The sequence below is a fragment of the Bombus vosnesenskii genome, unplaced genomic scaffold, assembly GCF_011952255.1.
Source record: "Bombus vosnesenskii isolate JDL3184/JDL3185 unplaced genomic scaffold, Bvos_JDL3184-5_v1.1 scf7180000016264, whole genome shotgun sequence".
In the NCBI taxonomy this organism is placed as follows: Eukaryota; Metazoa; Arthropoda; class Insecta; order Hymenoptera; family Apidae; genus Bombus; species Bombus vosnesenskii.
Window position 1 is genome coordinate 169,450 of NW_022884333.1, and position 144,179 is coordinate 313,628.

At 32.1% G+C, this 144,179-nt stretch overlaps 6 protein-coding genes and 3 long non-coding RNA genes across 24 annotated transcripts; 6 read left to right on the plus strand and 3 right to left on the minus strand.

The window, feature by feature from the left end:
• Positions 1–8,219: 8,219 nt before the first annotated feature.
• On the minus strand, positions 8,220–43,915 carry LOC117242173 (moesin/ezrin/radixin homolog 1). 7 transcript variants are annotated; one of them, XM_033508631.1, is made up of 10 exons: positions 43,757–43,915; positions 43,270–43,333; positions 41,760–41,939; positions 13,736–13,858; positions 12,703–12,975; positions 12,295–12,624; positions 11,914–12,156; positions 11,668–11,843; positions 11,365–11,581; positions 8,220–11,281 (listed from the first exon to the last, which is right to left on the minus strand). In XM_033508631.1, the coding sequence occupies exons 1-10, from the start codon at positions 43,840–43,842 to the stop codon at positions 11,117–11,119; spliced, it is 1,857 nt and encodes a 618-aa protein (XP_033364522.1). In that variant the 5' UTR covers positions 43,843–43,915; the 3' UTR covers positions 8,220–11,116. The 7 variants fall into 7 exon arrangements, with proteins under 7 accessions (XP_033364522.1, XP_033364525.1, XP_033364523.1 ...); XM_033508634.1 differs by lacking the exons at positions 43,270–43,333; positions 43,757–43,915 and adding exons at positions 20,425–20,458; positions 23,728–23,785 and having other exon boundaries at positions 41,760–41,895; XM_033508632.1 differs by lacking the exons at positions 43,270–43,333; positions 43,757–43,915 and adding an exon at positions 42,202–42,422.
• LOC117242183 lies at positions 18,946–23,038 on the plus strand. The gene is made up of 2 exons (XR_004495195.1): positions 18,946–20,816; positions 20,896–23,038. It is a non-coding gene; the product is annotated as an uncharacterized LOC117242183 (long non-coding RNA).
• Positions 42,634–44,328, plus strand: LOC117242184. Its single transcript, XR_004495196.1, has 2 exons — positions 42,634–42,891; positions 43,698–44,328. It is a non-coding gene; the product is annotated as an uncharacterized LOC117242184 (long non-coding RNA).
• Positions 44,329–45,817: 1,489 nt separating this feature from the next.
• LOC117242172 (probable E3 ubiquitin-protein ligase HERC4) lies at positions 45,818–53,068 on the plus strand. Of its 2 annotated transcripts, none has more exons than XM_033508629.1 (19): positions 45,818–46,197; positions 46,717–46,797; positions 47,391–47,583; positions 47,681–47,791; positions 47,866–47,988; positions 48,075–48,350; positions 48,418–48,569; positions 48,633–48,749; positions 48,830–49,096; positions 49,201–49,328; positions 49,522–49,690; positions 49,771–50,070; positions 50,156–50,341; positions 50,444–50,527; positions 50,656–50,844; positions 51,305–51,615; positions 51,700–51,849; positions 51,927–52,266; positions 52,361–52,513. In XM_033508629.1, exons 2-19 carry the CDS (start codon positions 46,795–46,797, stop codon positions 52,511–52,513), a joined length of 3,252 nt encoding a protein of 1,083 aa, XP_033364520.1. In that variant the 5' UTR covers positions 45,818–46,197; positions 46,717–46,794. The 2 variants fall into 2 exon arrangements, with proteins under 2 accessions (XP_033364520.1, XP_033364519.1); XM_033508628.1 differs by having other exon boundaries at positions 45,820–46,197; positions 50,156–50,350; positions 52,361–53,068.
• Positions 53,069–53,301: 233 nt separating this feature from the next.
• Positions 53,302–77,414, minus strand: LOC117242177 (probable serine/threonine-protein kinase samkC). Of its 8 annotated transcripts, none has more exons than XM_033508643.1 (8): positions 77,306–77,405; positions 73,885–73,940; positions 70,034–70,189; positions 67,291–67,391; positions 62,126–62,205; positions 59,206–59,490; positions 58,115–58,225; positions 53,302–54,392 (listed from the first exon to the last, which is right to left on the minus strand). In XM_033508643.1, exons 3-8 carry the CDS (start codon positions 70,156–70,158, stop codon positions 54,114–54,116), a joined length of 981 nt encoding a protein of 326 aa, XP_033364534.1. In that variant the 5' UTR covers positions 70,159–70,189; positions 73,885–73,940; positions 77,306–77,405; the 3' UTR covers positions 53,302–54,113. The 8 variants fall into 8 exon arrangements, with proteins under 8 accessions (XP_033364534.1, XP_033364536.1, XP_033364532.1 ...); XM_033508645.1 differs by lacking the exon at positions 77,306–77,405 and adding an exon at positions 77,205–77,298 and having other exon boundaries at positions 58,115–58,222; XM_033508641.1 differs by lacking the exon at positions 77,306–77,405 and adding an exon at positions 77,205–77,298.
• Positions 77,415–79,191: 1,777 nt separating this feature from the next.
• Positions 79,192–82,063, plus strand: LOC117242176 (zinc finger protein 543-like). The gene is made up of 5 exons (XM_033508640.1): positions 79,192–79,356; positions 80,282–80,609; positions 80,723–80,995; positions 81,072–81,254; positions 81,341–82,063. The coding sequence occupies exons 1-5, from the start codon at positions 79,192–79,194 to the stop codon at positions 81,709–81,711; spliced, it is 1,320 nt and encodes a 439-aa protein (XP_033364531.1). The 3' UTR covers positions 81,712–82,063.
• Positions 82,064–83,750: 1,687 nt separating this feature from the next.
• On the minus strand, positions 83,751–91,442 carry LOC117242186 (S-adenosylmethionine synthase). 2 transcript variants are annotated; one of them, XM_033508654.1, is made up of 11 exons: positions 91,247–91,440; positions 90,632–90,775; positions 90,203–90,556; positions 89,139–89,216; positions 88,786–88,908; positions 87,404–87,516; positions 86,276–86,419; positions 85,802–86,020; positions 85,532–85,714; positions 85,287–85,420; positions 83,751–85,202 (listed from the first exon to the last, which is right to left on the minus strand). In XM_033508654.1, the coding sequence occupies exons 3-11, from the start codon at positions 90,315–90,317 to the stop codon at positions 85,097–85,099; spliced, it is 1,215 nt and encodes a 404-aa protein (XP_033364545.1). In that variant the 5' UTR covers positions 90,318–90,556; positions 90,632–90,775; positions 91,247–91,440; the 3' UTR covers positions 83,751–85,096. The 2 variants fall into 2 exon arrangements, with proteins under 2 accessions (XP_033364545.1, XP_033364546.1); XM_033508655.1 differs by lacking the exon at positions 87,404–87,516 and adding an exon at positions 88,131–88,243 and having other exon boundaries at positions 90,203–90,775; positions 91,247–91,442.
• On the plus strand, positions 91,426–106,876 carry LOC117242187. Its single transcript, XR_004495197.1, has 3 exons — positions 91,426–91,829; positions 93,626–93,710; positions 106,811–106,876. It is a non-coding gene; the product is annotated as an uncharacterized LOC117242187 (long non-coding RNA).
• Positions 106,877–128,940: 22,064 nt separating this feature from the next.
• Positions 128,941–137,822, plus strand: LOC117242185 (phospholipase B1, membrane-associated-like). The gene is made up of 7 exons (XM_033508652.1): positions 128,941–129,230; positions 130,565–130,654; positions 134,687–134,898; positions 135,026–135,202; positions 135,282–135,580; positions 136,570–136,748; positions 136,829–137,822. The coding sequence occupies exons 1-7, from the start codon at positions 129,101–129,103 to the stop codon at positions 136,993–136,995; spliced, it is 1,254 nt and encodes a 417-aa protein (XP_033364543.1). The 5' UTR covers positions 128,941–129,100; the 3' UTR covers positions 136,996–137,822.
• Positions 137,823–144,179: the final 6,357 nt, after the last annotated feature.

Sequence of the window (144,179 nt, forward strand, 5' to 3'; positions counted from 1 at the left end):
TTTAGGTATGACATTTCCCAAAGCTAATAAGTTTTGGTTGTTGCTGCCACTTTCCTTAAGTATATTTGCAAATATATATGCTCTCTTGCCATTTTCTGGGCCAAGTCTAGAAAATGGAGTATTTTATATTGGTTTATGTACAGAGTGAATATTTAATAATCCCTGCTTTGCTATGCATTAATTGCAATTGCCGTCTGTTTCACCACTCCCAGTTTGTAATCTAATATGGTAACATTGTACCGTACAAAAAAGAAAACAATATATAATGTATAGTTATATTATGTTACTTGTTAAAGTAGTTCGTATTTACTTCATATTTCCAGGTTCAGGAGTTTAGGCCATGCATTGACAGGCCAGTCATAAACCAGCCATAAACTTAAGTGTTCAAGTTCAAAGCAATAAGCAGTAAGTACAAAATCAACATGTTTATATAAACCATTACAGAAATAATTTTTAATCCATATTAGGAACTTCTTTAAAAAGTGTTCTCATGGAACAGATATTTTAGAATATGTATAATAAAATATCTGTTTAGATCTTGTACTAAAAAATATAAGATAAATAAAAGTACAAAAACTATTAGCTATATATTTAAGAATCATCGAAATTGGTGAAAGCATAGTTAATTACAAGTCCGCCGTTTCTCATTATGTACGTGCCACAACGAAGTAATTAAACAGATTTACCAAAGTTAATAAATGTTTAAAAAAATTATATTTTTAAAAAATAAACATCTCATAACAGATGGTCCAAGTATCAGTGGTTTTACATATATGATCTCTTACAGAAAAAGAAAAGACTGCATAACTTACATAATTATTACATAAGATAGTAATTGGTTTTATTTGCCAGTCTTGGCCATGCAGAAACAACCGGATACCCATAAGAAAATTGAAGTCAAGCTGCGTTAGGCACAGTTAGCCCATAATGGGTGATCAGGTGCTGTTGACATGAGAAAGAGAAAATAGAGAGTGAGATATGAGAATTTGAAAAAAGAAGAATAAAGGAATGAGAAACAGAAAAAGGGACCAAAAAGTCAAAGAAACATTTTCTATTGGGCAATATAGGCCAGTTAACATCTTGACAATAAGAGAAAACTTAAACCTATAATGAATATAGACTATAATGGACAGGAAGATATATCAATAGATCAATATATTTGACAATATATACAATATATTTGACATAATAGATTCAAAAGAAAACTGGGTAATATCTGCAAAATTTATCTCATCCAAGGAAATTCAAAATATTAACAGTAAATAAGACCACTTCAAACGGAGAAAGAGGAAAGATTATAAAAGAATTATCTTTCGTTTCTAAAAAACTCTGTCCTAATTTAGGTAAAACCGTAGAAATAACTACTCTTCGCGATTTCGATAATTTTTGGATACATTATGGAAGTCGATATTTTGAACAACTTTTTCCTATACTGAACTAATATAGAGCTGGACGGGTTTAATTTCTGAGATACTCATGAAAAATAACCGGTGCGGCTACAGTGAATTCAGTCTGTAAGTGTGCGTTTGTGGTAACATATACGTCGGTATTTGTTGCCGGACGTCTTACGGCGGACGGGTAAAATGACCTCTAAACAAATCTATTTCTTATCTTTTGTTTGTGGTTTACATAGGTTTCGGATAGAGGTCAATTTTTCCGGTTAGCGCATAAAACAACGCGTAAGCCAAACCTAATTTTTATCTTTTATCGCAACATTGTAACCTAGAGTCTATTATAGCAGTAATTAAACAATTGTAGTTATTCAATCCGATTGTAATTATTCGACATTGGTGATAGCGAGCTCTGGCTCGAGGCGACAGTCTGTCGCCCAACGTAGCCGCGGCCAAGGGATGAACGCTTTGTCTAACAAAGGTATGGAGTAATCCTATAGCTCTCCTTAAAAGAAATATTCGTGGCGACACGCGACAGTAAACATTCCAACGGTTTCTATCCCGTGGCTCGCCACACGCAGACCCTATTCTTCGAGTAAGATGATTGGCTCGAGGCCCGTTATAAATCTTAAGATTTAGTCAACTAAAGTCCTTCAAACAGATAAACGGTCTTTGTCCCAACTACGGGAAAATAGGGGAGACCTATTTTTCAACGAGCGGCGTCTCCCACTAGCAACTTTCCCTCGAGGGCGGCTAGCATCTTTTTCTAACCACCGGTATGGAGATTGACCAATTAGCGGCAACGCCAATTTCCCTTACTTTCTGAACGAAGGCTTTTCTCAACGAATCCGATGATCTCGTGTCCTTAGACACACCCCAATATAGTTTTCCTCTGTGGCATCATCTTCGCGATCAGTGGTTATTTCACGTTTTAACCAGACTTAGACTTTGTGAGTACGTTCTGTTGTCATCCCGTTGGCCGCGAATTCGTTATTGAGCCCGAGACCATCGTCACTAGTGTCGCGAGTGCCGAACCGCCGTGATCAATTGTCAAGACTGTAATAATTCTATCATTGCAATAAACGGTGCCCGTGTGTACTGTACCAATGGCTAATTCTCGAGAAGATTCATTTGATGCCCACAACCCTACTCCCAGTGCAAATCCGACATATATTATTATATAGGTAACTTCTTCCGGCTGCCATGCCATAAGCCGGCATATCTCAGAAACTAAACGAGTCCAGCCCTTATATGTACAGTACAAAATTGTTCGTAATGTCGAGTTTTACGACATAATTATAACAAATTATTTGTTTAAGAAAATATTTGTGCTTGTAGAATTTTTATGGAAAGAAACATTGCCTTTAGAAACTTCTTTAAAAAGTGTTCTCATGGAACAGATATTTTAAAAAACTGAATAACAAAAGTTCCATATAAACAAGTTATTTTATAATGTTCTGACCTTCTTAACTGTTGATTTCAAAAAGAAACACGAAATAGCTTTAAACTATGAATTACCTACAAGAATGTTACAAATAAATAATGAGGTGATATGTCGTGATAGGGTCGGAAGGAAAACTCAGATATATTCAACGATAAATGTTTATTCACCGTAATGTCAATGAGTACACTTGACGCAGGACTCGCGATTATATTCTGTTCGCGAATGCGCGGTTACAAGTTAGAGCTCGGATAGCTATGATTCGAGATGCGCTGCGAGTGCGGACAATGATTGCACGAGATGTCGAGAGCTTAGATAATTATTCGACTCGAACCGTGTAAGTGTAACGATCGTTGTGTGTTGACTCGCTGTAATAGACTGACTTTTTTGTCGCGATGCTGGTGCGGAGGAAGATTGCGTTGGGATGTGTCTAAGGATGCGAAGGCATCGGATTCGTTGAGAAAAGCTTTGGTTCGGAAAGTGAGGGAAATATACGCTAATGTTTATTGGCTAATTCGTGTTGGTCGTTGGAAAAGGATGCTAGCTGCCCTTGAGAGGGTGTTGCTAGCGGGAAGCATCGTACGTGAGAGATGGCGGATTTCTCGTGTATCCCCGTGATAGGTGGTCGACTTCGAGACTGATAAACAAAGACTGTTTGTCTCTTTGGAGGACCTTAGCTAAAATAAATTCTAAGATTTATAGCGGTCCTTAGGCTAGCTGGAAATATTCGGTACGAATGTATCGACATCTGGCAATCATCCTGTCCGCAGGTATAGGGTCTTTGTGTCGTGCGTCACGCGACGTAAACTGTTGGGAAGTTTACTGTCAAGTGCCGCCACATATTCAAAATATCAATTTAACCGCAATACTAATTAACTAATAATAATACTATTTAACTTTCACTTATGGCATGCTGTATATAAATACATAAATGTCATGTATAACGTCCTGACTTGCCTAACTGTTGATTTCAAAGAAAAACACAAAATAGGTTTAAACTGTGAATTACCTACGAGAATATTACAAATAAATAGTAACACTATCTTTTTAATGATATTACAACAATATTAAATAATTATTGCGGTTAAATTGATATTTTAAACATGTTATTTATTTTCAATATTCACGTAGATAATTTACGGTTCAAAACTAGTTTGTTTTTCTCTGTAAAATCAACGGATAGGAATGTCAGTATGTTATTGAATATTATTATGCTTAATAAAAAAAAAATTAAATAGTATTATAATACGTAAATGTATGTTCATGTATTCTATTTATTAAATGTCTTTTATTAAAGAAATATATGAATAATACGATATTATATTGTTAAATAACACCAATGTTTAATAGTTTAGTACTTTTATTTATCTTATAGAACCTTTTCTAATACGAAATATAATATAATAATATTAAAATATCTGTTTTACAATATGTGTTCCATAAGAACCATGTTTAAAGAAGTTCTAAATGCGGATAAAAAATTATTTCTATAATGGTTACAGGAAAAGCCGAATTTCGTACTCACTTTGTATGTATTGCTTCGAACTAGTATTTTAACTTCAGGCTTGTATTAATAGATGGGTCTTGTCCACAGTCGTATATAAAGGTCTGAAAACTCCGGTGTTGGTGATAAGGCTCTTAAATATCGGGTGTTGTGTTTTACAAATCGGCTACTATGGCGCCTGAATCTTTACTTTCTTATTCAATGAGGACGTTAAGGGAAGATTTATACAACTGTATAATTAATATAATTAATATAGTTATATAAATTACTCTTTCTATTTATGAGAGAATTCAGAAATATTTAGACTACAAATAGAACTTACAAGTTGATTTGCAATTTACGAATTTACAATTATCGGATATAAGATCAACTAAGATGAATTTATATTTAAATATATAAGTATTTACTAGATCGAGGATATACGGAAACCCCAGAACCAACTCTCAGGGAAGGACGCTTACCGATTGGGCAGCGGGTCTCGGGCTCCTGCTGGCAAACAGCGTGGCTCGGCGAGCACCTGCGTGGCGTGGAGAGGATCCTCCGTAGTCGACGTCACGTGGACTACCCCGGAGCTGTTCAGGCGAATCCACGACTGGAGAGTGGCCGAAGGGGTGGAAACCCCTCTATCCGACCACCTCTACACATACTGATGGAGGAGGCCGAAGACAACGCCCGGCGACGACAAGGAGAGAACCGTTGCCGCCCACCACCGAGATGGCGTCTCACGGAGAAGGACAAGGACATGCTACGGGCGGCGGCCATCGTTTCCGCCTGGAACTGGGACGCCCGACGGACAATCACGCAGGGAAGCGTCGACGAGGAGGCGGACGAGCTCCGAAGATACATGAGCGCGGCGTGCGACGCCTCGATGCCGCGTTCCGTTCCGGGGGGTAGACGCGAACGCAGAGAGTCCTGGTGGACTCCGGAGATCGCGGAGATGCGAGAGAGCTGCATTCGAACCCGCAGAAAATTCCTGAGGGCTCGTCGTCGCAAGCTGACACGCGACGAAGAGGAGATCTCTAGCTGCTACGAGGCGTACAGAGAGTCGAGACGCACTCTCCAGCGGGAGATCAAGATCGCGAAAACTCGGTCCTCGACGGAGCTGATCGAAGCGAACATGGATCCGCTGTTGCTGGCCAACGTCATCGGGACCCTGTTCCCGCCGGAAGACAGGGACGTGAGGCAATCAGCGCCATTCTCGTCCTCCTCCGACGACGAGGAGGCGGTGACGACGACGATGGGATGGAGCGAAGAGCTGCGAGTCACCGAAGAGGAGCTCTTCGAAGCTACAAGGAGGATGGCATCCCGCGACGTGGCACCGGGTCCAGATGGAATCCCAGGCCGAGTTTGGGTGGAGTCAATCGACATCATGGCTCCCCGCCTGCGACATCTGTTCACCAGATGCCTAGAGGAGGGCGTCTACCCCCGGTCATGGCGGACGGCGAGATTGGTCCTGTTGGGGAAAGAGGGTCGTCCGCCGGACTCGCCGTCCGCGTACAGGCTGATATGCATGCTCGACGAGGTGGGCAAGTTATTCGAAAGGATTATCGCCGCCCGGCTGCAGGCCCATATGTCGGAGAGGATGACCGGATGGCACGACAGCCAGTACGGATTTCGCCGAGGCCGCTCGACGGTGGACGCGGTGAGAAGGCTGAGGATCATGGCCGAAGACACGGTCTCCCGAGAAGGAGTGGCGTTGGCGGTATCTCTGAACGTCACGAACGCCTTCAACTCCGTCCCCTGGGCCAGGATCGTGGAGGCCCTGCGACACTTCGAGGTCCCGGCGTACCTCGTCGGGGTCATCCGAGCGTACCTGACCGACAGGTGGATCGTCTACACCGGGAAGAACGAAGAAGAGAGAAGACGGGTCGAGCGCGGCGTTCCGCAGGGTTCGATACAGGGACCCATACTATCGGTCACGGCCTACGACTCCGTCCTCCGATGTCCTATGCCCCCGGGCGCAGGCATGGTGTGTTGCGCCGACGATACTCTGGTTCTGGCCGGGGGACGGTGGCGGCACGAGACGGCGAATCTTACGGAGGACGCCGTGGTACGCGCCATTCGGAGGCTCAGCCTGAGTGTCACCGGCCAAATCCGAGGCCCTTTGGTTCTTCGACCACCGCCGCAGAGGAACACCTCCTCCCGAACTGTCCGCGACCATCAGCGAAGAAGAGGAGAAGAGAGAGGCGAGACGCCAAATGAAGTACCTGGGTCTCACCATCGACAGCAGATGGACGTTCGGACCACACTTCGAGCTCCTGGTCCCGAGGGTGACGGCCGCAGCCAACACCTTGTGCGGCCTCCTAGCGAACATCGGCGAAGCAGGATCGGGAGTCCGCCGACTCTACGAGGGAGTGGTCCGGTCCCGAGTCCTGTACGGGACTCCCGTTTGGGTCTAAAACCTGATGGCTAGTCGCCGCAGTCTCATCCTGCTGCGGAGGCTGCAGAGGACGACCGCCGTCCGCATAGCGAGAGGATACAGGACGACATCCTACGCGTCGGCGACCGTGCTGGCGGCGTCCCCCCCGTTCGAGCTGTAAGCCCTCGCGCTCCGACACCTGAGGGGCCCGAGCTCGGACGGACGTACGACGACGCCATCGTCCACCAGCCAGTCGGCCCTGAACGTCCGGGAGGAGGCGAAGATGGAGATAAGGGAGCGATGGCGCTCTCAGCTGATCGAGGAAGACGCTGTGCGGCCACATCGGGCTGTTCGCGCCGTGCTTCCCAGCTGGGAAGCCTGGAGAGATCGAGGCGGGGTGTCGCTGACCTTCAGGATGACACAGGTGCTCACCGGTCACGGAGTTTTCGGCGAGTATCTGCTCAGGATTCGGAGAGAGGTGACGTCCATCTGTCACCACTGCGAGGAAGAGGAGGACACGGCGCAACACACGCTGGAGTTTTGCCCAGCGTGGGCAGAACCGCGGCGCGTCCTACGGCTCGACATCGGCGAGAGCTTAGCCCCCGAAGCGGTCGTCGAGGCCATGCTCAGAGGGCGCCAGAAGCTCGTCGCCATCCGCTCCTACTGCGAGCAAGTGATGCTAGCGAAGGAGCGAGTGGAAAGAAATCGGGAACGAACGCGCGATCCGTCAAGGACGTCGCAGCATCAGAGGAACACCACACGCCACAGGGGCGCGGCGCCGCCGCTGCCGCCACCGCCGCCACCTTAGGAGCGTTACACACCAGGAACGCGGCGTTAGGGCGTGTGGTCCCCCCTAACGGCCCAACCAAGACTAGGACGCCTCCCTTCAAGAACGACAGGGAGATAGACGACAGGGGGCACCCCGGTAGTAATTCGCAAGAGAGTCCGCCTGCACCTCGACCAAAGCGTCAGGACAGACCACCGTGGAGTTTTAGTCGGTAAGAGTCCGACACTACCCGCCAGCTGTGCTGACAGCGGCGGGTGTCCATGAGGATTTCTCCACGTAAAAAAAAAAAAAGAGAAAAAAAGGTCGAGGATATACGGAACAGAGATTAGGACAAAAGATCGATTTGAAAGAACGGGAAGTGGCGAGGACGAGCAACCGAATAGGAAAAGCGGTCAATGTGAATGATATTAAGTTGACAAACATGTAAATATATGGATAGTGTAGAAATAAATAAATAAGTATAAATAGCTTTTAGAACATTTAACACGTCTCTCCTTTTACATCCTTAGGATAATAATACTCTCAATATCTTATTTCTACAGTAATAAGAAAAAAATTATATTAAAATAATGTAAATTATGGCAATTCGAAGTTATAAAAAAGTACTTTTATTTACTCCGAAATACAGAAAGAGATCGGATTCAAATAAGTATTATCCAATGTTTTATGTGTCTAAAAGTAATTAAGATCAGTTAAATTAAAAAAGAATGAAATAGGGTCAGAATATGTCTAACATGTATGATATGATTCTTTTATTTAAACAATATTTAACTTTTTCAGCAAAGTACAAGTGATTTTCATATATCCTCGCACCAACAAATATTTTTCCAAATAAAATACAATGTCTATGCGTCCTTGTGGTCATATCTTATATGTTTTATGTATATTGTTTCAATTAATCAATAATACTGTTACAAAGATTTTTTCTCAATATAAAAATGGAACATTCGCATTTTGAACATTGTTGAAAATTTAGGAAATACCATCAAGCATTGGAAGTTATAAAAATTTGTTAATAACTAGAAATGCATATTCTTCTACCATGTTTTTACTCGCTTGGACATGTCGAAAAGAAAAATTATAACACCATGAAAATTTTAACATGATATGCATCGTTAAATTAATTTTCCATAACCTCATGAAAGTATATAATAATATTTACATATGTAAAATGATGTCATTAAATTTTATGTCAGTTCAAATATTTGATATAGCAATTTACATATTAAATAATAATATGCGGAAATACATTAAAGATGATTTTATATTCATTACCTTCATAAGGAATATGAAAATCATTTAATGATCCACGTTAGGGTTATTCGTGGTCTTTTCATGTCAATAAACACAATAAACAAAATACTGTAGTTTTAAATATACATAGTTGTATTTAAGTACATTACAGACATATGTATGTATATAGAAAAAATTTTTGTTTTGCAATCCAATAGTTTTATAAATCTTACAAGAAAACGAAAAACCCCAACGTAAATAAAAAATCATTTTACAAATGTTTTTTGGAATGTTTCAAGAGTAGCTTTCTCACCAAACGTTTAACGACAAAAATATCCAGACGAGTTATTATGAAAATGGTATTTGTCTGTCTTTGAACTTTAGAGCGTTACATTGTACAAAATATGTATGTAGTTATTGCCATGTACATTCGACTTGTTTTGAGAGTACAAATACACGACGACTATAAAATCCTTTGCTTCAATTTTCATTTAATATTGTTTCAATAATAATAACGCTACTAGATTGTAAATATTAATAATATTTATAATATAATATAATAATAATAATAATAATAATAATATAACACTACTAATTTGTAAATTGTAGTATTAAATATTATCAAAAAATATCTATTGTTATCTTTCCTGTACTTTTCCTTTCGTGTTTACTGCAACATGTAATGATGATAATGCACAAAAGTATGAATTCCGATACAATGATCAGTTTTTAAACTTTCCCATCATTTTTCCTACTTCGTTATTGCAAAAAGTGTGTCACTTCATAACATCGCTCTTTGTTTGCATTCCGTCAAAAAATTGGCAGCATTTATAGGCTATATTTTCCCTCATTACAGTTTAATTAAATTTCATTGTCGCACCATATAATTTTCTTTAAAGAGAGAATTGTTTTAAAATTTCTATGTGGCGTACCAGACAGCCACATATTATAGTTCTCCTATCATCCAACCTTTCGTACGTATTATTTTTTATTATAACACTCTCGCTCACATTCACTCTTTCATACTTTCAAGAATCTTGATAACTATCCTTTTTATAGGAACCGCGCAATTACCTTATGTTGAAGGTATGCAATACAAAGAGACGCGCGATATTCCTACATTTGTATATATTATATTACTGATTATTAATATCTAGTATTTCAATATACGTATATCAATAAAGGCCACGAGTGTGTTCAATATAAAATTACTAAACAGTAGTTGAAATTCGTTCGTACTAAAATAGTATGTATAATTTTGCAAAGTTTATATGACGTGCTTACATGTCTATATTTATTGTGAAGACGGATATCGTTGATTTCGTGTTACATAAATTAAGCGGTCGCTTGTACATTACAAACCTATTTCAGGTTAATATTTAGAGATTACTTATAACTCACTAAAAAATAATGGTGACTCTTCCACACTGTTTTAAAATATTAATTCATCTACTCGGATTATATTTGTTACTGTAAATAGCAAAATGATACATCGGAATAAAACTGGAACCGATATGTATACATCAGTGTATAGCGACCGCTATTGACAAAAGTAATCTTAATTCATCAGCAAAAATAAGTGATGACGCAAATAAAAATACAATGTATTTCTCGGGCAAATCCTTATCAAGGACGGATAAAACGCAACATGATAAGAACCGCGACAAGAAAGTAATCAGTGAAAAGAAGTCACATATGTGGCGTTACGCTTAGTGACCGACAGTAATACTTGGAAAAAAAATACTGATGCGCCGGCACTCAAAATCTTGTGTATAATGCTTGGACAAAAAATAAAACAGTATTCACAAATTATGTAACACATTTTCTTGATATTTTAGCAAAAAGAGATATCGTTAGAAAAAAAACAACATTAGCTAATAATATAGCTAAAATAACAAAGTTAGTTTGAATTAACGTTAAATATTTTATAGCTAAAACAGCAAGAAAATCTATACTTATTATGAAAAAATATATAAACATTTTGCTTTACGAAAAACTGCTTAACAGTGATCAACGTGGAAGCATACATGGAAGACGGCGCAAGTTGGTCGCTCGTCGCGTTCCTTGCCAATTGTGAGCTTTTTATTTTCTTTTGTCTTGAATTAACCGTACTCAGAGTATAGAATCGACTTTGAAAAATAGTAATACATATCATAAACTTTAGATCGCTAGAAATTGGGAGCGACTTATACCTCGAAACATCTCCAAAAAAATATTATAAAATAATATATTTGAAGTTTTACAAATTGTCTTTGTATAGATCAATCAGAGAACCTGTGTACGCTTCTCATATACATATGTAAAAGACGTGATTACTGAGTGTTCCATGTGTACACGATATTGAAAGAGAATTCAAAGGCAGGGTGAAATGGGCAGGCAAATAGGCAAATGCACATATAATTTACATGTTCTCAAACTGATCAACACGACGTTTAGTATTGCCTTTACGAATTTCACGAAGCGTTTTGTATTTATCGCGACCTTGTTTGACGTTTTCCCTATGGATTTTATCCATAACAGTCTCTTTTGACTCGTCGCGTGACTGTGCAAGATCTTGTTTCAATGCCTGAAATATATAATCATTATTCAAATACGTCCACAAAAATTACTCGGGGTGCAAAAAATTTATATACAAGCAAAGATCACTACCTTAAGTTGATCATGAAGGCGTTCGTTTCTTTCTGCCAAGGTACGTCGCTCCTCAACAGGATCAATTATTGATTCATCAGTTGCAAGATCTTTAGTAACATCACCATGAGAAACTTCGTCTTCTCCTTCCTCTTCACCTTCTTCATTTTCTTCAACATGATGATGATGCGGTGTTGTACTAGCTTGATATGCTCGATCGGCTTCTTCCTGCCTTAATCTATAGATACAGGTGTAGAATAGAATAGAGTTGACTTTTTTCTCATATTTTAAATAGCGAACAGTTGCATAACAAAAATTACATACTTAGCAGCTTCAAATACTTCTTCTAGCCTCCTTGCTTCGGCATCCTTCGCCACTACCTCAGATTGTATACGTTGTATTTCTTCTTGCTTAGCTCGTATTTCTTGCTCAAGTTTAGCACGCTCAGCTGCTTCCATCTCATGTGAAAGTTCAAGTTTTTCCATCATAGCCGTAAGTTCCTTCATATAAAAATAAAACACATAGAGACATATATTGTAGGAAAATTATATTTTATACTAAACTACGTACTTTCTGACGATCCTCTAATTCCTCCTTCGCAGCTTGTAACTGTCTAAGATGTTCTTCTAAACGTCGGATCATTTCTTGAGCTTCGTTTAATTCAGCTTGCCGCCTGTCCATTTCTTCTGCCATATTTCGAAGTCGTTCTTCATATTCTTGTTGTTTTCTCTCAGCACGTTCTCTTGCAGCTATTTCTAACTGTAACTTTTCTCTCTGTTGTTGTTTTGCAATTTTCTCTTCCCTTGCTTGCGCCTTTAAATTATAAATGTTTATTTTGTGATTATAAACCCAATTCATTATCTATGAGATGATTAATTTTAAGATTCAGAAATAGCAAAGAAAATAAGCATTAAAAATGCATTATAAGCGAATACTTGCACAGAAACATACCTTCATTTGCTGTACATCAATTGTATCTGGTTTACGTCTACGCATGTAGAGTTCGTGATTGCCCATACACAGTGCTAAAATTCGTTTATTGATCTTAACCCTAGTTGCAAAAAAGACGAAATCGGGTGCCTTCTTATCAATTGGTTTAATTATAAATTTCTTCTCGTTAAATGAGATATTTCTTATCTCAGACCATGGAAAACCAATTTTTGGTGTCAATTTGTCATCTTTTTCGTAGATGTTCAAACCCAAAGCATCAACACCAAGCCACAGGTCTGTACCTTTTTTATTACGAATTTCGAAGTAATTCACTCCGTACATCTCCAAATCCTATGCAACAAAGAAACGCATATATCCAATATATTGATCAAATATTAAATTAATAAGAAGAAACTATTAAATCATTACCTGCGCGATTTTTAGGTATTCCATCATAGCATCTTCACGTAACATGCCACGATGTTCTTGCCACCAATTAGTGATGGAACTTTCCCATTCCTCCTTGCTCATTTTATGTTGATCCACGACTCGTTGCGGTAACAAGCGGTCATTTATTAAAAAGCCAGCAGTATGTGTACCTTTTTGAAAATCTCCATGTTTCGCTTGGACTGCGTAAGACGCTAACAATACAGATGTTTCTGGAGGACAGTAGATTTCATCCGTCAGAATAGCGTTCTTCACCTAAATGTAGTCCACACAATATAATAATACATATATTAGGTTCAACTTTTCAATTTCAATTGTCATGTTGTCATGTATAAATAATGCAAATATATCATATTCATATTATGATCATATAGTATTCAGTATGGTTTTTCTAAACTCTGACCAATTTTCTGATTATTTTGTCGATTAAGATCTATTTATATATCATCATTGTTGGAAGATGGAATTTTCAATATCTTTCTTGTTTAAAAATTCTATCTTTGTATCAGATCGATGTTTAGTACAATTAAAAATCTCATTTTCATTGCAATCTTTAGTCCGATTTAAAACATATATGATGGTAATAAGCGTAAGCAGTGAGAATTCATGATAATGATAGTGATAGTGATAAATTTTAGTCAACAAAGAAGTATGGTAACTAATCAGATTTACATAGAACTATGCTGAATGTGCCCATGTATAATGCATTATATGATACGATTGCGTTCGCTTTGATCTATTTCGTAGATTATCTGAATGATAATATGCACTTATGTACTCAACCTTGTTACATTGTAATACAATTCTATTTATAATACCGAACAGTTTGCCCTCTATAACTAAAACTTGAAAGTAGTACATACACACACACTCCTATGTATACATGCGACATACATAAGTACGCACATACATACAAAGCACATTTTGTATATTTACTTGTATAAAATTCGGTTTAAGTTCTATATTAATTAAGCATTTTTTTACTTCTTTTGATGAATACTACGTTTAGCCATACCTGAAGATAAAAGAGACGCAACGTGATATCTTGAATCAATTCCTCGGCAACGTCTTCGGGATAAAACTTGGCGCGAAATTTGAATTGCAGGGGAGTCTCTTTCTTGACTTCCTGGTTCATCACCTAAAACGTTCGTGAATCAATTAGGAACAAATATAAGAAAAAATTTCCACAAGAAACATAAACGTAGAAAATTCGATAAATAAATAACAAACTGAAATCACCCCATCGTTTGAAAACGTGCAATGCAGTGTGTTTCTCATCGGTATACATGATGGAATATAGTGACGTTGCATGCGACATAAAGGATGATAAAAATCCTATGATTAGAATACGGATTTTTATGCTTTTATGGGAGACTTAAAGATACAAAAATGTGTAGAAAATACAATACATAACATGTAAAAATCCATAAAATAATATACGGTCATTCTATAAGTAACATCGTGTTTATATATAATAAACATTTTTAAAAATGTACAAATTTTATTATATTCATTAATAAATAATGTACATATATCTACTGTTTTCTCGAACTACGTCTGACATTTTTTAATTGCTCTTTGGGAAAATTTTATGATATCGACACAAAATATTTAGTAGCTGTCTCAAAGTTAAATTTATTTATTTTGCATTGACCCGACGAAATAGAATTCCTTCCAATCGAAAAGCACATATTTAAATTCGTTAACAGTTACAATTTTCTTTTATATTGGTAATTCAAAATGAAACATAAGAAACGACGTTACTTATGGAATGGAATAAATGTTTACCCAGGTCCTTCCCTTTTATTATATTTACGAAGATATGTGTTTACATAAATATCCATAGTCTACTTATGACATAATTATAATAGATGACGAAAACGGTAACGTAATAGCACGGCAAGTGGTTGATGCTATCTTTTTATCGTATTACAGGTAAGCAGTGTGACTTGTGACAAAATAATACTCTCACTTTTGAGATCGATATATTTATTTATTATGGTCCGAAATAGGTAACTCTTATCCGAAATACATATGTGTATTCTCTTGTTAATTTAACGACCTTGTATGAAGAACATATGTGATATATGTGAAATTTCTTTTTTATTACTCGTTCAAAAATACAAACGCGATAGAGATTGTTGGAGATATTTCATTAATGGAGAATGGTCATAACGTTGGCGCTTTGATTGACACGATTATCTGTAGCCGGATAGGTATGTGAATATCTTATCTCAACATGTAAAAGAAAAATAAGAATTGTACAATGAAAGGCAATGAGTAACACATATGCTTCTCGAACTGCCAACTGACATTAAATATTAACAAAAACTAGAAAATGTACAACATTGTTCGCGTGAATTTCAGTTATTCGTCCTTAACTGATCATAGAATTCGTTATTCGTATTGTTCGATTCGTTACATTTTCTGGTTCTAAGTATGTTAGGCTCTGTATAAGTACTATGTTTATTTATATTTTAACTAGGGCCCATTATTTTGATTAATGTGATTAATTAATGTGCGAACATCGTAATTGTTTTAAAAATACATTCTTACTGAATATTTGCGTTATTAAAAACAAGTGAAAGTATAAGTAACAAATTTACAAATGATACGTCAGAATAAATACCTTTAACTTTGACAAGATTCCTCACAGACTTTCAAGGTAACAAATGTCATTTAATCAAAGTGTCTCCGTTACAATTTATGCTACATATGTGCATTTCTTACAATGAGTACCATTCGATTATATGTAGGTGGAACGTTTATGAAACACAATAGCATGTCTGAATAAAATAAAACAAACGCTTTTACTTTAAATTGAAGAAATGATTTAAAAAGAAAACAAACAAAATACAACGACTTTTAATTATAAGAATAAGTAACTGATGCTGTTAAATAATATATTTGAATATTTGTAGCTCATAATACAAAATATTGCAGACTTATTATAATTATGTACTTCAATATCAACTAAAATGCGAAAGAAGAAAAGAAAAGGAAATGAATAATTGTATTTAAAATGAAAAACTTAAGCACAAATTGAAAATGAGACAATCCTGTTAAAAGCGTTGTTAATGAATGTCGTTTAAAATCGTTAAGTAATATTATCCACATCTTTGTATTGCCGATGAAAATCAAGTTTGATTAAAATAATTATTGTAATACTTGACAAATTCACTTTGAAGTGGGATTTATCTGTCAATAATCAATAAGCACGAAGACACTCGTTATTTAACTAGTAAAGCGGAAACAGTTAGCTACAATTAAAGGAAGTAATGGAACAGGTAAATCTATACCAATATTGATATTATATTAATTTTTAATAAAAATGTACATTTTAATATCAACATTAAATTCATTGTATCTACAACTTATAAAAAGGGTTGCACGTTTTAATTAAAATTAAAAAATCCAATAAACAGATACAATGATGTTAGAATATTAAAACGATTCTCATTCAATATTGTTATTTGACGTCCGTAATTTTTACAAACAAATTTTACGACGACTATACAAACATTTTATAAAGGTAAAACATTGTCGCAAACTTTAAGATCCGTTATAGATGCGATAATGTACAATTATATCTGTGATATCTATAAATCCTTTAGATATTTATATTCTACAGATACATTGCTAGTATATCTTTTCTTTTTCATTTTTATACAGACATATTTTACTTTTTTTCGGATACATTTGATATAAAAGATATATTTATTACTCTACGTTTCCATTAAAAGATCTGTCAAATAGTGGAATCATCCACTTGTATGTCTACTTTTAACGCAAAATGTAACAAATTGCTTCTTTGAATTTCAAAAACCAAATAAATTGAAGCTGTATTTTTGGATTTAAACAATTTTAAAGATTTAAAAAAAGAGAATAAAAATTCATGAATGTTGCGTATCTATGAAAATTTGAGTAAACCTGACAAATAATTAGGAAATTATTGAAATCTTTAAGAATTATTATATTACTTGAAACAATATCTAGTACACGTATTATATTTATTATTACACATATTATATTCCGTACATAGTTTCGTTCGAATAGAATAGAATGCACTTTACCAGTCGATCGTTAATTTTGATCTGATCGAAACATTAAAATTGTTCTATTTCGAAACTCGCATTAGTATGTAAATGAGGAATAATTATAGGAGTTGGCAGTAAAGCGAGTAAACAGACACGGTCTCCAGTCATGCTCGACTCTCGTAACTGCTCGTAACACACGTTCGAGCGTTGGGAATGCGGAACCGCATCCGCTTGGGGCTTATGTTAGACAGTTCATATACGGAAGTGTCAATCGAATCTGTAGACACGGTCGCCTTGACCGCGGCTGACGTCGCAGTTCAATGCCGGTGTAACGCGACTTTTTTATTATTATTATTAATATTGCTGCGCGGTTGCATAATTTCACGGATAGGAACAAGGAACTGGCAAACAACAGGAGGAAGAAAAAGAAACAACACGATGGACATTGAGAAGTGCGTGGAAATTGCAGGTATAAGCGTGCAGCAAACTTTGAGAGGAATTATCGATGATAACATGTTAATTCTTTAAATCAGTGATGGCCCCTGCTGTGCTGATAAGAAGTAAGTAGTGAAATTGGAAATAACGGTAAAATATAAAAATAGAAAACACGAATATTAGAGTTAATATAGAGGAAACTGTATTTCGTTATATATATTAATTAACGATTTCTTATTATTGTATGGTGCACTACTATAATGCTATAAGTGTTTAACGAAATTATACCAACTGTTATACTTTTATCTTTGCCATTAGTTATTTACTTTATCGGCTAATAACTGAATAGAAAATTTCTTTTCATTCCTGATTTCATTAGGTTGGTAAAAAAGAAACGAATTAAGCCTTTCCTTGCGAGGTATGACTATGGAAAATTCAATCGAATTGAAATATAAATGTAATTTTGCAAGTTTTTATTCGTTTCTACATGTTGCTACATTTTCAAACGCTTTGAGAATTTTTCGAAACGTCTTGGAAAAATTTTGTTATGAAAGTAGTGTTGTTACAACTATGTTACAATAATCGAGATTTCTATATAATTCGATAATCCAAAAATTTCTTCATACTGCGATTAGTTTATAAATTAATAGGAAAAACACGCAAGTTGCAACGTTATTATGAATATCTCTTTATGAAAGTATAAATGGAACAATGATTATAGATGCGGATACCGATTAACTATTTATTTTCCACCAACCCAATAATTACGTCTACCGTAGTTAATCATTAAATGCATTTCCTTATAATATTGTGACACATCATTTACTTCTGCACAGCTTTACCGTTGCTCTTGAAACATATGATCATAGAGTTATGGCAGTGTTATATCTAGAAACTATTTATTAAAATATTTAATACTGATTTCATAACACATATATGTATTTAAAAGATATTCCTTTCTCTGTGAGAGTCGCGTGTGTATTGTTAATTTAGTAAGAACAAAGTAAGGAAAATGTAATGTAAATGTTGTGTAACGTTATTAAAAAATATAAAGATATAGTAATACAATGCTCATATAAAAAACATACATATCAAATTATTGGAACATCAGAAATGTACGAAAATATTAGATACTCTAAAATCAGCAGTAAATGAAAAACTCTACTAATTAAACAAACAAACTAAATGAAAAGAAGAAAATGTCCACGATTTAAGAAATATAGTTCATCATGGTACTGTAAATAGTTCAATTTCAACTGATTTGATAAAATTGTAGATATCTAGATGGAGAGAAAAATGCAGTGAAGAAGCATCGAACAAATTCATAGAATCCCTTTCATAACTACAATTTTACGAAGCGAATTTAATAATGCAAATTGACTGAACTAAGATTGCAAATGAAATATTACATTAACGGAGTATTGGTATCCTTGATGAACTAAGGAAATAAAAACTAGCAGAAATTTAATTTAAAAAGTGTTTTCCAATACACTCGACTTCTTCGTAATGGCAATTTAAAACTTTATAGATAATGATTATCGTTAAAAATGCATTTATTAAACACCAATATTATCATAGTCATATATTTACTTAAGTTAGAAGAAAATTCTAATTAATACAATAAATATTAAATGACGATATTAGAAAAGACATATTTAAAAAATTCACTCAAAATTTATATACATGTATACATATGTGCTGATTGTACTCTTTGAAAGATTGAAATTTACATAGCACTGTAATTTTTTTAACTATTAATATGATATGAATTGCACAATAGTTTATTCTATAGAAAATATGTAGCTAAATATTTCTTTTTTATAAATCAATGTTATTAACTACATTCTCGCTGTATTCAATGAATTCATTAGCAAAATAATCGGAACATAACTCTGCATATGTCTATAATGTTTGCAACTCTTAAGAAATGGAAATATAAGACTACAAAAATATAAAAGTAACATAATAACTATCAATGATCGTAAAAGAAACAACCATTTTTCGTTTAAGAAGAAAAGAATTCAACTACACTGATAGTTTAGTTCTAGCGATTATAAAAGATCTATGGTAATATCCTTGCAATGTGTAATGTAATAATTTTTCATTTATTGTCACATTCAGAATAACAGACGATTACTAAAACTATTTAAACGTTTTAACATACAATGAATGTAGAGCGACAAGATTAAACATTATCGGGTCCTATATCTATACATACAAGATAACTATAGTAAATGTGCAAATCATTTTGAATTGCTATAATGAAAATAAATTAATTTTGATAAAGACAAAAAATGCATTTAAAGATTAACAAAGAGTGTTAATTATTTAATAAGACTTACTAATTATATTAATTATCCCTGTTGGAATTAAATAACATAGATAGAATAAATAATAAAACTGGGCGATAATTATAATCACTCAAGATAGTTTGTTCGAATGAAAAGTAAGAAGCACGTGTTAATTCTTAAGAAAATGAACGTTCGTCGAGTAATTTGCCACAGCAATTGTCAATTGGTAGGCCATGGTCATTTAGTTTCCGTTCGATGACACTAACAAACTCTCGAAGTGAATGCGTGATGGGAAAAGCAGCAAATTGCAGTGTTTAACCTGCATTAGTATATATACACATAAGGCGTTTCTTTAAGCGCCGAGATATCGATCCTCGATCAATTATTATCAACTGTTTCTATAAATTCATATGAATCTATGTATGTGCCTGCAATTGATCAATTTGTTTCAATCCACGATTAATTTTGTTAGTTTACCGTTGAACAAGTCTCACATACATATCGATATCGATATGTATCTCTTAACAAGGAAAAATTTACTTTTTACTTTACTCGTCATACATATATAAACTCTGTAACGTACATCATACACAAACGCAGTCTTTTATACGCGAAAAATAGGAGCAATTAAATCTTACTCGGTTAAAATAATGCGAGTACAATTTGGCAAAGCAGAGTTTGCCTCGGGGAATAAAATAAATGGATTAAATAAGCAGGGATTGTTTGTCAATATCGAGCAATCTCCCGAAAACGTGTTACACTGGAAAATCTTTTCTCCATTCCAAAATGCTAGGACGTTAATGTTTTTATGTTATTGCGTAATGCGGAAGTTTGGTGAAACAGCAGGTTATCATTTAGTTCGAGGATTTTAATCTAGGCGCTGGGACAATTATCTTTCGGTTCGCGTCTACGGGTTTAGAAAACTTTAATTGCGGTCTTACGTGCCAGAATTTTCGAAGGCCACACGGAACCACCTGCAATTATTTGCCAATATTGTCAAATACTGCTCTTGTCTTGCGATTTCGCTGACGTCGAAAATGAAATCGATAAAGGACAGTTCGAGATTGTTTGATAATTAGAACGGAATAATAAGACATCGATTTAACTTACCGTTAGTCATCCTCAATTATTATAAATAAGACATTTCCTATAGTTGCTTAATAATGTTTCTTGCTCACGTAAAATTACATATCTCGTTAATTTCAATTTTACGATTCGAATGACCTTTAATTTCAGTTTTTACAGTTTCATTTGTAGGAACACAAAGAACAAAAAACTTTCACAAATTACAATTTTACCTTCGTCCTAAATCGATTCATTATCGACAAAGTAGGTATGTATTGTCATTAGAACAACTAAAAAATTACTAAATGTTTTTTATATATAATTAACATATCAAACTTTGTGAAAAGATGTTTGCACGAGGCGTCAGGGAAACCGTCATCATTAATCAAGATACTAACTTAATCCTAGAACTATAGAGTGGCTCACACAAGTATTGCAACATCCATAGAAACCTTTGTGTGTGTTTCTATAACTAACAATAAGTGTTCAGATACTTTGGACAGCCACGTGGTATTACAATAGTAAGTATGTTTCTCCTCTATTTAGTGTTCCAACATTATATTATTATTATTCGAATCATTTAAATGTAAATCCATAATTATCTCAATGTGAATTTATAATCGTTTCAATATAAATTCATAATCATTTCAATGTGAATTCAGAATCATTTAAATGTAAATTCATAATCGTTTAAATGTAAATTCATAATCGTTCAATCTTTAATTTGAAGCAAGCTGTACGCTAACTACGAAAAGTAACTGTATAACAGTGTCGTTATAAATTGTTTCGATGTACGCGTATGCTTTCCAAAACATGCCTCTCCGATCTGAAGCGAAATATGCTATTGTACGATAGACGTTAGGAACGTGCTGCAAGGACGTCGATAAATCACACTAGTCATGATTTAAAAACGTTATGCTGTAGTACCGTGAAATTATAACAAAAGTACGTGTAAATAACCAATTACTCCATGTCATTACAATATACGGTAAATGACAATACGTGAATGATGCTGCTCCTCTGCAGTCATCCTATCGAGTATAAGTGTACAAACAAATTAGAAACAACGAACGTTGTAAAGCGTAAGGGTACCGATTAAAAACAGGAAACCGACGTTCCACTAATGATTACACTGGTTAACAGCTGGAATCTATTCTAGGTCTAGTTCTAATTTTGGCGTACCTTGTTATGTCTCTAATCGAGGAATTTAAGCGATAAACGATATAAATGTCGAAAAATAAAGAAACTCCTGTTGCTCATTTCGGACAAAATAAAACATAATTTGGAATTTTATTCTTCAAATTCAAACAAGATTTATTACACCGCAACTGCTTGAAAAATAAAAAACTCCTTGCAAATCTGAAGCATTCAATTCTTTACATGAAAAACTAACTTTCATATTCGTACATATTAGTGATGCTTTATTATTTATCTCATAGCAAAGATCACACACCTATATTTTAATTCCGTTGAATTCCGTATTTAAAGATTCCCCGATATTAATAAAAAATTGCGTCACTCAAGTATGACGCTGTGAAACAATTTTATTATTTCACTACATAGTTAAACGCGAATCGCTTGAGGACTTATCACGACGATCACGATTAAGTAACATTTATGATTGTTCGTGCATCGTATAAGTATAAATGTAAAACGAGTGATCTTGAACTTATAATTAACAGTGCCCTCGTACGAGTATAATTCGAAAACATAATGTGCAACATGATTTATCACGCTGATTAAACTCGTGGTAACTTACCCTAGACAAGAACGGAAGTAGTCCACTCTTCCAGTTGTTAGTATTGCGGTTGGCATGCGTTCAAAGAATGAAAATACGATAAAGTTTAAGTATACGAACAAGCTGATTGAATTATCGGTCACATGCTTGTCTTTAAAATTAATGTGTAACACATATCAACCTCGTCGCATAAATAAATGAAACAATGGTTAAACGAGTAAATAGAAGATCATAGAAGAACACATTAATTTCAAAGATTGTCCGTGCGCTTGGAATCATTCCTGTGGAGGATAAAACACCAAAGCTGCCTGCTACATATATTTATTAACCACCTAATGCACATACCCGTGATATATATGTACATACATACAGCATCGTGAGTAATTACAGACTCAAACATATTTTCTGCATTATCTCTTCAATATTTTTAGGAAACCACTAATCATGCCTAGATATGTTAAGTGAAATTGTCTTTGTAAAAGGAAAATTCAACGCTAAAGGATATACTAGGAGATGGTACATGGCAAATTATTGCCTTTCGTAACTAAAATAGAAAAAGAAAAAACAATTTTTCAACGAGACAATGCACCTATTTATACAGCCGCCGCTATAAAAATTCGGTTTCAAGATTTCGGACTAGAATTATCATCTATGGCCAGTATTGAGTTCTGATCTGAATACGATCGAGAACCTATGGAGAATTCCAGCGAGAAAAGTTTACGACTAGGACAAGCTACCTCTAGAAAATATCGTGGAACTTAAAAAAAGAATAAAATCTGCGTGGGCTGATATTCGAGGCGTTACTTTAAATAAGTTAAAGGATAGAGTACTTAATAGATTAATAGAAATAATAAAAAATAAACAAAAATCCACTAAATACCGAACGAAGACGTAACAAAATTAACATTAAGTTTATATTTCTTCTCAGCTAAAAACACAGTGTTAAGAGAAAATTTCATTTTTCCCAGACTTCGAGAGGAGAAATTGTTTGTTTGTTGTATCTTCAATTTGCGTTTTAACATGAAAAATCCAAAAATGGAATGGAGTTTATAATTATCCACGGCACTGTACATTACGGGCATATCTCGCAAATTTGCTCATTTTAACCACTCATCTTTAGGAATTTAGACTATGACATCTTATACTAAAATATACAGCCTACTATTTTAACAATATCTAAAGTAATAAAACTTATCCTAAATCTCCAGTTTCATCGTGTGTTCTCTATTACTCGATATCAATTAACACCTATTAAGTAAACATTCATCACCTATTAGGTAAACGTGTAACTCTTTTTCAGAACGGAATTTCTTGTAATGGAAAAGTTTCATCATGCATTTTCCATTATTTTTACAGATCCGTACATGGAATATACATAATGCTATGTTATATATCTTATGAAGATATAAATTAAATATAAGTTAAACTAAAAGAGGCTTACGTTAAGGTTAAGGAATTATGCTGAGATTCTTTGATCGTGCCATCAAATGATCAGATTTCTAGGAAAAATAATACCTCAATTATTAATGTTTCGCAAACAAAATGTTGACGAAATTAATTCGTCAATAACCTGAAAGTGAAGAAAAACAGTTTAAATTTTAGACCGCTGTTGTGTAGCACAGAGCTACTAAGCTGATATACAAGGTGGTCTAAAAATCTACACAATCCTTCAGACACTTGCGATAGTCGAGAAAAAATGTTTCGAACAAATGTTTATCAGCTTTCGATCTACTACAAATGGCAATATTATGAATTACAAAAAAAATTTCACTTCGATGAAAAATCAGGTCACCTTTATATTTTTAAATGGAACAATGCATTTCTTTATACTCCGTTCGATGCATTTTTTAATTCTCTACAGGAAGACATTGAGGTACTTGAGTTGAAAAATGATTATTTTTAAAAATATGTTAGCTTTAATGTCGTAAAATTTGTCGTATAAAAGAGCAGGAAAACAAGTACTACTTTATCTTTCGTTGACTTTTATACGGTGAGTTTTACAACATTAAAGCTAAAATATCTTGTAAACTAATCATTTTTCAACCCAAGTATCTTAATATTTTCTTGCAGGGAATTGAAGAATAATAGTATATAAAAAGATCTATTATTCCATTAAAAAAATAGAGTTCTGGACTTCTCATGAGAGCAAAATCTTTTTTAAGTCCTTAACATTGCAATTCGTAGTCGACCGAAAGCTGATTAACTTTTGTTCGAAACATCTTTTTGCCCCATTGTTATCGGAAGAGCCTGAAAGATCGTGAGGACTGATTTTTAGACCTCCCTGTATATATACATCTTCTTAAAACTGTACTTAAAAATGTTTTAAGTCACTGCATAAATTTAGTAATGCGTTAGGCATCAGTTTAGTTTAATTTCCATCAAAATAATAAATTGTTTACGTATATATTTCACATGGATGTTTCATTATATACCTACTTATTATTTATAATTATATTTACGCTTTTCATGTATCTAATTTTCTTTTGCAATTCTTCATTAAGTTGACTGGCCGTGGTGAGATATAACCACTGACGCAAATTGAAAATAAGCAAAAAGCAGAATATGCGTATCGAACAAGAAAATGTATTACTATATATCACAGGTCAGTTTTTTATTTAGAATTAAATTTTTATATATATCAACCGATTTAGTGGCTTTAATAAATTTTCAATAATCAACGTTCCTGCCAAAAGAGTGCAAACAATGAAAACAATATTTAACGAACGAATGTTTCTATAACGATGAAAAAGACTGCTGTTTTGATGTAAGTCACGACATTAAGGAATGCTGATACGATACTCTAGGGCAGGGAAGAAGATTGAAACACAAGACATGTGCATAATCTCACGTTACAGATGAGGTATATCTATTATTAAATGTGTAATAAATTTTTCTTGAAGGCATAAGACGAAACACAGAAAATATTAAGAATAATGATACAACTATAAATATCATGTCTACATGTCTAATTCTTTCTGTGATACGACTAATTCGATACTTTGACTTTTCATTTTTCGTCTGTTTCCTTTCTTTTTTTTTTCTTTTTTTTTTTTTGGCGCAATTTCGCGTCTCGACATTGCCGTACATAAATAAAGCTATGACCAGCAAGTTTTATCCTTATAATTCTATACCTTTCTAGTCTCTCCTACACTGATTTTCTTTGCTCAAATAACGTTAGAGATCAACAAGATTTCGAAAATTGTTTATTCTTATGGAATTAAATAAATGAGCAGCTTGCATAAATGTCTAAGTAGATATTCCCAGTGTAATGCAATTGCGAAATACGCGACATTTTTCCCGTTGATTCATACTCTGCTCGTTGTTACTATTTATAAGAGATGAGTCAATAACAGGAACACAAAGAAAGAATATTTTCACTGGGTAAAATGAATAAAAGTGATAAAGAAGCAACATTTTCGTGGGAAATTGTAATAATTATAATAAATACATTTTATGTACGTTTTTGAAAGAATCTAGTTCGAACCTCATGTCACATATTCTAGGATATATGTATTATCTATGCATGCCTATAAAAGTAGGCAAAAAAATATTTCTGATAGATTAAATGGGAAAGAAGTTAGATTAATCGCAGTCTGTGCAAGAATATACGTATGTAATAATAGAGTGATAATACAGAATAGTCGATATGTGGAAATTCTGGACTATCAAAAATGTCCTTCCAGTGCAGACCGGTCCCATAGTATAAGTAGCAGCAAAGAAGATAAAAAAAAAGATGTATCGAAGAAACGCGAATGAGGTTGGCTGCACAGTTGCGGATGGAACAATGTTTGCCAATCTAATGGAACCTGCATCGTATTACGTAATGATCGACAGTAAGAGAACGCGCGCACCTGTGTAGCCTTTTTGATTCGTGGCCTGTTGCGGAGCATCGGATAAAGGATAAAGTTAATTTCCACGGAATTTTTCGTCTGCAATTTGCCAGCTCTTCGAACTTTTCAAGCCTCTTGAAAAGTTTCAATCATAACATCTAGTCGAAGATTTATCATTAAAAATGAGCAGGAAGTGTCCAAAGCATATGTCATTGCCTAATTTCGTTTAAATATTTCCAACTAAAATATAAAGTTAAATATTACAACACATTAATATGATACATATTAATTTTAATATTAATTAATATCATACATATTGTCATGATACTGATTACAATCTGCAAATGCAACGATATGATCAAAACACATATTCAGAATTATTAATTGGTAAGTATTATTTAGGGAGTAATTGTAAAAAATTGCACGGAATTTGAGGATAAACATTATTCAAGATACGAATCTAAGAAGTCGGGTTTAAAGGATTTTTTTTTCACCAGGTGCAATTGTAAAGCATGGAAGAAATTGTTACGTAATCACTGCAGACATGTAAATTCATATTTTCGTGGATGTAGTTGAGAAATGAAACTTTGACTATTACTTCATCTATTAAATATTCTAGAGAATACTATGTTTTGGATATTTCATATATTTTTGCAATCTACAAATTTGCTACAGCTGTACGAAAATTTGCAATCAAATAATTACTGTAGGAGTCCCATATACTACGCTTCTCATGAAACGAGTATTAATAGCAATCGATTAAAAATTCACCCGAGTATTCGATTCATGACAGATAAGTTCCCAAGCTACGACTCCAAGAATGACACATTTCCACATAAATTGCAGTCATTTGACCCAAATGATATATACCCATTATAAATCCAAGATAAATGTTTGATTGATGGCTTAATATTTTGTTTTTTGATTATGTCGTGTTCTGTTAGAACAAAGTCTTGTAAATTTTATTCCGTAGATTCGAAACATTGAGTAAGTGAAAATATCAAGTGTTACAATGGAACATGTTATCTGTGTTCATATATTATTGACTTTAATCTTTTATTTGTTATCTATTACAAAAAATGTTCTACTTATAAATACATTTCTATCTATTATGTATATACTGTGGTAATTTATTTAAAATATCTCCGTTACATAATCGCACAACGTAATATCGTAACCACGCTAAATGTTATTTAAAGGCATATTTTAGAACTATTTAAATATTTTCATCGAATTCTTATGAAAATGAAACTTGGTCTTTTGCTGGCGAAAGAAACTGAAATTTCGTTTCCAAAACAAATATACTTAAATATGCATTTTTCTGATGATAATTTGTTATATTCTCTACTTTATTTTTCATATGTGAATATAAAAGCTTAAAAAAAGATATAGAACATTTTATATATGTATGTATAAGGTACAGATGATCTTGTGCGTGTAACTTAAATAATTTTTGCTTAAATATTAATCTTTTGAAAAACATTGACATATACATTTATTTATTTAGACTTATTTGCTAATTGTTTTAACTTATTTCAAAAGAAATAAATATTATTCCATGTAAATTTCTCAAATTAGATAAAATCCTCTCATGAATAGTTGACCTTAACACTAACCTTACCAGGCCTGGTCAAATGCACGGTTTTAAAATTTAATTTAAAATTGAACATTCATTGTTATTTCTTTTGTTCATCTAACTTTATATAAATTCTTATATTATTTGATTAATCAGTTTCTCAATTTTTATTAATATAAGAATAAATTATTTCTTTCTTTATCAACGTCCCACATCATGTGTTAATGAAGCATTTTAATTAAACTGCTAAAAAGATGCCTGATATAATACAAACAGGTCACATAATTTATTTTTAGATCCGTTATATAATTTTTCAAAATATGATGCAATTAATCATTCTCTAGAAATAATTACAAGTACTATTATGAACTATTGTCTGTAAAATAGTTTAATATTATTGTGGAAATACATATATTCTACGATTATATATTGTGGCATATATATAGAAAAATTATTTACAACTTGTTTATTAAAACATATGTATGAATTTAACACAATATCCCTGAAAAATTGCAATACTCTTTTGTTTTTTCTTCAAAAATTAAAAAATACATTGTGCTATACGACCAAAATCACAATATTTCTCGTTCATTTCTGTGTTTTAATACACAGCTTAAATCTATAATTTACAAAAGAGAAATAGAATGAAGATAATTAAGAATACAATGTACTGAAAGCGATCCTCACATAAGTACAGTTTTATTTTAAGAATATAGCTAATGATGCCTGTTGATAAAATAAGGCATTAACATCACTCATCCCATGAAATAATACGTGCAAAGTAATTCAAATAAGAATGCCGCATGCGACGCTCATGATTCATCGTATTCTTGTCTCATACGCATAGTTCCTATATCAAGGGGTTAACGAGAATCAGAGAGAAAGCATAGTTTGTTGCCCGTACAATGGGCAAATCTGAATGGATGGTAACAAAATGCATAGACATCACGCGAATCAACTAACCTTCAGGCTTAACGCATACTAAGCAGGAATCAAATTTGTCTTTTATTAAATTTTTTTCGAGATCCAACGTCTAACTAGTAATTTATCGTAAGATCATTTAGCGTAATTGAATCTCCGTTAGAATCTCGGAAAATCTCAGACCATTTAAACGACTGAATCTACTAAAGCAATTTTGCTAATTTTTAAAAGTTGGAATGTAGCATTAAAACAGATAAAATAAACATGTACCTATGTATGTGTGTTATCAATTGTGATTTTTGAAGAAAAATTTGAATTTATCAATATCTCAATTATTTTTACCGATAGAAAAAATGGTTTCAAAACGAAACTAATTCTTCAGAAGAACGAACATTGTGATATGGTATGTATAATTGGTTCAAAATTTCTCGAGTTCTCACGCTTATCGATATTTTTTTAAATGTCTTTACAAGTTATTTTTACTTTTATAAAAAAAAGCTATTAAGATATTTGTGTTTGAAAACAAATAGTTTAAAACGTATTTTAATCGTATATATTTAACACGTGCCACCGAAATTTTTAATGAATCAATTATGTGTATAACGTGGAACTTGTTGAATATAAGAATTGGAAATTTTTAGGTGGTTTTGTAGCTCTAAGATACGATGTATTTATTTACTAGGTGACCTGATATTTCTGCATAATACTGTACATGTATGTACAAAAAGACAGACGAGATATTTGGTACATAGATACAAAAGTGTTAACAAAGTTGAGGAAAATTACAGCATTTACGAAACGATTGTGCGTTGGTGGACAAGCTCTTGTTTGTCCAACAAATAACCGAGAGCAGTAGCACGCTTGGCAAGGCCAAGAAATGATAAAGATGACTAGTCTCTGGGATAAAGTGAACGAGTGGACGGTTTTCTTGTTTCCTTAAATGGTGTCGACGTAATGACTCATCCATCCAGCGTTATTTTCATGCAATTGACGTAACATACTCGCGGTTGGTCCGTTTTAACAAAACCAACAGCGCACCTCGTTCGAGCACAATGCACGCACAACCTGTGTGCGCTCTGTCCTTCTCCTTTTTTCACTTTTATCACGCCTATAAAACACTAGCTGATAAGCTGGCTAAGCTACTTTGGTAAAGAACAGTCGCCGATATCTCTTCGTTTTGTAGTACAGCTCTTTGCTTTACGGAACTCTTAAGGGCAACGTCATCGATATAACGTGTCGAAACGCACAGATAACTCAAACTCTCCTGACGGACTTGCGCTTCGCCCGATAACGATCTTGCCTTCTGCATGATATATTTACGCGAAGATGATTACATCGTAGATGGCGATCGAACCGTGGCTGACTCGAGCATAAATAAATAAATACACCGGCTCGCGCCGGTATTCGAACGCTTGTAGACATTGACTTTTATGAGTAGTATTACCTATGTACGTTATACTTACATGTTTGAAAATTTCATTGACACTGTCAATCACTATCTTGATTATGTTGGTCAGTTGTTGGAAGTAAATCTGAAGGAATCATCCGGTTTATCTTGAACCACTCAAATATTAAAAACAAAAAAAAATGAATGATGCGAAAAAATGCACGACATTCTGATGGACCTATTATGCTCTTGCGTATTTGACCTTGCAGTAACCTTGAAATCTTTTATGAAAAACAGAAGATTTTTAAATAGATAACTGCATTTTTTATTGCATATCCTTGTAGCTAACAGTCTGACGTTTTCCAAGCACTACCAACTCTTACTCTTGTCACCATCCTTATAACTAACTCATACTTGTAACTTTATGATTTGACTACACTTTAAACTTCTTAATAAACTAACTTCAAAATTCAGCCTGTTGTCGGCATTAGCGTTGCCCGATGTACACTACGGGGACGTATAAAGACGTTATTCGTGATGTTACTAAGTGCCAGTGTTGATCAAAATTTTACTCGAATAATAGTAAACGAATAAAAATAAAGAATCTAATGTTATTCATCACTGATGAATAAATATCCAATCGAACAAGTACTTATCTGAATAAGAAATTAATCGTGCAGGAATTTGCCTAAATAAAAATTTGATCGAATAATTTATTCAGATAGAATTATATATTATATACATATTAATATTAATATTTTATATTATATTATTTTATATATATTATTATAATTATATTATTTTCGCTATATTAATTATATATTCTTATTATTATATTATACTTTATTTTAATATAATATTTATATGGTACATCAAGGGTAGATATGGTACTGAACGTGAGAAATATTTTCAGGCTACATTGTTGTAATATTTTATAGGTTTTTGTAACTAACTTTTTTCAAATGACAGATTAGAAAGTGTATCGTTTCTTGTAAATTATTATTTGATAAATTAGTAGTGAGAATTGTATCGGTACCTGTATATACTTATACACAATTAAACAGAACAATTATTCGTATTATGCGAACAATTGTGCAATCATTAATCATAATAAATATAGAAAATAATTGTTACGAGTAACAAATAATTATTCCACTGATAGGAATTTATTCCATTAATTATCTTGGATAAATATTTATTCGAAACAATTCGAATAATGCCCAACTCTACTACATATTCGTATGGCATTGTAGATGAACAAGCACGCAATTTTCTAACGTTTCCGAAGCAGTCAGTACGAACAGATACTTTTAGGTAATACCTAAGTATTCCCTAAGGAATACACAAGTTTGTATTTTCTTGAAAATATTTGACTGTCAGCTACAAAAATATGTAATACAAAATGGAGGTCTCTATTTAAAAATTATAACGTTACCTTCGTAGCAGGTTTCAAGATCATCATAAGGTCAAACACACAAGATACATAGTATATCTCCGTGGATATCGTGCAATTTTTGTCTGAAACATTTTTTTGTATCATTCATGTTTTTCGAGACATTTAAGCGGCCCGAGATAAACCGGACACACTCTATATAGAAGTAGAAATGACGAGATATGCATGTACATATTTAGTAAAAGTATATGTACATTTCCCAGAAATCATAAAAGCGTTGAAACATATTTTTAAAGTATTTGTATTTAGAAATTAGTGCACAAGATGAAGGCGAAGAAAGGCAAATTTTTTCAGTAAATATGTAGATTACTGCAACTGTGATAGAAGATGTAGAAGAGCAATTGAAGGTGCAAAAATCCAAGTCCACCTTTTACAAAAATTTGACTCCTTGAAGTTTTATATATTTTTATATACTGATCGATCGACGCAAGAATCGGACAAGTCCAATGCATTCATAACAATTTTTGGACTTACACAATGTGACCTTTGGAAAGAAGAATCAGCTATGTCCTGGACTTGTCCGGCTTTTGTTCTAATATATAGCGTTAATGATGGCATTAATGTAGCGTTAATCTGTCAGCCAGTGTTTCAAACGTTTAGTAAAAATATCCTGTTAATCGCGTGTCTTTTTTCTCGTCGATTCAAAACAAAATATTTCACTTCAAATTCTCAGCATTTTGGTCCAAAAACCTAACCTAAATCTAAATGTTGGGAAAGATAGGTACATTTTCCAAAAATGTACGAAGTACCATTTCTTATATCATTTGCCATACTAATGCCTCGCTAGGTCCGAAATATTAGTGTAATAGCTTCAACAAGTTGTACTTAATTCAGTTTCATTCAAATTTCTCACAACATTAAAAATCTGCACTTGCCCGATTTTTGTACCAAGGTCTTCAATTACGAATGTCGCTATCAGAATCGTTTCGTATCAAGGAGACGCTAAAAAACGAAAGTACTCTTGTATCGCGTGTCCGTAGTCCAAGAATTATTATTTCCATAAGATCTCGAACAACATGAATAATCGCGAATGACGCATTGTTTCATTTAATAATAAACAGATACATATAATCCTGCATGTACCGAGAAAATCCATATGATACTTACTGAAAGATGAGATTTTATATCAACAGAAGATTGTGGCGTGATGTGCTCTGTTTCATTAACGGTGCTAATTCTCTCATTAAGCTGTTATTTCTGACAGATTGTGAGGACTTAATTATTAAGATATGTATAATTAACGGATTTGTAAATCAACCAACAGATGTTGAATTAACAAAAGGCTATTTCCAACAAGATGAAGTAATCACACGTGCGTATCTATAGTATAAGACACGCTTCTAATAATAGAAATTGACAATTTTCTTCGTCACTTAATTTTTTTCTTTCTTTTCTTTTTTTTTTTTTTTTTTTGTAGCTCGTAAATAGTCGTTCTTTCTGAAAACGAATCCTCATACGTAAAACCATTAGTCTGCACTTTTGATTTATTTTCTCATAAACAGTTATCTTCTTATCGGTTGTATCACCATCGCTGGAATACCTTGTAATCTCCCAAAATTGCACCGTTCACCACTGAAATTTTCTTCCAATTCTTTCACTATCCAATTCTTTAAGTTTACCGTAAAATTGATAATTTCTATCGTTATATAATAACCAGTTGCTTGAACGCTGTAGACGATTATTTTTAATAATTTCTTTAAAAAAAACTTGTTTCGCAAGATACAAAGTCCACACATACGTAGATGTAAATATTCAGAAATAAATATTACGAATTAGAATACATAGTTAATGAACGAATGTTCAGAATCGATAACGAGAGACTCACTCTACAGTTCAGTCTCCCACTATATAAATAATTTTTTCAAGCATTAAACATTCAAAAATGTAAAATCTTCCAATACATAAATATAAAATAAAGTTGCGACTCTTTCAAAATTTGTTATTTCTTTTGGCAACGAATTGTTTCATTACTGTATGCCTATGGTTGTTGCTTGCTTGATGCATATGAAAATATTCTAATAAATAAATATAACATGAAGTTTTTACTTTTTTCAAGTTTCTTAATTCTTCTAGCAACGACTAGTTTCATTACTGTCTACATATGGTCATTGTACATATGAAATGATGATTATTTAAACTTTCAATTTTACGAACCATATTAGATTAACCTTTATAATTTATTAATTTTTATTTATTTCACCTATTAAACTTTATACTATCGTCGATAAAATATCATAATAAAGGAAAGGCAAGTTTGCTATAAACTAGGTATATTCGATGTTAAAAAGATTTATAACGTAGATATGAAAATCTTATTAGCTATTATGAATAATCAAAATATTCGTTTAATTTTCTTGCATGACGAAACGTGTCATGAAAGCTGTTGAAAAAATAAATTTGTCGTTTGGAAGAAGTTAGAGAAAACCTGATTAAATGTCTGATACATAGATTATTAAAACACTGTAACAATTTCGTTTGGAGAATTTTTAAATTCTAGAATTGATAAGTTTGATAAATCTAGGATAATAAAATTAGTTAAATTTATTTTGTTTGAAATACATGGTGTTCTTGAAGAAACTACCTGCTATTAAAGTTTCATTTAAAAAAGACATTTTGTATACACCAACCCAACAAATGTAATTTATTCCATTTTGAAATTACCTTCTCGCAATTTGTTGGACGTCTTTTTTAAGAGCAACTTACAAAAAGACGATAATCATCAATGCTTGTCTAATATAGCAAGGAGAACCAGTCTTCTTGTTTACATAACAGTTTCTTCCATTCATTTCTCGAATAACACAGTGTATCTTAACAGAATTGCACTACTTGTACGTACGAATTCCTTGTATCTTCACAGGCTGTTATTTTTTCTTTTAGATAAATACGAAGGCATGATGAATTCCTATACCAATTTTAACGTTACTCAGACGTTTCTATGAAGAAAACAGCGAAAAGTATCAACTTAAAAAATTGGTAAAATTCCTATATATGATAATTTATGCATAAAATTCTTCCAACCTATTTCTTTCTCCTGTATCAGAATGTGGTAATATTTCGAATCAAATCTTATACAAATATATATATATACACATACACGCACAAGAAGGTGTTTAGCTAAGGAAGATGTTTTATTCTATTACCACTTTTCCTGTTTAAGATAGTTTTCAACTATTTCCAGACTGCAAATTTTTATGCAAATTTATATTTTCACAATTGAAGAAACATAGAACTTAATTAGAGATTTGTTGTATCTATTAAAAATTATAATCCTTATTGTATATGTATACCTGTACATGTATGCATATAATTTTTATATAAATTTTATTATGTAAATTGTGCATTACGTGCGCTCACATGTACTTACATGTATACTTCGTTTCTGTACAATTGTATTGTATCGTACAGCGTCTAGATTTCGTAAGATACGATGGTACATGCTGTTGTATTGGTTGGACTTGACAAGGGAACCGATACATGTCGATTTCGAACTTTGCACAAGTGTTCGTTAGACGTTTCTAGAAATATAGGCATAATTCGTTCGTGCCTGTTTTTTACTTCAAAGAAATCAACCCTTTTATTCAAACCAGACCACCTCTGTAAGTGCTTCTAAGTCGTAAATGACAAAAGATATCTAAAAATGATTGAAATAAACGTTATACCGTGTCTTGGCGCGAAAAATTTGTTGAAAAAAAATCATTTCTTCTACGAAAATTCGATGAATAAGTATGGTATAGTATTGTATGTATTATATTGTGTATCTATATGTATACGTAATATAAAATAAAATTTCACTGCAAGCGTCTGTATATTACAGCTAATCTCGAGAACTACTAAACGCATTTTTATGCAGTTCTCACCATTTATCGAATAAGGTTTAGGCGTGTGAAACGTTAACATATGACAAAGGAAGTAGAAATCTAAAATATGAGTCAGAGACTAGAGATGGCGTGAACTGTTACTTGTGAATCACGACTCGATCACGTTCGTCTGCAATCAAGGGGATTTTTACAGCAATTTGTAATTTTTCTTGATCGCTTCTCATTGATAAAGGGCATAACTGTTCTTCGCACGAATCACGTAACTTGTATATTTTATATTAGCGATATCAAGCGAATATTACGATTTTAAAATAGAGAGGAAGAATTAATGTTTTATTCTTTAAGACACTAATATAAAATGAAGAAAGGAAAATTGAATTACTTTTCGTTTTTAATACTGAATAAAGTAAATTTACGATATATAAAGAAAACTTAAGGCAATTTTAAATTAACGTTATATGCAGATATCTCTATGCAAGCTATATGCAAGTATTCTGTAAAAAATAATTCAATCAGGATCGAGAATTGCGATCACCCTGAGCAAATTCATTCGAGATAGAAAAAAACTTCATTCATCATGGTCGTGAATGAAGTTAGGTCACGACCATGATTCTGATTCTACGATCACTATGATAGATCTCCCGTTAGTGATCTTACACGCCATCTCTAGTGGCAATCGTTTCACGGACTATAGAATGCCTAGCAACCCAACAGAAATTCAGAAAACTGTCAACTATGTTACTAGAAAAGATTATATAATATATAATGTTGCGGGAAAAACCTGAGTATGTAAGTACCAACTAGTATTTGTACATAAATCGTGTTTATTGTATAGTTTTATACATTAATATGTTGTATAGCATGCGTATAAATGGCGAATATTTGTTACATATTCAGGAGGCTAAACAGGTTAAACGAGATCAAGTGCTTGTAACCTCATAGCGGATCCAACAAAGATTAAACATCTATTTATATATATATATATATATATATATATATATATATATATATATATTTATTAAGTTTCATTCAATTTGTGCCTTCTTACATCCTTACATTTCGCATGAATGTATAAAAATTCGTAGTCTGATTATTTCCAACACTGTACTACTTTAAATAAATATCATTTTCTTCTTCAAATCTTCTTCCACAATAAAAATGCCTTAAAAAATGAAACAATTCTAGAGGCAGTTGAAGAAGAAAGTGGAAATTTGTGGTTTATGTTTTATATAGCTTTAACCGCAAGAAGTCTTTAACGGCACAAGCTGTTTCCTTTCAATACTGTTTTTAGCTCTCCTCTTTTTTTTCTTTTTCTTTAAGCAACAGAATCGAAAAAATATGCATATTCAATCAATACAAATCCCAGAAAAAAATATATTCTCCGTGTAACTTCTACATACATTTTCCAATTAGTTTGAAATTTTATCCATATAACCATGGCAGTCTTATTATAGCGCTAATGAAATTTCAAAATGCTTTCCACAACACACACGATATGTATGTATATGTATACAGCTACGTATAAAAGTCTTCTACATTTTCTAGCGAGCCACTATAGCTATAAACAGTCTGTCATCAAACAAATTTGAGAAGCGACGACCTATTTGCCTTTCCTACCGTTTCTCTCGATCCGAACCTCCCATTTCTACACCGAAGAATCTCGGAACGTGAGAAAAGCAAGTCCCTCTTCCCGTGGCTTACCAGGTCATCTTCAAACTCGTCGTCGTCCGTGTCCGAGTCGGAGCGACCTCTCAGCTTTCGAACTTTCTTTTTCACCTCTTTCTTCACCACCCTCGTTATTGCATTTTCCGGCTGCGGGCAATCGTTCATAGGTTGTTAAAGAAAAAGTCTACCAAAACAACCAATCTAACCGGACATCGACTAGCTGCCTCCATACTAGGATATCACCTAGCGGTTAAGATAAGTTAGCGATACATTCGTCGTTGGTCCTTTTAGTACCCGGTATACTACTTGCCAGAAATACACAGAGCAGATAGACCGGCTTCGTTTCTATATTTTATTACATTCATTTTATTGCAATGCACTAACGTTTCCGGCCGTAGATCTAGATTCGACCTTTCACTTATATTCCAAGCTTTGTACTGCAAAAATATTAAAGAAAGATATATTTTGAAGAACTTTCCTTGGGTATTATATCAATTTTATTGATAATGAAGAAAAATCAGATTTAGAGAACTTCGATATCGAACGAAAAATTCCATTGTATGGAATGCGTACAATATAAGAGTAGCATTGAGAATGTGTTCTCGACCATTTGCTCTTCTTTCACTTTTTACAGTTAGTTTCGCCGGATCTGTGAATCGAAAAATATAACTGCTTCGTTTAAGGAAAATCGTTATCTTTGATAACTGCAGGCTTCTGCTGATTGAAAAGTAATTGTTATGCTTGGAATTGGTTAAGAAGAAGTCTATAATTTTACTTTGAGAAATCGGTTTAAAAAAGCGAAAAGAAAATTGCAAGTTTGGTCGTAAATGTCATTTAAATTTTTAATTATAAGTAATTAATAAGAAACTATGTATGTATTTTGTAATTTATTAAATTATAAGATAATTATAATTCCAATAAGATATTTATAATTCTAGTGAAATGTTTTCAGCTGAAATTTTATATTTGTAATTACAAACGATAGAATTGCTTCAGTACTCTATGCTCTGTATTTATCGAGTATTTCTGGCATTTCTTATAAATTAAAATAGAGTATTGAGCCTTAGGAGGAACAAATTCAAACATAATATTGTTTGCGAAAGATATAATCTTTAACAATACTCTTTTTGGAATACCTAATTTAGAAAACAATGAATATCTAATTTAAAAACATTTCTCCAAACGTTACTTGAAAAAAAGCTACTCACACCTAAAAGATAGGTCACGAGCTTTCTCTTATGATACTGGAAACTGATGCCTAGATTTCTCATTTTCATCGTTTATTGCACGAACTTAATTATCTAAGTACACCAGTAATATTCGATGTAGATTAAGGTACTATACCATAAAGTTGTTTAAAGAATGTATTAATTTACTTGATATTGAAATAATTAATAAAATGAACTTTTTTCTCTCAAATCACGAACTGCATTTAAACATGTGTTAAAAGTAACACTTTTCAGAAATACAATTCGAGTAATAAATTAAGAAGTACTCAATTGATTAGATTAGATAAGAGGGAGAGTATTCGTTCATTGCTTTTTTAAAAAGTGACTATAAGTAAGAAAAGTATTTCAGAATTGTAGATAAACATGAATCAACCCAAATATTGAAAGTTAAGTTTAAAGAAATTTTTAACGGAAAAAATATTCACTATATCCTCAAAAATGTATCAAAATCAGTATAGAAGTTCTTATTTGGAAACTTATATAATTAACATGCACGTACTGTATTTTTTTACTATGAATAAATTTACAATTATTTAATAATGCAGACAACGAATTTAAAATGAGATATAAAAATATTAGTGACAAATTTATAATTTGTTAGTTGTAAGTAATTTGTTAGTTATAAATAAAAGCTGATTTCACAAAACATTATCTCTTTATCAAAGCCCATTATATCTTCTTACGTTCAACTGAACTTCAACAGCAATATCTATTAAACGTACAGTAGTTGCTGAAATTTTTTAACTTTGTTCTACAATATCTTTTTAAAATGCTTTCAAAATTCTTTGCAAAATCTATATTAATGATTTATATTTACATTCCTAATACGAAAATTCCAATTAATGATGCTACCCTACAATTTTACAAGACTGTTTGCAAAATTCCACATATTATATAATCCGATAATTTTAAAGATAAAAAAGGCAAGGCCGATCCTTTAGGTATGACACAAGTTTAGTTCGCCTCAATTTTATAAAGTGAAGAAGAAATTTTCAAACAATGAATTTTAGAATTTTTCTGCAAATAATTTTCAAGAAAATCAACTTAATTACAACAGAAATGAAGTGTAACAACAGAGTACCAATACTCATTTTTGTATCTGGATCTCCTAGATTCAATTTTTCATTAATTGACACTGATTCAAATGTAAAAATGTATCGCTTCTTTCATTTTCTACGTAATGAAAATAACAGGATAATACAATCTATTATATTATGATTTCTACGAAATTTGGCCTAAAATAGCAATGCAACTTCCACTCTATTTATTGTTTAGGCCAACATACATACTACGATAAAAATACTTGTTATTATCTGCAACTGCAGATAATATAATTACGTCATCTAATTTTCACATCTGTCCTGCAGAAATAAATAGAAGCTAAACATATATCTTTACAGAAACTTCTATCCTAATTAGAGATGCCTAAGTTCTAGTAATTATTTTTAATCTCTAATTAATCGTATTAATGGAAATGTAAATACATAATTACGTGTACTTTTAAAACATTATATGCTGAAGTAGCATGCTTTACAATTTGAATAAAGTTTATAAATTTGTGATTAAGAGAGTAAAATTGTAATTTCCTTCTAGTTGCACTACGAAATAATGTAATAATTTATTAACGTTTCTTTATCAAAACATAGATATGTAACCATTAGTATTTGAATTTTACCATAAATTTATCCTTCACATAACAATAGCACGAAAATGCCGTTTTTCTTCGAAAACTCAACACTTATGTAATTACATATAATTAATCATACTTAATTAAGTCTAAAATTAGAGAATATCTTTCAAATAAAAGATTTTAGAATATTTCGATAGAACAAATGATAAATGATAATTCCATATAAGTGAAACATGTTTCAAATGGATTGTTCAATCTCGATTGCTTCCTACAAGATCATTATCCGTTAAGTTAAGTTTTCTATATGTAGTTAAATCGAATTTCACCTGGCGATCACAAGTCGTTTTGATTTCCACGAGTTTCTCATTTTCCCCATTGGAAAATATGTTCGTGCGTCTTATTCTAAGAATGAGAACATGGAAAGGGCAAAAAAGAAACGACGACCAGATGAGCCGCAGTCGCCTAAAATTGGTCACGTTTAGTCGGCTCGCAGAAATGTTGAAACCCGTGGAAGAAAAGACGACAAGGAGACAATAAAGGTACATATACGCGAACGCGACTGTGTCAAGGTGAAGGCGCGTCTACACCAACCGCTTGGTGAAAGCAAATGGAACATCCACTTGGTCGTAACTCGTAACTGTACTTGAAATCACGCGTCGGAAGTCCGTGATTCCGGGCTGAACTCCGTTTAAAAAAAAACCCAATCGAGAATATCATGGCAAGTATATTTTTGAAAGGAATAATCGGAATTGTTTCTCGTGATTATTTAATTTCTCCTATATTTGTCGTGTCTGCCTGTTATATTTTCAAAGCTAATAGTTAAAACGTAAATCATCAAACATGCCAGATTAAAAAAAATTGTTTCCATCTCATACCTAAAAGAATCTGAATCAAGAATATCGTGTTAAGTACGATATCTTTAAAAGAAATGATCAAAATAATCATTTTTCATGGTTATCTTCCATGCATTTTTAAAATTATCTATAATAATAATAATTAAGACGTAAATGGTAAAAAATTAATGATTTATAATTTCGTACAAACAGCTAGGATTAGAGTTGGAAAAAATTATTTCTATTTCTAACTTAACGAATAGGCGTAATATAAATTTAATTGCAAAAAGTAATTTTGTTGTTAAAATTATTACTATATTTTGCTACTATAGTTTTTTGAACAATTGTTCATGTATAGATGCAAGATTACAAATGCATTAGAAAAGTTATTCCGAAGATGTAAATTTTAGGCAAATGAATAATTAATTAATTGTGATATGATAAATATAAATTATTTTTTAGGAAGAATAAAATGCCGGTTGAATATAAGATAAGAATGGATGCTGTAACCTGTAACTGTGAGATAAGAATCGAGCGTAAAATTGAACGTGTGGTTGATCGTTGAACGTAACGAATCTACGAAAGTCGATGACATCAGCATTCGCCGTCACATCTCTCCCTAAGTTACTTTTTTTGTCAAAATGACACATGTAAATGCCTAAATTCAATCGACCAGTCATTCATTCCAGAATAAATAATTTAATTTTAACATTTACATAATAGTATAAGTACTTTTTCACTTTTAACTCCTAAAAATTGTTAAATAATTTTATAAAGCCGTTATATTGAATGATCAGTGATAAATTATATATTACATATTTTGCTTCACGTGTCTTACAAAAATTTATCTCGTGAAAGCAATTGTTCACTATTTCTAAATTATGATAGGTAATAGTATATTATCCATATACCACTAATGTATTTTATCTATAGAAAGTAGTAAATATGTAAGTACTTAATAAATAGTTTAATATTGACTATTGATTAAATACAGAGCTTATTTCACACCGAAGCAACTACAGAAGCTTTTAGATATTTGCAGATACATGTAGCTCAATTTCATATACGAAAAAGAGCCATCATGTACGATTAAAGGAATTATATAGCGCAATAAACAACCAGTCATCCTACCTTTTTATACAATTTTATCCACGTCAGATCGCCCTTATTGTCGGTATACTGGAGTCCGAAAAACCACACCTCACGCAACCCGATCGTTTTCACAACTTGGTCAAAGAGTTGCTTCCCGGTAGTCGTCTGCTGGATCGCGAACTCCAGTTCAGCGTCCATTGTCGTCACCCTGACATTCATCTTTACATATAAAATAAGAAACAAGAATCAAAAATAAGAAATTCATTGAAGTAAATTGAGATGTCACCCGGTAGAGGGAAGGACGCCACTTCTAACCCTTTTCCTACATGTGTATATAATCTCAGATCCTTCTCTCAAAAAAGAAGAAATAATTTATGAACACATGAAATATTACAATTCTAACCTATATCCTTCTGCTTTTGAAAATATTACTAAAGAAAGAATTTGAAAGGGACAAAATAGCTTATAGATGAACGCTTACCATTTTAGCACCGGCAACCATGGCTGTGAACTGCGATGATACGAGAACGTAAACGCGAATTCAACTGAGATCCGTTAAAACGATCAAAATTGATAAGTGACTGAGTATTGTGGCACCGAACGTGAATAATCTCAACAATACAACACTGGAAATTTGTAGATGTATTGGTCAAGACGAATGAACACTCGATACCACAAGATTTAACCGTCTGTCTGTCGAACTATCGACAAATCAAAATCTTAAGTCTCAAGTCATACAATGGGCTACTATGCTATGGGGCAAGTGCAGCCGGCAGCGTCTTTCCCCCCACTCCTTCCCTTTATAAGCTATGCATTGTTGTTCTTCTCTTTCCGAAACATAGCCAGAGCTCGTAAGAGCAAGAAAGAAGAACGAATGTGATCACGTGAGGAACACGATGCGCATAGCCAGAGCCAATCAGCGTTTAGTTAAAATACCGGGTGTACAGAAGGAAGTAATTTTTCGAGAACGGTTTACGTTTACCGACATGATCGGTCTTCTTCAAAATGAAACGTTCTAAAATAATCGAAGCATCTTTTGTGTAATAGTTACTTATATCGTGTCCTAATCATTTGTTCTTGTAAAATAGTTTTATCGCCGTAACTCGTTAAACGATGATTTCTTTGTTCAAAAATACCATAATGGAAGCATACCGTCATCACAATTTGAAGGGTACGTATGAAACTTTTGTTTCTTTTTTTTATTCTCTAAAATTATTCAAGACTAATACGAAATATGTTAAGGAATGAAGATTAGAAACTTATTAAAACTTATTAAAATTATCAATAATATCAATAGGGATAACTTGATCAATCTATCATATAACTTAAAGCTTGTTACTACTGAACTTGTTAATTATTATAATAATACTGTTTCACCTAGAATACTACTATATTGTATGTAAGAAAAATGTGCTCATTATCATTAACGTTTAATAATGTCTTTTTATTGCTAGAGACTGTACAAGAGTATACTACACATTTTTACCAATATAAAATTTAAAGTGAAGCTAATTTTAAAGAATATATTTTTTTTATAAAATATACCTACCGTTTTCGGCATTTTGGTAGCTTCCTTTGGTCGTCTTCCCGTGTCAAACAATGAAAATATCAATCTGTAACAAAAATGAATTATAATTAATAAAACATTATATTATTAATAAATTCTATAATATCTGTATACATTAAATACTATAATACACATAAAATGAAAAAATGGAAATAAAACTTCCTCCAAATATTACAAACTATCCAGAAATGTTATGTTTAACAAGAATTCGCGAATATTATTAACATTTTTTAAATATTACTTTCAATGAGTTAGTACTTTTTCAATAATACATTGTAATATATTCCACAATCCTATAAAAAATGCGGAAAAGTATTTAAGAAATATTTAATAATGTTATAATACTAACTAACAATAATTAATGATAATAGAAAGAAGCAACATCATTGCTAATTAATATTATTGTGTAGTGACGGATCAACTTGAAATTACTGCAAGATCATTGTTAAAAAAACAGAAGTACATGTACATAGCGTGTTCATAGTCGAGAACTGCATACAAGTCTCCATATTGCAAGAAGAGACAGGTTATAATGTAAATCCGCGTGACCGACATCCGTCCGCAATAAGGAGTAAGGAGTGCCTGCGCACTGTGTCTAGCATTCCCCTTTTATCTAGGACCACTACGTCCATTGAACTGTTGGTATCTTCTAACTTTTTGTCAATGGCGGTAAAAAAGCTCAGCGGGACGTATCCGTCCAACTTTTCACGTAGCATGGAGATAGAAAGTATCTATTAATAAAGTCTCCATTTCCGACTACATTCTGCGTCCGAAGTCCAAAATACTCGTCGCAAAATCTCTATGTTTACGTGAATGGCTAAAGCATGTTTTTCACGGCGTAAATTTCAAATTTTTATTTCAATTTATGGTACGATTTCACGCAAAAACGCTCAAATATATACATGTTTTAAACCTGAAATGTACTAGAAGATAAAAACAAATATTTCAAATAATGTAAATACATACAGAAGGTGTTACACGTTAGAAATTTCCACATAATCGAAGGAATGTTATGATGAAAAAGGATTCATGTTTCGAAATCTCTTCCAAGGTCATTCATTGACGCCAAATACATACATGCTATTTCAACGGTAATTTACATATCGATTATATACCTTTATTATATAATAGTACACGTTTTGCTATAATTTACGTAAAATCGAATAGTGTGTGTGTGTGTGTGTGCACGCGCGCGCGCGCGTGTGTTTGTGCGTGTGTGTTATTATAATGTACACGTTAAACTATTTCGGATATTTTGATTACCGAAATATTCAATAAAAGAAAAAGATAATTATGGAAAAAGACGAGACACCTTCATTATGCATACACAATAGGTATATAGTATATAGTATATAGCGTGAAATATTGCAAGCTAATTGCTGAGATTGACTAGAAATGCGTAGGATTAACAGAAATGTAAGCTTGTAATCCTGTCATCCTGTCTCTGTCGTCTCGTTTTGCTTTAAAGGAAAAGACGATTGCTAAACAGTTCACGAGAGACCGGGCATTTCACATTACATTTATAGTATCATTCGTGTCTAGATAGCTGTAACATTAAATTATCTCAACATTTTATTCTACATATATAACAATTAATTATCTATCTACATTTACAGAATCTTTTTTTCATGGATGTATTTACTGCATGGCTCTTTGTACGAAAAAGATATTGGAATGTAGCATGTCACCTTCAATGACTAAAATTATGAAGCAAATATATTTATAAATCTATTGTATGAATAGAACACATAAAATCAAAATGTCAATAGAAAAAAAGAATGTATTCTCATTAGAAATTTCTTAAGGATATTATGGTATTATGAGATGACATTATAACTTAAAGAAATAACCTGTATCTAGGTTAGTAATAGTAAGGTAGTTCTCAAGGAAAAAGTAGGAACTAGGAAATAGGAAATTTGATAAAAACGTCTAACAATATTGAAACGAGTAATATTTCGAAGATAGTTAAAAAAATATTTGTTCTAAGATTTATACATATAAAATGTGTAACTGCTTAATACCGAGTTCCAATTCAATATGTACAACTTACATTATTGTAATTATAAGATATAAATTCTATGACACATGTGCCACACATTCACAGTAGGCCGGTGGCACTTGCACTTGCACTATATCCGTTAGAGAAAACGACAGGAAATTGTATGATCCACACCCAAAAATCCCGTCACGTTCGGACAATACTGACACCTCACTGATAATATGGCTGCCGCCTGCCCACCCGCTCGCACAATTTTCTTCGGGAGAAGGGATAAATCATGAACTACGTATATAAGATAGATGAGTCTACCATAGAATTGTAAAGTACGTTTAAAGATAGAGCCAACAAATATGTTCAATTTTTTTTTACTTATTTTCTTCTAAACTTCTTCATTATTGTTTCATATATGGTATTTATTTTTATTTCTATCTTTTATTCAATTACTTATAATTGAATATATTGTAACTTTCAGCTTTACTTTCCAGCATTTTTGTTTTTATTAGAATTCACTATAATTTAGAGTACTATCAGAGAAGTGCTATGTGTAATCTGTAAAATTAGATTATAACGTTATATGTACGTATGTAAATGTTATAAAATACATAGTGTGCTGAAAAATTGTATAACAATTATCAGAACTTGTTGTATATCAGAATTGTATATCAGGCAAATATTTTTATATAAGTTTCGTTATTATTTTGTAGATCTCAAGTTTTGTTTTGGATCTGTATGTTTAATCTTGATATTATCAAGATTGTGATCTTATAGTAGTCAAAGTTCATAGCAAGGAAAGGTTTTTTACACTATAAGTAAATTGTAATCGCGACTGTAATATATGTACATACAGAAGATTTTGTCTTTTTTCTAATACCTATATTTAAGTACGCAAATACACTCTATTTAGGAGAAATGTAAGTAACGGTAAAATTACGATACGAATATGTATTTTACTATAAAAATAAATTCTTATCGACATATAAGTGAAATTTGCTGCGTTTCAGTTTCTTGTACATTCCTTCATTTTTAATTTGTTACTTCTTGACTCGTTAAATATTATCACATACTAAACTACTAAATTTCTTCCGTTTCTCTTAACCTAACTTGATAAAATTTTACTTATGACAGGACAAACAGGTATAATAAAAATTTGTTACATGACATTGTGTTCAGTGTAATAATATCTGCACAGTCATCCTTAACGTAAATTAAATTATTCTTAATTTCTTTAGCGATAGTAGGCTGAAATATTTGCTTGAATTTAATTTTACATATTATTCAATTTTTTCATGCTCTGTATTCTAAATTAGAAATTTAAATAACAATATAACTAGTCAGTGTATGACTCTTTCTATATCAAAACAATTTTATTATTAATAAATTGTATTTCAAAGTCTTAAATATAAGAGAATTATAAAGAATGTTATTTTTAGGCCATACCACAAGTTTTTCATAAATAGCATGTCCCATCCACACTTCTGATGCTTTCAGTATGAGAGAAATAGAAAAATATGGTTAGTTATTGATACATGTTTTCATTAAAAAATTATTATAAATATTAATTATTATTTTTACTATTTTAATATATAATACTATAAAAGTATGTACATATATATAAGCATGTATATTATTTATTTGAAATCTATCAAGTTAAGTTTTAGCCATTTCTTTCATGACTAACCCTTAAGCTAATAATATATAACTAAACAAAATAAACCAAATCATAGCATATATTGTAAATAATTTCACTTTTTTTATATTAGGTATCATTTGACTAAATCATAATTGTAGATTTATTTAGTTTCAATTTACTTCTTGCTTGTATTTCATATATATAATTTCTAATGTATTATCATGGAGTTCTTAACAACCATAGTATTAAGAAATTAGTTCAATAAAAGCACAATAACAATTGAACGACTCTACTATAATGTTATATTTGGTTGGCATGTATCTTGAATTTTAAAAAGAACATGTGTAAATAATTAAGTGTCTAATTATTCATATTATAAAGAAATATATACAGACATTGAATAAATACAAGATTATTATATTATGTTATATATGTTATATATTATGATTATATTTTATGTTATTATTTGTGCAGGCAAATTGGAATAAAAAACGACGCATGGCCTGTGAGCCTGTTATAAAAGGGCAAAAATCTTTACTTAAAAAAGGAGATATGTTTTGTTGGGGTAATACTAGACATGGAGAATTAGGTTTAGGTGGTATAGAGGATGAAATTATTTTAGTTCCATGTCAAGTTGACTTTAAAAAAGCTTCAGAAATTCAGCAAAGTAAGTTCAACTATAATCACATGTTCATGCATACATGTATTTGTGTATATAGATTTTCATTTAATTGTTTATACCTTTAAAAAATTTCTTTCTGTAGTTGCTTGTGGTGAAAATTATACAGTGGTTATTACTCATGATGGTAAAATATATTCATGTGGAAATAATGACTATGGACAACTTGGTCATGAACGAGGAAGGAAAAGATTACGTAAGTATGTTAATAGATAACATAAATTAGTAAATTAGATTTATATGAGATTACATATCTAATTTTATATTTAGAATTAATACTTGGAGTAGATGCATTTGTATTTAAAAAAGTAGCTTGTGGAGCATATCATACCATAGCAGTAAACGAATGGGGTCAATTGTTTAGTTGGGGATCTAATTCAGAAGGTCAACTAGGTAATGAAATTTATTATTATAAACATTATATTTCAAAGTTTCCAATTACTATTCTTTTAAGAACTTACATTTTATCTTTATTATAGGTTTAAATTCCAAAAATTTTATGGAATGTTCACCACGTATGGTAAAGACTCTAGGTACAAGTATTATAGTACAAGTAGCTTGTGGTATGAAACATGCTCTTGCATTAACAAATAATGGAGAATTATATAGCTGGGGTTCTAATAGTGAAGGACAACTTGGTTTAGGTGTTGATATTAGATGTGAAATAAAACCTAAACTTATCAATACTTTAGCTGGTGTTCCTATTGCTTTTATTGCCTGTGGAGGATATCATAGCATAGCTATATCAAAATCAGGTATTATAATAAGAGTTACGAAATAAATTATTTTCATAACTAGAGAAATAACTAAATTTTTCTGTAGGAGCTATATTTGGATGGGGAAAAAATACATTTGGGCAGTTAGGGCTAAATGATACACAAAATAGAAATTTACCACATCAATTGCAAACATTACGAAATGCAAAAATATGTTATGCGGCTTGCGGAGAAGAATTTTCTGTATTTTTAACAGTTGTAAGTATTTTTATTTGTACATTAAATAGCTTTATCAATAATGTTATGTAAAACTTATATTAGGATGGTGGAGTATTTACATGTGGTGCGGGAATGTATGGTCAATTAGGACATGGGAGTAATAATAATGAAATTTTACCTCGTCAAGTTATGGAACTTATGGGTAGCACAGTTACACAGGTATATTACACAAAATATAGATTGGTGCATCATTTGTTTATTAACGTGTGTTTATGCTATATTAAATATTTTATTTTGAGATCTCATGCGGCAAAAGACATACCTTGGCATTGGTACCATCACAAGGTAGAGTTTATGCATGGGGCTTGGGTGGTGCAGGCCAATTAGGTAACAATTCTACTCGAAGCATACCAACTCCACAAGTAGTACGTGGTCCATGGGTTGCACCAAATGGCTCTTCGATGATGGACCTTGATAAGCAATTCAGTTCTTGTACAGTTGGCTATGTCGTTAAACATATTTTCACTGGTGGAGATCATTGTTTTGCTACAGTAGTTACACAAAATGTAGATATTCTTTAATTATTATTCTTATTATGTACTCATACAACTTAATAATAGTATTTATGTTATTATATAAATATAAATATCATATGTTTAATTGTTTTCAGGATAATATAAAACCAGATGACTGTAGAACATTGGAAAGCTCCTCTCAAATTCTTACGATAACTGAAGAACAATTAATGGCATGTCAACGAGTTCCACCATATTCATCTGTTGATCATGAACTTATGACGTGAGTAGAAAAGTTAGTACCTAAGGCTGTTATAGAAGTATATAATATAACGAATTTTTTACTGGTTATCTAAAAGAAATCTAAAAAAGTTAAAATTCATTCTTTTTCCAATTGACAATTCATCACATCTTGCTTCTTTTATAAACAATCAATAATGACATTCATACAATTTTGTGAATTAATATACTTATAGATATCTAGAAACGGTATTTAAAAGTCTATCCTGTGTAAATGGATCATTCTTATTTAAAAACGATGCTCGTTATGGATGTTCAAGTAAGCATCATGGAGTGGATCTTGATCAAGCAACTAAATTATTCGGAATTATTAGAGAATTGGATAACAGCACAATTCAAGAATTGGTATATAAAAAAAATAAATTTTACGAACCTTAGATATTATCATACATAAAATTACAATAAATGTATTATTCTTTCTTTAGATATTTACTTGCATATCAGACAGCTTGATTTCTTCCTTTGTTAACTTGCCACCTAAAATAATTTCTCCGGAATGTTTAAGAATCTATTTAATATTACCCCTGTATCATGGTTTCGTAAATCCACTTAATTGTAATTTATTACATAAGCCATTCTGCAAAGCTATTTTAGCATTACATCCAGAAGTCCTTGAAATTGTTAGAAATTGGTGGCTTGAAGCACCGCCTCATTATTTTGAGAGATTAGTTAGAGTTCATAAATCAGTTGTTCTGCATTATGTAAAACAATCTAAACCAAATAAGGTAATACTCACGAATACTTATTTTATCATTTAAAGAAATATATAATATGCTTAAAATTTTATATATTTTGAATATTTTTATATAGGGTATATTATGGGATGTGACGTTGCAAGTTATATTAGATTCTTTATACTTGCTAAATAAATTGAACAATGAAGATTCTGAAGGCAATAAAGTACCTTATTCTACATTTCATTTGCCAGAATTAGTAGAGCTTATAGACATAAGGGCCGATTACATAAAGTGGATTTCAGAGAAAGAATCTTTTTCAGCACGTTATGTAATATAATGACTGTTTGATTTATTAAACTTTTTAAAAGCTATTAAAAATATAGTAATTAAACATTTACATTTTTAATTAAATTTTTTTCAGTATCAGAAGGTGTTTTGTAATTATCCATTCCTTCTTGACGCAAATGCTAAAATTATATTGCTTGAAACGGATCAAGCTATTCAGGTAAAGCATGAACTTGTATTATATCCATATAAGTACGTTTATATATTTTCTATATTATGTTTGTCATATTATATTATATTATGTTATGTTTGTATATATATGTATGTATACATATGTTATGTGCATAGATGCAATCAGCAATGAATGAGGCAGCAACCCGAGCTGTAATGAATCAAATATTTCTTGATCCATTTTCTGTAGACTCACGACATCATAATCAGTTTGTAATATTAAACGTTTCACGGGAAAATATAGTTGCTGATACTTTACGAGAATTGGGACACTATAACTCTAGTGACTTAAAAAAGCCTCTTCGAGTGAGTATTATAATTATACTTTAAATATTTTATTTATAAGAGATTAGCTGTCCACCCACAGGTTCGACCGCACAGCATTTGAATTTATATTTATTACCTTTTTGTTTAAACACTTCTATTATATTTAAGAGTTGCATTTCGAAAATCGCTCAAACACTGTCTCTTTATTTTTAATGAGAAGTTTATATGCGGAATTTCATTTTTGGAACTTTAGTGGACATAGAAATACGGTTATCACGTAAAAAAAGTTTTTTCTCATTTTTACCCCTTCAATGTCGATATTTCCAAATATACTTTCATATACTTCGTCATAAAAGCAGTATACTGTCTAAATTTCACGTTTCTAGGTACAGTTGTTTGGGCTGGGTGTTGATGAGTAGATCAGTCACTTTTGTATTATATGTATAATACAAATTTATATATATATAGATAGATAATTGAAATGCATTATTTTATAAAGGTAAAATTTCACGGCGAGGAAGCAGAAGATGCAGGTGGAGTTAAAAAGGAGTTTTTTATGTTATTACTGAGAGAAATTCTAGATCCCAAATATGGCATGTTCAAACAATATGAAGAAACTAGAGTTATTTGGTTCAGTGAAGATTCATTTGAGGATGAAAAGATGTATTTTTTAATTGGAATCCTTTGTGGACTAGTTATTTATAATTTTATAATTATTGATTTACCATTTCCATTAGCTCTATATAAGAAATTGTTACGTGAACCAGTTGCCTTAAATGATATCAAAGATATGTCACCAGTTTTTGCCAAGTAAATTGCGCATTATATATATTTTTTGAACAGATATATTACTATACAATGCAAAATAGTATACAATGTTCAATAATCGTTTAGGAGTATGCAAAATATACTTGATTACGAAGAAGCAGATTTTGAAGAAGTTTTTGGTTTACACTTCGAAGTGGTCAGGGAAGTGTTTGGAGAAAAAAAGATATATGAACTTACACCAAATGGTAGTAAAGTTCCTGTTACATTGAAAAATAAGTATGCACATATCTTTTAAAATCCCTTTTTGGCATTTTTATTTTAAACTTTGTATTTTAACAGAATTATTTTTACAGGAAACAATTTGTTGATTTATATGTAGATTATACATTAAACAAATCTGTGGAAAATCATTTTTATGCTTTTAATCAAGGTTTTCATAAAGTTTGTGGCGGTCGTGTATTGGAATTATTTCACAGTTATGAACTTATGGCCGTTGTAGTAGGAAATGAAGATTACGATTGGGAGGAATTAGAAAGGAATGCAAGTTATAAAGAAGGATATACAAAAGATGATCCTACGATTGCGCTATTTTGGCAAGTGTTTCGCGAACTTACATTAGAAGAAAAGAAAAAGTTTTTATTATTTTTAACAGGAAGTGATAGAATACCTATACAAGGCATGAGAGCGATTAGGGTAAGTCGGTTAAAATTTATTCTGATAGTATTATAGCCTTTAGTGCAATCTATATTTTTCTATTTTACAATATTTTAATATCTTTTTATTTTAGATTACAATACAACCAATGAGTGATGAACGTTTACTACCCGTTGCTCATACATGTTTTAATTTACTTGATTTACCACGATATCAAACCCGAGAAAGGTTACGATATAAACTATTACAAGCAATTCAGCAAACCCATGGCTTTTCTTTAGTATAAATTTACTACTTTAATCATGCGATACGTGCATAATATTCTATCGGCTATAAATCTAAGTATTCAATTACATTAAAAAGTAAAAGCTACATCATTCTGTATTTTTTAGAGGCTATATATTTGAGTATCGAATAAGATATTTACATCATTGTTGTTCTATTTTTCTACAATTTATTTATCTATGTTGTCTAGTCGAATATTGAAAGAATTGTACATATAAAATTCAAATCATCAGTACAACATACAGTAATTCAGAAGGGAAATACAAAAATTGTATTATGCACGTTATTCTGATGAATCATTATTTACAATTTTAAACTTTAATCTTATAATTTCATTAATGACTTATTTAAAAGAACAAAACTTGTACTTTTTAAATTACTACATTACGTTTGGATCCCAAAAGTAAGAAAACTCAGGGAAAATTATTAATAAATAAATCAAAGATAATGATTGTTAGTGTATTAATTTTTGAAGAACTACTACATATTATACGATTAAGTTATTTTAATACGTTAATTAGTTGACAAAAAATAAATCTGTACTTGGATAACTCAATGATCATTGACATTTATTTAAGTAACTTATTTGCTTCTTTTTTAATAAGAAGGTAATAAATAGAAATATGATTCATTCTAGAATTGGACATTATTCTATAAATCATATGAGACAATTTATACATAATGTTAATAAATAAACATATTTTGTATGATTATTCATAAAGAAAACTATTGCGTTATATTCAAATTGTATCGTGAAATAAATGTTTTTAAAAAGACAAAAGTTTAATAGTTAAATCTGTAAATATCTTTTATTTATACACATCAATATATTACATTATTAAAAAGTTTTGTTAATTAGTCAATAGACACATGGTCAATTTTTTTTAACTTTTTTGATATTCGATATTCGATATTAATGATTTATTCATAAAAATTTGTCGTATTTTATTCGATGTTTATTCGAACATAGATATTCGTTAGTCGTTGAAAAATCTGCATTAATCGACATTTTTCATTATGGTAGCAATATTCCATCGGAACACATATTTGAATTAATTGTGATTCTTTCACGAGATATACGTTGTTCCGTCAAAAAAATTAACTTTCACTTATATGTCGATGTTTATTTATATTTATTACGTAAAAAGGATATGTTTTTAAAGCTAAACTATTGTTTTAATTTTTACGCGCAAATGAGAGTCGAGGCGAGAAAAAGCAAGTGTTGCATCAGTCTCAATGTATACAAAAATATTTATGTTAAAATTCAAAATGCGAACAGGAAGCGTTTCAAGAACCTGGAAAAAGTAACTTGTGTATCTCGTGAAAGTACTAATTTGGACTAAGAACTGGAAGAGCGGAACACGCATTTTGTCATGCGTGTACAGTCCTAAGTCCTATATACATATTATATATATATATATATATAAAGAAATTTGAACCGAAATATATACGTTAATGTTCTTTCCGTTTGTAATTTAAAAATTTGTAGTATTTCAGATTTTCAAATATTTGATCTCGAAATTGCGGTTTTTACAAATGTCGTGAAAAATCGAGCTCAGGATGATATTACGAGAAAAGTAAACATCTCTTGAATAAATTTGCTAATTATGATAAGAAGGGGTGAAGTATTGAGTGCCTGGCGGGGCTCGATAACCAGGATAGGTACTGTTCAAAGCGTGTTGAGCGAAAAATCCGCTATAGTCCTTGTGCACTCTGCGAGGTCTAACAGCAGGACCTTTCGCTAATTCCATCCTAGCTCTGTTTTCGGCTTCCGTTTGAGCTCTCACCGATGCTGGCGGCCACTTCAAGTCTCCTCTCATGTTTCCGCTTACTGGAGCCTTTGTCGCGGCAGGTTGTGCTTGGTAAACTGGCGCTGGTGCCTGAAATAATATTTCGTTATTTATAAATATCAGGATACAGCTTAGGCCACTAATGCTATAATTTCTAATCTAGGTTATATACGAGGCTACATACGTGGATTACATGATTTGCATGATATGTTTTTCAAGCTGAGACCAGCATTTAATATAGTCGATAATGATGCTTTTAACTTTTAATGTATCTAAAGTATAGTAAATAAACACATTTAAAATGTTCATGCGTGAGAACTGTTTGCGCTACCTCTTGTGGACATATCTCTACCAAAGAATGTGAGTCTTCTTTTAGATGAGAGCCTTCTCATAAACAATATTTTCAGTTTCACCATTAGGCGCTAGTAGGTAAAGACTGTAGTTGGAATTCACGTGTGAATATGTTATGTATAATTGACTATGCGAGTACGGATTCCGCAGATCAACGTCAGCTACTTTCAGAGTTTAACTCTGCGATTGGAGTTAAGTCTCTCATTGCAAAGCAAACTCTGATAGAAACTTGGGGACGTTTAAATTGTAACGATAAATCTGAGGGGATTATAGGTATTCTAGGAATAACGACTTTTTCGCCTGCACTACACCAATCAATAATAAAAGTGCAATCCAAAGTAAATAGTTGCCTCAATGACATAATCTCTTAAAATATTGACTTGTAGATGGGTATCATCACATAATTTTGGAGGATTAATGTCTCTAACATTGTCTAACATGTCTAATAACATTATCGGTGTGCCTATTTTTAAAGTAAGTGCATGTAAAGGTAAACCTGGTAGGTTTATGGCATTAAGAAATTATACTGGGAAGTTAATCACATCTTACTCATTTAATATAGTAGAAAAGGATATTTAAATGAGTGAAATATCACAATACTCTTAATTTTACTTTAGAAGTGAATCTAAACCTAACCTCAATTTAGCAAAAACCCCAGATAATTTCGTTATTTTGCGATTCGCCTACCAGGGCTAAATCGGTAAACTTGTCAATGAAAAGTTTTCTCCCGCTCGGCCTTAGCTTTTAAGTTGGATTGGATTAGTGGCAGTCGCCCTGCGACGGCCAACCAGCATTTCACTACTTAATCACTTCAAAGAATAAATTCATTGGATGTCAGTAAGATGAAACAGTGAAGTACTGGATTAATACTACTGTTAATACAACCCAGTTTTGCTTGTTGAGAAATTTTTTGGATTAGGGTTAGATTTAGTTCGAAAGTAAAATTAGAAGTACATACGTACAACTGTTTGTAACACTTTTTTTTGTGATATTTTGCTTATTTAGATAGCCCTTCTTAGCATATCGAAGCTTAAAAAGATCAGAGATATTGACCAAATTGCTTACTATTATTACAGACATATATGTCCATGAAAGCGATTCAAACTGGCCAAGGATCATTCCGTTTCATTTTTCGAAGTTAATGTAGCTTGTTTTTGGAACCGTATAAGTTGTTTATTTAAGATCAGGTGAATCTCTGGACAAATTAATAAAAAAGATTTCCCCTATAATCTAAAGATTGGAAGAGTTAAAGCCTTTACAGATTAATGTCTTTAAAACAAATGTAAATTTTTTTATCAAAAAGCAATTTTGATAATTTTCCCAAGATAATTTACACAGGATCATTACTATCTTGAGAATTTTACGTACAATTAAATAACGTATTTACGATCTAAATAATTTTTCAAAATTGCGATTGGAAGAGATAGAAAAATTTGCGCACATAATTCATGTCTCTTGTACATACAAGATTCGAAATATTTGAAACATTTGTCAGATTTATTAGAACTATTTTTTCGCAAGTGAATTATAACGGAGGAACCGAAGATTGTAAACTTTATAAACGATTCCTCGAAAATCGTGAGAGTAGTACATATTTCAGGATTGAACTCATGCCAGGCGTTCTATATTATTTCATACTATTTCCGCAAATTATAGCGTTATAACTAGAATGTATCTAATATAAGGAATGTGCGTGGATGAAATACCCAATTTTATTTTGTTCTTTCTTTCTCTTTCTTTCGTTTCTTTCTTTATTTTATTTTATTTGCTTTCGTTATTCGAAATAAAAAATCTCTATTTCACATAAATAAATATATCTAAGTTTTAAATACCCATACGTATAAATATACCATACATGGTAACAAAATACATGGCAGACAAATTTTAAGATGACTACTTTTCTGATAGATTATCGCACTATATTATAGATGCTACATAACCAACAGTTCGAAGTTGTCCTTGCTATTACATATGCACTCACACGTCGTCTACGAACGACGACGAGACTTTGAAAACATGAACAATATGTGCTTGAGAGGATGAATATGAAACGATTCCATGCTGTATTTACTGTGAACTTTAATTAATTAATTCAAACACAGCGGTGCTTCGAATTAATCGAACGATAATAAGTCTATTTAACTTGAGATACTAAATTTAAAATAACAATTTCTAAATTTAAATGAAAACCGTGGGTAAAGCAATCTACGCTCAGGAGATAGAAAAATGGTTACATTACTACGCAAGAAGAAAAAGATATTTGTAGAAATACAGCAAATATTATTGGAACATCTGAGACAGGTCATAAGCAGGCATAGTAGTTATACAATTAGCAAAAAATGGATGCTATTACGATGAACCAAAAAACTACAGCAAAGATGAACCACTGCATCCACCGCTTATCCGAAAAGGATTATTTTCGAACTGCTACTGATTTTTAAAAAGAAGTCTACTCTACAAATGATCTGAATATTTTTATAAGAACCGTTCGGGGTTATCTTCATGATTTCGGCCTCGGAGAAGTTTCGGACGAATCCAATACTCAGTCGTAAAAATCGGAAACTGGGAATTGCTTCTGCTCAGGCACATAAGCACTGGGCAGTATAAGTATGAACAATACACTTGGAAATGGTGTTATATTAGAGTAGAATTTAATAGCGGACAGTTGCGAACTATTGGTTATTCATTATTTATAGTATAGCGCCATAATTCATAAAAAGATAGACGTCTTAAACTTTCATCCACTACTGTACATATCCGTTATTATCGATATTATTACAATATTTTCTACTACTGGGAGAAGATCTCCTTAAGGGAATTTAAGGTTACCGTTGGTACACTGTAAAGCTCGAAGGCTGAGTAGTGTAATCTGATCTGAATTCAATCGTCCATGAAAAAATACAAATTATCCATGAGACAATGACGAAACTTTTTTATTTTTGATTTTTTCAAAATGAAATTGTTGCTAATGTATTTGTGAGATTTTTCTGATTAAAATGAGATCAAACGTGGTATAGTTTTAGTCACATTTATAAGTATATTTAATGGACGGAAGAAAATAAGTTAATGTAACTAAATAGACAAATATGCTCCAAATCATTTCGTGTTTGGTCATGTTTTAATCAGAAAAACCTCTCGATCACATTGGTAAAAGTTTTATTCAATAAAGATTGAAAATGAAAAAATTCCGTTGTTGCATCAACATTGTCTAACCGATGTGTTTCTTTTCATCAAGTCGACTTTCGCATCTCTTTCTCTTTCACTCGCGCTGTCTCTTTCTAAGTTCAGCAAAATATCGTATGTGTTACATATAATCCATTCCTGTACACGACAACTGATCGCCGAGAAGGAGTCTCGACTAATACAATTTTCTGTTTATAATAGCAGTTTAAACGTACAAAATGTACGTATATACGAATGTACAAGGAGTTAATTGGAAATATCTTAATTAAAAGTATTACCTGTGAGATTGGAGGCTCCGGACGAAGTGTGATTGTGGACGGTGGTGCTTCAAAAACAGCAGGAGCGTGAGTTTGTGCCAATCGTGGTGAACTATAATCTTGAGGATGCTGCTGTAATTAACAACACGATCAGATTAATCTTATAAATTCTATGATCGCGATGCAATAGATTTTTCGAACGTATCGAGTATCCAAAGGAGATACATCTCGTATTATAACAGCCGTTGACTACACGCTTGTTTCCAGAACAGTGGAGGAAGGTACACATAAAACACTCGGAAATTACAGTAATCTCCTTGTTATCGTACACGTCTTCTGCGAAGCGATCCACCTGTTGAACTTTTCACCTGTACATAGGTGTCGACTTTAAACAAAATTTTATAAATTTATACGTAATTAAGTTGACGAGAGAAATTAAGAATATTTTGAATTTTATTCTTCTTTCTCTAATTTTCTTTAAAAAGTATGCCACCTCTCATTTCTGTGATTGCTCAACTAGTTTTAATTTTGAATTTAAAATAATATCTAATCATTTATGGAGGCAAAAGAATTTTTCACAAACACCATTATTTCCACAATTCACAATCTTTCTATCTGTATTATCACCTATATTTATTGTTGAAAACGTTGAATATTATGATAACGCATCAATGGAAAATAAACAATTGTCCATTTTAAAGCAGGCGAAATCAGGCAAAATATGCTCGCAAAAAATAGTAATAAAAATGCTACAAAATGTGTAATCGGATGTAGCTTAAATATTATATCTAGATACTATAAAACAAGTGGAACATAGATCGTATCAATCGAAAATGCATATTACAGTTCTATACAGTTAAAACATTATACGAGAAGAAATAGAATATTTCCAGATTTTTATCATTTGCTCTTACTAAATCCAATAGTCCTTATTTCTGAAATCGAAACTAATTACTAACTGAACTCGTCACTTTCTACTTGCCCTTTCGCTTTCCAACAATAATTTCTTCGATAATTCCTACGATAAAATACAATTCTTCGCTCTTCAAATAATTCCAACGCACTGCTTGCACAATGTAAGGGAAGCCGACACCTATGCTTTGACCACTTACCTGAGCACGATGATCTTGTTGCTGTTGCTGATTGTACCAATTCGGCTGTATCGGTTGTTGCGAGATGGGAGAAGTAGCCGGTGGTGTTACCGGTCGCCAACCCTTTGGCGCTGACTGAGGTTGAAAGTGTGACGGTTGTCGCAGTGTTCCACCAGGACTAACGGGCGACGGAGACGATGGAACGGCGCTTCGAGTCGACGAACGAGCGATCGTCGAAGGCGGCTGGGGTGATGAACCTGACGAGGGACTGCTCTGGTACGAGGCGAGATCACCGATTCCACGAGTCTTTCGGAGGGAAAATAAAAGGGAAAACAGAGGCTTTTGTAGGTATCGCCAATCTAGGCATCGAACGGTGAATTTGCTCGCCCGGCTCTAATCATCCTTTCGAATTGTTTCGAGCGCGTTACTGAGGCATGTTTCTTTGGAGAAATAGTCTCGGGATATCCGCCTCGATATCCATGATGGTGTAGTCAACCGCGTCGTCAAATGCATTTACATTTTGTATTAATACTATGGATATGATCTGCAGACGTAACGTGTATTACAGTCGTCGGGACACGTGCACAAAGTCGCAAATAAACTGACTACACTGAGATTTCCTATATAAACTTCTTTCACAAAATTTCCCACTTTATAAAACACTGAATATAACTCTTTATCCAATTCTTTCCAAAGTAAAGTATAACTTGGATTATAAATTTTAACTTATTGATTTATAAAATTAATTATTTGCTAATTTATAAAATAATGTATATCATCGATTTAGAGAAAAAGCTTTGAGGACAGCGACGATATGGATTTCGATATAAGAATTTTTTTAATTCGATTTCATTTTTGTAATTCGATATTTCGAATTACATATTAATGCTGCTACTGTAGGATTCTAAAGTATCTAAAACATTACAAGTATCGTTATAGTAACTAAAGTAATACAGAAGATCAAATATGTTGGTAATCCTCAATGAAATCGAATCTTGTAATTATAAGATACAATTATAAGATAAAACAATAAAATTGTAAAATTTTCATCGGAGATTTAACGTATTTCCATTTCCATAATGCATTTCACAGCCAAATGTTAAAACAATACGTAGCCTTTTTTTAACTTGAATAACAGTCGTAAAATTCTTTTTTAAATATCTATATTACGTTTGCAACTGGCTTTGCCGAGTCAACCAGCAAATTTGATAATGTGGATATCGTATGCGTACGGATAACACTCAATAATGTTTCCACTCCATTTCCTTATTTTTCGTTCCAGTATCTCGTATGGCTTCGTTCTCTTCAGTCTACTGACTCTTGCGACAGCACGCAGTAACAAACTTGGAATATATTCCAACCAACTGGCTAAAGATCTGTCATGAGACAAGGAAACGAAATTTCTGTTTCCTGTATCAGTATTTGTATCGCTTTTATCTATTTTGCCGCTTTTGCATTGGTTCTAAAATGGCACTAAAATTGATCTCGTATCGGTCGTTTGTTCTGTAATTGAAATATTATAATCCACTAAAAAAAGTTGATTATCGTGTCTTTTATTGCTTATTTTTATCATATGGCTGTTTAATGTCTGCAATAAAGATAAAAGTGTTATAGCTTTTTGAAACAACGAACTTTGGCGTATTTAAACTGTAGATTTGAAAGTTATATTTTACAAAACGATTGGATAACGAATCATATGTTTTTACGTTACAGGAAAATCTTCCTTGTGCCATCTAAGTGTATTGTGATTGGTTTGCTGTGTCCAAAATTCATACGCAAACGTTTAACATTTATAGGAAATCTCACCTTTAAGCCTCGTCCAAATTAGTCAAGTTACTTGAATTCAGGGCATTTGAGTTGAAGCAATCTATTTTCAAAAGTAATTTCAAATACTTGGTGGAAAATAAAAAGAAGGTATGTAGTTATAATGTCAATTATCAATTATGATTATAAACATAGCAGAGAGATATTGTATACTATCGTGCATAAGTACATAGTTGGACCATTCTAAATCATACGTTTAACTAAAGTGTGATCGAGTGTAAAGTTGAAAAGAAGTAGATGTTACTTAGCAATTAACTTTTGAACCATTTGAAACATGAAAGTACTGTATATGTTCCAAGCGAAAATAAAATAACAGAAGTAATTCACACGAGTAAAATGTTTCAAATTACTTGAAATGAGGTGTTTTGAATAATGTTTCTTTAACCGTAGTAAGTGCACTTTACGTTAAGTGAACGAAAGTTTCACGCTGATGAAGAGATTTCAATTTATTCAAATTTACAGTGGCTACAAAATGTACCTTTTTCTCAAATCCTATATTTCATTCTCACAGTACGAAATTTTTATAGTCGTACTAAAGTGCCATTAACTAGATGACACGAAATTACTAGAATTAAATATTACAATTATTTATTTATTTTTTTTAATTAATTAATGCATATACATATTGATGCAATAGATGTGTGGCAATAGTTTTCCTAGCCACTACAAGCTGTTTGAGTTTAGGTAACTTGACTAATCTGGGCGGAGGTTTACTGTGTAACAGCAAGCATGGAAGAAACAGTTCACATTCGTTAAGAAAAAGAGAGGAGAAACATAAAATGTGGAACCTTTGATGCACGCATAACAGATGCACGGGCAAGCAACGACGATGCGGGTAAAAAATGAGACAAAAATCACATGTATTTCGGGCAAAGATGCAGGAGTCTATCGTTTTCCGTTACGATAAATATCTAAGTCATTGCAGTTACAGAATCGTGTTCTAAAGTTGTAGATCGTAGAGTACGTACAAAGTTCTAGAACTATGGTTCGGTAGTATCACTAATTTATTCTATAGAAACACACTAGTCGCTGGTATCTAACGCTAGTTGCTCTATTCAGTGTCATTATTAAGCATACGTATAGTTTCGACAAGGTTCTTACAAATAGTGAAATTTACCTTCGCTTGTACGGGTCCTTGCTCCACGAAATCCAAATCCTGATCTTCTGGAGGTGGAGGCCAAGCTACGCGCTTAAGTCCTGCAAATAATTTAAATAACTTTTATTATGATACGAGTTGAAAAATGTATCTGTTATCTTTACCTATTTACATTAATTTATAAAAAATACATGTACATGTGGCGATTTGTTTATATTAATTACACAGTTGTACATTGTGGAATACTTGTAACAAGAAAACAGTGTATTTACATTTAGTTTACAATATGTGTAACTTATTTGTATTTAACGTGAAAAGTATCTTTACCAATGGAATGTCCTAAAAAGAAAAGGAGCAAGTGAAAAGTTTATGAAAATTCACTATCAAATTTCTATTCAGCAAATGGACAAATACTAAACGCTATAGGAAAATCAATTTTCGATTTAGAACTTAAAGGAACGTTTATTAAAATTATTATATTGTTTATTGTTGTTCATATTCACTATATATATTCACTATAATCTGTTAACTATTTCTCAAGATTGGAATTTGTTATGCTCATTTACCAAATATATATATACTTTATATATATAGTTCATAAATGAATATATATGTATATAAATACCGAAATTTACGCTATATAATCATTAAGATCAGTATGTATTATATTTGTATAATAATTAGATTTGTGTAAATAAGTTTAAATTAATTCTTTATTTGAGTTCGGATAGTAATGACGAAATGCCTGATTCGAAATTGAAATATGTATTATAGAAGGCATTGTGTAATTGTAACCGATGTATAAATGCATCATATTTACATCTAGGAAAAGCTATTGGGAAGTTGACAAAAGCTTATTTGTAATTTATACAAGGTGACTTGACCGAGAAGGCATGTGCACTGATGCATCATGTTGTGTGTTAACTAATTTTAAGCCATGACGTATGCAAATGTTCATGTATTTATAAAATACATGTTAACATCTACAAAAATTTCATTCTACTTCTCAATATTCTTCAGAAATGTAGATATTTAAAATTTCATTTTACTATCCTGTTATACTAAAATTTCATTATTCTCCAGAAATTTAGATATTTGAAGCAAATAAAATGTACAAGCTTGTATAAGTTTGCCCAAGTTTTTGTACAAATCATCGTCATTACTTGTCATCGTATCTCATACTTAACAAGTGTATCGACGCATTTGGCTGGGAACGTTGGATCAAATTTCATTCTCCGTGTTTAATAAAAAAGAAGCGTGGAAAAGAGTCGTTATTACGTCAATAAAACGGATTATTATTCACCGCAACGTGGTACTGGCCAAGTTTATATTTACGCGATTATTGCTGAAGAATTTTCACAATTTCGGCCCAGCCTTGCTGTATTTTTAGGTTCTTTGGTTTTGGAGCTTTGAATATTGGATATCAACGCGAGACCATGGATACAAAAATAATTTTGTAGAAATAGAAACGAATTTCTTACTAATTTACTCCGATATAAATCTAAATAATTTAAGACTTCAACAGGTGCTCGGCACGAAAAAAACATATTCAAGTTTCTATTTTGAAATTATTTTGTCAGTATTACTGTATTGGTAGATTGCTTATAAAATCGTTAAATATTTCTCGCGAAATAATTCCTATTGATTAAATGTTTGGATGTATTATTCCGATAGTGACACAATCTTCACTGAGATTTTATGAAAGAAAATCAACTATATACTCCTAAACTTATGTTAGTCAAAAATTTGTCTCGTTACTGGTCTTGACAGGTGTTCGCTATCGCATTTCAAATATATAAGATATCTGTTTATTTAATCACACTTGAAGCAACATTGCCTATATTCCATTAATTCGCAGAATCTTCGACCTTCCACGTAATTTTATGAAGCGAATACCGTCGTATACACGGTTTTAATACAGTTTCACAAAACACGCTTTTGTTAATAACAAACGCCAATTCTTTTCCTAAAAAAAAAAAAAAATAATCTGGAGTATAATTACTTATATGCATGTAATATATTATAAAATGTTATATTATAAAACGTAATTTCCTCGTATTCAATAGACACTCCACAAGTCACAGTTTACAACACGGTAAATTCCTGGCACAATAAAATCATGAAAATTGCATGTCACATACGAAACAGTATTACAAATCATACACACACGTCGGGTATACACACGTCAAACTTTCACTGGCAGCCGGCAATTTGAAATATTCTCCGTAAAACGTACCGTTGTTTCACACGTCTTTCTACAAAAAAGTTCACTCAGCTACAGGGAAGAAGTAGTAGAAGAAGAAGATGGATACGACTTTGCCAAAACGGATACTCGCCAACAACTGACGCTACCTCCAAGTCACCTGTACCTTTCATTATTGTAGATCGCTTTAGTCACCGATTTTAGAGGATTCTTGGTAACTAGCCAGTAAGTGGGGGATTGATATTAACACGAATGAGAAGATGTTACGAATTCCAGAAGGATCACTGTTCAACAAATGACTCTTGCTTTTTCATTAACTTATTTTAATTAGAGACAAGATAGACATAGATAGAGATAGCTTTGAGGATAGCCCAAGTTAGCTTTGAGGATTTTAACATTTTATACACCAATTAAATGGCAGCCAAGATTATCAGTAGCAAAGGAACTCTGACTTTAATTATAGGTAAAAATAATTATAACTTTATCAATACATTTTTGCAATAATGTCTAGATGTAATAATTTCCTACATAAATTGTTTTCGATGGTTGATGTACTTATTTTTCACCAAACAAGTATAATATAATGCATGTTTCTATTATCCTACAAAGGAAGAATGAACATTTATAATTACAAGCAATAGAAACTGTAGAAAATAACTGAATTGTAGGTAAGTAATAATGACACGATTATCTAATTACCAAAAAACTACCAAATCAGCAAATTTCAAGCAACAAGATGATTATTTGCGGCTTGTGAAAAAAGCAGGTGACAAAGCCATCAGAGAAAAGGAAGACCAATATTTGTAATCATACTTACTATCACTGCTCATGAAACAGACTATTTTTAATCAATGACGAACAACAAAAGCAAAGAGGCCAAAGATCACCAAGCAAGGATAACAAGCAGAACTTAACACTTAACTGCTATGATAAAATGGAAATGTATTAACTCTTTAGTGAAATTGTAACATATATCAATAAGGAATTAAAATTATAAAATTACACTTTAAACTACAATATATACATCTGTGTGTATGTATTATATAATTTGGGATTACTAAGATATTTGATTATTTGAGAAAAATGGTAGTATAAGCCAATTCACAATTTTTTTTGTATAAAATAATATTCTAATTTATTATATTATAAGAAGCTCACAAACTCATTATCAACACTCATATTTCCAAAACATGAAAATATGTCATAGCAGAAAGTAAAATTATAACGTAATCGACTATGAAACTGAAAGTGTAACACTTTTAAGAATTGAAACGTATGATTAAATTCAAATTCTCAGAATTTTGAATTACATAAGTACATCATTGTGATTTCCAGTTCGCCACGTAATGTCATGTATTACTTGAAAATATATTTATGACAATATTCATAATAAGATGTTTCTAGGTTTCTAGAATACTTGAGAATCTGTTAATAGCAGTTAAGGATTAAGAAAGGACCGATCAAAGTTTTGTCGTGCAAGTGACATTGTTAGTGTTCACCTCTCCGTAGATACGTTAAACTGGCTGAAAGTGATGTTAGTCTCCCTGGTTTATGATTAGCAGTTGCAGCATAAGATTCGCTTCTTGTTAGTCTTCTTCATTTGGGTTAATGCGCGACTTGGTGCTTCGGTGGCTGAAATCTTTCGATTAATTCCCTTTATACAATGCATATGTTATTTTTTCTATGTACATTGGTCAGAAGTCGTTTCTTAGAAATGAATTATATTAAATTACATTACATGTATGTATGTATGTAAACGTATAGATTGATACATTGAGAAAGCACATACAATTGTATGATTGTTAATTATTATGGTATCAGTTGACAAAATATTCAAGTTTGTCAACGAAAGAAGAAATATCTATTTGCATGTGCAGTTTGACATTTAGCCAGATACTTGAAACGAGGAGAATAACACTTCTATTTTATGTTGAACATAAAATCATTCGTTACAGTGATGTGCAAATTCTGAGAAACTAATCGACGAATTTACAAAGTGATTAATGACTATTTGCATTCTATTGAAAAACACTTGGGGAACTGAGTTTCTAATATACCGTACGCTTATGATTGTAACTATAAGCGATATTTTTAACAATTTGAAATCGTTTGTAAAATAAATTTAATATACAGAATGTCTCTGAAATCATAGTACAAGCAGTGGGATGGTGATTCTGCATGCAAAAATAAGTCGAAAAAGAAGAATGGAGGCGAATATAATGAGCCTTCGTTTTCGAGAGAAATTAGTTTGGAGATCAGTCAGCTGCCCGTGTGGTAATTATAAGTTTCGAGTTATCCGACTTTTCTTTCTGCTCGTATCGATGATAACTTAGACGGGCAGAGCTATGCATGGAGCGGTTGACGTTTTGAACACTTGTTACGTTAATAAAACGATTTTTAAAGAGTAATATCCTTATCCTTATTTATAAAATCATTTCCAGTACAGACACTGTGAAAATAAAATAACAGTAATGATAAGAAGCAAATTGTGACATTATTCATGTTCATAGATATCAACAGGAACGGAAAGACCTCGAAACTTACAATTGGTACACGGACGCCTGACGTATCTTCAAACTTATTTTTCTCAAAAACGAAACCTTAAACGAAAAAATATTATCCTTCTTTTCCGACTTATTTTTGAAAGTGGAATCATCACCCGACTGCTTGTACCATGATTTCGGAAACACCCTGTATAAGTTACTTTATAACCTACTCTAACTTCGTCTCGAGAAAGTTCAATGTACTAAAAAATGGCAAATAATAGACGTTTTTCTAGAGTTAGAAGTAATAGAGGACGTTCTATACGAGATCATTTACATTTTACATGATCACGTGACGTCATTTACCAGACTATGTACAATATACATACACGTACATATTATCTGTCATATTCTAGAGATAACGTTACATTGAAAAGACGCTGATTTAGTAGCAAGAAACGACTTCTCGGAAGCAACTAGGATAATCTTTATTTACTTACTGGGTTGACCACCTCGTTGCCTTGCTTCTTCCTCTTCAAGCATTCGCAGGACCGCACTGTTTTGTAAATTCGCTGGTTTGGCGAGTTGATTGAAATCGATCCTGAAAAATTCATTAAAGTTCATATTTATTATTCAAATTATCCACCAATAAATATCAGGTAAACTTTCTATTTATATTACATAGTAAAAATAACTTTAACAAGCGAAGTACAAATGGAACTGTCATAAAATATAACTCTTTATATCTGAATAAGTGGAACATTGTATGCTCAAATTAGTAAGTTCATCTTTATTATTTGCTATCGCAATTTGTGGATTCAATATTTAGTAAAAGTATATTTATTTTGAACTGTCCTATATAACGTTATCTAAGAAGGATATTGTTATTAAATTAATAAGAATATGTATATAAATTTCATCATACAGACAAAAGCGTAAAGAATCTAACACAATCTCTATTGATAACCTTTATTTTATTTTTTAATCTTCATTTGTCCCCCATTTTCGCGACTTAATGTGTTCCTCGTGTATCAGATTGACAGAATGTGAATGAAACGAGAAGATAAATAATTAATTTTGCTTTTTGTCGTTCACACGCACTTACACCATTTCTCCTTCAGAGGTATCAGATTTCATCCGCAGGTCAAAGGTACCGAAAGATTGTTCTATAAATGGCAGAATAGTATAATCTTCTACCGGAAAAGTGTGTCGAATTGACAAGAGAGATGGGTCGGAGTTAAGTTAAGTTTAAATTTTCACCTGAAACTTTGACTAACGGCTGTACGATAAAATATAATATCCTCGACACTGAACATACATTATTGCCATACCTTCCCTTATTTGCACTTTTGGCAAGCCTTGAATCTTTTCTTTATATTCTAATCTTCTTCCTAAAAATACTTAACTCTTCTTACGTTCTAAGTGAACGTACTTAGAACGCAGTACCCTTAAAGTATAGTAAATTAGGACTTTTATGTTCGGCGCATTTTTTAATGAGTGAAGCCTTTAAGCAAATTCGGAAAAATTCCAAACGTTCTAAATTAAAGTGAAGTAAAGTAAAACTAAATTAAAGTAAAACACACGAAGTGTAGTGATAGTTATGTAGCGAAAAGGCTCACATTTACGTATTAAAGATTAAAAGAAACAAGCACACGATACAATTGAAGAAAAGAATCGAGATTAACCTTACGATATTTATAATTCTTTCTCACAGTTAATTCGACCAATTCCTTCAAATCGAACCAAACTTATCCTTCCTATTTGTTTCGACACAATTATATGACAAAGAATAGACGCAGCTAGAATCACCTGCTTTGGGCGAGCATGTTGATCACAAGGAAAGGGTTGACGATACAGAAGACAAGTCGTAAGTCGCACGAGAAAACCGGTGGTGTACCATGCACACCGAGGCCACCAAACGCGAAACTAAGTCAAGTACGACAGCGTTCGCGAACTTTGCGCAACGGCTATAGGATTCGAGAGGGGTTTATTTCTAACTCGGTGTGATTCGGTCTTCTGAAAATAACGGTCGACTCGCCAATGACGGCGAGAAGGCTGATTCATCGACTTGCAACCGGTCAGCAGCCACAAGTTGACGGGAGGATCGATATGAATCCGTCAAACGACACACGTGGACCAGGTGCAGTCTATCTTGATCGACGCAAGGTGGTCGCGGTGCCAATGAATCCTCTGTCTTCTCATCTTCTCAACGTGTTTAACTATTCATCTTTCGAGACACTTCCGGATTCTGACGTGCGCCACGAAATTGCCAATTTGAATTAGAATCGGTTGGTTAAACGTTAAATGCACAAATTGTTGGCTGGCTTTTTATGTAATACAGATTGACGTTCTGATTAATCAGTTTTTATATATTGTTCATTATTTATTTGTTATAATTACTTTGCTAAATTAGTTTGCTAGTTTACACTATGGGACCATTTTAAACTTGAATAAATTCTTGGAATTCTAGAAATTCTACAGATTGCATAAATCGAAACAAAAATTTCGACGAAAATAATGTGCCGAAGAAGAAGAAATTAAATAAAAATGGTAACGACATATTGTGCACATATTATGAAAAGTTGTAAAGATAAAGAAAGGATGAACTAATTATAGGTTTTTATCGAAGTAACGTGTGATTTTCTATTTCAGCGATCTAAGTGACTCGGTGAGGGAAGAATTATTTTTGTCGATATTGTTCAACGCGTTTCTTTCCATTACTGCATGCTTATAGCATTGTGAATCAGCAGTACAATTATTTTTTAGTATTTGGAGAATTTACAACGAATAAAATAAAGTTTTTACTCGTAAAATAACTCGGAAAATATGTAAAATGTGCCATGAAAACGGAAGTATCTACACTTTCGTATTACATAATATTTAGTTAAGACGAATTATATATTATAAGTAAGATAATTAAATAAATTGTGTACTACTTTATAAGTGTATTATGTAGTGTGTGAGAAAATATACTATTGAAGTGTATGGTTGTATAGTTGTTTCTGAGAAATGTATATTATGGATTATACATACTGAAATTGAAATTGGATTGCTTTTTCTCTCTATTAATAGTTATATAACCAAAACCACGTAAATTACTTTTTGGCATGTGTAACGTAGAACAGAAAACAGAAGATATTTTCAAAAGTTACACCGCATATCGGATTTCGACACAAATGATAAGTGGTGGCACAATTTGTATTGTTAAACTTATCAACCTTGAATATAGAAAAATCGACTTACCCAACTGCACCATTAGCTAGAACTTGAGTTTGCCTATCCAAAGTTTCCTGTATTGCTTGAGGTGAATACAAATTGATAGGAGAGTTGAATTGTTTGTTCACGAACATTGCCCTCTGCGCAGACATGCTTGTGCTTTTGCGCAATCACCTTTTAATTCTGAAAAATAACAAAAAGACAAAAGTTACGTAAAAAGTTATATAAAACTAAAATTTGAAGAGAAAGTAGATATTTATATCTACTGTTATCGTTATTTTCATTTGATTATGAATTTTGCTAATAAGAAATAACTCACGTGTAATAATTTTATAGATTTTCTATAGTTGATATAATATTAAATATTTAAGTTTTAACAATTTTGTGTGCCTCGAAAATATTTTAAACATTTGTAATGTTGTATTATATGTATATAGACTACAGAGTATATATATATATGTACATATATATAGAGAGAGCATACCATGTATCTATATATGTATAGTCAGTCACAAAAATATTCCTACACTCTAAAACAGAATAACTTTTTAAAAATAGGACCAAACTGCTTGAAATTTTTGGAGAGGTTACAGAAATTAGTTCACTAGATGATGTGTAAAAGAAATGTTGAGGAAATTGAAATTGGTAGGAATAACAATGAAGACAGTAAAGGTCTCCTTATACAAATGTTGTAATAAAAATTTAAACAACACATTTTGAATATTTATATCAGTCATATACATGTTGAAAATTTTATCGAAATTAGTTAACACTGGTATAAGCTACGAATGGTTAAAAATGGTAAAAATCGCAGTTTTTTGGAACTTTCAGCTTATTACTGTGATAAATTTAGCTTGTTTTTGCATCGACCAATTTCGATACAATTCTCAATATGAATAACTAACATAAATTTACAAAATGTACTTTTGAAATTTTCACTGTAGATTCACAAAAAAGTTATACAAGGCGACCTTTTCTACTTTCGTCGCCATTCTTCCAATTTCAATCTTCTCAATATTTCTTTTACACATCATCTAGTGGACTAATTTTTCTAGCCTCTCAAAAAAACTCAAATCGTTTAGTTTAATTTTAAAAAAAGTTCTTCTGTTATAAAGGGTGTACCAATACTTTGTAACTTACCGTATGTACATAAAAGTGAAAATATTTATATAATATATATATATATATACACACACGCGCGCGCGCGCGCGCACGCACGCACGCACACACACGCACACACACACGCACACATATTCTGTAAAGGGTTCTATATCGGTAAACATATCCGTATCAAATTTGACATGAACAATATACATATCCGGTAACTATTAGTACCTCATCCACCTCACCGATTTCAATGATTTTTAGATATGTTGCGGAAATCAACATTTTGAACAACTTTTGTCTATACATATAACCGCCGCTCGGCCTTAGTTTCCGAAATATTCGCAAAAAATTGTCGGTATCACTATATATATTACAGCATACGCGTTAGCATTGGTTGACGGCCCCTTCACAGCAACTGATACCTAACCAAAACCTATATACAAAAGCTATAAACAAAGGATAAGAATTAGATTTAGGTTGGGCGTTACATTATTCGGCCGTCATGAAGCAGCATTATTAAGCGCGTACGCTGTGACGGACGAACAATTGAAGATTTTTTGTAGACAACAATGTAAATGCAAAAATACAAACATGTTGCTTTTTATCGTATATATAATGTGTTACATGCCAATGGGAACATTATAACACAGATTTTAAAAGCAACTTCCATTTGTAAATAATTGGATGTAAATAAAGATTGTAAATAAAGGTGATGCCACTGGTATGTTCAACATCGCCTCTGTATGAAACGATATAAGTTAAACAATAGACATGCTGGAACACATGGACACTAAATATCACCAATTTTATAATTAATACAATAATATTTATATTATATTTATATTATATTAATTTATATTGTAATAATTATTTTTCAGTTCTTTTATTACATTATAAACTAACATTATAAAATATACTTTTATAATAAAAATAAAAAGATCTTGAAAAAATATATTTTTTTCTATACAAATTATTTAGGGACAAATAGGATTCAGTATATTGAAATTTAAATGAATGATACATTCATTTTTCTCTATAACTAAAAAGTAGAACATACAGGCTTTTTTACACATTCTTCTACTGATGAATTTCGATTACATTAGTGCAAAGAAAAAGAAAATGTTTAATTTGAACTATTTTACACAAGATCCTACAATAGTCAAAACAAATTAAATTTTGAAAATAATCTTTAGTCAGAGGAGCTTCTTCTCGCATCTAAAAAATCTGATGTTTGGTACTTACAATGTTGTCTACAAAAAGTTGCCTATAGGTAAACTCCACTATATTGGTACCGACAGTTCTTTGTGAATATCTCTGAAAGTAAGCTCGACCGCAGGTTACATGTATAAGAAAAAGATGTTCAGAATCATGCCTCTGGCAATATATTAAAAAATCATCGAAATTCGTGGATGAAATGTTAATATTATTGAATATTCTTCGGTAGCCTAGAAAAGATGTTGGGGAAATGAATGTGTAAAGTGAGTGTTAAACAAGTGAGAATTTGAAGAAAAATATGAATATTAAAAAAATAATTTTACGAAGATTTAACTTCTCAAAGAGAGATTCAACTGTACAACCCCAAAGTTCAAAATATTTATCCTCTCAAAGGTCCGAGCGACGCATAGTTGCTCACTTTAACACACAGCTAGGAAAATATATTTATTGGAAAGAAAATAATAAAAAAAAGAAGAATAAGATACACGTAAAATATATCATAGCCGTTTCTTGTAATATTTAGGCCATATTTAATCAGTTTGAATATATTCCAAAGAATTAATATTTGACGTAGTATTGTAACAATAATTACAAATTATTCTTTAATTTATGCTACAATTATTCGTTTACCTATTTCAGTCTGTCTTGTTAAAAGTACAGAAATATAACACAAAGCCCGTTTCTTTGAATAACGCTACACGACTTGTAAAATGCGCAAATATTGACCTTCATAAAGAAATGTGCACGTAACTATTTGTAAGTAAAAATAGGCATAATTAACATCTATGATATGGCTACTAGTCACGCTATCTATTTACCTTAAAATTGTCGCTCGAACGATATTCACGAATCTGCGTATTACAGTATCCTTCGTAAATTGCTTACATATGTAGGTCAAATTAGGCAGAATGCGCGGGTCATTTGTATAATTATCGTTTGGCAAACCAACACGAGATTTCGATTAAATCATTCTGTTAATCGAACATTAATTTAACATCTGTGGCTAATTTAGTAAATTCAACGAATCTCTCGCGCAGTTTGCCGTTGTTGTTGGCCGAAATTATGTCAGTAATTAATTACGTGCCTACTGATCTCGATTCAACGATACATTACCCTGGATTGGCACGCGAATAATTAGAAGAATGAAATCGAATAGACCATAGATCTCGTAACATAAATATCAGTAGCCAACGATGATTCATCGTCGAACTGAACGCATATTGTAACCAAGTATTATACAAACAACTTCGCAACAAAGTAGGTCGCACGCAGCACGATGATTCGGGATCGTTCGCTGAGTGTTTGGATATTCGATATCCAAACCAGAGGTGATCGTTGTTGGAAAATTCATGCCAAGAAATATACAGGGGTGTATCGTCATCGTGCGGAAAGAGAGACAGTCAGAACCGCGAAATCTGAGCAAGTGGTAGTCATTGGACATCTTCGTCTTCTGACTCGCTATGTTATAGCACTGATTTCCTCCGCAATTCGCCACGTATACTTCGAGTTCACTGGCATATGTATATGACTTTTAGAAATAGAAACGTCTTGTTTACCGTGTACACAACCACTTGTGAGGGATGTAATAGCAGCTACCCTGATGCGTGGTTAATGTTTATAATAGTTATTTTGTTATAGCAGAAACAGTAACAAAAAAAATAAAAAAAGGATACAATAAGTATAAAATGTATTGGTATAATTGATATTTATAATAATATCTTTAAAATTCATTACTTTTTCACAATGTTTAATATATATTCACACATATATTTCATATGTATTTGTGATTCCTCGATAACAGCATTGTACAATATCCATTTTAATTTTTACATTTAAATATCCATTAAATTTGCCATAATATCACATTGAAATATTTAATGGCGGAGGAATTATTTTCAAATCTTACTTATATACTGGTTCCGTCTTTAAAGTAAAAATTACTTGAAAAAAATGAAAGACAAAAGATACATTTAAATTAAAACGAAAAATTATTTTGCCCTTTGTATTGCATTCATTCTAGAAGTTGAAGTATTGGATTGCCCTTACGATTAAAGTAAAATTTATCATCCTATAAAAATTTTCATATTTCTAGTTATTGTACATGTGTATAATTTCTCATTTATAAAACCTCTCAAATGCAATAATTATTTTGAAAACTTTAAGTTGTGTTGTCACAATCTAATATGATAATAAATGGAATAATAAGTGGAAGAAAATAAGTGGAATACGAATGAAGAATCAATAACTAGTGTAACTAATAGTGAAAATGAAAAGAACAAGTTTGAAATGTATTATACAATACAATACACACACGTACGCATGCATGCATGCATGCACGCATACACGTAAAATAACGAAAAAACCCGATTACATAATAATAAAAAAATATTAATCTACTTCCAAACGTATTTAATATATTTTTTTATTAAAGAAGAAAGAAAAGAATATAATTTGTGCGTCCAAGTTACACAAAAAGGAATAGAACATAATTTAAACCACCTGTATTAGGATAAAATCTTGGACGGTTCGATCTAACATTTAGAAATGAAATGAATAGGTAAATTTCAGTAATACACAAAAGCCGATGACTCGAATCTGTCAGAATGGAAGAACCTCGTATTCTATTAGTTGAATCTTCATGTCAGTTTGGAACTCGGTTATACCTATATCGTCGCTAATGACCGGAAACTCGGACGAAAACAGCGAAGAATTAAAAAACGAAGAGCAAAGAGCAAAATAAACACGAGCAAAGCTCACGTTTATCTTACGAAAGTTTCAAATTCTCTTTGACGCGTCACTAGTGAGCAGCCACCGGTAGTCTACCGTAGTTATTTTTGCTACGAAATTCCTCCGAATATATCTGCATCGTCCGCAAAATCTCTACATCTCCCTCTTTCCACTTCGTGACCCGGAGCATCCAATGGTACTTCTTGTATTAGATTACAGCGGAATTGGGGATTCGATAGCCGCTACCGGATACCGGAAAGCCGGCCAAGCCTTTCGAAAGATTCGGCGACAATTAGTCTCGGAAATCTGTAACGAACGCTGTTTTTCGAGACACGTACAATCCACACTACGTTCCCTTTACATAACTGATATCTATTCCAAGCTCGTTCGTTGGTATTTAGACGATGCTTGTATTGCAGCCTGCTGGTGAAGATTCGATTTCGATCGTCACGCCGCGTCGGGCAGTAACAAATCGTGCCAGTTTTCCAAAAAACCTTGCAGATACATAGTTTCACGTCTAAAAATGTTTGATCGTGTACTTTTTTTATATATATGTGTATAAGTATATAGATACTTCCCAGTATCTTACGTAGCCTGGCAATGTGACCAAAAATGTTCGAAACAAACTGGGACTTTGCCCTTGTTTTCTAAACAACCGTGTGACTTGTGTAGTTACTTATATGTTCGTGTTATCTATTTTAGCGCTAACTGTAAAACAATGTCCTGCCTGTAAAAACTTTTGGCTACGTTTTCATGTTGCAACGAACTTTTTCAAATCTCAAACGGTATTCTTCAAAATTCGAAACAATGAAATTGACAAACATTGAAATTTCATTTTCAAATAAAATACATACTTGAACTCTGATTCTTTTGTTTAGACTTTAAACGAATGAAAGTAATAGCAATGTAATGATTATGTCTCTTAGAAGAAATTGTGAGTAAGTACATATCGTAAATAAAGTACATACGTGAATTCTGGTTGTTTTATTTAGATCTCGGAAGAACGAAAGCGATAGCAATGTAAAGGTTATATTTCCTAGAGGCAATTGTAAGTAGGTACATATTTCGAGATTTAATATTGATAAAGGAGCAGACAAAACGTTTCTCGGTTCTGAGTCTACCGTTTAATACGGATAACATCGCTAATGTCGTAGTCGATAATAATCATTTGGAACGAATGTTACCAACGACCGCTTGAAAAATCAATTACTAGATACACAATTGTTGATATTTACAATATATTCGATCGATTTCGTAATCACATGTTATCGACGTCGACTTTTCCTTTTATAGCAAATCTGAAGCTCTGTTAAGGTACATGGCATTCTCAAGGAAATAAAGCACAAGGCGGAAGCAAAACAAATTTTTGTTCATTCGCCATGTAGTATAGAGAAAAAGATAGCAAAACGTAGATAAGTTAATGGCGCAGGCGGAATATGTTTCTTATCGTTTCACGTTTCAAGCAAATATTTGAATATTCCTTAAATTGTACGATAAACGAATCGTCCGATAATAAAATAAACGGGAGTTTTTTGATGTTTTTATGATAAACGTGAAAAGTTATTAGGAAAAACAAAATAAATAAAATAGAATACTTTATTCTTTCAGTAAAACAGATAAAATATACGATATAGTTTTATCCTAGTACGAATATCGTTTGTAATTTATACGCTCCTCAATGTCAGATAATATTGCTTAGCGTAAAATATGCGGGCACGTGAATTCTCATTCGTTCCCGTCATCGCCGAAAATTTTCAGATAGTAACACATATCATACGTTATTTTGTAAGTTGTAAATTGTAATAAACCTTGACGCGTGTATGTTATGACAAGTTCGTACGTCGAAACGCGATAAACTTCAAACCTATACCACGTGTATTTCTTTCTCTATAAAGTACCACGTACTATTATTAAAAAATTGATTGAAATCAAAACTGAAGAGAAAATTAATCAAAATTAAAAACTCCTCGGTTTTCTATACTGCTTCAACACGATCCGTTCGTAGGTACGTATTTCGATTTTTCGAAGAATCCAAGATAAACTTTTGCTTCTCTGTTTCGCTCGTGAAATAAATCATCTCCTGGGTCACGAAATTTCTGAGTTTACAGGACGAAAATGCGAAGCGTGACAATCACAGCGACGAGCACCTACCTTCGCGTTCGAACGCAAGGCACGCGGGTTTCTTGGGTGGCGAAACACACTGGACTCGGAAAAGCGAAAGCATCAGAGAACCAGCGAGAACCACCCCCTACCTCTCGGAAGAGCCGTCGAATCGTTCTCCTTTCCTCTTTTGACTTGTTAGTTATTTTCGACCCCCGTTCTCCACCAATCTCTTAACATTCAACACCGACAACGCTCCTGGCAAACGTAGGAAACTGTTTTGCGTTTCCTGAAATTCTCTTTTTTCGAAATTGTTGACCATTCTCCAACAGACTTTGTTACTTACTGTTGCAATCAAACGCATGGATAAGGACGATCTTCTTTTGAAATGGCGCACATGTATCTCCTGATAATATTTTCTTCGTGTAATTTGTTTAATATATTCGATGTTATATGATTTGCTTCTTGTTCCTTTTAGTGAACGGGCATGTAAAAATTGATATCTTCTGCCTGAAATATACCATATGAAATACAGACGTATGCTTACAATAGAAATTTCATATTTATATCACAGAGAAAACGGAAGCTTATTTTTAGATATCTACACATTTCCTCGCTGGTATTTTTAGGAAAGCTCTGTAAAGTATAGCGGATAAGAGATTTTTTGCGTACTTGTAAAAAATTCGTGAAAATCTTAGCTTTTCTGACGAAAAATATCTCGATTAGATTATAACTAAATTATAAAATTTAACTCTATACTCTAGAATTAAATTATAAAATTATTTCAGAGATCACATTCTATGATTAGTATCGATTGGTATGCAACTTTGCAATTTTAGTTAATTGTATTTAATTTTACAAAATATCATATGAATACAAAACTCGAAATTTTCTATTTGACAACACCAATGCAATACTATAAAAAATAATTTATTTATTTTTTATGAAATTTCCTTTTTCTAAAGAATCTAAAGATTTTATAAGAGAACAGCAATTTAACTATTTATATGATCTTACAGGTATACTGATGTAATATCTTGCTTGATAAGTAGCAAGTAATTCCTCAAGTAAATCATTAATAAATATGTAAAATTTTATATATTAATCATGTTCAGTATGTTTCAAATGTATAAACAATTTTGCAAACAATTTTACAGAAAAATTTGTAAATATGTGTAAAATATAATATCTAAATGTTCACATTATGTACGACATTTAATTTTTTACCAAGAGAGTCAGATAACTAAAATATCCATAACTAAAATGCAATAATACTGTTATATGCGTTAAAAGCGGTAACACAGAAATTGCGTCATACTTCATGTATAACAACGATAATTTTCCATGTTAAAAGCGTTTCATTCTATTATTCGCAATAATGCGAAAAAGAAAAAAAGAATCAAACGTACCTGTTGTTACACATACCTCTGAACGGTCGATACTTCACCAAAGCTTGTCTGAATAAAGTCGATTACAAAGCCCGTTTCTTCGGTCAGTATTACGACATAATAAGAATTACTAAATATGTTTATCCTTCTTTTCATCATCGCAATCAATAACAACGAATAAACTGCTACAATTATCAACAGTCCGATACAAAAAAAGGAACATGGAATAATTTCCTATAGACTTATATACAAAGGAATTCGAATATGCCACAGTGTGATAGCGAATGAAAGATCATTTCCCGCCGTTGGGAAGAATGGAAAATCAATAATAGTTACCGGCCTTACCGACTTTGCGATGATGAAGACCCTGAACGGTACAGCTTCTCTTTCATACTTAACCATCTTTCTCTTTCAGGCGCGTAGAAAGTTCACCACTGCATTCTCCATGTTGCTAAACTACAGCGCCGCACGTCCGCCATTGGTTAACCGTCGCTGCCGCCGCCACCGCCACCGCCGCCATTATAGATTCCGTTGTGTGTGACTGAGTCTCATTCTCCAGGGCTTTCCAGGGAAATTTCTGTTTCTCCTCGACGTTCAGCGTGGAATAAACACGGGACGAACGCGCACAAGAGCTTGCAGAACGTCAAAATGAAAACATACAGTAGAAAAAAGGGTGATAGCCCGAGCAACGTAATCATTCATGTGAACGAGCTGTGCCGACTGTGCTTGGCAAAGGAGGAGGAGATGGTGTCGATTTACGACGACGAAACTATCCCATTATCTCTACGAATAATGGCTTGCGTTAATCTAGAGGTGAGTTGGAAGACTTGGCACAACGAGTATACAATAGACTCAAGTTAGAGGAGTGTCGATTGCTTTTCTTTCGTGCGTATATCGAAAGCTTATCGAAAAATAGGAATCTAGTTTATCTCTCTGCGTGAGATTCTCTCTGTCTCTATCTCTCTCTCTTTTACCCCACTCTTCGATTCTGCTTCGTATTTGTGAGAGCATCACCCACACTTCGTCGCAATATACAGGGAATACTTCGTTCCTAATTCTAATGTAACGCTCGACACACTGCGCAAAGCAACTACCGGCTTTACCGAGTTATCGACTTTGCGTTCACGATACGTTGACGCCACCTTCTCTTTCATTACAGGAATCTAGACAAGGCATATCATTGCATTACAGATCGTTTACCCTACGAATTTATAGAAATCTGCAATGTTATAGCCAATGCCATTAGCGTTCTCAGTTTTCACTTTATATCTGGAGAATCATGAACCTTCTGCCTTTTTCCTCCCAGTTCTTTATATCTTGAACAGCGATGAATTTAAATAAGTTAAAATACCCGATATATTTTCACAATATCGTAAACATTTCTTTTCGCTCCATTATAACAAGATTTCCACGTATCTACTATTTTATTTTGGCATCTCAAATATTTGATATTTCTTTATTGTTAGGTTAAAGTAGCTTCCGAAATTCGTACACAATATAATTTTAACGACATCAAAATGTTTGTTAACCTATTTTTGTATTTCTGAAGAAATATAAAATGTAAATACGTCAAAAATATAAGTATTATACAGTAATGTTATTCACATTCGCGTTATTATTTTATATAGAGTAATGAGTAATAAAAATCTCACCTGCATTATAATTCAGTTCTTATAATTTTATATATAAAGAATTGAGTAATTGATTAATGAATTGATTAATGTTTGTTATATTGTAGGTATATGAAGAAGATGGTCTTCCAAATATGATTTGTTATCCATGCAAATATCAATTAGAAAAGTCCTACCAGTTTAAGAAAAAATGTGAAGCTGCTGATGCTAAACTTCGTAAGCACATGAAATTGATTCAACAATTAACTGGTCAAGGCGAAGAAGGAGAAAATCAGGATAGCAACAGGGAAGAACTAAAGGATTCTTCCAGTGGAAAATCGAAACAAGTTAAACAGCTTTTAGCTGATTTAGTATCAAGTAAAGGTGACAGTGGACAAACAGATGGAGATCCAATTGAAGTAACGGAAGAAGAACTTGTTGGTGGTTACATCCTAGGTACTAGGATTACATATCAAATTTACATATTAAAAAACATTTGCTATTAGGATTTAATTCTTATATGATTCTGTTTTAAAGTTTATTAAAATATTTTACTTTATCAAATATAGGTATGAATTCAGAAAACTTAGAGATGGAAGAAACAATGTCGGAAGATCCAGAAAATATTACATTAGTACCTGCGGAGGAACGTACTGCAAAAGCACGTTGCACAATACGTACAACACGTATTAAGCAAGAACAGGAATCTGAAGATGAAGCGGAAGAAGTACAAAGAGCAATTGCAAATGCTGACCACAAAAATGTTTATATGATGGAAGTTACGAGTAACAGTTCAGGTCAAGGAGAATCCTTAAAATTACAACCTATCGGAGATACCATGGGTAAATAGTACATATGATTTCCCAACATGTAATGTTAGTATTTATACAAATTTCTAAGATATTTTGTTTCGTGTAGTTGAAACTAGTGAAGAGTTAAAAGTGTTTCAATGCGATAAATGTCCAAAAGCATTTACCCGAAGAATAATGTTGAAAAGTCATCAGTCTGTTCACTCTACACAAAGAGGTTTTACATGCCAAGCTTGTGAAAAATGGTTCCCTACTAGATCAGCTTTGGTCAGACACGAACGTACTCATACAGGTAATGAAAAAAATTATTAAAAGATTAAATAAAAATGAACATCCAATTTTTAACTTTCAAAGTTATATTTTATATATTTCATATAGGTGAAAAACCGTTTGGTTGTAACATTTGTCATCGTGCCTTCGCACAGAAAGAAATTTTACTTCGACATCTCATGACTCATTCTGGTCAAAAACCATTCCAATGCCAACATTGTGACAAGAGCTTTACTCAACGAGAAGCGTTGAAGGTACATATGAGAAGACATCAAAAGTTGGATCCAAATGATATACAGTTACACCATTGCCAACTTTGTCCTAAAGCCTTTTGTCATGCATCTGGACTTAGCAGACATTTAGTTACACATACTGGCAGAACATACAAGTGTGTAGAATGTGAAAAATCTTTCACTGATAAAAGTTCGTTGTTAAGGCACAGTCGTATCCATGCACCCAAAAAAATAATAACAAATTAAATTTCCCCTACGAATTGCATATCCTATTGTTTACAAAATCAGTCGCCATTAAATTAAAAAAACATTTCTGTAGAATTTTTTTTAATCATGTATGATAATAGCTTTCTTATTTCTTACTGTTAGTACAATATATTAAGTATATTGTAACTGATACTTAGCACTAATTCATTTAATAATTCCAACTATATTTCTATCTAGTTATGTTAAAACTATTTGATTGGAGTATATTGAATGATTCATTAATAGTATCGCTTACATGTTATTTTTAAATACATTAAATGCAAAATTGCAACATATTTTTATTTTATTAAATATGCAATGGAACTTGTACATCTTTCGATCTGATATACACTACACATTGTTATAATATTTCAGTAAGTTATATTTTATTAAAATGTAGATCAGTATTCTAGCAAAACATTTTTTTTATAAAAAATTTGTTCCTTATACATATTTTCATGACATTTATATTGTATACAATTCTATGTATTTCTATGTATATAACTTTAATTATAAGAATATAATTAAATATCTTACGTCTTTCCATATTGTTTTGATCATTCCCAATTAAATTTGTAAAATAATAAAAATTGTACATAATATACATTACAATAAAAATTACAATAAAAATATAAAATTAATAATTATATATATTACTAAATACAATACGCATATATATATATATATGTCGGATGAGCACAGAGATTAAGATTGTGGGCGTCAAATGAATCTTCACGGGAATTAGCCATTGATGCAGTACAACACAGGTGTAGTTTATTACAATAATGGGATTGTTAGAGTTCTGACAATTAATCACGGTGAATAGGCACTTGCGACGCTAGTGACAATGGCCTCAGACGCGATACGAATCCACGGTCCACGGGATGACGAACGCCAACGTAATATACAGTAATTCTCGCAATGATTCTCTCGGTAGTTGAATCAGCAAATGTATGTATGTATATATTATTTGTTGATAAATATATTCAACATATACTATATATTAAGTATATACATACATTATGGATAACTAATTAAATTTATGAGAGAAGTAATTAATTAATTTTATGAGAGGAAGAGAGAGTTTGCTTTGCTTACATAATTAATTGTTCAAAAACATATTTTTAGCATCTGTATCTTAGTCTTTAAAAAACAAATATAGTGAACAAATTTTAATTCTTTAACTTTTCCTTATATTTTAGAATATAATAACATGAATATTGTATTATGTTATCTATATAATATATTATAATTTATTTGTTATAGAATTTTTCCACATATTATGTTTATAAAATGCACATATAATGCCACATAGAATGCTCATAAAATGCTCAATTTATGACAGAAACACAAATTACTCTTTTTTAATATTCAATACTTTGTCATTTATGCAAAACTATTCATCTACAAGATCTATTATAATAAATTATCACATATCTGTAATTCCTAAATGAGATTATAATTTGTCATGAAAAGTTTATCTGCTTTTTAGACAGAGTGTATTGAAATGTTAGTTATAACAATAGTTAGCTAATAATTAATACAGTATATTAGTAAGGATTTATCCAAGTTCTATTTTTATACAATTTCCAAATATGTAGCATCGTATAATACATATGTAATAAAATGAAGAATATATATTATGTAAATTACTATATTTGTAATGAATTTTGCTATAACTACGCTATGTATTAATATATTTTTAATTCTTTGAATATTGCAAAATCATACATAACTTTTTATATATTGGAGAATAGTAATATGCGAGCTACATCTAAAAGATAAAAATTTCGTTTTATATTTTTTATGTTATCATCGAAAAAGACAAATATTGGTGAAAATGTAGAAGTTATTTATTAATTTTTCTGATTACAATTACTTGCAATTTGCTGCGAAATAGAGCTCTAATTTAAGAATCTTTGACTAAACATAGTTTTACGTGTACTTATTAAATTATAGAATATCATTATGAGGAAGTGCAAAGGGAATTGTTAACCTGTAAATTGTTTATAACAAAAAATGAATGACAGCATTTAGCATTTTATTAAAAAATCTTTTTTATTATGATTTGCATATAATGATCTTGTGTATCTTTACACTGCCAATACCATTACACGATAGATCGTTACATCAATCTAATGGAACGAATTTACTAAATTTCATTTACATTTTTGTTGATTTAAAATACAATAGTGTTATAGATCTTCACACTACAACTTGGAAAAATCGTATAATTTTCGAGCTCCGCTACGCAACCTGTACTAGACCTCCATAAAATAAGGTCTAACATTTGATTTTGCATCATTTGCTATACAGTTGCAAGATCGATAATATTTATTATAATTATCTATTCAAACGAAGCAAAGAGGGAAAATGCATGTATGTATATATATAAATATATAAGAGATAGTAGTATCGCAATTACCTAAGTTCAAACGAAATTGAAAAATTTGTAGTGCTTTAATTAAGATTTAAATAAATGCGATATTATTAACTCCTCGTCAATATTATATTGAATTATGTCATGAAAGTTTTAAACAATATGAAAAGAAACTTCGTTTATAATTGGTCACTTTAATTGCTTCGTTTCCCCACTTTGCTAAAAGTTAATGTACATAGTTATTACCATTTTATATTTGCACTCGAACGATAAATAATTCTAATGAACAAACGTACATGAAAGCATAGTTACTATTAACAAGACTTGCTAGAATAGATGAACACAAGGTATTAAAATGTTACGTTAGTATTTTAAAAGCAAATTGGTCTTTCATGTACATTTATACACAGGACTAAAACATTGCTAAAAATTTGAGATATTTTTATCTCAAATGTTTGTTTACAGGCACGCCCTGGCCTGATGTTGCCAATTTATACATTTTCCAAATACAGAATGTTTATCATTCCAAGTATTATTGTTCTTTTACCATTTTAACTTCCAACACACTGCTTACAAGCCATGGTAATGAGTTGTATCATTGGTAAATAAACAATCTCACGTGACTGTTACAAGTACACGTGTAAGTAACAGACTCATACAGGCTTAGTTCACCTTTCCCTTTGCCGATAGTTTCATTATATCTAATGTTTGATAAACATCAACTCAGTTTGCGAATAGTAAGAAAAAAAAATTGCTCTTGCCTATATGCTGGATCAAAAAAATTTGTACTATATCGCGTAATACCAAGAACTCCATGATGTGGAAAAATCTAATGTCATTTTTCCGGCTAGTACTAAATTGGCAAAAGGAATTGATGGACTTGGCGAAATAATGCGGAGGTTGGAAAATCTCGGAAAACATTTACGAGATATATGATTATTGAGAACGACTTGATAGACGTTTTACAATAAGAAACGTCAAACTGATTTAGGATCTATGCTCTCATCAATCGAGAATTAGAGTTTTTGGTTGTTCCCAAGTGAATCCTTCTCGGCCAAAATGTCCATAAGTACTAGTTTGCTGATAAATGGGGTTACGAAGATTCAGCTCCCTAAGAAATGATTATAATACTATTTATACAACATTCTTGGTTATTTATATTCAAAATATAGTATAAGGTACAAATATTACTTACTTAACGATTTTCCCAGGTCGTAAATCGAAATTTTTATTGACTATACCTAGAAGTTCGTGTTGAGATAATTTAGAAGTACCATAATCAAAAACTGTGATTGAAAGAGGTTCTGCTACTCCAATAGCGTAAGAAACCTAAAAATTCATTGTGAACATGTATGTTTTCATCAAAAAGTAAAATGTAGTAAAGAATAGAATGTTATTTTAATGAATGTTATAATAATAGAGAATAATAATAATCTGTACCTGTACAAGGCATCGTCTGCAAAGACCAGCTTTTACTAAAGATTTAGCAACCCATCTTGCTGCATAAGCGGCAGATCTATCAACTTTTGTGAAATCTTTACCAGAAAATGCACCACCACCATGAGCCCCCCAGCCACCATATGTATCGACTATTATTTTGCGACCAGTTAGACCAGCATCACTCTACAAATAAACAGAGAAGTATTAATATTATTAAAAGCATTTCACGGAAAGTTGATTTAAATTTAATGTAAAAAATTTGTATTTTACCTGTGGGCCACCAATAATAAACAATCCGCAAGGATTAACATGGAAGATCGTTCTATCATCTAGATACCTTGCTGGAATAACTTCTTTGATAACCTTCTCCATGACTGCTTTGCGTAGTTCTTCTAAGCCAATTTTTTCACTATGTTGTAATGATACCACCACTGTGTGAACTCTTATAGGTACGCAGGCACCACGATCCATTACATACTCGCAAGTGACCTATTGTATAATATTAACAGGAAAAAATGTTATCAGAAAAAAAAGATTGTATTTGAGAATATTAATATATCATTTACAAATTATTCTCAGTAATGTTTTTTAACATCATGGCATTCAAGAGTAGCAAATACTATGTGACATCATTGAATAATATTAAATAAACTTTAATGTTAATATAAATCATTTTAACAAATACTTTCAAATTTTACCACATTTGAAGGAGACAATTGTGTAATTTATTAATTAAAGTCATACCTGTGTTTTTGAATCTGGTCTTGCCCACCATAATTCACCACTTCGTCTTAATTCTGCTATTTTTTGGTTTAACTTGTGTGCTAATACAACAGTTAGGGGCATACATTCATCAGTTTCATCCGTTGCATATCCAAACATCAGACCCTAGGAGAAGAATTTAAGTTATTTCAGCTAAAATTTATAAGGTATGGAGTTGAAGCAGGAGAAAGATTTATTGTGCTTTTAATTAACTTGCAATATTATGTAAATTTGTAATACAGGAGATTAAGCATTAATAAAATAATAAAGTGCACACAACATACAGTTAAAAATTATGTGTTAATTTACACTCAGAATTTGTAGGAATTGTAATCTATGATGTATTGAAAATTTTTAAAAATAATATGTGAGGGAGGTGTTATACAGAGCAGAATTACCAAGATATCGAGTCAACTATATTCACTAATTTGTTTAGTAGTTTTTGTTACATTCTTGCTTATAACACATTTTAATGATAACACGAACTTATGGAGATAATAGCTCTAAACTTGACCAAAATAATTAAATACAGATGTAAGATTAGGTTTTGAATAATTGGTCATATATTTCATATTTATTGCAGAATAAAAATGTGGAACTGTAGTATGCAGAAACAAATTTAGATACAGTTATATATAACATAATGCAAATGTTAATGAATATTTCTAACAAAGAAACAATTATAAATAACACTTGAAAATTGTTTGTTATAACAATTGATGAAAGGATAAAAATTGCATTAAAAACTAGCAGAAGATACAAAGAATAAAAAAGAAAATAGAAAGGAAAATTAGATATGGGAGTAAGCTTTAATGGTTTAGACGCCTTCACCAATACTATAATAATATTAATAAGAAACTAATATTTTATGTAACACTATTCTACACACAGGGTGGGAAGAAAGAGGAAAAAAATAAGCTACAGAATACCATTACCAAAACTAAATATGTGCCTACGATAATAATAAGGTAAACAAAACGAGAGTAAGAAAAGGGTAACTAAATATGCATATATTGTTCAGAAAGCTAAGAGGAAGTAACTATATTGGCATTAGATAAGACAGAAAGAAGAACAGAAAATTCAAACGAACAGATCAGAATGCTAATTGACCTGATCTCCTGCGCCGACTTCTTCATCACTACGGTTTTCATGAACTCCTGCTGCAATATTTGGTGATTGGGCGTCAAGCGCCAACAGAACACTGCAAAGCTTGAAGTCAAAACCTGTAGAAATTATACGAATGAGATATAAATATTTGCTACTATGAATATCAATACTCTCATTACACCGATTCGTCACTGTTTTGTATTCCAGTTTACTCTGCTGTTTCAAGATAATAAATTTCCTTGCTTTAAAAAAAGTTAAAAATAAATTTATTCTGACCTATTTAAGTTTAATACCATATACAATTTTTTTCTTTAACCGATATATTGTGTAATTCCAAAACCTAACTAAAATACATAAAATGTATGAAATAGTGTTAATGAAATAGAACATTGTTACATATTTCATAGTGACAATTATTATGATTTTTATGCAGTGATGAATTTCTCTAACCTAGAATCCCTATAATATACAAGTAGAATTTATTTATATATAAATCTTCCAGATAAAATAAATTCTTGTATTATAAAACATGTACTTCCTGTATCTGAATAAACACAGTACTTGTTTGCATACACAGATTCACACATTCACGCATAACACGAGGAAAGTGTATGTTATAAAAACTACAGAATGTATCATAAGAAAGAGGGGAGAGGGTAAAGCAAAAAAAGGAGAATGTTATTGAATTATATGGCTGCTCTGCGGCACGGGCTGAGAATGGGTTATGTACCTGATCACCTGCACCCACGTCCTTCTCTTCCCTGTCCACATGAACACCATCAGCGATATTTGGAGATTGTTGTTCGATTGCCACCAAAAGGTTCAACGTACGCCAATCGAATCCTGCCACGATCATGATATGCTTACGTTACATATTCATACGTGTTCTTTTACTTATTTTTTCCAAAAAATAATGAGCAGGATATTGGTCATCCAATCGATCGAGTCATGGAATTTTCTCTAACACTTTTCTAACGTGTATGTAGCGTAAGGCACATCTCTTTGTTATAAAAAAATGTATATTTATTTAAATTATGCAAATTCATTTTTTAATAATTTAGTAAGTAAAGACAGTAGGTATAATAAAAATCATATTTAGTGTCTGAAGCTTTCGTGCCATGATTCGACCGTGTATTTATAAAATCTGATTCTGGAGAACCAAATGAGGCGAATTTTGTGAGGGATAAGATAATAAAGATATCATTCCGGCCACAGGGCATGTGTACATAGAAGATGAAAATCTTTTATGTTAGCAAGGAAAACTTCAAATGTTTTAGATGTACAGATAAAATAAATTTAATAAAATTTTAGGGAAATGAAAGGGTTTAACAAACATACATCACTGAAAGGAAGAAACACGAAGAACAAATAAGAATATTTGTTACCTTTTGAAGAATCATCATATCCAATGTGCTTAACAGTATCCCGAACAATTTTTTGATAGTCTACCACAGCTTTTGATGTAATTTCTCCACATAACAGTATCATTCCTGTTTTTGTCACAGTCTCTGAATAATCGAAAAATAACATATAAAAATAAGAATTACAAATGAACATAAACATTTGATGACTGTTAAATAACAGTTTAAACTATAGACATTGTATCAAGTACTAGATCCCTTCAGAGTTCTATGGTTCAAAATTAACTCAAGGTCATACCAACTAGCTTATAAATAGAGGTTATGACACCACTGATTCAATTTATTTGAAAAATTAGGATCATTTTTAGAAAACTCACCACAAGCCACTTTTGCATCAGGATCTTGTTTTAAATGTGCATCTAAAATTGCATCACTTATTTGATCACACATTTTATCTAAAAAAAACGGAGAAAAAAATTAAGTAAACTATAACTATAGAATAGAAGTGATTTTAAATTTATATCTAGCTAACTTTCTCTCGAATTATTGGTATATGTAATTTCTATATAGATGTATGAATTTTGAAACAAATAGATATATATTTCTAGAAACAATTGCATAACCAGAAAATGGAATATATGCTAATTGATTTAAACTTGTTCCGTACATATTTGTAAAATTTTGTTAAGATGTTTGGTCGAACCAATATTGCAAGCCTGGTTTTGTAATAAATCAACCGGAAGTAATATTTAATTACTTTTTGAATGAAAATTCAGATTTTTACTTTAGAATACATAAAATAATATATAGTTGGAAGGACTACAATAATCCAATCAAGACTCATGACTAAAAGAAAATATGTATTAACTACGTTCAGCGCTTGCACGTGTGAAACGATACCCGAGATAACTCGGTATAAAAGAATTAATCGAATTCTGTATATAATTCATAAGTGAATTTAGAAAGCTGTTTAACATATGATTAGAGGAGAAAAAGAATGAAGAATTTAAACGTAAGGGGAGAAATGTGGAAGATATTGAAGATGATAGTGGATTGTGATATTCAGGAGCACATGGCGACGCCGATGTTCTTGCTTCTGCTCTGATAGCAATTGGAAAAATGTGCTCCCGATCTGCTGTTTAAACGCATTGATATTCTGTATTTGGTAGGCATAAAAAAGAGAATCGAAGAAACAAATAAATCGCAACGTAACACCATCCTCGCATTTCGAAGCTTTTAAGGAAAGTAAGAAAGCGCGAAGAAAGGGTAGAATCGCGGCGTGCGCACACGGTATATACATATGTAAGTATGTGTGGTTCGTTCATCGAGTTTCATGGCGGCACACGCGGCTCACCGACATGGAACTCGAGACGAACTAGCACGATGTCGTCCAAAATATACAAGAGTCATGAAACGAACGCATACTTTTTAGGCTACCTACCTGGATGGCCTTCGCCAACGGATTCTGAAGTAAAAAGGAAACTGGTATCCTGTTGTAGCTCGGGCGGCGTGTGCCCGTTAGCGTATCCATTCATGTGATGAGCGGTCTCCGGCATTTTCTTTCTTTTCGTGATCGTGGATACAGCCTTTGGTTTCTTTCGTCTACGCTCAAATGCTTCGGCCACGTGTTGTAACTCTGTTGACACGTTCAGTTTGCCTGACGTCCTTAATAGTTGAAGAAAGCGAGGAATTTCGGTCTTAAGTTCAATCTATACCCTACTTTGGTTTCGCACGAGCCAACCCTACACCAGCACAGTACACAACGTAACAGCTAGGCGAGCGCGGAGTAAATGCACTATGGTACAGTGTAGAAGTAGAAAGTGAAAGAGACTCCCCACCCTCTGGTAGCCGTTATTTATAACTTCGGTACCTTCGTCACTTCGTTCGGCTAATCTCGAGTCACGTGACACTCGATCATCCAGGAGATGAAATCGGCGCGGAATTCGATTAGATTCGTCTGAAACGTTACTTTCACCGTTCCCGATTCGATGTCTTATCCACGTATTTAATACTTCTGCAAAAAAAAGTATCACGTCCTGCGATAAAATTGTTAATAAATTTGTTTATATTTGCCGACTACTAATAACATTTATATGTAACAAAGTTAAAAACACGAAATGCAAGCGTTTCTCTTAATATTAGAAAAAAAGCAACTCTACTTCAGAAATTATTTAAAAATTATTGTTCCTTATCAATACAGTACAGTATCATAGAGTTTCGTAGATACATTCATGTGCTACATTCTTAAATCGTTATCCTTCTTTTCGTTCGTCACTTTATCTCTTTTTTGTGTGTAATCTTACTATGAATATAATAGATCGAGGCAACAACTCGAAACTTGTTACATCAAACGAAACTGATATAACGAAATTTTCCCGATTTTTATAATCACACATCAATGGTCTTGCCACTGATAGTATACTTGTGTAAATTCGTAATCTCCCATACGGATTATTATATTAATCAAGTGAAAAGTATTCGTCACCTTGTTAATATAACGTTTCGAGTCTTCGGAAAATCGGTGATATGTGATTCGTTCGAATGGAAAACTTTCAAAGTATAACGGGATAATTGTATATTGAACTTTGAGCTATGAGTTGAGGTCGACTTGAATTATTATCAAGCTGCAGTAAATACGCTTTGTGTGTTTCCTTCGAAAGAACAGAATTTATACTGAGTAGATGTTACGTATCAGCTAGTTTTATATATCGTAGAATCTCCCTCCATGATTGGGAAATGCTCGAGTGGGGTTTAAGCATTCACATGGTAATACATGTCGCAGAATATAAGTGTATAGGTTAATTGTGCAAGTCGTCAAAGAAACTGTAGGATAAAATAACAAACCGATAAGAAATTTTATATTGTTAATTCTGCTAATACACATTTCAACAAAACGAGAGCTTTGCGCATAATTAATGAGAGCGGGTAGTAAAAACGAAAAAAGTAGTTCACAAGAAACGATCAGTGAAAAATGACCGATCATGTATCTGGGTTGATCATTCTTGAAGCTTGTCTTGTCAATAAAGTGCAATAGAAGACGAAGACGAGTGTATTTTATGTATTCCAATGTAGGTATATTTCTACAATTTTTCGATAATTTCATCAACTTGATTTAATAATCTCATAAGAGAGTTTTTCTTAGAAAGTAATAGTAAGATAGTGTCTGAGATAATTTAATATTGAAAATGTACAAGCGTGGAAAGAATGATAAATAAATTTTGTGTATTATAGGTTATAATTACATCATATGACTTTTATGTAATTCTGAATCTCCTTTTGTATCAAATTGCCTTGTATATAATTAATCTTCGGTTTAAAAAGTATAGTAAAGCCAAAGCGAATTAGTTTATGTTCATAAAATTAATTAAAATTTAATAAATGTAAATAAAATTTTCTTCTGCTTCTCAAAAGAACTTGATTTTGCTTTTTCATTAACAAATGAATAAATATTTTATAATAATAATTTAGATCCTTTCTATGGTATTAGATTTAATCGTTTTCCTAAATATATATTTACATTATATTATATTATATTACATTGTATTATATATTACTACCGTTTATATATTATTGCTTGTAAAACTTATTTTATCAGCCCTTGTATATTGAGTTTCAAGAAATTTATTATTCGAAATAATTCTTCTTTAAATTGAAGATCAAATTAGGTCTTGGAATAAAATAATCTGGGATTTAGGTACGCGTCATTTCATAATGGTAGATTATTTTCTCAAAACAATTAAGGTGGAAGCTATATATGTAGTGAGATCGTAAGCTTATGCGGTTGAAGACCGAACATATACGTAAGTTGTGGCATGTTAGGGGAGATAAGGAGATCGAGCTTTGTTCAGGGCCGTACCGTATCAACTCAGAACTGCATCTTTCTTTAAAGTAGGTACGTCGGCGCGGCACAGCGGTAAATAATTTTCTGGCAACCCTGGTCACGGGGTGCGCACGGCCCTGAGTGCGGTTAGATCAATCGATATAACCGTTTAATGCTTTAATTGATTTCCTCATTTCATACATATATCGCTTTCAGCTACGATACTTTTGTTCCTTCTACCTGAATCGGTTATCGTTTGATAGAATAAAAGGAAAAAATATGTACTATAGTTTTATGTTATTGTATTATATATATAATTATTACATACTACCTACGTACATACCCAGTGCGACTATGGTTTTTAATACTCATTCGTTGGATTAACACAATATTAAAATGAATAAATATTTTGCAACCAAAACAGTTCCTACACATCACGTTTTTACATCCTATTTTCATATCTTTAGGATAAAATCTATTACAATATAAAACATATGTATCTATTTATATATAATTACTACTTATCAAGTATCGGATACCTATCAAGTTTTTATTAATTCATTATACTAAACTCTCTATTAAAATTTAGAATGATTAAAGATATCTATAATTTCTATAGTCATAATTTTTTCAAAAAGTTGTACATATCTAGTATTAACTTAGTAATTATGAATTGACTGCATGTTTTCTTAATTTTATGCAAATTAAACTATCAATGTAAAGCAATAAACAGTGTTCTATTAAAAAATATATTATTTACAAATACATATAACATATTTTCAGTATAATTTACGTTTGTAATACAGTTACTTCACCAAATAGATATAATTCACTAAGTAGCATATGTTTATTCAATTCAACTTCTTTTTATCTGAATTCTACGTGTCTCTATTGTGATTCAATATGTACGCATATGTAACTACAATGAGTAAATGTTTTTCACTTGTGATTTTTCTTTAGGTAAGGAACGTGTGTGTAATTTCATTCTGTGCGTGCGCAATGATTCTTTTTAGTCAAAAACGTGGTTATGTGTAATCATTTCAGAGCGAGAACCAAGAACACGTTCGAAATCGTAGAGCAGCCTGATACAATGTCACTGACACAGCTGAATGCGAGATACGCATAAATTGTGAGTAAGCATTCTTTTTGCAATTATCTCTTCTATTTTACGATTAAAGCAGTAATTAAATCAAGTCATTTTTGAAATTTAACACCTGTGTTGTAACTTTCTCCTATGAAAACGGTTCTTCATTTGTCGCGTGTATTTGTATTGCAATACTTTATTGTAATTTTTTACTTTATAGCAAGGCGAATTTTTCATCTAAGTTTCATCTCTAATATCTTATTCTAGGGATCAAAATTTTATTTCGTAAAGCACAACAAAAATCCTCAACCACATCCTCAAACATTTCAATTTTGCAACTTATAAAAAAGCCTTGTAATTAAAATTTCGTTTCATTTTAAATAAGCGCTATAAAACAGTTGTGTTATTAAGATTTTCTTGAATTTATTATTTTTACGATCTTTTTTATTTTAATTATATTAGGAAAATTTTGTCAAAAAGTTTCATAGCTGTTGCAAATATTGCAGATAAGTTATATTCTCAATTAAATAAATCGACTTAGGTAATCGTATTTTTTGTACAATTAATTTATTTGATTTTATTAGATCGTTTAAACATAATCTTTATTGTAGCTATTACAATTAACATATCTGAGAGAATATTTACTAATATTGTAGTATTGAGGAAAAACCGTTGGGGAAATTTCGATGAACTACAAGTAGAAAACAATAAAAGTGCTGACAAGCCTGGAAGGATGGGAAATCCTGATGGGCCATATGCTAACTAGTGGGCAATATGCTAAGTAACTAGTCACTAGTCACTAGTTAATAATCAATAGTCACTAGTCAATAGTTACTAGTCAATAGTCAATAGTCAATAATCAATAGTCAATAGTCAATAGTCAATAGTCAATAGTTGTAGTTAGAGTTACGACTAAATTGTGACTAGTTGCAGTTGCGAGGAAGCTGCGAGTAGTTGTAGGTCAATCGTTATTCATGAGTTATGAATTGTTAGTTGTAAGTTGTAAGTTGTAAGTTGTAAGTTGTAAGTTGTAAGTTGTAAGTTGTAAGTTGTAAGTTGTAAGTTGTAAGTTGTAAGTTGTAAGTTGTAAGTTGTAAGTTGTAAGTTGTAAGTTGTAAGTTGTAAGTTGTAAGTTGTAAGCTGTAAGTTGTAAGTTGATTTGTGAACTAAGAATTTAGTTGTCTTTAGTTATATCACATTACTACATTAAATTCTAATTAAATAGTTATAGTTCTCTGTTTCAATCGCAATAAATAAATCTATATAATAAATAAAGACCACTATAGTCCTGATATCTATAATATTTTCAACGTATTTTTAATATGCTACTTTTGTTGAGAATTTAATATTATCCTCAGTTTACGATACGGACACATTTACTATCTTTTGGGAAGTAGGAGTTTTTCAGATTGCACATTATAAAGTTTGCAATTTGGACTACGTCGACAAGTTAATTAGCATCTTAAGCGCTTGACGGATCCACTCAACAGCAAGCGACATGTCATAAACTTCGATACCAGATGAGATAGACCACCGCCAATGGAACGTTACGCTATGCACCCTTGATCAGATACGCACAAGACGCATCACGTGTGAGACGCCTACGAGTACAAGCATATTCAACACACTTTCGCTTACGCTTCTTACTCTTACGTTTATACTAAATACTTTAAATAAACATACAAATCACAAGCATACTAGAAAAACAGTTGCAACTTGACTGATCGTCAAGTTGGGAGGTCGTAAAAACTTCATTTCACTCTTATGAGAATTTAACACATCGAACCGGATAACATTAATTTTGACGTAAATTACTAATTTTAGAAACTACGAAGGTAATTATTCGTTTACTTTCTTTTGTTGTTTTTTTTTACTAAGGAAGTATTCATTTCTCATACTTGATGTAATTCAAAATTTGTATATAGTTACTTACTCTGATTGGAAACATGTTATTTAAAATACGAAACGAAATAGTGTATATTGTAAGATAACGTGTATGATTCAGTAGCTGATTTTACTTTGAAAAGTTTACATAACATGGGATAAACAAATTTGTAAAAACACTAATTATAAGGTAGCACATACTTGTTACCAGCGAAATTAATTGCAATCTGAATTGTAATGGCACGAAATGAAAGTATACTTATTATTTCTTTAACGATAATTTATTTTGGAAAAATATTTAACAAGGTAGTTATCTGCAATTCAGTGTTGCAATATTGATAATCAAGAGAAGTTAAAATTATTCTCTAACTTCAAGTTACATATCAAAGTGAAAAATTATAAAAGCATACACTAGTTCAAGATAAAGGAATCAAAATGGGTGTATTAATTATTATCTTCTACTAAAATAAAAAGGCTTAATCGACAAAGGAACGATACTGAAATGATTACTTAAGATTTAAATAATTAATTGCGAAGGAGTTTAAAATTGAAGTTAATTCATTTGTTCCTTAGGTCATTTACGACCAAATCGTATTTTTCTATTAGAAAATCTTTTAAATTTGAGAAAAATAAGAAATAATACTAAAGATGTCTCACAGTTTTTAAATGTTAAAACTCCTTTTCCAGTTGTAACGAAAGCAATGTCGAGATATTGAAAAATAAAAATTACTGTAGGGTTAAATTTTTTAATCTATAGATTAACAACTCATTTTAGGATTTTACTATTTTACTAGAACTATGATAATTCTTCCACAGAAACTGTTCACGTGCTTATCTATGACTATGCTTATATATACGTTTTGAAATACATACATTTATGTATATAGGTAAATGTTGTGTAATCACTTCAAAGTACGTAATGATAATTCGTTATCTACTTGTGTCCACCTTTTTATTTCTTTCTCCATTTAAGAACATTTCTAAACATTCGATTAGTCATCAAAGGATGTTAAGATTATCTTGAAGGACGAATTAACAAAGATAAGGATACGGATTAGTAACTTATCTTAGTTCACTCGTATACTCAATGATAACTAACATTAACTGGCAGAAAAAGAAAGAGATGGTATCCCATTGGGGGTAGCCATCCACATGCTATATTGCTATATCACTAAGCTATAATATTTTATCAAATGTCCTACTGGACAAATTGTAAAATGTAAATAAATAAATAATAAAAAAAAAGAAAAAGAAATATAAAATTATATGAAGTTATTATAATTATGTATACTTAGGTAACTATTAAAATTCACTTTTCTTTTTAAACCGAGTATTTCTTCTCTTAAAATACTCGTCGTGAAGCGTGTAAAAAATGAACCTGATATTTTATAAATAACGTTAGCAAAAACTTATCTTTATCTTTGTATCTTTTTTCCTTTTAATATAATAATATCGGTCGTTTACGTTGATTGTATGGTTCACCGAGTGTGAATTAAGCACGTGCTTTTCTGACGCAATTTTTATATCACATGAAAGATATTCATGAGGCAATGAATCGTTACAAAAATAACCAATTTAAACAATTCTCATAGGTATGCTTTAATGTTTAATTATCAGTTTTTAGTATAATCGTTAATGCGCGCATTTTCATGTACAATACTTTTAGGAAATATACAGGTGCAAAAATATACTTGATATTAGAAATATAATATTCATTATACGAATAGTACTAAATAGGTGAAGCAAGGCTCTGTTTTTTTATTCCTTTAATTGTATTTGTAAAAATATAAATCGCCGTAATTCGTAAAAATGCATAAACATCAGTAGTTTACTAATCATCATAGGTATGCAAAAATATTGTTCACATATCGTAAGTATTGCTCACTCTGTTACGATTCATCACGATATTGTTAACTTTATTTTCTCACATTATATTTCATGTATATGTTGCGTCACATTATTTATTATTTATGGTTATTAATGGTAGAATGTAGAGTTTTGACGAAGATTAAAAAATCGTACATTCGCATGTTTTGTAACTACAAGTATTAGTAAAAAGTGTGTAAACAAGATATGGAAACGTAATATCTATCTGTTGTTGTCAGTTGTACGTTTACTAGGAATTTAAAATAGGAAGAAAGTCATAATTTTATTCAGAGAATTTGGATAAATGTAAATTCATTGCTGCTTCTCGATAAAGACAATTACGTATATTTATCCTTATGATCCAAGTTAATATCTATGTAAATCTATATTTTAAATTACTTATATTGTCCCTTTATTTACAAATTAATATTTTCAAGGGCAATTGACGATACTAACTGTTCGCCGAATGGATTTATTCTCATATTTGTCTCTTTAATCCGCCGTCTAGCCCTATAAAAAAAGACAAACCTGTTTGCTAAATACTTGTCTAAAGTATTCAAACCCCATTACTCCAAAGCTGCCGCAGACGTTACTGAATACCTGCACACTCCCTTCCAAATGTCCCCTCCTATTGAACCCTTCACTTCTGCAGAGATTATAGAATCAATCAGTCGCCTAAATCCCAAGAAAGCAACAGGGCACGACCTAATAGGCAATAAAGCAATCAAGGAACTTCCCATAAAAGGGATTGCACTCATCACATCGATTTTTAACGCTATCCTTCGCCTTGAACACTATCCTAAGGTTTGGAAAATCTCACTGATTACTCTCATCCCTGAACCCGGCAAACCGATATACGAAACTAGCTCCTATCGCCCAATCAGTCTTCTACCTACCCAGTCTAAACTATTCGAGAAGATGCTCACGAATCGACTCCTTTCACTCCTAGAAGACTTGAAAACACTCCCAGATCACCAATTTGGCTTTCGAAAACAACATTCAACAGTAGAGCAAATCCATCGCATAACCCACATGATCAGTTAAACCCTTGAAAAGAAAAAATATTGCTCAGCGATATTCCTAGACATCCAACAGGCATTCGACAAAGTATGGCATGAAGGGCTACTATACAAGCTTAAAAAGATCCTACCTCACCCCTACTACTCCATCCTAAAATCCTATCTAACCAATAGACGATTCATGGTTAAATGCCTTGACGCCACTTCCGCAACATTCCCAACAGAATCCGGCATACCCCAAGGTAGTGTCCTCGGACCCCTACTGTACTCCATCTACACTGCCGACTTACCTGTATCAAACGAGATAACAATAGCAACATTTGCTAACGACACAGCGCTATTAGCTACCCACGCAGACTCGGTAATTGCCTCATCCACTCTCCAGCGATGTCTCGACTCCATGGAAAAGTGGTTTCATAAATGGGGCTTCAAAATTAACGAAAAAAAATCCTCACATGTAACCTTCACGCTCCGAAAACAAACCTGCCCCCAGGTCACCATTAACAACACAATAATTCCTAGTAAGGACTCAATCAGATACCTGAGCATGACCCTGGACAGGAGGCTAACTTGGAAAAATCACATCACAGACAAAACAAAGCAACTCAAGGACAAACTCAAGAAATTCTATTGGCTCACTGGCCGACGCTCCAACCTAAGCACACAGAACAAAATTAGCCTCTACAAGACCGTAATAAAACCTGTCTGGACCTACGGAATCCAACTATGGGGAACAGCAAGTAACTCCAACATTGAAATACTTCAACGCTTCCAATCGAAAACGCTAAGATCCCTAATTGATGACCTTGGTATGTAACCTATGAAACAATACATCGCGACCTCAAGATACCCACAGTCAAAGAGGAAATAGCAAAATATAGCGACAGATATAGCAAAAGAATCAACAAACACCGAAACCCCTTAATCACTGTGCTACTTGATACGACGGACCAGATTCGCAGGCTGAAGAGGCATTACCCGCTAGACCTAAACGCTAGATTCAATTACTTATTTAAATTAAGTAATATTCACTTATTTGTAACACTTACTTATAAATTATACTTATCTATAATAAGTACTAACTTATTATAAATAATTAGCGATGTTACTGCGCCACGCCAGAAAAATTACTGAAAATTCTCAACGCGAGAATTGATTGTAATTTTAATAAATAATAAAAGAAAAAAAATATTTCTCTCTTTAAGATAGCTTTGGCTTTAAATTCCAAAGATAAGAAACTTAATTGAATTATCTCATTATAATTATTGTTTAATTTCCACTGTTTTACGATGTAGATAGTTGGCTACTTTAATATTGAGAAATATTTGTTTGATTACTTACTATATTTAGACTTAAACGACTTAAAAAATAAAATATGATAGTGTTTTCTTAGCCTGCGGATCTGGTCCGACGTATTAAGTGATTTAGTAATTAGGGGGTTTCGATGTTTGTTAACTCTTTTGATAAATCTATTACTACATTTTGTTATTTCTTCTTTGACTGTGGGTATCTTGAGGTCGCGATGTATTGCTTCGCTGGTAACCAGGGTGCATCTATTAGGGATCTTAGTGTTTTCGATTGGAAGCGTTGAAGTATTTGAATGTTGGAATTACTTGCTGTACCACATAGTTGGATTTCATAGGTCCAAACAGGTTTTATCACGGTCTTATAGAGGGTAATTTGATTCTGCATGCTTAGGTTGGAACGTCGGCCAATGAGCCAGTAGAATTTTTTAAGTTTAGCCTTGAGTTGCTTCGATTTGTCTGTGATGTGTTGTTTCCATGTTAATCTCCTGTCCAGAGTCATGCTCAGGTATATGACCGTATCCTTGTTAGGAATTGTTATGTTGTTAATGGTCATGGTTGAGGACAGGTTAAATACATTTTGATAAAATATTACAATTCTAGATATTCCTTATTTTGAAATTTATTTTCCACGGAATAATTTTATATCTTTGATTAATTATTAATAATTAAATAAATAATTAATAGTTTGAATATTACTTTATGGAGTTACATATATCATATTCAATTATCTATAGATAATTAAGTGGTTTAATTTCTAGTGGACTATCTTATCTTGATATGATATTTTAACATATTTTGGTATAATAATATATTTTATATACAACTTCATCAGTTTAAATTTGCTTTATTAGGAGCTTTTTCTGTAACTAACTGGTATTAATTTAATCAATTCTAATTAAATACAGTATTGAAAGCAAAAGTGAGTCAAAGAGAAAAAAAGAATTTATAGTTTTTTAACATTGATCGTTATTTATATTTGCAAATTTGAAGGATCTGGAAATGTATAAAAATATGTCGGAAATGGAAGGACATCGGGACCTTTCTTTAGAATGTTCGGAAAAACCCAATACCCCAATCCAGATGTTTACGACAACGACCTTTAAGCAATAAACGAAGAAATAGTTATGCGGGCACTTAAGGTTTATGACGATGGGTTTGGGCTCGAGGTGACATAAGGAGTCATCGAACGTACCCACGGTCACGGGAAGGACGTGTAATAACGGAAGTAGAAAATAGTTGTGCAGCTCTCCTCAAAAACAGAGATTGACTCAAGGAGTGGGAAAAGGACTATATAAGGGCAGTTTCATTTGAATTACGAGTTAGTTAGTTAGTTAGTTAGCTAGTTAGTTAGTTAGTTAGTCAGTTAGTTAGTCAGTTAGTCAGTTAGTCAGTCAGTCAGTTAGTCAGTTAGTCAGTTAGTCAGTTAGTCAGTTAGTCAGTTAGTCAGTTAGTCAGTTAGTCAGTTAGTCAGTTAGTCAGTTAGTCAGTTAGTCAGTTAGTCAGTTAGTCAGTTAGTCAGTTAGTCAGTTAGTCAGTTAGTCAGTTAGTCAGTTAGTCAGTTAGTCAGTTAGTCAGTTAGTCAGTTAGTCAGTTAGTCAGTTAGTCAGTTAGTCAGTTAGTCAGTTAGTCAGTTAGTCAGTTAGTCAGTTAGTCAGTTGGTCAGTTAGTCAGTTAGTCAGTTAGTCAGTTAGTCAGTTAGTCAGTTAGTCAGTTAGTCAGTTAGTCAGTTAGTCAGTTAGTCAGTTAGTCAGTTAGTCAGTTAGTCAGTTAGTCAGTTAGTCAGTTAGTCAGTTAGTCAGTTAGTCAGTTAGTCAGTTAGTCAGTTAGTCAGTTAGTCAGTTAGTCAGTTAGTCAGTTAGTCAGTTAGTCAGTTAGTCAGTTAGTCAGTTAGTCAGTTAGTCAGTTAGTCAGTTAGTCAGTTAGTTAGTTAGTTAGTTAGTTAGTTAGTTAGTTAGTTAGTTAGTTAGTTAGTTAGTTAGTTAGTTAGTTAGTTAGTTAGTTAGTTAGTTAGTTAGTTAGTTAGTTAGTTAGTTAGTTAGTTAGTTAGTTAGTTAGTTAGTTAGTTAATTAGTCGTTGGACGAATTGCTGATTGAGTTATCGAGAGAGTTATCCGAATCGTGTATTACGTTGGCATTCGTCATCCCGTGGACCGTGGATTCGTTGTCGAACCTGAATTCGTTGTCATCGGCATCTCGACCATCCTATCGCCGCTATTACTTGTAGCCTCTTGTAGTACTCACATTTATACCGGTAAACATCGGCTATATCCGCGATGGTAAATTTGAGTAAAGGTTCATCGAACGCCCAAAATTCCAACCATAATCCGACAAATACAAATGATTTTGTGAAAGTTCAAAAAATTTTTTTAGAAATACAATGAAAATAATATAATAATTGCATTACGTTTAACTATATAAATTGGCAAATATAAAATAAAAAATAGGAGTAGAATTTGAACTACGCATGTATTTTAACGTCAGCTCGGATAGTTAAATATTATAAGGGATAATAATCACATGAAATTTCTTTCTTACTGAGAACATTAATTTTTTTGCATTCGTATATTATTGTAGAAGATCATATAAAAAAACATATATTATACGAATCATATATGTATGCACATGCGAAATGTATATATATGTATGTATCTATATCTATACGAAACTGTGGACTGTAGTACATTACTACGTAAAAATACTCTAACATAATGATTTTATGTGATTTCATCATTCTTGAAACTCTGTGACAAATCCATGAAATATTCTCCTTAGTAAAATAAAATAAAAATGGTAATAATCTTATTTCTCATGTAATGCAATGTGATTCATCCGTTACGTTATGTGTAATGATGCAATCAACGTGGTTTGAGCGGTCATTCATTTAAACTGATTTAAAACGGTTGTAGTAATTTTATATTAACTAATATATCCGATCATAACATTATTATTAAAACACTATTGTATTATTTGCAAGAATGACATTTGAGGGAAATGAATAAATTTATACACTTGTCAGTTAATTCCAGAAATAATTTCAAAGCTTATTTTTACTGATACACTTATAAATATGTATGTACATATCGTAAAAGGGAGAAATATCTGTCTAAATTCATCATTGTTATACTTTTTTTCTATTTATACACTAATAGATGCGTTAATTAAAAACACATCAATACTTAGTCATTCAACGTCACCGGTATCATGACGCTATCGACTGACAATAAAATTATGTCAAGTCACGATTGAGATTACAACCGTTTGTGATATTATTACTCATGTTCACTTCAATGTTGCCATATACCCCGATCTCAAATTCTGTTCAGTATTTCTTGTGAAACTATCATTTTTTTTTATTGTTGAGATTAGTTACACGAAAAGAAAAGGAATATTTTATGTTGTTAATTTTAAGAGTGATAGTAAGATATTTCTGTTTTATATGTTTGATATATAATAATTATGCAATATTGATACTTGAAGTAATAATAGTGATAATGGTGATTGAAATTTTATTGTGCAATTCTAGTATGCGAATAATGACAAATGCTAGCGATTGCAAGAATTGCATCTAACTATAATTTATTATTTTACATTCATAAAAATTGCAAATTTTTGTTATGCAAAATAATATGTAATGTTTTACTGTGTGTGCGTGTAACTTTTTTTTTTTAAATGAAATTAATCATGTATTTGTGAAAAATTGAAGGTGCTCGTCATAATAATTATAAACTAGTTTCGGAAAATAATCTGTTATTATTATTATTAATATCATCTTATAAGAGTCAAATATAAAATAAATGAAAAAATAAATATATAAAATTTACAAATCTTCACTACAACACAACTATCACTAAATTCGATTTTGAAGAAGCAGATTATTCCATAAAACAAACTATTAGGAAAGAAATTTAATTTTTGAAAATGTGCACTTCACGTATGTGTATGCATTACATTAATTTTATATTACACTATGAATTATAATATTTAAGAAGTATGAAAGATTATTTCCAATGTTTTAGAAACAATTTATATGATTCTTTTACATTTTACTTTACCTTACTTTCTACCTTATATATTTCATTGAACATTTTTTATCGGAATTTTTTTATTGAAATTTGAAATTTTCACTAGCAATTATCCTCGCAAATTTGCTTATTCATCCATTCATTAAACTCAATTATTGCATTATATTCGTTTTTTATATCGAGGGTTATGCCTATTACATTTATCTTGTGTATGTACCAGCTTGTTAAATTTTTTTACTATCTTAGTTTATTCTTTAAAGCTAAATTTTGCTCCCCTACTTATCTAATAATAAGTATGTACATTGATCTATATCTTATTGTTGGTTTATCACATAAGTTAGTATACAAGGTGAATCACTTAAGAATTTAAGTTGAAATTTTAGTCCCATCGGTAAACATTTCAAGTAAAAGTTGAAGGGTTTTAAAGGGCGTGTGTTTTAATGTCGTTATTTTTTCTGTAGGTAGTCGCGTAAAGGTCACGCGAAGGTCAACATTTTTCAAATGAAATCATATATCTTTTTAGTACAACTACAGGAAAACTAATTATATCAAAACATGGCCCCCTTGAAGCCATTCAACATTTATCTGAAACCTTTTCCGATACAATTAATAGTATCAAAGATATTTCAGCTTAAACTCTTAGGTGACTCAGCCTATATATCAATCTTTTGTGCTTCTCTATTCCTCCATGCAGAAAGCGCTCAACTTCATGCTTCCCTTTATGAAGCTTGTCAGTTCCCATATTTGTTTTTCAGTTGTGTTGTCGTCACTATTTCCAATCATTCCTTATTTCTCAGTGTGGTTGGTCCGGATTCTGTATATACTGTGCAGTCGCTTAGTATGTGTTTTCCATTTACCACGTTCTATTTCTCCGATGTCGCATAGTTGACACGGTTGATTTTCTTTTATTTTACATTTCGTTCCTTGTCCTATCGTTGTTGTTCACCTTAACTTGCCAACTAATTTCACCTGTGTAGTAATTCCTTCTGTCGACTGGGGTGTACTTAAGATTAAGTAGTTTCTTGCTTTCATTATTGTTACGCTCGTGATTCTTCCGTACGTCCCGCTGTAGTGGAGTTTGTTGTTTTGTTTTGTCCTCTTCTTATAGATCTTTCTATATGATGAGTATATATAGTGCATTGGCATTTCTATATCCGATTTGCTGTAGTTTACATCGCAGTTGGGTGTTTCAGTTTCTCTTTTCGTGCTTTTTGCCCCATTATTTCAGTTTTTGGCAACATTTGTCTCTGTTATATTTGATTATTCTTACATTATATAAAATAGAAATTAACGCTGATTATTTAATCGCTCATTCACAAATTATATTTTGATCTTTTAGTGCAAATAATGATGTTTTCTTTGCTCATTTTTCGACTGTTAGGCATTCATGCTATTGTTCTTATAAATTACGAAAATAATACGAAAAATTGTAAATATAATTTTTAGCCATTTGAATGTCTAAAAAAACTTAGATAAGTTTATCTAAGTTTAGCATTCTTAAATGGTAACTTCCTCTTCAATTTTTGATGACTTAAATGTTCCATTAACTGATAAATATTCATGATTAATAACATGGATATGATAATTATTTGATTTCGAAGAGAAATTTGTTTCTTCGGTTTTTTAAAAAATAGTGTGTCTCTGACGGGAATTTGTTACTTTAGATTTAAATGGATCCGTTTTCGGTATGTTTCTGAGTTTTCTAATAATTTGTAAATTGCTTTAAAGCTCCGAAGAAGAATACTTCATGTTCTTTCATATTATAATCGTTTGCCTGTAATACAATCCTTTCCACAGTTCATATCAAAATTTTCGAAAAATATAATAATGAAATTTATGATATAATATATAATAATAACGATATAAACACAATATTATTTATGTTTAATAATACTCTGAGTATCAATTGTCAATTTAAAGATTTAGTTTTTAATCGAATTCGTAATGGTAACCGCAGTATTTTTATATTTTCAAATGGAAATCCAATTTCCGATAAATTACGGGATTTAAAACGACCTTAGTAAGCTAATGCATGTACTACGGAGAGAAAGTTATGGTATTTCATTCTACGCAAGGTGAGCTACTAGTATAAAGCGTGTTAAGATGTTTTCTTCGAAAAGGCTTACTTTTCTTTCTTTTTTTATTTTAATTAAATGGATTGGATTAATCCTTTTAGTACCGAACAATGATATATCATTGCATTATTCTATTTTACCTCTTCTTATTGTTTTATTCTTACTATTTCTATTGCGAGAGAACTTTATCTCAAAATTGAATCTCTCTGCAGAAGCTCTGTGGGAGATATTCCACAAATTATCGAGACTGTGTATACGTCGGTGTCATAGGACAAAAATTCGGCTTCGGAGATTTGGTTGAAACCGTAATCACAGATTTTAGATAACACTGTTTAAAACAGAATATCTCCTTATGTTTCATAAAATAATCTTGCCTCGATAAGGTGAGAGTAAAATTTTTGGTGGGCCTGTGCATAGATCATGTACAATTTGTAATCTGTGCAATATTAGGATTATACTGTGTATGCATTAGTAACTATCAATGCTGAGTAAATTATTTGTATGAATAATAATAATAAGTAAATATTACACATTTTCAATAGCTGGATAGCTATAAATGCTTATAATAGTATTAGAATGTTATTTCTTGTTTCGGAGCAAGTAATCTTCCTGACGCTTACTGCGCATCATGGGATTGTCATTTAGTTTTGTGTCTTGATATTAGAGATTTTGTTATAAATAATTGAGAATACATTATTCTACATCAAATTATGACCAAACGATGATTCTCCTTATTTGCAAATACTGTTTATAAAAGAAAACTGATTTTTCCATTTTTCCTAATGGTTTTGAATAAGTATTATTACTATGATCTTCAACAAATATTGAAATACAATTGGTATTAATTTATTCTTCCTTTATTTCGTAATACGTTCCTTTTTGATTTTTGTAAATATCATTCTTACTTTTTTTTATGATTTTTTCTCAATCCTTGCCAAATTATATCAAATTGGTTTGGTATTCTCCGTTCAGGTACAATTATTTCGGTCGACACTAGAAGGGTTAATCATTCAGGTGGAAGAAATTTCAGATGGACAAATTTCACATCAGGTTTTTGTGACTTGAATGTCAGTTACATGATTTGATAATACCATATTTATTTGAAATATCTTCTTGTTTATTCCATATTGTTAAAAAACTATTTTCTATTTTCTTGAAAGGAAAGAGACGAGACGTTGAAATATGGTGAAAATAAACATATCGTTGAGTAAGAACTATTTCATTATATGTTCATAACGGAATGGAATGTACAATATTGCATGCGAATATCTCTTTTGTCCTTTTAAAATTTATGCAATTAATAAATATTCATTTTTCTTACAAATGCATAACAAGTAATTAAATATTCGTCTCATTTACACGTGTATGTAGCAACATAAAGGGGAAAAACTGAGCATATGGAATTTTTAAGTAAATAATGTTTTATTGTACGTTTGTACGTTTACATATTAACGCTAGATTACCATCATTATTTCTGTTAATAAAAATGTTTTCCATCTGTTTAATTTAGCTCAATACTATACGTACATATAGGGATTCTTCGAAATCATGGACCTCTTTATCTGCTTGTGCTGATAATAATTTAATTAGAGCTATATATGCAGCATCGTGGTCAATATTTTGAATAATTTTTACGTTAATAAAACGATTTTTAAAAAGAGAAACTCTCACCTTTATTTATGAAACCATTGTCAGTGCGGAGGCCGCGGAAATAAGATAACAGTAATATAGTAGGAAGCAAACGTGAAATTATCTATGTTTATAAATATAAACAGAAGCAGAAAAAGAAGTCGGATATCTTGAAACTTACAACTAATACACGTGCAGTAGGCGGATCTTCGAAGAACCAAGCCTTAAACGAAAGAATGTTATTCTTTCTTTTCTACTTACATTTGCATGTAGAATGACAACCCGACTGCTTGTATCATGATTTCGGAGACACGCTGTATGTACATACATATATAATCACACAGATATCCTACCACAGATATAAAGCGCATTTTTTTTTTATCAACATCTTTTGATGAGCGTTTAAAGGTATAAAAACGAAATTAATTTTTGTTTTTTAATGTTTTCTCTGATTTTCGTCTGCATATCTACAAATAATTTTGGCAGTGAGTATTTCTTTATAATTCTAATAATTTCATATTTTAATATTTATTCATTTATAGTTCTACTAAACTATTAGAAATCTCATTAAATTACTATGATTCTCGTAAATTGTTAGATCTGATAAGAACTATTTGATCATTGACAGTTAGCTACCGATTAAGAATTGGAATACTTAGCATTAGTTCGCTTCAAAAATGTCTATTTCAATGGGTGAGAATGTATTTCATATGCAGATATTTGGCCAACAGACCATTTCCTCGATGAGATTTGTATGATGTCTCAAAATACTATACATTTTGTCAAGTATCGAGTATTTTGTTAGTAAAATATATTTTTTATGTATTCTCGTGGAAATTTAACGGGAACAATATAAAAAAGATCGTTTTTATTCATTGAGAACTAAATGTGTACATGTTAACATAAGATAGCCGTATCTTACTTTAAAATTTGAACGATACCAAACGCTTTGTTGAATAGCTTGCTGACTTCTCAACTAGACCGATATACTACTTACTGTACCCAATATTGTGAATGGCGCTCTGTTCTTTGCGTATTTTTGAATGGCACTTTGCCATTGAGAATGGTAGTTCTTAGAAATATATATACGTAGTATTATTTTTTTGTACTTTATAATATTTATCATATTTATTGTACTGTTACATTGTAATTCATAGCAACTGCATGACTTAATACGATTTGATTAAGGATAAAAAAGAAAATAATAATATGCATAATAATTATGACACTAAAATGATGTGTTTTAATGCATTATGTTGCCTTGATGTTTTCTCGAAATATTATTATGTTAAATAAAACTAATCCTTGATATTTGAGGAAATTTCCTTAAAAAAATTCAATAGGAATTAATCTTTTAGTTATTGTTTGTAGAATCATATTTTAATTTTTAGCAACAATTAGAATAGAATATAGGCGTGTTTTTAAAAAATACAAGAATATTTTAATGAACATCTATTTTAACACATTATCTAGTAGCATTTTTTGTTGTTGTGCAATAAAATACTAAAAATTATATGTGTAGATAGGTTACTTACAATTAGTATACAGATAGGTTAAGAAATAAATAAATTGTGATAGAAAATAAAATATTTTATATTTTATAAAAATATTAATGAACGAGAAATGACTTACAAAAAGTATAAATTTATTGTCACTAATTAAAGTTATTATAATTTTTATAAACCTAATATATGAATTCAAAATAATGTCGATAAGTACTTGCTTCGTAAGCTTGAATTGATATTTCTTTACGAACGAATATTTTGTGCATGTTCTAAATTTGTTACATAATATATTCACATCGTGATAACGCAGAATAAAATATTTGAGCATTTTGGAATGCACGATGAAATTGTACAAATACGAAAGAATTATGAACAACCAAAATGTTTGAAGTTTAGAAGCATAACATTTGATTGTGCACGTTTTAAGCTGTTATACTGCAAGAGATTTGTATTTTACGATATTGACAATACAGGTAGTTTTATCACTTTGCTATCACGATCAGAATAAACATTGTTACGTTTCATGTCATGTAGAAGAAAGGAATTGTTTTAACAAGTTGTATAATAACTTTGTCTTACTAATTACAATTTCTATAGGTATATAGTTTTGTTTTCATTGAATTGGTCATTAAATAATATTTAATTCGAATTATCTTATTTGCCAAAAAGAAATTGTTATATATTGTTATATATGTTTGATGAGACAATTTGTTCGAAATACCAAGAATTAATACAAAATTGAAGGGCTTATGTTTATATGAAAGTCAAGAATGTATTTTAAGCAATCTCAGAATACAAAATTACTGGTACGTGAAACAGATTGATGTGCGTAATGAGTTAAAGACCTTGTTCATTCAAAACGTTAACCTTCTTCTTAGAAATACGAGTACAGCCAGCATGGATAGGATAGAGTGCTATAATTTTGAACTGCAATTGCAAAAAATTCCTCTGTTTTTTATATATATTTCTGCTTTTACCATAAATTCTAATAAAATGTTGTTTAGTTCTGGACACAAGACAAATTGTGTATAAATCATCATTTATAAAATTGAATGCTATCATCCAAGTAGCAAAAATAAATTACACAATTCTGTATAAGCTTCTATTCTTTATATGTTCATAAAAAATTTGCAGATGTTATTTTCATCGTCACACGATTCATATTATATGAACATAATTAAATACAAAATCAAACCTAAACAGATTGTTTCACTTTCTAGACTTATTATAACGAATACGAAATTTCTGATATTTTGTATATTTTTGTATGTTATACGCAGTTAAAGAATTTTCATGCTTAAAAATTGCCCATGAATACATGAATACAAGCAGTCTATCAATCATTTAAAGTATTGCTCAACAATTCTGCTCAACCATACGTTCAATTCGCATGCGCTCGTAATTCGTATTTTATTGTCAGTTTACATAATTGGGAATTTATCGGCTGAAGTGAACTGATTGTTTCGAGTTTATCATCAATGTGTGTGATTGCTTTTTTTACAATGTTAACAAGACTTGGCATGTAATCTTAACCGTGGAAACAAAATATAAACTAATAAATCGGTTAAAAAATGATGACATTTTAACTGCATTTGTCAATATGGAGAAATAGGTCAAGGCATTGTAATACGTTGTCATTTCACTATCTTTTTATTCTTACGTTTTAATTATGATTACACGAAGAACCACCAATTATTACTATCAGTAAGAAGACATTAATTGGAAATAAATAAGAGTTTAGGGCGCAAGTGTCTATAAGAAATATCGTTTCTTATTTATGTATTTCGAATTTCTAAGATACAATCAAACGCTAATTCCGTGAAATTTTCAGTTAACAATTAAAAAGAGTGCAAACGAAACTGACAAAGTATAGATGGTAAATGGTCAATACTAATGACTCAGGAAAGAATTTTATTTTTATTGTGACAATCATCAGTTGCACATATCGAAAACATTGCATAACACATTTAACATTTAACATGTTACAGTTTGAACTTAGTTAAACTAGTTAAATTAGAAATTATTTATTGTTAGTACCGATAGACTTTTATTTATTTCGATCACTGTAAAATGCTATAAGACATTAAAATGTTAATAGTCTTTGAAAATGTAGTTTCAGAAAAAAGTAGTTAGTATATTATTCATTAATGAGTACGATGAAGTATTTACATGTTAGCATTTTCAAGGTTACATGCATATGTCGACATGGTATTATTTATGGAATAACGTAATTCATAATGATAGAATTTACAATTACTAACTAACTGTTGTTTTCTTGGTAGAAGTGTTAGACGATGTGATAAGAAATATCTATAAAATATTAGAATACAAAGCATCAAATTATTATTCAGGGTCTTCTTGAGATTAGGAATTATACAAGCACATTGGCAAATAGAATGGAAAGGAAACTATACAATTAATATATGTATTTAAGTAATTACGAATTTTCAACTTATATTCAAATATTTATGTCAATTAATTATTTGCACGATTTCTAGAATGGATGTTTAGTTATTAATTAGAATGAATTTTCTGACTGTAAAATTTAAAAGCTTCACGCAATAAAACTTTATTATTATTAATTAAACTGCAAACTGCAATGCCCATAAAATACTATTTTAGGTTTTACGTGGAGAGTGTCATTCTTACGCGATTATACAAGACTTTTCGCAATATGTATTTTGTAAGTGCTCTTGTAAAATGTAATTAAATGAGAAAGATATGAGTTAATCAGCAAAATGTCTATAAGTTGCTATTATATACTATTTGAAAGTATATAATAAATAATTTCGTATTATTAACCGCAAAAATATGTAAATGAATGAAGATTATATAAAAAATTCTTACGTAAAACTGTAAAATTTCTGACTCTCTTAGCCAATAAAATGTACCATTATAAATAAAATTCTTGATAAATTTCATATATGCAAAATAATTCAATGGATAGTTATGAATATATTATATATTATATTGCATCATGTTGCATTGTATTGCGTTGTATTGTATTGCAACGAGCAAATGAAATACAAAATTTAAATAAACAGTTATTTTAAATATAAGCTAACGGTATTTCAAATATATTTCTTCTATATGACACAAAATAAATATAAAAATTTGTGATAGTAATTACAAAAATTCTTATAAGTATGTGGGTGATATGGAAAAATAAAATGAAATTTTGAATAGAAGGTCAATCTAAATGTTAAGTTCTAATGACATTAGAATTTTAAATAAAACTTGGTTGTAACTACTGGAGTCCTTGAACTTTCATATTCCGATTTTACACTTGTTTCAACAAGCGCAAGTCGTACAATGTTTAAGAACAGTTCTTTAACATACAATTGAAACGAAAATGCATGAGTGTTAATAATATTTGTGAAACTTAAGAGATTCTTTAACAACAGAAAAACATGCTTGAGTTATAAAAAGAAGCTAAAGAATGCAGCATGATCAAAACACTATATTGTTTTCTTCAATAGAGTAAATTAACCGATTAACGAGTCGTCATTGACGACTCGTCAAACAAATCGTACACTGTATAACGTACGTATACTGTACATTGTATGATGCTGCACGAAAATATTTGAATACCAACCGTAAAATATTTTTATGTGTATACTGTACGCGTCAGATAAATTCCGAAATTTGATCAATACTGTAATAAAATACGATTATCGTGATTACATCGGACAAATTTGAAACCAATATAAGAATTTATACACATGGAAGTTATAAGATATTTTAACCCTTCAAATGCAGGTGCATTTTGACAAATTGTTTCTTTGCAGCGCAAAAAAATGACAAAGCAAAATACAACACTATTACCAATAAAATACATGCCAATAATTTCATTTTGAATTCAATTTTCCTATTTTGAGATATAAGCTTCTACGAACTTTCACACATAAATACATACGCTAGCTAACACATGTATTATATTATTATATTTATTCTATCTATGCTTTTCGGCTTCGGATGACTTCCGGTTACATCCTCATTTTATGTCTTTACCTACATTCTATCTGAGAGTTCTACAAACTAATTGTCTTATACAGTCGAAGTTCAGTAACTTGAACCTCAAGGAAAGAACTAAAATCTTCAAGTTATAGAGGTTTCGACTCATCACAATTTCCGAGTAAAAGAAGTTTAATGAACAAAAATTTGATATTTTGTACGAAGGCATAATTACATTCATCTTTTCAGAAAATGTTGCTATTTTAAGTTTCATTTTAGAACTTATTTTACTCAACGTACATAAATGTAAAAGTTATAGGCGTGAGAAATGATGGCAATTACGCGTTAGAGTGAAGTAAAAAGGTTAGTTTGCATGTATATGCACATGATCGAAGGACAAAGAAGTAGAGATACAGCTTGTGTCATTTGAGACAACCATGACAATTAAGAGAAAGGAGACAATATCGAATGATTCGTTTTTCACATGTTGTGACTAAAGGTAGCGTACAAAATCACTGGCAATGATTTAACAGAATGATCACAAAATCACGATCACGTTCAGCTTCATTCACGGCTGTGATTCTGATTCTTTTATTTTGACTGAATTTGCTCACTGTGATCGTAGTTCTCGATCTTGATTGAATTATTTCTTATAAAATTCTTTAATATATCTTGCATAAAAATATCTTTATATAATGTTAATTTGAAATTATGTTTTCTTCATATAACTTAAATTTACTTTATTCAATATTAAAAGCGAAAAGTATTTCAACTTTCTGTTCTTTATCTTATAGCAGTTTCTTAAAAAGTAAAATGTTAATGCTTCCTCTCAATTTCAAAATCGTAATATTTTTAATATAAAAATATATCATTAATATAAAATATATAGGTTATGGGATGCTTGAGAAGAACAGTTATGCTCTCTACTAATCAGTGGCGAGCACGAAAAATCACAAATCACTCTGAAAAATCATCATGATTGAAAATGAACGTGATGAAGTCATTCGTGATTAACAAGTAGCAGTTCGCGCCATCTCTACTTGTGATACACAGCGTAATTATAAGTACATTTCGAGTTGCAGAAGCAGTGGCAATAGAAGTTCGACTTATAAAGATCTGGCTATTCTAAATTCGAGTTACAGAAGTGAAATAATGCATCTGGATATATGGCAAATTATTCGAGTTAAAATAAGTTTCATTTCTACTTCTAGAGACTTTGCAGCGGGAATGAACAAATTTTTAGTCTTATAGAGGTTTTCGAGTTATAGAGATTTGAGTTATCGAAGTTCGATTATATTAGGTTACTCTACTAAACATTAAGTTACCATATAATTATCCTTCTCTTACTCCAACTGCCTTACCTACTAGTCGCTCTCTCTCTGACTCTTTCTTCCTTCTTCTCCTTTTCACACATGATCATTTCCATTTCCTCTTGCCTTGTGCTCACATAATCCAGAAAATCCTTGATATTCCTTCCTTACATGCCTTGATACTTCCGCATCTTCCTAATAGCTACGCTATCGTTTCTTCCTCTCTCATAAATTCCACACATCTTGTCTTTCATCTCTCTTCAGCGCTGTTCATTTCCATATCTAAATCTGACCAATAGATACCTGTCTTTTTTTTTCCTTCTTTCTATCAGATAACGTGGTAACGGCTCAGAATCTAACATACAAGTAAAAATATTTATTTTGTAAAAAAAGGATAGGTGTAACAGAAACATTTGTGAAATTATAATTATTCGTATAGTAAAAATAATCATAAAACAAAATGATCAATGAGTGATTCTCGTACCTAAAATTACATTCGACGAAAATCTTATGTCGTCCATTGACGACAGTCGTGTGTTTCACGAAAGTTCAACATTTTACTGATATAATATGATAACACACATAAAGGCCGCAGGAAAAGAATATCACATCGTTATAGTTTTCATTTTTTATAAGGAAGCAGTTTTCATATTCATTATATTGTCAATTATTTTCAATTTAGCGTTACCCGAATTACCTGTTTATTTGATTTTAGAGTTAAACACGTATTTTCCACGTATATTTCTTTACAATTCTAAAAGTATTTTAAATAATTTGTCATAATATTCAAATATTGAATTATGAAGATTTTATTTGTCTTAAGAGTCAAACTTTTGGCTTCTATAACACTTCATTAACTACGTTTTTTGACCCAACGAGTTCTTTCTATTTTTAGTTACTTTGTATTCAAATATTTCTGTTAATTAAACGTACAGTGGCATTAGGAAAAAAAATCAAGAAGTGTACCTATTTATCAGGTTCTTTTTCTTCTGATAACTATCATTAGCGATCATCGAGTAATACATTCATAAAGATGCTCCGTAAGTACTAAAATACTTTCGCGAGTCTCTGTATATACAATATACTCTCATTGCCAGCTATATGTCTATATTGGCTATGAATTCATTTAATGAATTTAACATATTCGCGTTCGCTTAAATTTGAAGAATGTAATCCCTCCAACAAAAACAGGGAAACTGATGCGCTATCATTCATATTATTTACGTTTAGCAGGAAAGTTAGAGTATTCACGCGCAAAGACGGTAACAGAGCTGACCCGAATCAGAAGTTCAGTGACCCTTGACACTGACTCGTGTAAGTATATGACACTGAGAATATCGTGAACACCGAGAGGATAATAGAAACGGCGAGAGAAGGAGAATGACAGAGAAAGGAAAGAGTGGTTCGCCTTAACCTTGACCCTGCAACCCTTCGGTCCCGTCACTCCTCGCCTCGTCCACAAGAGATATACGTAGACTCCGTCTCTTTCCTCACTTTTCCTTCTTTCCTCTAACATCTTTGCTACTTCTCTCTGCCTCTTTCTTCTTTTCTTTCATTGCTGCTTCTGCTCTCTTATTGTCGCGTATCAATCAGTCACTCTTTATATATGTATTTTAATGTCTTCTATACGGAAAAAGCCGACTATGCGATCGATGCTCAACGAGGGGCCAGCTGCTCGAAATAGATGAGGAGTCTCCTAAATATTAAAGGAGTCTTTACCCTGGTTTAGTTTGTCCTCTGTATTCGTCGAGCAAGGGACAAAGGGCTGTCCACCATCCACCAATATTGATTTTCCCTCATCGCTTTTTTGTGTCTTCGTTAGATACCCTTTCTTTCCTCTGCTCTTTTGTTTTAACTCGTTTCACGTTTGTAAAGTTGTAAACTCGGGAGATGAGAAGGTGTTTGTTTATTCGACAGTTCCTGCTTTTTCTCCCCATTTTAATCGATTCCGGCTTTTAACGTTTCGAAAAAATCGTTTAAATTTCATATTACTTATGTCGAATAATGCAGAACTACTAATTTTACTGGCTTTCCTTTGTACAATATTATTTTGACTACTATATTGAATTTTCTTGTAATTAGTAAAAAGTTACAAGTTCCTATTAGGATTAGGGTTAAGGTTAGAGTTAGGTTTCTTGAATAATTCTACAATGCGAACATATTGGTAGATACGTTATCTTCTTCTCTGTAATTAGGATACTTCGTATTATTTCTCATAATTATCTCTGATATCCAAATTGGGAAACAAGTAAAATTACACTTTTTTCCCACGAAACTTATCGAAAAGTGTGTTTTTCAGGAATGAAGGTTTCTTCAAGAGTTAGTATTTAATATTTCTTTTTCACATTTACTTTTAAGAAATAAGCTTTCATATGTGTTAGTCGATTAAAAGGAATGAACAGAGAAAGGTATGTAATATATTTTTATTTCCGCAATGTTAATAGCGAATTAAATACTTAAAATATTTTAAGTCGAATCAAATGTTTATTAAGTTTTAATTTTCTTACATCGGTGAAGATAAAATCACTGTAAGATTCTTTACTTGCAATTAGTACGTATGAAGAATATTTTCTATTAGTCCTGATTTTCTAATGTACGCATGAATGTCTACACAAGCATATAATGACGAAACATTCACGTAACATTGATATGTTTAATTTCAATTTTGAACATTGAGAAAGTTGCGAAATGAATGATCTTGCAGTTTATGTCTTTTAGAATCGTGGGTTATCGAACGATAAACAGTACGCCGAATCATACGATGTCTCAATTGCGAAGTACATTAAATCTTTATATATAATTCTACGTAATCATGTAAATATTTCATCAGCTATATTTTTACATAATCGTAATATTAACAATAAGCGTTACACGTGTTTTCGGCGTATCCTTTTCCTCCTATTTTCTTGTTACTTTTAGTATGTTGATAAGATTCATCGATACATTTAGTCACGGTAAAAGTGTTTCTGACGTCATGTATAGTAATACAATAGAAAGTCGATTATTTGAGATAATATGGACCGGGTGTACCTCGGGTGATCGGAAACTCAGATAATATGGAAAGATCTATTAGTGTTCAGAAATCCATAATAAAATCATAGAAAACATTTTGATAATTTAATGTTGTAATTGTATTAAATTGTTCCAAAAGTTTCTTTCGTTTTATAAGGAAATAACAGATACATAACATTTCTTGTTTTATATTATTTTATTGAATTATGTATGATCCATATTGTTATAAAAGGAAAGAACCTTTTTGACAACTTGATATTTAAGTTTAATTAATTATTTAATCGGTTGAAAGTTTGATCAACTGCTTTCACAATATTTGACTGTTTACACTTTCGTACTCTTCGTGTTAAAATTTTGAAAAAAATAAAGTCATAGTAAAGCTCAAAGCTTCGGATAACATAGATCATAAAAGAACTTTGGTTAAACGGAAATCAGAAAACCAAGACTCCACTTTATATATTTTCCACTGGACAACGAATGCTTTGGCTTTGCAGCTATCGCAATCTTGCGGTTGAAACAACAAACCGTTTCTTGTAAATCTTTTGAACGTAGACGGTAAGTAGAAAACTGTGCTTGTAAAAACGAAGCGTATATGCAGAATGACATAAGCATAGATATTAGACAATATGTAATACAAGTAGAAAAGTAATATTAATAAATATAAAAATGAACTAAATATATTGTATGTATTTTATTATTTTTATTTTATATTTTTACATTGTTAACTGGCACAAAGAATATGTATTTAATAATTTATATCAAATTTTATTGAATAGAGCTATATCATTTTATATACCTTGTACATTTAGAATAACTGTAATTATAACTGTGGTTGAATAATAATTGTAAAATAATGTATATATTAGGTGTATGAAAAATGATTTAATATATATGAAAATTAATTTTATTTTAAGAAATTGTTAAATCATTTGTACGCTGTACATACAACGTGCTGAGTTAGTAGGCTGTTAGTAGGTAGTTTGAATCTTCTTTGTAATTAGTGAATTGAAAAGAAATTAGTTTCTTCGTGGGTTATCTTGGTATTTTAAAAACGCTTTGTGTATTATTTTATCGTTTCGTATAGAAAATTATACGAAATTATATTTCTTACTTTTAATATGCGCATATATATGTAAATAGGTATACGGAAATATATATATATATATATATTTATATATACATAAATATAAATACTTATAAATTTATATATTTATATTTATATATATATATATATATACATTTAAATTTTATTTTATTTATATATATATATATATATATATATATATATATATAGTGAGAATTGAAGTTTTATGTATTAAGAAAATGAAAAAAAGGAACTAACTCCAACGAAACAGAAACAGATTATCATAATAAAGATAGCTATTAAATACATTGAAAGAATAGTTCTGAAAAATATAAATTGTATTTAAAAAGTAAACCGTTTAACATTATTGTGAAAGTTTAGAAATTTAATGTTGACCGATTTTTTCTGCGCAACTGCTTTCTTGACATAATATACAATTGTAGTCACATCTCACATGATAAAACTTATATGACATGCCATCTTTTCTGTATTTGTTATAAACAAACATTGTTTATAACAAATACATTTATTATAAATATATTTTTCGCAATTATAAAAACGAATATGTACATAATATATTCAATGTATTCTACATCTTTCTCGAAAAATTTACCTTTTACAATAATTTCATCCTTTTCTTCCCTTCTTTTCTTCTTCCTCTGTTTACCTATTATTCCTATAATTTCATAATGTTTAAAATGCTTCTTAGAAATGTAAATCTTTTAATTTTAGTTTAATCTTTTAATTTAATTTTTTAATTTGCACTGTTCTGTATTTTATTTATTCGATGTAATTAGATATATTAAGATTAAAAAAACGTTGTTTATTCACTTTTGTACTTTTTCATGGCTTTAATTGTCTTTGTTATTCTAATTTTTTATAATTTGCGTTTTCGTCGTTGCAATAGTTTCCTTTTGCATTAATAGTTCTATTATCTTCAATGTTGCACTCATAATCTTGAATTGCAGAATTTAGATTTATTAATTCGTTATGCATTCTATAAATTGGTTCTCATCGTTATTCCTAGAATAATCAGATTTAAAATTGGTCATTAGTCAATATTATTATCCGAGATATCATCGTATCATGTTATTACGAAATGTTTTGAATCAAAGTATCCGTAATGTAATACAAATAGTAATAGGAAGTATCTCCAACGTAATACATCCTTGACCAAATGCAAGATGTATGTTTTCTGTTTCTTCGGCCACGTTTGCATTACTAATGGTTCAAAAATTGCATTTCTGCATATCGCACTTTCAGAAAAATAAAACGTAATTGATTTAAGAAAGTAAGGAAAGTGAAAGTTATAATAGACTGCAAAATAGATAAGAAATAAAACGATATAAAAGGAAAATGATTATCTAAATTAATGTATATCTTGATCTTAAAATGATTTAAACGAAAACTCATTGAAATCTGATATTTATTATGCAATAATCTAATACTTTTATACAATTCTTTATTTGGAGCCAGTTCGTATTTTTTTTAAATTTCGTTATTTCAACGATACAATAAAGCAATATTATGTCATATTTTGTGTAGGCAGATGGTCATGGCAGACTTTTGATGGTCATTATGAGTATAGCATGCTTGTATTTGGAGTTAACGCCTTCTTTATTTTGAATTGTATTGTCTGAATTTTACCTGGATATGTCTGTTATCTCGTTACTTATTGTTAACGTCAAATAATATTAATTATTATAATCTTAAATGTTGTATTATACTATATCTTAGTATATATTAGATAATACAGTATTTTCTCCACAACTGATTGCCACTATGTTTCCCATAATTGATCGGTTGTCATCCCCAAAGGGATTACGCTAAGTAGCGTAATCTGATACAAATTGAATCGTCCATGAAAAAATACTAATTGTCTATGAGACAATAATGAAACTTTTTTATTTCTGAATTTTTTTAATTAAAATTTTACTATCGTATTTATGAGATTTTTCTGGTTAAAATGAGACCAAACACGATGTAGTTTAAATCACATTTACACGTATATATAATAGACGAAAGAAAATAAGTTAATATCACTAAATAAGCAAATATGTTTCAAATTATATCGCGTTTGGTCCTTGTTCTAATCAGAAAACCCCCCAGGATTACATTGGTAGAAGTTTTATTCGATAAGGGTAGAAAATAAAAAAGTTCCGTTGTTGCATTAACATCGTCCAACCGATGTGTTTTTCATCCAGTCGACTCTCGGAATCCTTTCTCTTTCACTCGCGCTGTCTTTCTCTAAATTCGGTAAAATATATCCATTACATACAATCGAGTTCTGTACACGATATGTAATCTTCTAGAAGACCCTAAAGTTAGAAATTTTGACATTTGATTCAATGCATTTATATGGAACCGTTTTCACTAGCAGGCTGAACTGGTCTAGTCGCTTAAAAAATTGATTCTGTACATCAATGAAGCCAAGTTCAAGTGCCTCGAAGACCCATTTAGCTCGAGCTAGCATGAAATTGCCTCGTGAGCAATTTTTTCAAGACCTCACGAAGGTCCACCAGTAGACTTTTCCCTTTTCACATCTCCAGTAGTTTATCACTTTCCATGTACTACGAACACCGTGAGCTCGAGTGTCTCTGAATTAAGTCTAAGGTCTAATATGAATACAATCGAATCTCGGTAATTCGAATCTCAAGGGAAGAGCTGAAATCTTCGATTTACAGAGGTTTCGACTTATTAAAATCTCCGGGTAAAAGACGTTTAACAAAGGAAAATTCAACATATAGAAGTTTCATACGAAGGCACAATTACATTCACCTTTTCAGAAAGTATTAGTATTTCAAGTTTCCTCCTAGAACTCATTTTATTCGACCCACATACATGCGAAAGTTAAAGACGCAGGAGATGATAGTAATTATGTGTTCGAATTTTGTTTGGTCTTATCCTGATAAATTATGATATCTGGTAAGAAAATAATGTGTCCAAAATTTGAGATTGATTAGGCATCGGGAACCCATGCCATAAATATGGTCTGTTTTTTGAAAAGAGTTACTGAATATTTTCTAATAGAAAAGTACGTTTTAGACTTTATGTATTATTGTCAAAAATATATATTGTACAAAATCTTTGTATTTTATTTATAAAATTAGTATATGACAACGTCTAAGCCACTAACGCAGTTACGAGAGTTGTACTTTCTTACAGCTACGATATTTTTTATTTACAAAAATTGTATTACTTGATATTTCCTTTTAATTATGTACGTCATTATTAACTAAAATTTTAATTATTTATATAGTTATGACAAAAGTATTATTGCACTTTGTTATAGGTATTTAATAGATAACGAAAAATAAATATGGAAGAAGAACTTAACACTACATATTTGTTAGTAAGTATCTTTGATCAAGCTTGATTTACTTGCATATTCGTAGAACATAATGTTTATTTTCGTCTTCTTCGGTTGATAAATTACTATACTCTGATATTAATTTTAAGCTCTGTTGTACAGTAAAATTAATAATTTTTTATTTTTGCACTATTTACAACCCTGCTTTATATGTTTCATCCCTCTCCCAGACCGGCTGTTTAACATTTTTTTTATAGCGCTCTCTGCAAAATTTTCGTACCAAGTACGCTTGGCCTTCTTTCTTCTGCATTTCGTGTCACACAGTTAGAAGTGTGCACGTACCTTACTATTATATATATGTCGGATCAAGGTTGGAATTTTGGGTGTTCGATGAATCTTTACTCAAATTTACCATCGCGGATATAGCCGATGTTTACCGGTACAAATGTGAGTACTACAAGAGGCTACAAGTAATAGCGGCGATAGGATGGTCAAGATGCCGATGACAACGAATTCACGGTCCACGGGATGACGAATGCCAACGTAATACACGATTCGGATAACTCTCTCGATAACTCAATCAGCAATTCGTCCAACGACTAACTAACTAACTAACTAACTAACTAACTAACTAACTAACTAACTAACTAACTAACTAACTAACTAACTAACTAACTAACTAACTAACTAACTAACTAACTAACTAACTAACTGACTAACTGACTAACTGACTAACTGACTAACTGACTAACTGACTAACTGACTAACTGACTAACTGACTAACTGACTAACTGACTAACTGACTAACTGACTAACTGACTAACTGACTAACTGACTAACTGACTAACTGACTAACTGACTAACTGACTAACTGACTACCTGACTAACTGACTAACTGACTAACTGACTAACTGACTAACTGACTAACTGACTAACTGACTAACTGACTAACTGACTAACTGACTAACTGACCAACTGACTAACTGACTAACTGACTAACTGACTAACTGACTAACTGACTAACTGACTAACTGACTAACTGACTAACTGACTAACTGACTAACTGACTAACTGACTAACTGACTAACTGACTAACTGACTACCTGACTAACTGACTAACTGACTAACTGACTAACTGACTAACTGACTAACTGACTAACTGACTAACTGACTAACTGACTAACTGACTAACTGACTAACTGACTAACTGACTAACTGACTAACTGACTAACTGACTAACTGACTAACTGACTAACTGACTAACTGACTAACTGACTAACTGACTAACTGACTAACTAAATGTCGTTGTCGTAAACATCAGGTCCCAATGTCCTTTTATTTCCGACATATAGAATAAGCAAATACTGTTTACTCTTCTATACGTTTCAACAATATGTTTTGGACGTTTCGGTTACGACAAAATAACGAAAGCGAATGGTTTGTTGAAATAAACGAAGCCTTGCTATAATATGTCGTCATCAACTGTTACCAAAGCGCTACGGTGGTCATCTGTGACCACCAATAAGATAAACAGTCCATTGGGAAGAATATTGTCTTACATCATCAATTTATTATTATTTTGCCATTATATGCTTTGAACAATAAAAATACTCCCGTGGCGTCCTGAACGAAACATGTGATTTCGGCGTGGCAGTCAAAGTGTTAACTGAATAAAAAATTTCTGGCTCTCTTCTAAAATTAAATTCTCGATGGCGATTTTCACATAATTTTCTATATCTTTTAAAATAAATTTTTTGGAAGAAACTTCTATTTTATAATTTTTAAAATTTTCAATCGTACGCTTTTTGTATCCAAAATTAAGCTTGTATCAGAAAAAAGGAAAGTTGCATAATATGCACGTAGTCGAAGGGTAAAGAAGTAAGAACTTGTTTCGTCTTATGTTTCCCGTCGTATGTTATTTGAGATAATCGAACAATTGGAAGAAAGGAGCTACATAGCGTAGCTATAGCACGCTTTAAGTTGCAGAGGCAGCAGCGATAGTTTAACTTATGGAGGTAAACTTCGACCTGTAGAGATCTGGCTATACTAAACTCGATTTACAGAGCCAAAATAATGTATCTAGATGTGTGGCAAGTAATTCGACCTAAAGTAAGTTTTAGTTTGACTTTTAAAGGTTTTCGCAGCGGAGCGGGGGGAATAAGCAAAATTGTAGTTTAATAGGAGTCTTTGAGTTATTGAGCTTGGAATTATCGAGTCTTGACTGTAATATGGTACCAAACATACTTTTCTGTAAAACTCGAAAACTCAGGTCGAGCACCTGTTATATTTGTAGGAAAAAGGTTGCTTGGAAGGATAGCCTTGGCTTAGGCTATTTTTAATTTCCGTCCCAACGGACCGCGACTAGAAGGGGGGATAGCGCTAGGGGCAATGGCCCCCCCTAACGCCAAATTCAACAGTCAGGGAATTGTTAGAACTGGCTCGAACAGAAGATAATTCATAAGAGGTTCCTGAAGCACTCCTGTCACACGCGTAGGATGATCATCGTGGAGTTTTAGTCGGTAAGAGTCCGACACTACTCTGCTGTTACCGATTATTAGCAGCAGCAGAGTGTCCATGAGGATTTCTCCACGTGCAAAAAAAAAAAAAAGAAAGGCTATTTTTAATTTAACCATACCAAATCCTGGACAAGTTATAGAGGACAAATGTATTTATATCACAAAGCAAAAGTTATATATCTACATACAAAATACAGGTTTAGTAGATTTATGTCAGTTATATTAGTTATATATACGACGTTTTTATGTTGAAAATTTCATTGAAATCAGCTAATGTTACTAGGTATAAACAGTTAAAAATAGTGAAAATGGCAGCTTTTCCTGAGTTTGGGTCTATGATTATAATAAATCGAAAGATTTTTATACATTGAAATATAGTTAGAATCTAATATACGATTTTTGTTCTTTGAAAATACAAAACATTATTCTGGTATACAATGTCGGGAATAATTATAGGTCCAAATACATTTTCTTTATTATTTTTTCAATATTTCCCAGAATCCACTGATCATGCCTGGATATTTAAACGAAATTTTGTAAAGGTAAAAGGTAAATTGAACGCTGTAGGATATCAAGAGATGTTACGTGGTGAATTATTGCCTCTCATAACTGAAATAGAAGACGAAAAGGCACCTTCTCAATAAGACAATGCTCCTATTCACACAGTCACTACTACGAAAAGATGGTTTCAAGATTTCGGGATAGAATTATTACTGTAACCAGTATTCAGTCTTGGTTAGATCCTAGCAAGGAAGGTATACAATCAGGAAAAGCCACCTATAGAATCGCTGAACTCAAAAAGGAATAGAATAAAAAACACTTTAAATAAGTTAGAGGATAGTGTACCTAATTGATTAATAGAAGTAATAAAAAATAAAGAAAGATTTGCTAAATATTGAACGAAGACGTAACAAACTTAACATTGAGTTTGTATTTTTTCACAGCCAGAAACACAATTTTAAGAAAAAATTTAATTTTTTCCAAACTTGATAAGAAGAAAATTTGTGCTTGTTGCATTTTCAGTTTTGTTTTCTATTATAATATGAAATTATATATATATATATATATATATATATATATATATATATATATAATATATATATAATTATATATATTATATATATATATATATTAATATAATTTTGAATATATCTATATACCTTTGTCAATTTTTGTTTTAATATCATGAAAAGTGGGGTTGAGTTTATAATTATTCACGGGACTGGAACAGCGATAATCCAACTAAACGTAGAATATGGTTGATGGTATTTAGTGGGTCTGTCGTTTATACATTAGATAATACCCTCTCTCCACAGTCCACATTCTGAAGTATCATTTATCGCGTTTTATAACATAATGTTCTGAACTGTTTGAACACATCTTGTATGTATAACGTAAGTATGTGCGTTTGAAACAAGTTTTGGGAAAAATAAGTATCCTGAAGGTCATCAGTTATTGACAAATTCAATACAGGTTTCGTATGTTGCAAGAGCTCTATGCATTGATGAGTTACCCCTGAGGCCAACAGAGCATGAATTGTCCTTCCGGTAATATAAAATAAAAGAATATCGCTTCGGAAGGAAGAATCAATACTAAAGTAATGTACTTAAGATTGTTATTGAAGCAATTAAGGGTGGATTCTCGTGTAACAACAATAAAAATAAGTGATTTCTATGGATTGTTTTTAGACTAACTACTGGTTATATGAAACTAGACCATTTTGGAATGTAAATAGATAGTCTTGAAATGCAATTTCTGCCAATGTATCCATTATTGGTGTGAAGTGTATTGGCGTGCAGTATAGTCACAGTCATTAGAATGCAAATCTTAAGGAATATTTTTAAAGTTCTGTAGTCGACGCTGAGATTGAAGTCATTTTTGAAAAAAGAATATGAAAGAATTCTAGCGTTTAGAAGAAAACTTTTTTTCGGCAGACAAATTGAGTTTAAAAAATATAATTTAGTTTATAATAACAGAGTTTATAAAATATAAAAAATAGTGTTCGAGCAACAATAAATAATCAAATACGAATTTCAATCCCTGGAGAAATTTGTAACAGAGTAAACGAGCCTTGTCCGAAATTGATCAATCAATTAGTTAGCGTGCATGTCAGTTTAAAAAGTTATTAAACGTGACAGTTTGAAAAGTTAATAAACAATAAGAAGTAATTAAAATAAAAAAATTACATTTTATTGTTGCTATACGAGAATCTCATCTTAAATCTTATTCTTCAAGTCCAAATCATTATTCTATACATTATTTCTGTACCGGAAATAAATATGTCTTATCGTTAGTCATTGTTATAGAACATTCTGTTTGAAAGATGCGCAGATGTTTAAAGCCGACTGTTCCGCCAGTTCTTTGTTTAAATGTTTCGATTAAAATACATACTATGCACATGTAATTATTCAAGAATATTTGCATTTGTCGTGTAGCATTCAGCATCGACAATTTGAGGAATTGCGTACGAGAATCGTGCATGCCATTTCGATTTACGATATAACAGTGACCACTTAATTTTTATTGTCTTCACAGGGGATATTTCGCGGTAATAATAGAAATATCATGGAAAGTTTTAAATATTTGTGTTTAAAATTATCACAGACGTACTATGCCTTGTTGAAAATTAACGAACTATGTGTCCACTATACGAATAATACGAAGAGTAAACATACATGACGTTACATCATGTACCACGATGTTAAATTTACAAGACAATTTATGATAATTTTTACAAGTGTTTAGTTTCCGTGACTTGGCATGAGATCTCGCGAGTATTTAAGCGAGTATGTTAATATGAAAATCAACAAGTAGCACTTAGGCAAACTTAGCATTGAAAATCTAAGCATCACTATTACATAACCTCATTTTTTAGTATTGCACTTTTGGTTTCGATCAATTATTAACCTCCTTGTTAAAGTCATTGACTCCGTAACAGTTCAAATATGCCTATGCGGTCTTATTGTAGGATAAAAGAATGCAAACAAATCAGAGTTCTTTTGTAGAAAATAACGACGACAAAGAAACGTATTTATATACTTTATATCCTTACTTACATGTATGTATTATGTATGTATACTATCGCTCATGAATATATATCCGCATACTTTGTTCGATTTGCACAAACAGTGTATGGGTTTTATCAAAATATACAAATTAATGATGAATTAGTAATTAACAGCAAGATAAGACCAAATTAATATCACTTTATATCATACGGATTATCATCAAACGGAATACGTAAGTCACGAATTAGGCTTGATGATTGATAATTCCGAGATGTAATTTGTAGTTCCCTTGCAGTCTATAAATGCCAACAACGACATATCCAAAAAGCATTTCAAATTGGTCCAAATACAATTCCATTCAATAATCTGTTTTATTTTATGAAAAGCAGCGCAAATTGTATATGGAACGTCATCGAACAGCATAATCAAATATAATAAACGTTATATTACGGCATATATCGTTTTTGATCAGGGGATATGTCAAAGTGAATAGAAGAGTAAAGTTTGTGAAAGAGAATCTCTAATTAAAAGCAACTTTACTTTGAAGAAAAACCGAACAACTAATTTGGATACTGGCGCTACACTACGCGATTTCGATTCGTATGCAGATCATGAATTTCCTGGTGGTACGTGGTACCGTTCCAGGAACGCCAGCCTCTTTGTCACGTTCCTCGATTTCGTCGGCTACATCTAGAATAAAAAGATCCGATCGGGCAGACATCGTGATATCATTTACCAACGTCGCAATTACAAATGTTCTGTGGTGTAATTTCGAGTCAGAACAATGATTCATTGAATCTATAGCAGGCACAAGTATGGTTCCTAAGTTCAAAAGCTATGCTTCCTACGTATATATACATATGTATTACTTTTAAGTTGTAAAATGTTGGTGTTGACATTTTTTATCCATTGCCCTTTTATCAGCATTTTAGATTTATTTTCGTTCAATAGACAATATTATGTAAAGAAATTAAAGAATTACAGAATTACCAAATTTATGTAACATAAGTTTCAAGTTAATTACTGTAGAATTAAAGTAGAACACTATACTATACTATTCTATTGTAGAATACTAATTGTCAGTAATACGCTATAATATTACTATAGTTGGAAAATTACATTTTATTTTTATTCAAATTTTGTGACATTATTTTATGCAATTATATATAATAATAATTTATTTTTAGAGATTTGTAGATCAAATTTTAGTTTTTCCGACATGTACATGTACTAAATTATTGAATTTACGAGATTTTCGTACATTTCGATTTAAATATTATGAAATTAATACATTTAGTAACTAATTTTCACTTAGTAATACGTTAATAGTACTAACACTTAAGACGATTTAATGGAATTATATACTGTGACAATTTCGATTTTTTCATCAAAAACGGTATATCATTAAAAATGTATGTGTAATTTATCTCAGTAAAGTAAAATAGTAATTTTACTATTTTATGCTTAAAATTAAAAAACAGAATCCTTTGAATGGAGGATGAATAATCGTTCTTTTTAAAGGGATCGTTAATATTTCATCGACTCGTCTCATGCTTGATTGGCAAGGGGATAAGGTAGGTTGCCAAATCTTTCCTAAATCCAATTTTGTTTACGTTAACAACATCACAATTATCTTCATTTCCTCCCAATCGCATCACAGATAAGACAACCTTCGTAGCGATCATTGAATCTCATCATCAAAAGTCAGAACCAGCTACTTACAGTACGATCAAGGTTTCGAATGATACGCGTACGCAGCAGCCAGCACAAGCTTTTGTGTCGTACACCTGTCTCAGATCGTCGCAAACTTTGAGAGGGAAAAGAAGGATACCATCTCGAATCCATTCGGTATTGTTATAAAGTTATAAAAATTACAAAACGCGAGTGTTCGCGAAATCCTTACCGCCGCGTCAATTGGCTCAATAAAACGTGCGATGAACAAGTTTTGTTTGTATCTTTTGTTACAATTATGCGTGCTGACCGCGTCTCAGAAGACGGCTTTAGACACACCGATAAACTTATACTTCTATCGTCAAATTCGTAATTGGTTTTTCGAAAATATCGGTATGTGTTTATTTAATGTGATTAGTTTACAACAATATTCTTTTTGTATATATAAATATATATAATATAAAGGGATGATGTATAATTCCCAGTTAATGTGTTTTTAAAAAGTTGCAGAAAAAAAGAAATATTTGTGAAAATGTGATGGCGCTTGTTTCGTTCTGTGATATTTAGGAAAAGTGTATGTAATTTTTGTTAGATTTACAATGTGTAGAGAGTTTGCAATGTTTTTAGGAGCAAGTTGCTTTTGGAAGATTCATCGATTAATATTCGATTATTTTAATTATTTTTTGGTCAGTTTACAATATTGATTATAGAGATATAATCTGTATGTGTAATAAGTCCCGTTATCAAGATTACAAAATTTTATACTCTATGCAATATACTTTAAAATACTATATTAATTACCCATTTGTATTTATTTAACATTTATAATGTCCCTTCAATTTTTCCTTCGCATGTGCGAAACATGAATTTGGAGCTAGTTTGCGCATTTCATGTTTCCATATCTTTTAGAAATATACGTTTAATATAAATTTATGAACAATAAAAATATGTCATTTTAGAACATGATATTTCATGTGTGTTGACACTTCGTACGTAATGACATCCAACAGAAAATGTACGATATGAATCGTCGGAACGAAATAAGAAATACTTTAAAAGCTATAAAGTAGTAAAAGTGGTACAGAAGTTGTAAAAATGTATATGTAACACTAACAATAAGTGGAACACTTTAATGTATTAATATTACTAGTTGCTAAATTGTTCTATTATGTAAGAAGATGATAAAACCCGAAAGTAGTTGTATAGACAAACCTATACGAAAAATATGACAAATATATAAAGTAACATTTTTACGTTTGATCCTTCTAATAAGTCGATGTTAGAGATTCATTAATTATGGACGTTTAAGTGTGATTTTACTTATGCTTTGACTTGATAAATATTCTATTTGTTATTTTAGATGATAAACGAACAACACAGCGAAAATATTTTTCATTAAAGATCTATTTTCTATCAATATAAACATTGTAGAAATAATTTTAACTTTTCTATCAATATAATTGCCTTTTATACATATATTGTGCTACTTAAATCACTTTGTAAAATTTTACTAATCAAAATTTTGTTTTGAAATGCTCAAACATGAAAATAGGTTCCTAGTTTTCAGACAGAATTATATCGGTAACGAACTGAAAGTTACTTTTCGTCGTTTTTGCATTAATAGAAAATAGTTTTGATTCTATGTTTGCGTATGTGAGATCACAGAATGGACATTCGCCCAAATCGTAATGAGTGAGTTGCTTGACGTAATCAAACATATTTTCTAGGTGTAAGAAATGAGGGACGATCAGCACGAAATCAAAGAAAATTTCAAAAGCAAGTTCCAACAGACGTTCCATTTCCTTGTAACGTTACAGGTAGTTAAACAGTTTTTATCTATTATTATTACCAAAAAAAAAAAAGACAAAATCATGTTTAAATATTATTTCTTCTTATTCACTTTTCTAAAATCACTGTTTAATTTAAATTAAATTTAAATTAAATGTTTGTGAAATTTGTATTAAACATCTAGAAATTTTAATATGCCTGGAGCGTTTATTTCCGTTTGCTGATACAAATTGCCAGATCTGTTCAATAACTGTCCATGATTTGTCCCCACCACTTTGCATTGGGGTGGTTTGCCCTTGAACCAGTGACGTGAATAATATGATGCGATAGCAGCTTCTTTTTCAAGATCTGTATCGCCTTCGTATCAGTGAAACAACACTAATGCAACGACAAAACTTCCATATTTTTTATTTTTCGTCAATAAAAATTTCATTCATATATTGGCAAGATTTTTTTTTTAATAAAATGAGGCCAAAAACGATACTCTTATAGAATTTGGTTATGCTGATTCAGCTTATGAGTCTTCCTTCTTCGTTTGCTGTCCTTTTCTACGTTTACTGTTGTCGGCAACTTGTATAGAACTTGCTTATTAGCTTGGCACTGCTTGTTAAGAATCGCAAAAATAACAGTAGTTATTCAGCAGAGAAGTGAATCAAACCAGTTATTTTCGAATGGGACAGTTCTCTGTTTGCATACTATTCAATATGTGGCCCCGCTTTGAGTACTTAACAAATACAAGAACACGATTCTTCTTCACATACGGCAAGCGTGAAGCGATTTAAAGAATGGTATGTGAACATTTAACTTGTATTATTCGGGAGCAGAGTTGCCAAGCGTAGGGTAGACATAACGTTATGTAGGTCTATATACACCTATCTGACTTGTGCGCGCTCTGCGTTGGATTGCGGTACTAATCGGCAATTATGTTGCTAAGCACGTGGGACACTTGACTTATATTTGAAAAATATTAGAAGGTCCTTTAATCTCTATTTCCATGTTTCTAATAGAATGGATTGAGATATATGTAATATCGATTAGATGTAGAAGACACACAATAGTAATGGAGATATTATTAATTTCTGCACTTATTTCAGGATTTTGCTAAATCCAAGTAATGTGTATCCTATTACGATATACGTGTGAGGTGATAATATGTAGTATTTTTATATTCAGCATATGTTCTGTGATTTTTTAGTCTAAATTTTATATTTTATGTATATGTTTTGTAATATTCACTTTACATAATAATATGATATTATAATAGAACACACATTACTTGGATTTAGCAAAACAAGCGCAAAAGTAAATAATATTTCCATTATTATTTTGTATCTTCCCCTACATCTAATCAATATCACATATATTTTTCAGTTTATTTTATTAGAAACAGAGAAGTAGTGGTAAGAGGATCTTCTTATATTTTCTGAACGTAAATTGAGCGTCCCACGTGTTTAGTAATTGCCAATTAGTACTACAACTCATCGCATAGCGTGCACAAGTCGGATAGGTGTATATTTATACGTCTGTGTGATGTCACGTCTTCCTTGTACCTGGCAACTTTATTTGGGAGCAGTTCGTGAACAGTTTACGAACTATTATAAACCTCTAATAAAATTAGATTTTAATTGGTAAATTTGATGAATTTAATTTAAGCTATTTATATTTACGATACAAATTCTGACAGATATAAAAGGTGGTTGGTAACTGGTGGTACAAGCGGAAAGGGGGCGATTCTACGCGAAAAAAGAAGTCGAAAATATAGAATAAAAATTTTTCGTTTGAGGTTTTGTTTTCGAGAAAATCGACTTGGAATTTTCGCTCGGTACGCGTGCACTTTATTACGTCTCGTTATAACGGACCTCACTGTAGATCGTTGTCTCGATAGATATTATCGCAGTTTAAGTTTGTTTTTGCCGTAACGGAAAACATAATGGAATACATAATGAAATAATATGAAGTAATCATAAAGTTTATTATTACAAAAATTGCTGAAAATGTTGCCCATTATGCCGAACACATACTTTTGCTCTTGTAATTAAATTTCTATGAACACTTCCTAACGTATTCGATTGTTTTAAAGTATGAAATGCTACAATAATCTTTTCTTTCAATTGCTCGCAACTTGCGATTTCTTTAGAATAGACAATTGATTTAATATGGCTCTATAAATAAAAGTCAAGCGGAGTTAAGTCAGGAGAGCGTGGTGGCCAAGCTATTGTTCCAGCACTACCAATCCAGCTTTGGTAATGTTGGTTTAAAAAATCTCTCACATGACAACTAAAATGTGGCGGTGCATCGTCTTGTTGAAGAATTAAACTTCCTCTAATTCTCAGCGGTACATCTTCTAATAATTCCGGTAGTTTGTTTTGTAAGAAATCGAAATATGCTGACGTTACAGTTCCTTCGAAAAAATATGGCCCAATAATTAGATGTCCGATTATGCCAGCCCAGACGTTTACGTTCCATCTTACTTGAAAATGTGTTTCAAGAATAGAGTGAGGATTCTCATTTTGCCAATTATGCATGCCGGCCCTTGTAAATTTCGCTTCATCGGTCCATAAAATTTTTAACAGAAATTCTGCATCGTTGGCATGCTGTTGAAGCAACCAATGACAAAATGCCTTTCGCGAAATCTTATCATGAGGCATGAGTCCTTGTACTCTGGTGATATGATAAGCATGTAAGTTGTTTTCGTGTAGAATTCGAAGAATCGTGAAGCAAAGGTTTCTTGCACTTATATCAGGATATCCCAAAACGTCCTTTAGTATTTGCTCTTCAACATTTACACCAACGCGTCGTGGACGACCATCATGTCGTCTAAGTTTTTCAAAAGAACCATATTCGCCGAGGGTTCGTTCTGCTCTTTGAATAACACGTCTGTCAGGATGTCAACGATTGGGATACCGGTGTCTGTAATGATCAGCTGCGGCTGATGCGTTACCACCACACGCACCTAACGAAAGTATCATGTCTGTATATTCCCGATTGCTGTATGTAGACATGATGGTGGACTAATAGGTACTGATATTGGATAGCGATAAAATAGTCGGATAGTAAGTTAATAGGTAGGAAAACACTTCGGTCACATTGGAAGTGTTTATCAACATAACGTCAATCGAGACAACGATCTACAGTGAAATCCGTTATAACGAGACGTGATAAAGAGCACGCGTACCGAGCGAAAATTCAAAGTCGATTTTCTCGAAAACAAAGCCTCGAACGAAAAATTTTTATTCTATATTTTCGACTTCTTTTTTCGCGTAGAATCACCCTCTTTCTGCTTGTACCACCAGTTACCCACCACCCTGTATAACACCAATTAAGAAGAAGAATTGTATGTGTACATCTTCCACCCTCATAGAAAGAGAATGATTGTTAAGACAAGAGATCCGTATGTTTAGCAATACATTGTATTATAACGCGAGTCAGAATTTCTAACTGCACACTTTTTACAACATTGTTTTTAAGAAATTCTGACCACCCTGTATCAACAATAAATTTATTATACTATCCAACATATATGTCTATATTTTCTCATTAAGTAACTAAGCATGAACCGAAATACATCATGTTTGATCTCGTTTTAATCAGAAAGATTTTATGAATATGCTGGTGAAAATTTCATTAACGGTAAGCAAAAAAAAAGAAAATAAAATACGGAAAAAAAGAGCAAATGTTTGTTGTATTAGTATTGTCTCGCCAATATGTAGTCCTTGAATTTTTTAATTCTAATCTTCCTTCTTTATTTGCTGTCCCTTTTTATGCCAGTCGGCGTCCGCGAAATTAATACAAACAGTTTCAAAATGAAATCTGTTCCCTAACTATATACATACTCGGTAGCGGTCCCGCATTTTGAACGCTTATAGACGAAACGCTGCATTAAACAAGTATTGCAGACTCTTTTAACTACAATCAACATTTTATCGTCCAACTTTTAAGTTTTAGTTACATTTAAATAGGTCTAATTTCGTATCTGTATACAATTATTGAGACTTGTTATTATCAATCAATATAATTATAATAACTTAGTACTTTTAATCTTTTTATACTAATCCTTTTAGATGGTAGATCTTCCAAAGTTCCCGACTCAGTTCATCATCTGAGACCAGGGGACATAGATGTTATTGCCGCGATGGGCGATTCTTTAACAGCCGGAGCTGGAATTTTTGCAACTAATTTATTGGAGCTACCCATTGAGAATAGAGGTGCATCAGCGAGTATTGGTGGTCAAGGAACTTGGCGTACATATTTGACGCTTCCCAATATTTTCAAAGTATGTTACTCAAAAATTGATCACATACATAAATTATACAATCATTAATATACTTACTATCTTTTTATAATTTATATTAATCATAAAAGAGAGTATTGCTTTCATAGCCGGCTCTTCCTATATATAGGAATTCAATCCCAAATTAATAGGCTACGCACTTGGAGATTCTCTGACTACTCAACCAGCTTCGCAGTTAGACGTAGCTGAAACTGGCGCAATGTCCAGAGATATGCCATTTATGGCCAAACATCTAATCAATAAAATAAGAAATGACCCGAGGATAAATATGAAGAAACATTGGAAGGTTCGTGTTTTAGATAGAATAATTATAAATATCAATTTCATTGATTAAGTAATAAAACCTTTGTTTCTATGTTTTATAGTTGATTTTCTTGTTCATTGGACACAATGATTTTTGTGCCGATATATGTGCACTGCCTTCTCCATGGTCTGTTTTGGATAACCACAAAACTGATCTAATTAATACTCTTAGGATATTAAGAGACAATATACCCAGAACTTTCGTCGCTATTCAGGTAATACCTCACTTAAAGGAACTCGTTGCTACGCGTGAAGGAAGAAACTCTTTGAAATGCTATATAATGACTACCATTGAATGCTCATGTTTATTCGCTTTGCAATTCAGAGATCGAAGAGAGGAGTATTATGAAATAATAAAGAGGTTTGTATAATTCAGGCAACTTTCAAAGTTTTTTAAATATCTTATATTTGTCAAGATTTTATTATGTTATATTTGCAATATTTATTTCATATTATATATTATATTTATATTTTATATTTTTGTTATATGTTTGTAAACAATTTTATTGCTAAAAGTGGTTATAACATTATAGAGATTGACTTATTTTAAAATGATCCTCAACAATTAGTTACCTCCAGTTGCAGACTTATTTTTCATTTTAACTTTAATTTTTTTCTTTAATTTAAAGTGTTTAATTTTAATGCAAATTATATTAATTACCGTACATATTTCCATTACATTATCTTTATGCGTACGATATTACGATAAGGTAGGGTTACTCGAGTCAGAAGGATATTTGATATTTAATGCAAGGTAAATCTGATTTGCAATTCGCAAAATTCAGAAGCCCTTTTTTAATTTAGGTTGTTAAGCTCCTTAAATCCTACATTTGCAAATAGGCTACTTGACTCGTTATTAGCAACATGACAAACAGTGGATTATATCGTGTACTTAGATGAACTTCTATTCATCAAAAGAAAATTTTTTTAATGATAATATTCGCAGTTGTAATTATCATAATACGATAGCGTGTGTATGTTATTTCTACAAGTTATTTTGTTGTTTACTTTCTTACTTCTTATACTTATTCGCTGACTCAAATAACCGTGTCCTATAGTCTTGCGATTACTCGAATCATTTTCTCATTTTTGATATATTCTCTTCCTAGCCCTAAATTATACATAAAAGGCTATGTTATGATATATGATGTTTGATAATATATGTATAACAAGTTTGATTGTTCTGTGCAAAGTACAAAACTAAGATGTTGTATCTCAACATCTTAGATAACTTAACCATAACATTGCTATATTCCTGTGATAGGTTTTATGTAGGTTAGGTTTAAGTAAGATGTCGATTCTAAGATGCGTATGAAGGACACGCAGATACCATTTTGTCCCATATTTTAGGTGGCAACAATTAGAAGAAGAAGTGGTTAATTATTTAGAATTTCATAGAAATGACTTCACTGTAGTGAGCTTACCAACTCTGAAACACGCAAAGGTACCAATTGCCAAGGATGGATTTGCTGATTTGTCATATCTCTCAGCTGATTGTTTTCACCTAAGTCAAAAATCTAATGCACTATGTAAGTATAATGGATGAAATTATATAATTCAACAACCTTTATATAAGTAATCGAATAAAAATTGTTTCATGTATCTCAAGTGGCAAATAATCTATGGAACAATTTGCTAGAACCAGTTGGTAACAAGTCTTCCACTTGGACTCCACTATACGAAAGGTTCTTGTGCCCCACCTCGGAAAGACCGTTTTTGATGACACGTGAAAATTCACATAATTTTTCCTACATTAAAGACACGCCTCTAGTTTGATATTATACAATAGAAATAGTAACCATTGAAATTTGGTATAGTAGACACAAAGTGCCATTTTAGTCCGCATTTAAATTTTTCTAATATAGTAAATATTTATTTATAATTATTAACAAAGCTATTTTTCTAGATATCTCTGTTATTGCATGTGATCTCATCACGAACTTTATTTATTTCACAGCTGCACTTACTACTTTATATGTCATATTAATTTTCATTAGCGTTCTAATTTTTTATTTTTTAAACACTTTGATATACACAATATATGCTTTGATATACGCAGAAAAAAGAGTGTAAATGTCGATGAATTTTTAAATTTCAAACGAAGGATGATTTTAATATTATTTTCGAGATACTCAATGTGTGTTTGGGATTTTGGATGGTCCTCAGTTTACAGTACGGACGGCACATTTGCTATTTTTTGGGAAATTGGACTTTTCCACACTATCTATTGTAAGGTTTACAATTCGGACCGCGTCGAGAGAATAATTGACATCCTAAGCACTTGACGGATCCTCTCAACAGCAAATCTCGTGACATAAACCTCGATATCAGATGAAACTCGACAATAGACCAAGGATGATGGCATCAACTGGACGTTACGCAATGCTCACGACAATTCGACAGTTACAGGATTGGGCAGAAACGCGTTCCCACTTCATAGGAAATGTTGTTTCCATTGTTTCCTGAGAAAATCGTTGAAGTGGTGGCGGAAATTGTTTTTTTGGGAATTAGAAACAAGCGTAATAAATGCTTATATACTTTACAAGATTTCTCAGGAAAGGAAAGGAGAAAGTATGATGTGAATAAGTTGGAGTTGCCGGTCGATATTGTAATATCGTAGAATAGATTTGAATTAGAGGTCGGTTGAAAATAGAAAAAAACCGTGTATGTCGTCTTTCGTGGTTTGTTTACATCCAAGAGCGCCTAGTAACAGCGACGCGAGAAAGGATAAGCAGCGTCAAAACAGAGGTACGGTTTCATATCTCAAAGAATGGCAATCGAGAGGCCAGAGTATGTGAGCCGAGAAGTGTGTATGTGTGTGAGAGGACGAGAGCAAGAACGAGCACGACCGGGCAGGATTGTGTTGCGAGAGTCAGAGCGAATTGAGTCGTTGAAGAGTAGAGTCGTTAGAGCGAATTGAGTCGTTGAAGAGTAGAGTCGTTAGAGCTAATTGAGTCGTTGAAGAGTAGAGTCGTTAGAGCTAATTGAGTCGTCGAAAAGTAGAGTCGTTAGAGGTTTCGAGTCGTCGAAGAGTAGAGTCGTGAGAATTGATAGAGTTGTTAGAGAGAGAGAGAGAGTGTGTGTGTTAGATTCGTTGTGACGAGAGTGATCAAATAACTGTAAAGTTATTTGATATAGATACGAGTATTGCATTTAGTTTCCGTTAAATATCGTTCTCTGTCCAATTTATATTTGTATATCCAATTTAATATTAATAAATTGTAAGTAATCGAAAAAAAAATTTTCTATCCTTATTTTTCGATATTACAATATTCACAATTAAAAGTCGGAGCGTTAAGAGTTAGGATATAAGCACCAGGCGCTTCAAGAGACAACAGATTTATCACACACACGCCTACGTTTAAACTCTATTATTTACAATTCATATTCTCCCGTTTATGCTAAATAGTTCAAACAAACCTACTAAACACAAGCTTACTTACTAAGAAACTTACCAAGAAATTTATTAAGAAACAAACTGATCTCACACAGAAACGTAAGTCGCACACTTGTTTTTTGAGTCACCTTTATAAATCTCCCTCATATTCTTATTTAAATTATCAAAGCCATAATTCACGCGAGTTTATCATGGCTCCTAATCAAGAAGAACGCATTAAAATTTTAAAACTGCAACCCGTAGCGTTCAAGATAGAATTAGAATCGTTTCAAGCGGTACTTGATACCTATAGTGAAGGAGCGTCAGCAACAATCATTCGGGTTTATTTGGAAGTATTAAAATCAGAATTTGCCGCATTTAAAAAAGTCCAAAGCAGATTGGACGATATAGACGATGGTCAGTCATAATATCCGCATACGTGAATTCTGCGAATTCAATCGAACTCCACGTCAATCATTCATCGACCAGATGCGAATTACGTGTAGTTTTTGTAATAGTCTTCACGTGTTACGAATTAGTGGCAATGTTTGTACCGGAGGGAATAAACATTGTGAGATAAAAAAATCTTTGCCTCAATTGTCTGTGTAGGACTCATTCTGTTTATGAATGTCAAGCAAGCAGCTGCACGCAATGCCATAAACGGCACCATTCTTTTCCGCATTTGAATACGGTTAATTCATCACAGCCAGCTCAAACACATCTAATATGTCATTCGTCCCATATATCTTCAAATGTTATTTTGTCGACTTCTACCATAAACATCACCGATCGGAACGGAGACGCACAACCGTGTATAGACTTACGAAATTCCTGCTCCGAGACACATTTCCGACCGAAAAAATGTAAAAGCGTCACGGTTTAAATACGCAAAGAATTGCCGTACTATTACGCGGTTCCAATCAAATGACATCGCAGATCAATCAAATGATTCGGGCGAAAATCTAGTCACGCGCCAGTAATTATACGGCAGTCGTTAGCGTCCTGTTTTGCGACCAAGTTTTCAGGACAGAAAAAACAAATAAAAACAAAATCACATAGAAGCTCCGCCCCCCAACGGCTTAAACCCAAAAATTATATTAAACACGAAAAATGTAAAGCGCCGACACATATTATAGCATGGCTACGTCGTACCGTTGCGTATCGGTACTTTTGCCTAAAACATCACTACAAAAATTCACCGTTTATTGTGAATACTAAATGTATTTAAAATTGTGATAAACATCTTTAAATAAACTAAATAAATAATACGGCAGTCGTCACTAGTTTCGCTAGAAAATGTTAATCGCGACAATTTAAAAATAGCACGTGATCCAACATTTGATCTGATGTCGATGGTCTCTTTGGAGATCATCTGTTTTGGGACTTGGTTCGCGTAGGAAAAATTAACCTAGCGGACGAGGAAATTCAATTACATAACACAGAAGTAAGTTGGATCATCATGAGCGAAACGGTAGGAAATAGTCAATCACGCAAAGCGATCTGCAATACAATACTCAAGGCACTACTTGATCATATTAAAACCTTTAGGAACATAGAGGAACGCTCTTTGACGAGAATTCTTTATACAGAAGAACACGCGCGCAGAACACCCTACATAGTACATACCATACGCGATTCAACTGGCAGGCAAGTGTACAATCATGAAACTATTTGCTAGACAATCGCATAAATTGACACTTCATCCTACCTCGCGCACCACTCTTAGGTGGACTATAGGAAGCTACCGCTAAGTTACTCAAACACATCGTGATTCTCATGGTAGGAAACACATTATTCGCATACCAAGAATTATTCACTAACGTGATAGAAATTGAGGCGAGTTTGAAGTTCAGACCATTGATCCCATTATTCTCGGATCCCAATGACCTCAGTCCGTTGACACGTCATTTCCTAAAACGTGACTCATTAACAAGTACTCCAGAGTGCAATCTTACAACATTAAAAACAGGACGATTGTCCGCGTGGCAAAAAATAAAACCACCGAGACAACACTGGTGGAGCATATGGGATAAAGAATATCTCAATCAACATCAGCATGGCGCAACAAAATCCAAGGAAAGCATGATGGTCATATCAAGGTTTATACCACGTGTGTTGAGAGGACCCGTCGAGTGCTTAGGATGCGAATTATTCTCTCGACGCAGTCCGAATTGTAAACCTTATGTAGTGTAGGAAATTCCAACTTCCTAAAAAATAGATGTGCCGTCCGTACTGCAAACTGAAGAATCCAAAATCCTGAGCAATGTGATTTCTAATTATTTATCTGTTCTTTATTTTCTATTCTTTCGTTCTTGATCACTTGTTTTTTCATCTTTGTTACCATTATAATATAATAAAAAATTAATTATGAAATATATTTCAGAAGAATTGAACTTTTCATTTGTTAAACATTATGTATATTTTATTCAGCCAAGTCAAAATTATTCAGTTTCAGAGAAATACAAACTTCCACAGCAATTACCAAATACAAAGCCATTTTCTTCTATTTTTTTATTATCAAAGATAATATTGTAAATGAAAAAGATTGTATTGTTATTGTAACCACATTTGCCGGTGAGGTGGAATGTCGTGATAGGTGCGGAAGGAATACTCAGATGTATTCAACAACAAATATTTATTAACAGTAATATTCGATGAGTACACTTGGCGCAAGACTCGCGGTTATTAAATTCGGTTCGCCGTGCGCGGTTACAAGTTCAAGCTCGGGTAGATATGATTCGATATATGCTACGAATGCGGACGATGATTGTGTCACGTAAAATTGATACTTGGATTGTAAGAGAAAAGAAAGCTGAGTTGTAACCCAACTATTAATTTTCTTTTATCGAACTTCATTATAATTTTGACACTTAGAATAATAGAATAACGCTGAACCAAAAAAGGGGTGTTGTACAAGAACAGCAACTAGAACAAAAACTGCCCGAGCTGGGTGGAGTCTCGGTTTATATACGTTTTGGTTTGAGGATGTTGAGGGGTTTGATGTGGGTTCCAAAGGAGTCCGAAAGTCGGGGGTCGATATCCTATCTCTGATGAGGACTAAGATGCGTAGCAGCCTTGGCGTCCGAAAATCGGGGTTCGAGATTTTATCTCAGATGGGGACTAAGATGCGTTGCAGCCTTGGCGTCCGAAAGTTGGTGGTTGAGATCTTATCTCTGATGGGGACTAAGGTGCGTCGCAGCCTTGGCGTCCGAAAGTCGGGGGTCGATGTTTTATTTCTGATGGAGGTTGAGAAGTGATTGATGTCACAATTACGCGAGATGTCGAAGGCTTAGATTGCTAATTGACTGCCAACGCCCTGGCCGCGCTGAGTGCACTCGTTTCCGCAGTCGACTGTTGACCACCGAGCGGGACGGACCCCTCGGAGCGCGCGTCGGAGTAGACTAACATCCACTAAAGTAGAAGGACCAAGTGACAAAATAGTGACAAAAAAGTGAAAAATACGGCATCGACATCATCTCCATAAATACAAATAAGAACAAAAAGAAAATAAAATAAGATAAGACAAAATAAAACTGTACAAAAAAATAAAAGCCACCGATTATGAAGCCAAGAGCAACGAAACGGAACCCACCGTAGACCCAATGAAAAAAGCCACCAAGAGAAAAATAATTATACATAAAACAGCCAGGGAAATCAACAGTATCCTAAGACTCCCCGCGCAAAAGACGCGGAAACTCAACCCACAACCTAACCTGGTTGCCAGGGCAAAAAGTCTAGCAAACATCCCAGGAAACACAGTTGTAGATCATCACCCCAACCAAGAAGAAAAGGCTAACGAAACCAAAAACATGAAGCCCACAAGAGCTACTTCGCCTCCAGCGATAGTAACAAAAAATAGATTCAGCATATTACAAGCTGAACCAGAGCCCCATCCACAACCGGGACCATCAAGCTACCCCACTTGGAAATCAACGCTAGAACAAATAAGAAAGAAAAACGAAACATTACGAGGCAAAACGGAAAGACACGGTCTCACTACGTCACCGGAACAACCGGCGCAGCAAGGGCGACGCACCCCACCGTACAACCCAGGAGGCCCGGCGCCTCCAACACCGCCAAGGGGGGACCAAGCACCGGACGGACGCCCCACCGGATGCTCCGCGGAGGAACGCACGAGCACCCCACCCACCACAAGAGACAACAGGCCGCCACCCATCAACATAATCCTACAAGACCCCAAGGACACCGTAACGCTCATAGAGAAAGTAGCGGACATTAAACAATTTCACATTAAAAGAATACACGCAGGTAAACACGCACTCTACCTCCAAAACCTACCCGACTTCCATAAAGCGAAGCAAACACTCCTCTCAGCGAACACAACCTTTTACACATACACACCCAAAATAGAGAAACACCATACATACTTGCTAAAAGGTTTAGACAATAGCTACACGGAAACAGAAATACTCACAGACCTACAAGCTCTACAAATAGACGACGTCCAGTTCACAAAAGTCTCACGATTTACGACAAAAAAATCAAGGGAGAACAACATATTGCTCCCAATCTACATAATACAGCTATCCCCCGACAGCAATATAAGCAAGCTACTAAAAATAAACCATTTTAACTACTACAAGATAAAATGGGAAAAAATAATAAAAAAACAGGATGACATAACTCAATGCCACAAATGCCAGCGACTAGGCCACACAGCGCAAAACTGCAACCTAAACTACCGCTGTGTTAAATGCAGTGAGCCCCATGGCCCAGGCGACTGCAAAATAAAAAGGGAAAACGCAGTAACCAAAGACAAAATATTCTGCGTCAACTGCAAAAACTACGGACACCCCGCGTCATACAAAGGTTGCCCCAAACTCGTAGAGCTTCGTAAAAAGCTAGCCGACAAAATCAAAAAAGACAAAGAAGCAAAGACACAACGGATTGCCCGAATAAGCCGCAAATACATCCCAGAACTAAAGTTCTCTGACGTAGTGAAGCAGCAAACAACACTAAATCAAATAACCAAAATCTTCCCACAATCAGCAAACTTAGATCCGCGTTCAAGCCAAAGCCCAATCACAACCGATAACTCCCCCCATCTAAACATCATAAACGTTATCGAAGACTTTAAAAAAGGTATCCTCCAAGCGTTAAAAGAACAACAAATGCAATTAAACGAAATAAAAAACACCCTATCAACGCACGAAGAAAGGTTCGACGCCATCTTCAGCACCTTCAATAGCACAGACGACGAATAACCAAAACACGCCAAACCAACAATCACAGCAAAAAACACATAAATTTAACCTAAAACATCTGAAAATAATCGCAATAAATGCTAACTCTTTAATCTCAAACCAAAAAAGATACAGTATGCTAACCCTACTAAATAAAGAAGCCCCCGATATGGTACTCATCTCAGAAACAAAACTAAACAAAAGACACAAGGTACACTTCAAAAACTACACCATGATAAGACACGACAGACCGAACGCCAGTCAAGGAGGAGGAACAGCGATCCTCATAAAAAACCCCATAAAACACAAAACGATCCTAATTGATAAAATAACAAGTTTCAGAACCTTAGAAACAACGATCATAAAAATAAAAATAAGCA

Excerpts from the sequence above, each read along its gene's own strand:
- LOC117242176 (XM_033508640.1), top strand. The coding sequence starts at position 79,192 with ATGAAAACATACAGTAGAAAAAAGGGTGATAGCCCGAGCAACGTAATC. Across the intron at positions 79,357-80,281 it reads TGGCTTGCGTTAATCTAGAG|GTATATGAAGAAGATGGTCT; the intron begins GTGAGTTGGAAG and ends GTTATATTGTAG. Across the intron at positions 80,996-81,071 it reads ACCTATCGGAGATACCATGG|TTGAAACTAGTGAAGAGTTA; the intron begins GTAAATAGTACA and ends TGTTTCGTGTAG.
- LOC117242173 (XM_033508631.1), bottom strand. The coding sequence starts at position 43,842 with ATGTCGGTCACGCGGATTTACATTATAACCTGTCTCTTCTTGCAATAT. Across the intron at positions 12,976-13,735 it reads TGCGTCTCTTTTATCTTCAG|GTGAAGAACGCTATTCTGAC; the intron begins GTATGGCTAAAC and ends GACTACATTTAG. Across the intron at positions 11,582-11,667 it reads GAAGTATTTGAAGCTGCTAA|ATTAAGGCAGGAAGAAGCCG; the intron begins GTATGTAATTTT and ends CTGTATCTATAG.
- LOC117242185 (XM_033508652.1), top strand. The coding sequence starts at position 129,101 with ATGAACAAGTTTTGTTTGTATCTTTTGTTACAATTATGCGTGCTGACC. Across the intron at positions 129,231-130,564 it reads TTGGTTTTTCGAAAATATCG|GTGTAAGAAATGAGGGACGA; the intron begins GTATGTGTTTAT and ends CATATTTTCTAG. Across the intron at positions 135,581-136,569 it reads TATTATGAAATAATAAAGAG|GTGGCAACAATTAGAAGAAG; the intron begins GTTTGTATAATT and ends CCCATATTTTAG.
- LOC117242186 (XM_033508655.1), bottom strand. The coding sequence starts at position 90,317 with ATGCCGGAGACCGCTCATCACATGAATGGATACGCTAACGGGCACACG. Across the intron at positions 86,420-88,130 it reads ACGTGGGTGCAGGTGATCAG|GGTCTGATGTTTGGATATGC; the intron begins GTACATAACCCA and ends TTCTTCTCCTAG. Across the intron at positions 85,421-85,531 it reads GCAGACGATGCCTTGTACAG|GTTTCTTACGCTATTGGAGT; the intron begins GTACAGATTATT and ends ATGAATTTTTAG.
- LOC117242172 (XM_033508628.1), top strand. Across the intron at positions 49,691-49,770 it reads ACAGCACAATTCAAGAATTG|ATATTTACTTGCATATCAGA; the intron begins GTATATAAAAAA and ends TTCTTTCTTTAG. Across the intron at positions 51,616-51,699 it reads ATGTCACCAGTTTTTGCCAA|GAGTATGCAAAATATACTTG; the intron begins GTAAATTGCGCA and ends ATAATCGTTTAG.
- LOC117242177 (XM_033508643.1), bottom strand. The coding sequence starts at position 70,158 with ATGTCTGCGCAGAGGGCAATGTTCGTGAACAAACAATTCAACTCTCCT. Across the intron at positions 59,491-62,125 it reads AAGGACCCGTACAAGCGAAG|ACTCGTGGAATCGGTGATCT; the intron begins GTAAATTTCACT and ends TCCCTCCGAAAG. Across the intron at positions 58,226-59,205 it reads AACAAGATCATCGTGCTCAG|CAGCATCCTCAAGATTATAG; the intron begins GTAAGTGGTCAA and ends TGTTAATTACAG.